Raw genomic sequence first — 116940 nt, 5'->3', positions numbered from 1 at the left:
GGGATGGAAATTGGGACAGGAACAGAGATGAAGATGGGTAGAGTGCCAGATAGGTGGTGACTATCCATCCAGGCTTGGGGCAGGCAGCTAGCAGGAGCTGGAACAGGCAGGCAGACACCCTCAGCCATGGCATGGATGTGGTCACGTCAGCACTTCCCATCCCTGATGCTGGGGGAAGAGCTCATGGTGAGGGAAAGGGTCCGAGGGTCAATGCACGAACAGGGGGATGCAGTGACCCACTCCTCAGAAAGGCTTGGAAGTGTAAAGAGGCTGGGGGCCAATTAACCTCACTGGCTAATTAGGACAGGAAGCCACAGGCTTAAACTGCAGCAGGGGAGAAGGAAGTTACAGGAAGGCTGATTTATAACGATGGGGACTTGGGAGAGTTAATGGCTCAGTTCTGGGTTAATGATACACCGGGAGGTCCAGGACCCTTTCCGTGCCAGTAAGCCAGGGATCTTGGGGATGGGAAAGGATGGTGGGGAATCAGTTGCTCCTTTGCAGGTCTCTGGGACATCCACACCACTTCTGGGGGCCAAGTCCCAGGAAAGTGGCCCGGGGCAGGGCTGGGCACCCCTTCTCCTGCCTGGTGTCCCCACACCACAGCCTGAGGGAGCACCCGCAGCCCCCTCAAGCACCAGGGAGGTAGTGGAGGAGGGAGGCTGAGAGCAGCCTCTGGCTGTGGCTGCCCCAGTTTAATTTGCTGCCAAATGTGTGTCACCACCCCCAGAACTGCAACCAGGAGGCTGCACCAGAGCCCGATGGCCCTGGGGTTGTGGGCGGGTCAGATGACCTGCCACCACCACAGGAACCAGCACAAGGGAGAGGGTGCCTCAAAGCATCACCCAGCTCACCAGCTGCCAGGAGAGAAAGTGAGACTGGAAATTCAGGACAGTCTTTGTGTTCAGACCAGATCACAAGAGACTGGGGCTCTGAGGGGAAAATAAAACCTCTCCTTAGAAATTCTTTTATCCCAGGGAGCTCCCGCGTATCGTGTTTCGGGCCATTTATTTGTGCTGCTGACTGGGGCCATTGCGGCTGCCCTCCCGCACACAGAGTGGCTGGTGGTGAGAATCCGGCGACAAACTCCTCATTTTTCAGAGGAAGACAGAGGAGATGTGTGAGGGTGAAGGACGGCGCCAGATTATTTTGGAGGAGTCAACCCTGGGAAAGGAGGTGGCGGCAGGGTCAGATTGCAGTGGGGAGCAGACACCCTCTCGGCCCCCTCCTCAATCCTCAACAGTGCTTGGGTGACAAGGTGGCCCTGCCTGGCTGGAGATCCTTTCCCCCAGACCGTCCCCTCTTCCTGTGGGGTAAATGGGGGGGATGGAGGGACACCAGGACAGGGTAGGAAGCTGCACTCAGGGGAGGAATTGCTCCAGCATCAATTCCTGCTTCTGGGTGACTTCTGCTCTCCGTCCCCTGGTCCTTGTTCCAGGATGTCCTGGCTCCCCTCTGCCCTGCTCCTATCCAGGGAGCCTGGCTCAGAGGCACATGATGGGTCTAAGATCAGGGCACTTTCCCCTCCAGCACCCCTTTTTGTGCTTTTTCAGCATCCTTAACACCTCATTACCACACCTAGGAGCAGGAGAGCAGAAGGAGAGGCAGCAAACCTGTGCGTGGGACCTCTGAGGCCAAGGGGGAAGGTCCTGCTGGGATGGGGGTATTGGGCCAAGCTTTGTGGTGCTTGCAGGCATTGTGCCGCTGTCTGGGGGAGGCCCCCAGCCTGGCAGAAGCAGAGCAGGGGAACTAAGTCACATGCCTGGCATTTTAGGGGCTCCAAGGTGGCCAGCTCGGGCAGGAAAGAACAGAGCAGAGCTATGGGGCTTAGCTGCACGACATCTGCCAGTTGATGCCTTGGAGGGGAGCATACAGTGGTGTGCAGGGAGAATGGTACTGGGCAGGGATCAGCCAGTGCAGGGGGAGAATGGTCCCATGGAAGAATACCCCAGGGGCCAGCAGATCCTGGAGTAGAGGGATGCCAGGGTACAGCTGGGATCACCCAGGTGCCAGCAGATCCCGAGGTGGTGGGATGCCGGAGGACCAGAGCAGGGAAGGGGTCACCTGCCTGTGACCCAAGGAACCACAGTGGGACGGGTGTCACTGGTGGGGGTACCCGGAGTCGGGGGTAGCAGAACGAGAAAGGTGGGGCCAGGGACGGCGCCCCACTCACAGCCTTTGGAGATACCGCGTGTGAGAGACGGTTTCTCGCCGGAGCTCTCACAAAGCCGCCGACTCGCCGGGGCTCGGCTCCCCGCAGCCCCCCGCCGCCCCGGGCCGCCCCCCGCCGCGGCAGACAAAGGAGGGACGGCACTTATTTATCCGCCTCCTTCCCGGGACCGGCGGGAGGGCGGTGTGCCGAGGAGGCAACAGCGATCCGCCGGCGGGCTGGCACGGCACGGGGGGCACCGCCTGCACCCCGCAACAAAGGGCCGGAGCCAGAGGTGAGAGGCGGGGGCGGCGCCGGGGTTCGAACCTGCGGCCCGGGGCAGGGAGGGGCGTTACTGGAGGGCGTGTCCATGCAAAGGACGCCCCCCGCGGCGCCCCGCAACGGGGCCCAGTGGGGGCCGAGCCCCGCCCGGTGCCCGCCCCGCCCCGCCCGCCGCTCACGGGCCGGGGCCGCGGCGGCAGTCGCGGCCGAGAGATGGCGGGGGGCCGCGGGACCCCGGCGCGGCGCTGAGCCCCGCCGCCCTCCGCACCCCCGCAGCCGCCGCCGGGACCCCCGCGGAGGTAAGAGCCTCGCCGGGCGGCGGGGCGGGTGCCCGGCGCGGGGGGCGCCCCGGGAGAAACTTTCCTCCGCTCGGAACTCGCGCGTGTGTGGGTCGGTCTCTCACCCCACCACCACCACCACCCCACGCCGCAACTTGCCGGTGAAGTGGGCAGGTGGGGCGCGGGCTGGTGCCGGCGGCGTGGTGCTGGGACCCCAGCCCCGCGCTGGCGGCGGCACCGGGTGCTGTGGAGCCCCCGCGCTGCCCGCCTCGCAGAGGGGTAGTGCCGGGGTGGGGGATCCGTGCCGGTACCCCCGCTCCCGGCAGCCGCGGCTGGGCAGCGCGCCCCTGTCCCGCTCGGAGCGGGGGGACTGTCCAAGGGGACGGGGGCTGGCGGGGAGCCCCCGGGGCAGGGGGGCTGCGGCAGGGCTCGGTGGCGAGGGGTGCCCGGGAGGGGGTACCGGGACACACACACCCTCCGGAGAACGCCCGGCATCGCCGAGCAGGCTGCCAGAGCCCGCCGAGGTGGAACGCCGAGCCCCGGCGGGACTCCGCGCCCCGGCGGGCTGGGGGTGCGCGGAGGGCGCCCGGGCGAGGGGCGCAGGGGACAGTCGGCGCTCCCTGGGAACAGGACAGGCCAGTCGTGCCGGAGCGCGAAGTTGTGCAAAGTTATTTCCCCGGTGCGCGGGGCCGCGCTGGACATTTAGCATTATTATACTGTTTTCCGTTGTTTTATTACCTATTTTTCCCCCCTTCCCGCTTGTGGCATCGCGCGCCGCGGCCGGAGGTGGGCCAGGCTCCCCTCCCGCTGCCTATCCTGCCTCTATTGCTTTTCCCTCCCAAAATGTTTCCTGCTCTCTCCCGAGCCCACGGGGACCAGGCGTGCAGGCAGCTCTACCCCTCAGCCCCCCCCGGGCACCCCGAGGGCATTCCCGAGGCATCCCCTCAGCCCTCTTTTGGGGGTTCGATCCCCCAAAGGAGCCCCTATTCCAGCCGAGAAAACCTTTCCCTAATTGCCTGGGCTCGGCGGCGCTGCATTGACCAGCCTGGGGAGGGGGGATAAAGCCGAGAAGGATTTTTATCTTCCTGCGGCGGCACCAGCAATGGCCAAACTTTAATTGCCAAAAAAACCCCTCCAAGCCCAGACAGCCCGGGGGCTGGGGGGCAGGAATGTGGCCGCTCTCCCCTGGAGTTCTCAGTTTCCCCGGAGTGCAGATGACCCTGGAAATGGAGATTTCCTGGCCAAGGTGCACTCCAATGGCCCGTTTCCCTTTTTGCTTCCTTGGAATTTGCCTTTCCCGGCCGGGCCTGGGTGCCCCCCACTCGCCGCCGGCCTTTTCCCCCCTCCTCGCCCTGCGCTTGCTGCGCTCCCCTCCTCTCCCTCTTTTCCTTTGTTTGCCATCTCGCTCCCTGTCTCTGACGCGTACGCCGCTCCATCCAAATGCAATAGTGGGATTTGCCAGAATTATTTCCTAAAGCTGCCGGGGAGAGGGGGGAGGTTTGGATGGAGGGGGGTTATTTAACTGCAACCAACTGGAGTTTTGGCTGGTGGAGGAACTGGGGGTGCAGGCTGTCCCGGCCCGGCGCTGATGGGAAGGGCAGAGCCCGGGAATGGGTGGGAGAAGGGGGAAGGCAGCCTGAAAGGGAATCGAATGCCAGTACAATGGAGCAGAGCTGGGTGTGCTCGGGGGCAGAGGAGCAAATTGAAACATTCACTGACCCCAAAAGCAAGAAGGAGAAAAAAAAATATGAAGCCCCAGGGAGCGGCAGTGCCGCCGTGCTCGGGGTCTTGCCCTGCCGCTGGTGACAGTGCTTCTGCCCTCGTCCCACTCGGGGCTGGCAGCACGGGTGCTGTGCACTCCAGGAGACACCGGCCAGACCACCCGGGTTGGGTGCGGGATTGCCTCTCTTGCACTCCAGCATCCCTCTCCGGGGTGCCCCGGAGGGTTCCCAGCCATCTGCCTGGCTTTGGGTGTGCCTGTCCCGCATGGTGCTGTGCAGTGGCAGATCCCTGGAGGGCATGGCCCTGTGGGAGTGGTGTGGTGGGTACCCCCCCATCGCCACAGCGCAGAGCCCCTTTGGCTGGGCTGGCCGGACATTCCTCGCATGCCCGAGCCCACCCGGTACTGTGGCACAGCACATCCCACCCAAGCGTGCAGCTACCTGGGGACACGGGGGGCTTCCCACCGCGGGCCTCCTCTCAAATCCTGCCCTGGGCATCCTGTGGACCCCCAGGAAGGTACTGCCTCGGGTGAGGGGGCTGGCCCAGGGGATGGTCCCTCCAGGAGGGGCAGGCGGGGGCACTGCGCACCGTGCCGTGCCGGGGTGCATGTGTGGCTTGCTGGAGGCAGCTTGGCGGACTCCACTCAGTGCTGGAGCCCCAGGGAGTCCAGCTGCCTGGCACACAGGCAGGGCTTTTTTTTCCTCTTCTTTTTCTTCCTCTTTTATTTATGAAAAAAAAAAAAATCCCCCTTTTTTTTTTTTTTTTTTTTTTTTTTTGTACGTTCTTGGAATAATGAAGTCCAGATTTCCTTCATGTTGGAAAGATTTGATCCCAGCTCTGCTTGCTGTAGCTTTGCTGGGGGCTGGGAGGAGAGGTGGGGAGGGCTGGGAGTGGGACCCCTCTGGGGAGGGGGATGCTGCAGCCGAGGGGGGGTGTGGGGAGGGATGGAGGGATGCTCCTCACCTGGGCAAGGCTCACTGGCTTGGGTGGAGGAGCGTGCTGCAGCAGTTCTGGCTGCGCTCGCCTCGCCCTGCGTGCTTGGCTGGGCACCCAAGGAGGTGAGGCTGGGCCTCCCCGCTTCCCAATTCCTGTCCCCCCACCCCCCAGCCTGCAGAGTGGAGTTCAGCCCCCCCGGGCTGACTGCCAGCCCTCCCCAGAGGATGCTGCCTGCCAGCAGATGATGGAGAGCGGGATGGGGAGATGTAGGGCTTGTACCCCCCGGGAGATAGTGGGTGCAGTGAACTGACATCCCTCCCCCATGTGCCGTCCTTGGCAGGCTCAGCCCCCCCGGACTCCCCTCGATCTCAGCACCCAGGCGCGTGCCCACCATGCCCGTGGTCGGCGTCCTCCTCTGGGCCACCCTGCTGACTCTGGGCTGGCGGGCTGCCCACCCTAAGGACCACAGCTTGGCCACTCCCAGGGTCCAGCTCTCCTTCAAAGGTAAGAGCCTGGCGGTGGGAGTCGGGGGGTAGGGTGGGACACCAAGATGAAGGAAACCAGGAGCAGTCCAGTGCAGGCTGCTCCTCCTCCTCTCCTCACTCGGGGGGCATCAGCAAGCTGCATCCCCAGAAATCTCCATGGGAATCCATATTCAGGTGTGGCTGAGCTCCCAGTCTGCCCCAGCACACACAGTCTGGGAGGGCTGGTAGCCTGCCTGGTTCCCCCAACATGCTTCCCCTAGTGGGTGGGTAGCTCCCTCCATCTGGCAAAACTGGATGCTGAGGTGCAGGAAGCCCCCCCCTCGGCGGCACCCCGATTCCAGACAGCAGCTTGACGCCGCCCCGACCCCCCCAGCTGGTATTAATGCCTGGGAGCTGGCAGGGAGCCGGGAGAGGCAGGAGGGGAGGGTGCCGGGTGGGGGGAAGGCGCTTAACCCTTTGGTGCCGGGGCTGCTCAGCCCACCCACCAACTCCAGGAGCTGTGGGGGGACCCCTGGGTCAGCTTTGGGGTGCACATTGGTGAAGGGGTTTATCCTGAGCTCCTGCTTTGTGGATGCTGAGTGGGGTGGGCTGGGGCCGATGAGACAAGTCCGAGGGCTGCAAACCTCGAGGAACGGAATGGAAATTGTCCCTGCTGGGGGTTTGTCTGCTTGGATGCGTGTCAGGAGGTGACAGACACGAGGAGTCTCGTGTCTGCCTCCCCTTCGGGTCCTTGGGAGAGCTGGGGCTGTGCTGCTTGTGCTACCTGTGCCCCTGCTGTGCTGTCCCACTGTGCCTTTGCCCTCCAGTCACGAACAGAACCGGCGAGCCCAGGATCTGGTGGCAGAACTGACGATGAGCACAGGGCAGGAGGGGCCGGGGGGCTGGCGGGAAACATGGCAAGGCAGGGCTGGCCGAGGGTGTTACGGGCTGGTCTCGGCAGGAAAAATGGCTGGTATGAAGAGTCTGGGGACAAGTCCAGGCTGGAAAGCAGTGAGCAGTTCCTCCCCAGAGGCAGGCACAGCTTTGCTCTCAGAAAGGTGTTTTCTGAGGATTTTGGGGGCTGCTGGGGCACTTTGGCTGCTGTAGGGATGCCTCCCCACCCTGGCTCAGAGCATCTCTTCCTCACAGCTGTGTTGCGGGGAGGGGAGGCTCCAGTGAAGCCCCAGTTGGACCTGGTGTCCACTGCCACGGTGTGTCCCAGGAGGAAGCTTAATTCCAGATAGACATGGTTAGGCTTCCTATGCTGCGTGTTGGGGGCTGGTTTGGACTTGGTATTTTTTCACCCTGATTGGCTGGAGCAAGGGCCCCTGGCTGCACTCAGGGGACCTGGGAGCATCACCCAAGTGCCTGTGTCGGGTTCTCCACTCCTTCCTGTCTGAGGAGATCTGGCAGAGCTCCCCTTGCCCTTGCTGCCCAGAGAGGGGATTTGCAGTGGGAGAAGGACTGGTTTGCACTGGCACACAGAGAAGTGCCAGTGGCATGCTGGATCCAAGCACATCAGGATTGGGAAGGGGTGCCACTCACCTCTTCCCTGTCTGCATTCTTGCAGTGGTGGTGGCAGCAGAGAATTATCCCGGGGTCTTCCTCAAGGGCCAGCTGGACTCCACACACTGAACTGTCAGTGAGCTGCATCCCAAGTTAATAATCTGTCCACAGCCTCCCCAAAGTCATGGAACCATGAGATGTGGGATGCCAGTGGCACATCCCGGAGGGTCCAGCCCCTCCTCTTGCCTGAGGAGCCAGGGCTGGTACCCACATCCCTGGCCCCAAATCCCCCAGGACAGATGCAAGCAGTGGGGCTGGCTGTGATGGGTCTGGGCTGGAGGACACTGCTGTGATGAGCTGGGCTGGACTTTGCCATCAGGGACATGGCCGTGGTGCCACGGGGAACATGGAGGCCATTGGTGTGGGCACAGCTGGAGGGATGCTGCTGGGTTTGGGGTGCAGGGTCTCCACCACCAACATCCCTCTGGCTAAAGCATCCCTGTGCCAAGGCACTGCACTGTGGGGTCAAGGTGGCCGTAAGCACGGCAGAGTGCTGGGGAAGGGGCCACCATGTCCCCGTGTGTGTCCCCCAGTGCCGTGCCTCAGCAGCCACGCTGCCTGGAGCCCTGCCAGCCCCGGGAGCGTCTCTGGGTTTGTTTGCCTTTGCTTGTTATCGCGCGCCAGAGGTTTGTCGCAGCTCCCCGGGGCCTGCGTCATCCTCCACGGAGCCCCGGCGTCTCTGAGTGTGTTAAAAAAAATACATACATAAAATACCAAAGTGATAGGGAAGGGGTGGGAGCCAAGCTCCTGTGCCCTGATGGGCTAGGCAGGGTCATCCCCCGGTCCTCCCCCCATCCCGTCACCCCCATGGTGTCCTTACGTCTGTCCTCCTCTCAAGGCTTTCCTGTCCATGTGTCGGCAGGAGGAAGGTGACCGGCATGGAAAGAACAGTGCTGGGAGCGGCTCCGGCACAGCTCCCTTTTGCCAACAGCTCTTCCCAGATCCCAGCCCAGTGCTGGCCAGAAATAGGGTGGATATTTTTAATCATCTCCTTGCTAGAAATTCCCCCCCCCATTCCCGTACACATCCTGTGGCCCCCTCTCCTCTGGGCCTTCCTCTGGGCTGGGGGCTCAGGCACCGGAGAGGCTGACCCGTTCCCCAGGAGGATGCAGGAGGTGATGATGATGGTGATTCATCCCTCCATGTCCTGCTCCCTGTCCGGCGTGGGAAAAGCGTGCGGGAAGGAAGGGTGGGCTCTCACCCCGCATCGCTGTGGGAAGCCGTCGAGGTCAGGACTCTCCGTGGGGCTTCAAAACAGGAGCCGCTCCCCGCGGTGAGGGGAACAGCCGTGCTGGCACCTCTCGGAAAATCTGTGGCCCAAGTCCAGCAGGGGCAGCCCTGGCAGGGAGGGGCTGGGTGAGAGGCAGGGCAGTTCCTGCAAGGGGAAAAAATCACTTTAGAAAGAATAAATCAAGCATGGAGTCCCCTCTTGGCTTCACTGCCAGCTACCTGTGTGCCCTCTCTCCTGTCTGCCTCGTGCCTCAGTTTCCCCCCTCACCCTGCTGGCATCTCTGCCGGTGGCCAGGGGATATCAGCATTCTTGATCCAGGCCAGGGGGTGGCAGATGGCTGGAGAGGAGCCCGGACAGGGGACTGTGTCCCTGGGCCGCCCAGGCGCCCTCCTAAGCTGCCGCAGCTGTGGGCACCACTTGGCGACAGCAGGATGGAATAAACATGGGGGGGCACGGGGGTACAGGAAGGGCCAAGGGCTTGGGGACAGCCAGTCCTGGGAACGTGCGGGGCAGTACTGGCACTGTCAGTCCCCACCCTGGCGTGAGTTTGGGGGTGTGCTGGATCCCCACACTGCTCCTCAGACCCCACAAAGGTGAGGGGGATGCCGCAGTCCCTTTTCCCGCGCCCTGGGGGCGGGGACATGGGGCTGAACTCTTTGACCCCTAAGAGGATTTCCTTGGCTGGGACAGTGGGGGGCTGTGGCAGGGCTCCCCCACCCGCTGGGACCGGCTGCTGCTGGGGCTGAGCTCCCTGGCTCCGGCTGCGAAGCTCCATAAGCTCCTTAAACCCTCCTCCCCCCCAAAAAAACCCCGGTGTGATTTCATCCCCCCCAAGCCTGTATCTAATAAGCTAGTTATCCCTCAAATTAACAATGCTGCTTATAGAGCAGCATGGCCCTTCTTGGGGTCCTGGCACGGGTGTTCCCCCTACTCTGGTGCTGCTTGGGCACAGAGCAGAGGGCCTGGAGCAGCAGCGCTTTCCACCCGGCACTGTGCCCTGCCCTCAGGGGCTGCGGAAGGAAATAATGTCCAAAAGTTAAACAAAAAAAAAGCCTAAAAGCTGGCGGGTGGGGACACCTCGGCTCAGCTCTTTGCTTTTGGGGGGATTAAAGTCTTTTTTTCTGAAGCCAAGCTCTTTCCTGAAGGGGTTTTCTTGCTGCTGGAGCATCCCCTGACCCAGCTCCCAACAGGGACTCGGGGTCACCACTGCAGAGTGATGCTCAGTGGGGATGGGGTTCCCCACTGCCAGCGCTGCTCGCTGGGGCACATCCACCCACCAGCGCTTGGGGCAGGCTGGTCGGGGGATGAATCAGCGGTTTCGGCTGAAAAAATCTGGTTTTCCTTTCTTTTTTTTTTTCCGATTTTTTTTTTTTTTTTGGCTTGCACCCAACCGGCCGGGCGGCAATGGCTGCACGGAGCACCCGGCCGGCACCGCTTTCATCCCAAGGGATTTGACCCGGGCGGCCGCAGCACCTGTCCCCTGCCACGAGTGCCGGCATGGGGTGGTGCTCCGGGGGGGCTGGAGATGATCGGGAGTGGAAGGCAGCAAGCGGGAGCCAGAGTCATTTCATCTCCCAAGCCCCTGCAAGGCAGCTTCGGTTTCCTCCCACCTGTGAATCGGTTAAATGGGAAAAGAGCTTGGCTGGGGGCCACGGAAACTCTCTTATTACTTGTAATTAGCTTAATTACATCATAAATAACCCATCAAGGGGTAGCAGAGTGACGCTCAAACAAATAAGCAATTCTGCTTTCATCGGACGACCCACCCAGCTCTTTGATCAGCCCCAATAACAACAAATGCTTTAACTACTACGAGGGGACATGTTCAGCCCCCCACCCCTCTCCTGGCATTGCTCCCTATCCTGCCCCTCTGACTGCATCATCTATTACATCCCAAATTTCAAGTAGGGAAAAAATTAGCAGGGAACATCATCAAAATTTGGGGCATGCTTCTAAATTTGTGGGATAAAACACTGCAGGATGGAGATGGGATTTATCCCTGCTGTGCCAGGCTCCCTTGGGATCAATGCTGGGCTTCTCCATCGGCATTTAGAGTGAATTCATTCTCCCTCATGCAAAGAAAGGGCTCCCAAAAGGCGCTGGCTCCGCCAGCCGCGGGGGGAGAGCAGTTATTGAATATAAACACGCCGTGTAATTTACATGCTAATTATGTTGAATGCGCTACAAGCCCATAATTAGAATCTAATTAGGTGAGAGCGCCTGTAATTGGTTTTGGGGAATGCAGTGATGGTGCACCTGGGGAGGTGCCCTGCTCAGGTCCTAATGGCATTTAACTCTTCATGCTGGTGCCCTTGTGATGTTTGGGGGGGGGGGGTCGAGGGGGGATTTGGAGGGCTAGGGGGGGGTGAGAAGCCCTTGGGGGTGTTTGGTTTATTGGGAACCCCCCAAATCTCCCCTTTGCTTTGGTTCTCCATGCCAATGGGCGATGGGTAGGGACTGCTCACCCCTGCCCGTGGAGGCCAGTGGTGGCAGCCAGCAAGGATGGCAGCATGGGCAGCTGCCAGGGCTGGGAATGCAGCCTGAGTTTGGCACTGCGGGGGGAATTTGGTTTCGCAGATCGTGCAGTGGGGCAATGGTGCCGCGAGCAGAGAAAAGCATTTCCCGTTGTTGCCAGCCCTCGGGCTCCTGGCCGCTGGCATCGCTTGAGGGTGCAGGGTAATTAAATCTCCACGCCCAAGGCCACAGAATGATTCTGGGGGAGGTGAGTCCCGGGGGGCTCCGCGGAATGCTGCGAGGGGACGATCCCCAGGGAGGCCACCCTGGCTGTGATGCCTGAGCGGCTCCTGGCTCCGGTGCTGGGCAATTAAAATGGGATTAGGCTCCCGGCCAGCCGGGGAAGCTCTGCTGGTGCCGGGATTGGCAATGGGGGTGCAGGAGAGTGTATGCTCATTGGGGCGCATCAGCTAATGAGCCGGCTTCTCCAGCCCGGGGGTGCCCCTTCTCCAGCCCCAGGACACCCCGCAGCTGCTGGGGGCAGGTTTGGGAGCACAGTGGCCATAGGGGATTAGGCGGGGAGGGCAGGGGGATGGAGGTTTGGAAGGTCAGAGGTTGGGGCAGGGGCTCGCCCGCCCCTCCATCGCCTTTGGAGAGGGCGTTACGGGGCAGTGGATCTGTCACCACCCTACCTAGGGAGTGCCCCCTCTGATCGCTGGGCCGTGGGGGGCTGAATGGAGCCCCCGGCGGGGGGCCAGGGCCTTTTGTGCTGCTGGCCTTGTCACCTGCCAAGTCCTGGGGACGCCCATCCTAGTGGCTGTCAGATATTTGCAGTTGTCACTGTCATGGGACCCTCTGCCACCAGTGTCCTGGTGCTGCCCAGCTCAGCCCGAGGGTCCCGGCCGGGAGGACGAGGATGGGAGCACGTCCCCTGGGAGGTTGAACATGGCATCCCCAGGCCAGGCAGTGAGGATGGGGGTCTGTCCTGTCATGGGGGCTCCTTCCCAGTTTAACTGCCATTCCTGTCTGCCTGCTCCAGGTGTCTGTCCTGACTGGGATAGCTGGGCATGCAGTTACATCATCGGCAGCTGGGGACGAGCTGTTCTGCTCTGCCTCACCCGCTGCTGGAGCTGCCCTGCCCTTTCCTGGCTCCCAAACTCCAGTCCCCACCAACATCAGTGTCCCACCGGGGGAAGCACCAGCACGCACGCGCACACACACACACACACACACACGCACATTGTGGGGCACACACATGTACACACACAGTGGGGCGGCTGCAGGACATGGGGCAGGCAGGCACCAGACCCAATGTGCCATGGGACAGGCAGGGACACTGTGGGACAAGCAGGGAAGGCTACAGGACAGACCGGGGACACCATGGGTGGCAGGCGAGCCAGCACCCGCCACAGGGAGCATCTGGAGCCCAGATGGGACAGGCAGGAGGAGGAGCATGCCGTGGGTGGCTGAGCAGCTCTCCAGCCCTCCATCCTTGGCACTGTTCCATCCCACCTATGCTGTGGACCCCCCGCCTGCAGCCCAAACTGCCAGCCCCTCCTGATACCCACTGTGCTTGTCCTGTCCATCCAGCCCTGGCAGAAGGGCAGACCCCCAGTCTGGGGGAGGTTGATCTCCTGTCCCATGATGCAGTTTCCTGCAGCCTGTTCCAGCACATTCCCACCCCGTGGTGCCTGGAGTGCATTGGCCTCACCACCACAGCTGAGCGGCACCGAGTGGGCTCCACCATGGGACTGGGGAGCACCACTGCCAGCCGTGGGACAGAGTGGGTGCCCAGGATGAGAAGGGACCCTGGGGACACTGGTGGGATGTTGCCAGTCCTCTGTGTGGCTGGGAGGTCAGGGAGATCTGCAGGCACTTGGCCTCCCACTGGGAATGGCAGCTGGCCACTGGAGCCCTGCCCAGCCCTGCCTGGAAGCCAGCAGGCTCCTTCCTGACTCTGACCTGCAGGACCTTCTCTGTTCCTCCCCAGGAAGGGGGGTCCCCAGGGCTGCTCCCAGCTCCCAGTGCCTGCACAAAGGGACAAACTCCACAGGGATATTCATTGGACCAGTGTACTATGGGAGTGTCATCTGATGGCTGTTGGTGGCATCCAAAGGGGGTTATACCTCCAAAAAGAGTGGCATTTCCAAAGGGGTTGCCTTCAGAGCGAGACGGCAACACAAGGAGGTGGCATCCAATGGCTGTTGGTATAATCTAAAGAGAGTGGCACCTCCAAAGGGGAGCATATGGGTATTATTATGTCCTATGGGGATGGCATCTGATGGCTTGGAGTGGCATCCAGTGGTTGTTGGTGGCATCCAAAGGGATGGCACCTCCAAAGGGAGTGGCATCCAGAGCAGATGTCATCCCATGGAGGTGGCATCTGATATCTGGGTGTAGCATCAAAAGGGGGTGACACCTGCAAGGCGAGTGGCACCTCCAAAAAGTGGCATCAAGGGCAGATAGTGTCCTGTCAGCGTAGTGTGCTCTCTGTCTCACTCGTGTCCTGGTCCCTGCCTCATGGTTCTTGGCACTGGCCCACATCATCTGCAGCACTTCTGCCTTCCATCTGGCTGCCTCACTGCACTTGTGAATATTCATGACCCTCATTATCCTCTTTCACTCCTTGCTCCCACACTCAGGCTAAAAATAACTTTCCAAGGGGGGTGGGGTGTGCAGGGTAGGGGAGAAGCTCATCCCCTCCCCAGGAGCTGGCTTGCTGGGGTCCCAGCTCCCTCATCCTAGGAGCCAGAGGCTTGGCTTAGGCTTGGGGTCACAGGGCAGAAGGATGATGCCAGAGGTTTTAGTCCCTGGGCTGACACGGCAGGGAGCCCCCACCTCTTGCCCCATCTTAATGGTGAACTCCACTCCCTGCTGTGGTGTGCTGGGTCTCCTGAGCCCAGGTCCTGCTGCCCTCTCTCCTGGCCAGTCTTGGTTGTCCCAACTGGCCATGAGCATCTCTGTCATTGTCCCATGTCCTGCACAGAGGTGACAGCATCATGGTGCTCACGGAGGGGAAAGAAGGCACCATGAGACTGGAAGGTGGGCACCATGGCCTGGGAGGTGGGCACTTCTTGTCACAGGACTCAGCCTCCTGCAGCTGGAACCAGGCTTGGACTCAGGGGCAGGGATGGCACTGGGGAAGATGGGAGTCCCTGGGGTGCTGACCCTGAGGTGCTTTCCCCTTCTAGAGCTGAAGGCGACGGGCACAGCGCACTTCTTCAACTTCCTCCTCAACTCCAGCGACTACCGCATCCTGCTGAAGGACGAGGACCACGACCGCATGTACGTGGGCAGCAAGGACTACGTCCTGTCGCTGGACCTGCACGACATCAACCGCGAGCCCCTCATCGTAAGCTGCTGTCGCAGGGCGGGGGGGCAGGTGGAAGAGGGACAACCAGGCATTGAGGGGCATTTTCGATGCCAGGGCAAGAGCTTGATGGGCATGATGGGCTCAACTTGTGCTGATGGGGAAGTGGTGGGTGCTGATGGGGCTGGGTGGGAGCCCTGGTCTCCCCTGAGTTGGTGTCTCTGCAGATCCACTGGCCCGCGTCCCAGCAGAGGATTGAGGAGTGCATCCTGTCAGGCAAAAACAGCAACGTGAGTGGCCACCATGAACCCCCTTCTGTTAGCTGAGGAGGGCTGGTGGAGGGCACTGGAGGGGGATTCATGTCCTTGTGTCCTACCCTGGAAAAGCCATCCCCTGGGTCCCCTGTAGTGTGACAGCATCTGCAGCTGTGCTGGAATGGGTTGGCACTCCAGAGTGTCACAGTGTCCTGCCACCCCCTCTGTCCCAACCATGCAAGTCATGGAGAGCTTCCCTGGAGAGTAGGAAGCTGAGCTCCCTATGCTGCTTCCTCCCTCCAGCTGGGGTTGGGTTCTCTGGTTTGATACCTTGTGGCCCATGCTAACCCTTGATCCATGCTGTCCCATGTCACATGCCATCCAATGACATTCCATCCCGTGGCCCACATCACACCATCACACGCCCACACCAACCATGGCCCCAGCCCAGCCTATGACCCCTTGCTGGGGTTGATACCCTCTACTCTACTTCTCAGGGGGAGTGTGGCAACTTCATCCGCCTGATCCAGCCCTGGAACCGGACACACCTCTACGTGTGTGGCACCGGTGCCTACAACCCCATCTGCGCCTTCGTCAACCGCGGGCGCAAAGCCCAGGTGAGGGGTGGGAGGGATGGGGTGCTGAGCTGGTGCTGGGCAGGGTGGTACTGGCACAGCCACCATGGGCCTGCAGCAGGGTGCATGAGGGCTCAGCTCTGCCGGCTGGTGCTGGGGTGAGGGGGGCAGAGGCTTGGGTGGGCAGTGGCAGACTGGGAGTGACCGTGGCTAACGGTGTTGTGCTGCTGAGTGGGGCCGAGACACCTCTGAAGACCAAGGACTTCTCTTCGCACTGGAACTGTGCCCCCCTGTCTGGAACCTGATGGCAGCTTCCATGTGACATGCCCTCCCACCCTGCTGGCTGAAGCCGCTGCTGAATCTCCACCGGGACGAGGAACATGTCAGCCCACTGTGCCACGCACTGCCAGACTGCTGAGCCCCTCACCGCAGATTCCAAGGATGCCCGACACCATGACACTGGCATTGTACAGGAAGAATCATGGCAGGGGCTGTGCCAGCACATGTGGCCATATCAGAGTTGTCCTTGATGAATATCATCCAGCCCCAAGGACTACAACATGCAGTGAGAGGGTGGCATTGAAGCTGAGTGCCACCAGACCAAATGCACGGCAGACAGAGGAGCACTTTCAGTTCAGCCCCAGGAGGGAGCCGGTCTCTGCAAGTAGCAACACAGGTGTCCCAGGAGTCCCAAGCCCTGTGAGGTATCTGTCACCTCTGTACTGGGGTGGTAGGTCTCAGGCTGTGTCCTTTCCTGTGGTTGGAGAGAGGGCCACTAGCCCAAGCCGAGGGAGGATCACGGCGCTGGATGTGAAGGATGGATATCTGCCTCAGTGCTCCCAAGCCTGGCATGGGCACTGAGAGAGGTGGATGCTGCTCAGGCCACTACAAACTGGTATTGGACTGGGACTAGACTGGGACCAGGCTGGGCAGTGGCAGCATTTGAGGAGGACCAAGGGTACTGGTGTATGTGTCCCTTCAGCAGAGCCAGCGGCAGTGTGGCAGAGACTGGGGATTCCAGTGACCATGTTGTACCAGTACCTTTGGTACTGGGGCATTGCTCCTTGGCACAGGGTGCTGCCAGTTGGGTGGCAGGTGCCATTTTTGCATCCTCAGGTGTGAGCCCAGCCTAGCTGCCTGTGGGCAGTTGCCTCTCCTCTCTCTCCTGCCCCATGCCAGGGCACCCCAGTTCTTCAGGAGAGAGCAGAGGCCACTCCAACCTGAAGCATTCAGGGACCCCCACAAGCATCACCCGGGGGGACTGCAGTGCTGCTGCTCCATGGGTATCCATCACCCCAGCTCTTGGGGTCCCTTGCTCGCCCCTGCCCTGGGGGGTCCTTCCCCCTGCCAGCGCTAACTGTCTGCCCTGCTCCTTTTCCCCAGGGGTTTCCGCCGAGCCAGCCGGGAGGCCGGGAAAGCAGATCCACCGACAGCCCCCTCAGCCCGAGACCAGCACAAAGCAAGGTGGGAACCGGTCTGGGAGCCCGCCGCAGCCGTGCCCACCTGTCCTCAGGGGCACGCCAGAGCCGCGGGCTCCTTCGTCCCACTGGCATGCTTCCAACCCCTGGTCCAGGTACCCTGTGCCATGGGCAGCCCTGCCATCCCCTTCCCTCTCAGCACAGCATCTCCCGGCCACCGGCCTGGCGTCGGCTCTCCTTCTCTCACTAACTCCTTTCTCCCAGTCCATGTAGGATCCCCCCCATGGGGGACACTGTCAGGGATGGTGGCTCTCTGCCCACCGCCAGCTTTGCCCAGCTTCCAGCTTGCTATGTCCCTTAGAAGTGGGACCATGTGTTGGCAGAGCCACTGGGTTCAGTATGATTCAGGGGAGGATGCCAATGTGATGTGGAGAAGGTGTTTGGGTAGGGTCTACAGAAACATCACAACTGCTTTGTCTTGCCCTGTGAGGGACTCGTGTCATCCTCACAGGCAAGTGGGCTCAGGGAGGTGACAGCATCCTGGCTTTTGGGAACACCCCAGCGTCCAGCCCACCCTGACAGTGTCACCCCCAATCCTCTCCCCTCCGGACTAACAAGGGTCAGTGCATGGGCCAGGGAGCACATGGGGCGTGGGCACCCCATGGCAGCCTGGGGCTCCCCTGCCCCTGGGGTGATCAGGGGGGCAGAGGGTGATGTTGGCAGTGAGCATCTGCCTGGCTGTGAACAGCTCCTACTGCCAGCTCAAGGAAACACCGTTGCCATTTCAGCCCCCTCAGGTCCCCACAGTTCCTCCCTCTGTGCTGGGGACAGGGTGTGTGCCCCAGCAGGAGCTCCCTGGGGGCTGCCAGCACCTCCTTCCTGGCAACTCCAGTGCATTTCAAGGCATGTTAAGCCAAACAGCAGTGCTGGCACCATGATGGCTCATGGGTTGCCCAGCTGGGAGGGTGACATGGTGCAGCCATGGCAAGGGCTGCACTGGAGAGAGACAGGTTGTCCCTGTGAGGGGTTTGCCCAGCTCAGGAGCAGGACCAGCACTGGGCAGAGGCGTTTGTGATGGTGACAGTGGCACAGCCTGCACAGTGCAGCGATGGGGATGGCAGAAACATGGCTCTGTCCATCTCCAGGGCTGGGTGTCCCAGGAGGAGGAGCTGGTGTGAGCGCACCCTCCAGTGGGAGATGCTCATGGTGAGATCCTGGCTCCTCACCCACTCCTACCCTTCCCAGAGCTGGGGCTTTGCCAGGGCTCTGCTGGCCTCTCGATGGAGGGCAGCTGTCACTGTGTCCATCACCCCTGCACCAGAGTCAGGGCACAGGGCCAGCAGGCAGCTCTACCAGCCCAATTTGGTTGCTGAAGGTCCCCCCCATGCACAGGCTTCCCATGGATGCTCCTGTGATGCTGCTTCATCTCAGCTTAAGGTGGTCCCTATACCAGGGTGAGGGGTGACCTGGTTGGCCAACCTGGCCCTGCCTGCTCCCAGCTGGCACCGACGGAGGATTCTGTGTGTGTCTCTGGGGACAGCATCGGTTTTGCCCCTGGCTGTGGCTGTGTGATGGTGCCAGGGCTGGCCATGGCAGAGGTGACAGTGGGGAGACATCCCATGGAGCAGACACAGCATCTCACCCTGTGAAGAAAACCGCTGGAAAATGGGTTCTGGCAAGAGGAGCATGGTGGGTCTGGCAGTTGAGCTATGCCACAGGCCAAACCCTGCTTGCTGAAGCTGTTGGAACTGTGTGACCTGGATCTGGCCAAGTAGTGATGTGCAGCACAGCCAGCTGGAGTGAAGAGGCAGCCAAAGGGGAACGTTTTTCCGGATCTGGGGAATGGATGTCCTGTTTCAGCCAGGTGGCTCAGCCAAGTCTCCAAGTGGTGGAGGGCATGGAGAAGCACCCAGCATTGTTGGAAGAGTCACTCATAGGGGCTTCAGCTTCCCAGAAGACCTGCAGACCCCTTCTGTGGTCCATCCACATCCATCCTCACTGCTGGGCACCATCCCAAAGGAGGCTGCCTCTCCTGGTGGGCTTTGGAAGGTGCCACGGGGATGGAGGGGTGAAAGTCTAATCAGCTCCTCTATTTGCTTACCTCTCCAGGATTATATCTTCTACCTGGAGCCAGACAGGCTGGAGTCAGGCAAGGGGAAGTGTTCCTACGACCCCAAAGTAGACACCGTCTCTGCGTTAATAAGTGAGTCCTGTGGCTCCCTGGGGCCAGTGCTGCCAGCGCTGGGCAGAGGGAACATGCAGGCAAGATGGAACAGCTGCTTCCACCATCTTTCTGCATTGTCCAAATATCCTCCAGTAGTCAGATTCCTGCCCCTGCCACCCCTTACTGCCCCAGCAGTGATGGCTGGGCACCCAGGATACCCAGTCCTTGGGCACCTGGCCCAGCAGAGGTGGAATTCCTGGTTACAGGCCAGTACCAATCTCCAGAGCTCTCTGGGATGGCCACAGGCAGTGGCTCTTGGTTGCCCGGTGACTACCAGCTGGGTCTGGGTCTGGATGAAGCCTGGGGCAGTTGGAAAAGGTGGGTGGATGGGAGACTGGGGGGCATTCCTGGCTGATCTCTGCCCTCTGCAGATGAAGAGCTCTATGCTGGTGTGTACATTGACTTCATGGGCACGGACGCAGCCATCTTCCGCACCATGGGCAAGCAGACGGCCATGAGGACAGACCAGTACAATTCCCGCTGGCTCAACGGTGAGTTCAGGTGTCAGCTGACCTTGGTGCCCTGGGGACCCCATGGCTCCAGCCCTAGAGATGACACCTGTCGTGTCATACTGCATCCTTCTGCCAAGACAGAGACAGCAACCAGCATGGGCAGGTGGATGGGTGGGTGGATGGATGGATGGATGGGTGGATGGATGGTTGACAGTTGATGACTGATGGATAGGTGGACGGATGGATGGACAGAAGATGTATGGGTGGATGATGGATGGGTGGATGATGATGGATGGATGATGGATAAACGGATGGTGGATGGATGGATGGATGGATGGATGGATGGATGGATGGATGGATGGATGCAAAAGAGCAGAGGGATAGCTGTGTGGGGCAATGACAGACATGCCTGGAGCTTTGCTGGGTAGCAGCCGGTGGGGCTGGCTCTGCCGGTGTCCATGCAGGGATTTCTGCAGGGCTGAGATGTCAACCATGTCGCCTGCAGTCGGTGACCCCGAACGCTCATCCTGCCCCTCTCGGAGCACCCCTGCCCCCAGGACGGCAGCTGAGTAAACAGAGCAGAGCAGATGGGATGATCCTGCCAGGCCGGGGAGCCGGCGGGGCGGTAACCCGAAGAGGGGGAGCTGTCAGCACAGGCTGGGCACTGGCTGATGGATGGCAGGGAGAAGCTTCCTGAGAAGCTTCCATGCTGTGTGTTTCCTTCTGGGGGGAAGACTGGTTCCCACCACCCTGCTCATAGAGCTGATGGATCTCTTCAACCTGTGTTCCTTGGGAATGCTCCCAGGTCCTCAGGGATGCTCCGAGCCCCTCCTGGTGCACTGATGATCACCAGAGAGACCCAGTTCTTCAGATCCAGCTCTCACTCTGTGACCACAGCAGTGCTTTGCCAGAAGCAGGATGATGCTGGAGAAGAGGAAGGCTCAACATCCTGCCTTGGTATGGTGCAGGAGTGCTGCTGGGTTGATGGTGTGTCGTGCCTTTCCAGACCCAGCCTTCGTTCGTGCCCAGCTCATCCCTGACAGCAGCGAGAGGAACGATGACAAGCTCTACTTCTTCTTCCGAGAGAAGTCAGCCGATGCCCCGCTGAGCCCTGGGGTCTATTCCCGCATCGGGCGCATCTGCCTGGTAGGTGGAGCAAGCAACAGGCAGGCAGGGGAGCAGGCAGGGAAGGGGGAAGGGGAGTGCACAGGGCTGACCGCAGGGGTGTCTCTGTTGCAGAATGACGATGGGGGCCACTGCTGCCTTGTGAACAAGTGGAGCACCTTCCTGAAGGCCCGACTTGTCTGCTCCGTGCCGGGACCCGATGGAATTGAAACGCACTTCGACGAGCTCCGTGAGTGGGCGAGAAGGGATCACTGTGGGGAGGGCTGGGGACACCCTTTCTGCCCTTCACTGTATTTTCCCATGGGTAGCTGCTCTCCCTATGCCCTGGTGCCCCTGCCCACCTTCCCCATGGTGACACCTCCATCTTTCTGTCCCAAGAGGACGTCTTCATCCAGCAGACTCAGGACACCAAGAACCCTGTTATCTACGCCGTGTTCTCTGCTTCGGGGTGAGTGCTGACCCTCCTGGCACATTGCAGCAGAGGAAGGGGTCCCAGCTGGGTTGGCAGGCGTCCCAGCGATGCCGTGCTGGCAGGCAGCACCAAGCCGAAGGGTGGCAGCAGATCCTTCCTCCCAGGTCAGTCTTCAAGGGCTCTGCTGTGTGTGTCTACTCCATGGCCGACATCCGCATGGTCTTCAACGGGCCCTTTGCACACAAGGAGGGACCCAACTACCAGTGGATGCCCTACACAGGCAAAATGCCCTATCCCCGTCCGGGCACTGTAAGTAGTCCCTGGGCACCCATGGGGAGGTGAGCTGGCGCCTGACAGGCAGCTGGAACCCTCAGACCCGCACCTGAATATGGTTGTGCCACAGTGCCCTGGGGGGACCTTCACCCCATCCATGAAGTCAACCAAGGACTACCCTGATGAAGTGATCAACTTCATGCGCTCACACCCGCTGATGTACCACGCCGTGTACCCCACGCACCGCCAGCCGCTGGTGGTCCGCACCAACGTCAACTACCGCTTCACCACCGTGGCCGTGGACCAGGTGGACGCGGCAGACGGGCGCTATGAGGTGCTTTTCCTGGGCACAGGTACCCACGCCGCGCACCGCGGGGAACGCAGCATGCTCCGGCGCGGCCCCGGAGGGCACGGGCACCACCAGGGCTGGCCAGAGCACGGTGCCCTCCACCACGATAGAGTGGGGTGAGGGGCTGAGACCACCCTCCCCCCCGAGATCCCTGCCCCTCCTCAATGCTCCGGCCTGGTCCTTCCCCTGCCCCGGTGCCCATCCTATGGACCGAACCACCCAGTCTGGTCCTTCCTTTAGCCCAGTTCCCATCCTTGAAGTCAATGATCCAGCATGATACCTCCCGTTCTAGGGATCCAGCTTGATCCTCTACCTGCCCTGGTGCCCATCCCAGGGGTCTCATCATCCAGCCTAACCCTATTCCTGATCCCAGCACCTATCCTACATGCTTCCTGTTGCCCATGCTAAGCCCACCATCATCCAGCCTTGTGCCTCCCCTGCCCACTTGCCCATCCTAGAAGCACTGGCATCCAGCCCTGTCCTTCCCAGACCCTAGTGCCCATCCTGGGCACATCATCATCCAGCCCAGTGCTTCCCCCTCTCTTAACACATATCCCAGAGCCCCCATGATCTGTCGTAGTCCTTCCCTGGCTACTGTCCCTATGCTGCCCTGGGTAGTGGCAGTCCCTAGCCACAGGTGGTGACCTGAGCTGGTAACACTGCACCCCAGGCACAGTAACCTGCCACAGCAGGAGAGAGATGGGGATGGGCTTGGGGGATCCTTCCTACCCCCAGTCTCAGCAGGGACCCCCCTCCCAGACAGGGAGGGCACAGGTGCCCAGAGGTGGCACTGAGCCCCTGGGCACCGTGGTGTCTTGCAGATCGGGGCACCGTGCAGAAGGTCATCGTGCTCCCCCGGGATGACATGGAGACAGAGGAGCTAATGCTGGAAGAGATTGAGGTGTTCAAGGTAAGGGCTGACCTGTCCTGCACCCTCTGATGAGTGTTTTTGACCCAGCCAACCAGCCCTTTGGGACACCAGCCAGCCCTCTGGGACATCAGTAAGCCCCATGGGACACCAACCACCCCTTGGCCAACTCTGGAGGGACTCCAAGCATTGACCCTCCTGCCTGCTGCCCCCTCACATCTCCTCCTGCCTACCCCTGCTCCAACTGCCTGTGATGGGTCTGAGTTACCCACCCCAGGGCTGCAGCTTCAGTCCAAGCTGTCACCCCTCCATCTTCTTCACTCCCACCCTGTCCAGGTGCCAGCACCCATCAAGACAATGACCATCTCGTCCAAGAGGGTGAGTCACAGCACATGGCAGGGGGCTGGGTGGGCGGATCCCATCACGGGCCCAGCCACAGCACTGCCCAGCATCACCACTGTGCTGGAGCAGGAGACTCACAGGGGTCCTTGCAGGGTGGGGATGAGGAATCATCTCACCCTGTGCTCTCTGTCCCCAACAGCAACAGCTGTATGTGTCCTCGGCCGTAGGCGTGACCCACCTGGCCCTGCACCGCTGCGACGTGTACGGGGAGGCCTGTGCCGACTGCTGCCTGGCGCGGGACCCCTACTGCGCCTGGGACGGCAGCGCCTGCACCCGCTACTCCGCCTCCTCCAAGAGGTATGGGGGGCCGGGGGACAGCAGCAGGGAGGGACCCCCAGCTGCAGGCTCCCCCTCTCACTTCCTGCCTCCCCACAGGCGGAGCCGGCGGCAGGACGTCAGGCACGGCAACCCCATCCGGCAGTGCCGTGGCTACAACTCCAATGGTGAGGGAGGTGTGGGGCATGGCCCCACAGCATGAGGGGCAGCTGGGAGGGGAGGTTGAGGGCAGAGGACAGGAGGCAGGGGACACAGGGGTGGGTTGATGATTTTGTGGGTGGATATATGGGAAGATACATGGATGGTTGGGTGGGCGGGTGGATGAGTGGATAGATATATTGGGGAGGCAGGCAAACATGGGATACGTTGGGGTGAGGATGAACACAGATGGTGTTGGTGGATGGATGGATGGGACACATTAGGGAGTAGAATGAACATAGATGGATAAATTAATACATTGGGGGTGGAACGTGCATGGATAGATGGATATGTTGGGGAGGAGATTGAACAGATTTGAATGGGTGGATGGATGGATGAATGGATACAGTGGAGAGAAGGATGACTGCAAATGATGGGTGCATAAATGAATGCATGTGTGTATGGATACTTCAGAGGAAGATGAACATGAGGGGGGATGGATGAATGGATGGATGGATGGATGGATGGATGGATGGATGGACACCCAGCAGGTGTGTGGCTGGAGGTGGATGGGAGCTCTCCCTTGGAGGATCAGTGGGCAGGGCAGGAGTGTAGAGTGGTGTGGGTCTGGAGACGCATAACCTGGCTGCCCCCTGCAGCCAACAAGAATGCAGTGGAGGCCGTGCAGTACGGGGTGGAGGGCAGCACTGCCTTCCTGGAGTGCCAGCCCCGCTCGCCCCAGGCCAGCGTCAAGTGGCTGCTGCAGAAGGACAACAGCGACCGGCGGAAAGAGGTAGGGCAGGGCACTGCTCCAGGGGTGCGGGGGGTGCCATGTGCCAGCCAGCTGAGCCGTGCCCCCTGTCCCCCAGCTGCGGGTGGAGGGCCGGGTGCTGCGGACGGAGCAGGGCTTGCTGCTGCGCGCCCTCCAGCTCGGCGACAGCGGCCTCTACTCCTGCACCGCCACCGAGAACAACTTCAAGCACACGGTGACCAAGGTGCAGCTCCGCGTCCTCAGCAGCCGCGCCGTCCACGCCGTGCTGGTCCAGGCGGAGACCCCTCCTGGCCTGCCGGGTGCCCCCACTCCCCGCTACCAGGATCTGCTGCAGCTCCTCACCCAGCCCGAAATGGGACTCCTGGACCAGTACTGCCAGGGCTACTGGCGGCACACGGCTGCCAGCCCCCCGCAGCCGCTGGCTGGCCTCAAAGCCAAGGAGCAGCAGGACCAGAAGAAGCCTCGAAACCGCCGGAATCACCAGCCAGAGGCCTATGGGCATACATGAAACCATCATCAGGGACTTTGCTAGCACAGTGGTCTATTTTTCCCCCCTTTTAATATTAAAAATATCTATAAATAAATAAATATATATATATATATATACACATCCACGCACACACACACGCACAGACACATGCACTCCCCCCTCCCACGGGAGGTGATATTTATTTGTAGGTTGTACATAATCACTGGGGCAATGAGACTCCTGCCTCCTGGCCCCAGGGAGGAGCAGGGACCCCTGAGGTGCCCACAGCCAGCATTGCTGTCTTCCCCCTGCCCAGGACCCCTGTTGTTGTGCAGGGACCACTGGTCACCACAACCACTATCTCCCTGCAGCTGGGGCACAGCACTGTGCTGGGGGATGGAGGTCCAGGTGTGGGAGGGGGAACAAATGCCAGCCAGGGAAGGTGAGGCAGAGGGAGAGGCAGCCCAGACAAGGTCTGCCCAGGCACAACCTGCACATGGCTGTTGTAGCTTTGTGCCTCAGTTTCCTCACGTGATTACTGAGGAACAAGTGCTTTCCACGGGGATGCTGCAGATCACCAGGCAAACTGAGGAGAAGGGGGCTGTGGGACAAGGGTACTAGACCCTGTCCCCTCCCTGGGGGCTTGGCAGGGAGGAGATGGGACCCTCAAGACAAGACTGAGGAGTTCAGGCCATGGTAGGGTCTTGCCAGGGTCATTGGGTAGAGAGAGGAAGAAGAAGGGGGCGTACTGGGGTAAAACCTTGAGTTGCTGGCGCTTGGTGACAGTGGCACCCAGGGGTTTTTGGGGCACCTGCCCCATTAGCCACCCCCTTGGGGCATCCCAGTGGGTGTGGGGAGTTGTAAATAGTTGTACATGGGAAGCACAGGGGCAACCAGGGCTGAGCAAGTGCCCTGTGCTGCAGCTGGGGGCACCCCCAAATAAACAGTGGCTTTGGGACAGACGTGGGTGCCTCCATGTGCTCTGTTGGGGACAGGCTTGGCCCCTGCCACGTAATCCCCTGAGCCCTGCTGGGGTGCAGAGGGCTGGACTGCAGCTCCCTGGGGAAGCACTGGGGCACTGAGTGCACAGGGGTCGCTGAGAGGTGGCAGTACTGGGCGGTACTTCTGAGTGTTGGAGTACACTGGGCTGGGCTGTTGGCTGGTACCAGTACTGGGTCTTGCTGAAGGCACTGGGAGCACTCGGAGTTAGTACTGGGGGCACTGAGGAAAGTACTGGAGGATTTGGTAATGGGAGCTGGTATTTGGTGGTCATGGGGCCATGGGGCAGGATGGAGACTTTGCAGGATTGTGGGGGTGGTAGTTGGTGACACTGGACTGTAGTGGGAGCACTTTGATCAGTATGGACAGGCAATTGGGGTGGTACCGGGCTCCTCTGAGCTGTGCCAGGAACCACTGGGGTCAGTGCTGGAGGGTCCTGGGCTGTACTGGGGATAGTAACGTGGATACTGGAAGTTGATACTGGAAACACTAAGGACACTCAGAGTCAGTAATGGGAGTACCAGAAGAAATACTGGGGCATTAGGATTTGGCACTGGGAGCTGGTGCCTGGTGGTACTGCAAGCACTGTTTGGGCAGTGGTAGTGAGCTGTGGGGGTCACTGAGGGCTGTAGTGGGTGATACTGGGCCATAGTAGGGCACTGTTCAGTACTGGGGCAATGGAGGCAGTGCTGGGCTCCTCTGGGCAGCCTTGGTGTGAGTGCTGGAGTGGGCTGGGGCTCTGCTGAAGGCAGCACTGGGCACAGTGACTGGGTGCAGGGCTGTACCGGGGCACTGGGCTGTACTAGCGGTGGTGCAGGGCTGTACTAGGAGTGGTGCAGGGCCGTACTGGGGGCGTGCGGGGCCGTACTGGGGGCGCTGGGCTGTACCAGGGGCGTGCAGGACCGTACTGGGGGCGCTGGGCTGTACCAGGGGCGTGCAGGGCCGTACTGGGGGCGCTGGGCTGCACTGGGAGCTGCGCTGGGAGCTTCCGCCCTCTGGCAGCCGAGCGCGGCACTGCAGGAACCCCGCGCTTTGGGAACGGGAAAGCGCCGGGAACAGCTTGGGGACACAGTGGCACTGGGCTGTACTGGGGTCACTGGGGGAATCCTGGCAGGACCTGGGGTCACTGGAGGTGAGGGGACACTGGGGAGTTACTGAGGTGTTTCTGGGGACACTCAATATTACTGTGGTGGCCACGATGGCAGTGGGAGGCACTGGGGACACAGGAGGTGGGCACTGGGAAGGGACACTGAAGAGCCTAAGGGCATTGTGGGGTCTCACTGTGGGGTATCATAGGTGTGGCACTGAGGTGCCCGTGGACGTTGGGCAGGGTTCTTTTTTTGGGTGGCCACCACAGAGGGAACTGGAATTGTTTGGGGATACTGGGATTTCTTCTTGGGTTACTGGGACGTGTTACTGGAGAGGGCCTTGGAGACCCTGGGGAGGGTACACGGGCATCCCTGAAGACACTTGTGTAGGTATTGCTGGAGGGCCTGGGGACACTGTGGAGTTGATACTGAGTTGGCCTGGTGGCACTGGGAGTGTGCTGGTGGGTGGCTGGGGACGCTAAGGAGGGCACCTGGTGTCATGGGCACATTGGTGGAGGGTCCTGGAAGGGCCCTGGGGACCCAGGGTGGGGTGACTGGGGCTGCCATTCGATCACTAGGGAGAGTAACCCTGGAGTCACCTGGCACAGAGGACCAGGGACATTGGGATGGCTTGCTGGGGTGGGGCTCTGGGCACTCGTCCAGAGCAGGGGGTATGACCAGGTGAGATGGGGACAAGGGGGACATTTCCACACACTGTGACCAGACCCCAGCAGACACACACTCTCATTCCCCCACTTCCAAACTCCTGGGGTCCACAGCAGAGCTGCAGCTGGGTAGGGGTCCCACATCCCCCAGGGTGGCCAGATCACTGCCCCAGCCCCAGGGCAGGGGCAAAACAGGGGGCTGGTTGGTCTGGACACCCCCCCCCCCCCCCCCGGCAGAAGCGCTGACACCGGGAGCTACAGGATTGCTGAGCTCAGCCTGCTGCAGATTGAAGGGGGTTTATCGGGGGGGCCTGGCTTAAGCCCCGGGTGCTGAGCACAGCCCCCCGCAGGCGGCCCCCCGGACCTTGGCCCCGTCCTTGTCCCACATCGGGTGGGCAGTGGCGGCGGCAGCGGGCACAGGGAGAGAGCGCTGGAGGCGGCGGGGGGCTGGAGCTCGTTGCCCATCCTGGTGCTGACCTCCAAGGAGCGGGTGGTGAGCCGCAGGGCCGCGGGGCTGAGGATGGGCGCCGGGGCCAGTGCCGAGGAGAAGCATTCCCGGGAGCTGGAGAAGAAGCTCAAGGAAGACGCTGAGAAGGATGCCAGGACTGTCAAGCTTCTGCTGCTGGGTAAGGGGGAGATGACACCCTGGGGGACATACCTATCCTTTGTACATCCCACCCTAAGAGCCCATCTGATGTTCCTCTGGCACCTACCAACACCCCTCAACCCAACCAGCACATCCCACAGCCCCCCCAAACCCAATCAGACCACCCAATGTTCTCCTGGCCCCCAGATGGATCCCCTAAAACCAAGCAACCCACCCTCACAGCTCACTTAACATTCCCCTGACTTCCCCAGCACTCCTAAAAACAAACAGCCCACTCCAACAGCACTCCCATTTCCAGGCAGCCCTAAACCCAACCTCCCCATCTCAACAGCCCACCCAATGTTTCTCTGATGCCTCCAGCATCCCTAAACCAGACTAGCACAGCCCAAGAGTGCCCCCAACAACCTCCCACTCCCAGACATACCTAAAACCAACCAACCCCTCCCCTATAACCCAACCAATGTTTCCCTGACTGCCTGCTAAACCCAACCAGTCCAAGAGTCCACACAACAGCCCCTGCTCCTAAGCACCCTAAATCCATCCAGCCCATCCTAACAGTCCCCTGACTTGCTTGGCACCCCTAAAAGCAACCAGCACACCCCAACAGCCTATCTCATGTTTCCCTCACACCCTCAGCACCCCTAGACCCAACCAGCCCTTGCCAACAACCTCCCGTTTTCCTCACCCTCAGCACCCCTAAACACAACCAGCCAACCCCAAAACCCCACACAGTGTTTTCCTCTCCCTGCCAACACCCCTAAACCCAACCAGCTATCCCAACATCCCCCCACTCCCAGGCCCCCCAGCCCCAACCAATCCATCCCAAGAGCCTTCAGCAGAAGCACCTAACAGCACTCCACCCAATCCGCCCCCCCCGTCTTCCTAAAGATCCGCATGCAGCCCCCTTGTACTGCAGATCCTTCCCAGTCCCTCCTGGTGGTGCCTGAGGACTGGGATGCCTTGTATTTGGTGAGGCCATGGCTGCAATCATGGTCTGGCCCAGGACATGTCCCTCTGCCCTGCCAACAGGCTTGGGGCATTGAGTGGTGGGTGGCGGGGTTGCCATGCCACCATTCCCCAACCCCTCCCTTGGGACCCCGAGTGCATTCCCAGCTGAGCTGCTGCAGATCCCATTAGCCACAGCAGCTCAGCCCAGTCTTAATGCCACTGGCACCAGGCTGTAATCCCTCTGCACGCCCTGAGCCATGAACCTGGCACAGCCAACAGGGCCCCGAGCCGTGTCAGACTCCAGGGGTCCCAGTGGGACAGCATGAGGCACAGCTTGGGGCACCCATGGCATGGGCACTGCCATGACCTGTGTTCTGTCCCTTCAGGAGCGGGAGAGTCGGGAAAGAGCACCATTGTCAAGCAAATGAAGTAAGTGCCAAGGAGGGGTCACTCGGTCATGCCCCACAGCGCCATATGCCTGTCCCACAACACAGCCACGGGGTGCCCCTGTCCCACCATGGCTGACTCTGCCCCATGCCATAGCCATGGAGTGTGCCCACCCCTTAGTGTGTGGCTCAGCCCCATTGCACCCAGCTCAGCCCCATGCCTCCCTCTCTGGCCAGGATCATCCACCAGGACGGTTACTCGCTAGAGGAATGCCTGGAGTTCATTGCCATCATCTACAGCAACACACTCCAGTCCATGCTGGCCATCGTGAGGGCCATGACCACCCTCAGCATCCAGTACGGGGACACAGCTCGCCAGGTGAGGAGCATCCCATGCTGGCAGAGGGTCCCTGCAGCCCCTTGGCCCCACTGAACCCCTCTCCCTCGTAGGATGATGCCCGCAAGCTGCTGCACCTCTCAGACACCATCGAGGAGGGCACCATGCCCAAGGAGATGTCGGAAATCATCGGGCGGCTCTGGAAGGACTCGGGCATCCAAGCCTGCTTTGACCGTGCCTCCGAGTACCAGCTCAATGACTCTGCGGGCTAGTATGTGGGGTGGGGGATGTGGGCAGGGGGAGGGGTCAGGCAGGGGGTGCCAACCTGTGTCTCATGCCCACCACATGCCCGGCCAGCTATCTGTCAGACCTGGAGCGCCTGGTGACCCCCGGCTACGTCCCCACAGAGCAGGATGTGCTGCGTTCCCGGGTCAAGACAACCGGCATTATCGAGACCCAGTTCTCCTTCAAAGACCTCAACTTCAGGTGGGGGCCAAGCTTCCAATGAAGGCTGGTGCCAGGGCTGGACAGGGGGATGGGGGACACTGACTCTTCCTTGTCCTGTCCAGGATGTTCGATGTGGGCGGACAGCGCTCAGAGCGGAAGAAGTGGATCCACTGCTTCGAGGGGGTGACCTGCATCATCTTCATCGCGGCCCTCAGCGCCTACGACATGGTCCTGGTGGAGGATGACGAAGTGGTGAGGAAGGCTTACCACATCACACCACCTCTCCTGTGTCCCCATCATGACATGGGGGGTCACCATGTAGCTGTGTCCCTCCACAGAACCGCATGCACGAGAGCCTGCACCTCTTCAACAGCATCTGCAACCACCGCTACTTTGCCACCACCTCCATCGTCCTCTTCCTCAACAAGAAGGATGTCTTCCTGGAGAAGATCAAGAAGGCCCATCTCAGCATCTGCTTCCCCGACTACGACGGTGAGTGTAGCAGCAGCTGGTGGTGGTGTGGTGCTGGTGGAGGGTTGGGTGCCACCACCCCGCCGCAGTCCCCCACCAGGTGTCCTCAGTACCCCACGCAAGTGATGCTGCACGAGCCATGCCCACCCGAGGGAGTGTTGGGTGATGCTGCGCCAGCACCCTTAGGGGGACACCAGCCCAGGAGGGGACCCCACTCACTGCCATGCCTCCAGGTCCCAACACGTACGACGATGCGGGCAACTACATCAAGGTGCAGTTCCTGGAGCTGAACATGCGGCGGGATGTGAAGGAGATCTACTCCCACATGACCTGCGCCACCGATACCGAGAATGTCAAGTTCGTCTTCGACGCTGTCACCGACATCATCATCAAGGAGAACCTCAAGGACTGCGGGCTCTTCTGAGCCCCAGACCAGTGCCCTGTCCCCAGTCCAGTCTCCCCCTCCTCTGAGACCCAGCATTGTTGTCACCCCCACCCCACCTCCACAATCACCTCTATTTGCCTCAGGATGTGACCCCAGAGACACTCTTGGGCTGGGGCCACAAACTCACTCTCCCTTCCCACCAGTCCCCCCATCAGCCAGCACTGTGGGGCACCCAGTGCCACTCGGGGTCCCTGGGTGATCCTGGGTGCTACACGGTGCTGGAGACTCTTGGGTGCTGTGGGTCCCTGGGTTCCCTTTGGAGCTGAGGGGTGCTAGGGGTCTCCAGATGACCCTTGGCACTGGGGAGACTGGGGGACTTTGGGTGCCCCTTGGTGCTGGAAATCCCTGGTACCCCTTTGGAGCTGAGGGGTGCTAGGGGTTCCCTTGAGTGCTGGGGTGTCCTAGATATCCTTTGGAGCTGGGGGGTGCTGGGGGGGTCCCTTGGGTGCTTCTCGGTGTCCATGAGTGCACTGCGGAGCTGGGGGATGCTGGAAGTCTCCAGGAACCCCTTGGTTCTGGGAATCTCTGGTACCCCTTTGGAGCTATGGGGTGCTAGGGGTTCCCTTGAGTGCTGGGTTGTCCTAGATATCCTTTGGAGCTGGGGGGTGCTGGGGGGGTCCCTTGGGTGCTTCTGGGTGCCCATGAGTGCACCACGGAGCTGGGGGATGCTGGAAGTCTCCAGGAACCCCTTGGAGCTGGGAGTCCCTTGGGTGTGGGGTGCCCATGGGTGCTCCCTGGATCTGGGGGTCCTTGCAGGCTGCTGGGTACAAAGGGTGCTACATCTCCCTCTGGGCTACAGGTCACTGGGTTCTCCAGGGCACTGGGCATCCCAAGGACTGTGTGATACCAGGGCCTCCTGGTTGCCACCATCCCCTAGCTGCAGAGCCAGGGGGTGGTCATGTGTCCATCCCCACCCTGCAGCCCCCTCAGGGTGGGGCTCAGCCCCAAAGCAGCATCCCAGCTCCATCCCCGAGGGCCCCACCCCTGCTCCCACCTCCCATATACCCAGGGGCTTCTGCTGATCCTGGTGGGATACCAGCCCACCTCGTGTCCCTCTCCCACCCCAGGGCCCCCCCCACCCCACCCACAGAGATGAAGCCCCCCTGCCCACCCCCGTGTCACAAAGGCAGTTTCAGTACGTCGTCGTCTTTTTTTTTTTTTTTCCTTTCTACATTTTATTATTTCAAACCGTGTGAACAATTCGGAAAAACATCCTGTGGGAAAAGCGAGGCCGCAGGCACCGGCTGAAGGGTCCCCCTTGGGCTGGGGGGACAGCGGGGGCCGCTCTGTACAGCGGGCTCTCCTCGCCCAACGCAACGGCTAGACCTAAAAACTAGGCTTAGAAAGAGGGGGGGGGATAGAGGCAGCGGGCAGCACCCCCTGCCCGCCCTCCTGCCCGGGCTGCCCGTTGGGATGGGGGCAGTGAGGCGGGGTGGGGTGCAGACCCTCCCCCCCAAGGCACACGGTTGGGGGGTGGGCTGGCCACGGAGGACGCCGCCACCACGTAGCACTTGATGCTTTTAAATAGTTTGGTAAAAAGGTTTCTTTAAAAAGCAACCTGGCCCCAACCGGTGTGGTGTGGGTTTTTTTGCATGGTTTTGGGTTTGGGTTGTTTTTTCTTTTCCTTTTTTTTTTTTTTTCTTCTTCTTTCTTTTCTGGTTTACTAAAAGGAATGTCATCGGTCGTGTTTGTGGCCAGGTGGGCATCCCCGAGGGGACCCTGTGCCCCCCATGCCAGCAACACTTGCAATGTAAACAGTGAGAAGAGCACCAGGGCTCGGAGTGAATGAAGTGGGGGCTGGAGCGGTTCAGGGGTTACAAACCAAGATTAAAACCTTGTCTTCCCTGGGAAGGGCGACGTCGGCGAGGAGGAGGAGGAGGACAATGGTGGGGGGCAAGCGCGGGTGGCAGGAGGGACATGAGCCTTGCCACCGTGCTGGCACCCAAAAAGTCTCTTTATGGGGTGGGGACGGAGGGATGAATCCAAAGAGAAGCAGGAGTGGGGGGTGGCGTGGTCCTTCCTTTGGGGGTCCTAGGAGAGAGTAGAGGTGAGCAGGGGAGGGTCTGGGTACGGGGGCAGCCTGCGGGTGGCAGGTAGTGCCCAGCCCATCCCCAGAGGATGCTTCATGACCACCCCATTTTGGGGGGGGGCCACCACTGGGATCATCACCCACCTGGGCAGCGCCACACTCAGAAGAGCCCACAGTCCTTCAGGTTGTTTTTGATGATGACGTCGGTGACGGCGTCAAAGACGAACTGCACGTTCTTGGTGTCGGTGGCGCAGGTGAAGTGGGTGTAGATCTCCTTGGTGTCCTTCCGCTTGTTCAGGTCCTCAAATTTGCTCTGGATGTAGCTGGCTGCCTCATCATACTTGTTGGCCCCTGGGGAGGAGGAGACACTGGGCTGCCCCACAGTCGCCCCCGGCACCCACTGCCACTGGCACCAAAGAGTTTTGGGCCTGCCTTGGCTCCCTGTGCTGCCACAGCCACTGCCCCAATACCAAACTGATGCTCCAAAGGCAGAGTGAGCCTCAGCTAATGCCCTAGGGCTGCTGCCCCTCATGTTGTGTCCTCCCACATCTTCCCCCATCCCCTGGGACACTCCAAACACCACTACACCCCACTTGCTGCCCCAACACACTGCTCCTCAACAGGAGAGCCATCTCCATCCCCAACACCTCCTACTACTTGGCCCAATACCCCTGCGAGGAGAACAGGGGGGTACTGCAGGTCCCAGTGGTACCTGTGTACTCGGGGAAGCAGATGGTGAGGGAGCTGTGCACGATCTTCTCCTCAAAGAGGTCCTTCTTGTTGAGGAAAAGGATGATTGACGTGTCTGTGAACCACTTGTTATTGCAGATGCTGTCAAACAGCTTCATGCTCTCGTGCATCCGGTTCTGGCAGGGGAGATGGCAACGTGAGCTGGACAGGGAACCCCAAGCAGCACCTACCCCACTGCTCCCCACCCTGCCACCTCCCATGTTCCTGCCTGCCCAGGCAGGGGATGCCAATGGGCCTGCAAGGCTTGGACCATACTGGCAGCCCGCAGAGGAGGGGGTGCTCCCCCAGTCCCCCAAGGAGGGAATGGCTCACAGCGCTGATTCCTTCTCTGTGACTCACCATCTCCTCATCTTCAGCCAGGACCAGGTCATAGGCACTCAGGGCCACACAGAAAATGATAGCAGTCACCCCCTCGAAGCAGTGGATCCACTTCTTCCGCTCCGAGCGCTGGCCACCCACGTCAAACATCCTGCAGCAGAGAGGTGATGTGGGGATGGGCAGCAGCTCCTGGCCCCACAGCCCTTGCCCCATGCCCTGACTCAGTGTCCCCAGTTGCCCAGAGCAGGAGCAGCACAGGCATGGGCACAGCACAGTGCCTCTGCCCAAGGGTTTTGTCAGTGCTGAAGATCTGCCCTGGCACCTGCTGCCTATCTCAGGGACAGGGCAGTGTCCAGGCTCTTTTCCCAACTGGAGCGGATTCCTGATGTTAGCCAGGGCAGGATCAGGCCACCTTTCCCAGGAGCTGTCAGTGTGATGCTTCCCAGTGACCTGTTCCAGAGTGGGCACTGCTGGGTTTTGCCAGAGACCTTGGACCAAGGGAAGCCAAGTGGCTGCAGGCTCAGCAGGCCTGCAGGAGCACAAGGGCTCAAGGATGATCCCAGTGCACTGTGTGCCTCTCCTGCCACAGGCAGCAGAGGACGCCCTGCCTCCACAGGGAAAAGCACAGCAGCAGCACCATGGCCAAGTTCACTCGAGTTGGCAGGAAGGCTTTCCCACCAGGACTTGCTCCATCCCGCCCCCCCCAAGACCCCCACCACTGCCACCTCCAAAGCACTGCCCTGGCGATGTGTGACCAAGCATCTCCATACCACCAGGGTGGCACAGGGGTCCCTGAGAGCCTCCTGCATTCAGAGAGGACCCCAGCAGATCCTTCTGACATCAGCTCTGTTGCCATGGGACTAAATCCCCTGGGATGTGCACAGTGCCAGCTTTTTGCCTCAGAAACTGGAGCCCTGACTATTTCCCGTAGGTTTCAGTGGAAAGCAACCGCGGGGTGCCAACAGGCAGCAGTGCCAGTGCCTGACCCCAAAACCCCAGCTCCTCCCCAGTGCCCTTCCCACAACGGAAGCAGCGTCACCGCACCGGGAGGACGGATGCCTTCCCCCTTCCCCTCCGTGCCAGAGCCTGGATCCGCCCCTGGGCTGAGCCCTGCAACGCGTTTTTGAGGCTGTTCCAGCTCTTTCAGCGGTTTCCGCTCTCTCTGAGGCAGCAGTTCCCACCATGAGCAAACCCGGGGCAGGGGAACTCGGTGTATGCAGCATGCAACCAGGATCCATCCCAGCATGGGGAGGAAGGGGTTTTTTTTTGCCATGGGAAAGGCAAAAGGGAAAGGGTCGGACATACTTGAAGTGCAGGTCCTTGAAGGTGAAGTGGGTCTCTACGATGCCAGTGGTCTTCACCCTGGTGCGCAGCACATCCTGCTGGGTGGGGATGTAGTCGGCACGGGCTATTCTCTCCAGGTCATTCAGGTAGCTGGGGAGTAAGAGGAAAGGTGCTGTGGGAGCTGGACCGTGGGGCACAACCCACCAAATCCCACACCGTCCCAGACATCCCCTGGCCATCTCCCAGCGTTGTCCATTCAGGGTGGGCAGTGCCTAGCTGGGCAGCACAGTGGGGGCCCCATCTGCACCCCGGGGTCAGCCCACGTCCCTGCCAGACACAGGCAGGGCAGGACACCAGGGGTGGCACGGGACACACAGGACCGAGGGATTGGAGGGCAGTGTGCTGGTGCTGGGAGCCAGGCAGAGGATGCAGCCAGAGCAGAGGGGCTCACCCTCTTCCCCTGGCCGTTTGCACAGGGGGGAAATGGCAAGGGGAAAATATTCAGCGCTATGGCAACCAGCCGCAGCACCGGCGGAAACAATCGATGGCGCCGTGCCATTTATAGTCAAAAACACAAAGGGACGGCGTCCTGGGAGGAAGCGGGAGGCGGGCGGCCAGAGAGACAGGGAGCAGCACAGCGGGGGACTGTGGCCATCCCCGGCCATCGCCTGCCCTGTTGCCCACACAGGCTCCCAGCAGCGGCAGTGGTCGGGTCCCCAAGGCGCAGCGCCCACCGTGACCGTGACAACCAAGAACTGCTGGGGGGGGGATCAAGGCGGGTTTTGATTTTTCCAGCTCACATTGCTTTAATTGGGTTACTGCAAACGGGCTCCTTTAAGCAAATTAGGCTTGTCTTAATTAAGGTATTTGCAGAGTCATAATCTGGTGAAAGCCAGATTACAGCCCGCAAGGCCATAGGGATCCTTGGCTCTGGCAGCAGCACGGCCGCTCGCCAGCTCCTGGGAAACCCTGCAGCGTGCAGGGGCAAGGCCGGGCTGGAGGTGCACCAGGACCCTGCCGTGCATGTGAGGGCGGGGGGCCAGCACGTCGCGGCTGTGGAGCAGCTCAAAAACAGCCGGAAACACAGACAGCCTCCGGCTGACAAAAAAACAGGAAACACCGCGGCAGGGCCCTGCGCTGCGCCAGCGGCTCTCGGACCTTGCGCCAAGCCCCAGGGTGCTGGTGAGCACCACCCCGGCACCCCAAGCTCCTGGAATCCTAAGGCACTGTGGAGGAGGAGGCTGCAGCTGCTGCAGAGGGCTGGGGCACAGGTGGGCTGCGTGCCAGGCACGGCACGGGGCTCCTTATCGCCGGGCTGCCCTCTGCCAGCAGCACAGTGAGCACAACATCATTCCCATGGGATGGGCAGGGCATCAACCACCACACTAGTATCTCTACAGGGCTGGAAATGGGCTGGAGCAACAGCTTGAGGGCACTCCTAATTAATGGTTGTCCAGCCCCCGCCATGCTCCATAACAGCTCTAACAGCAATACACAGTTCATAGACATTGTGCAAATACAGTTGCTCCAACTCTGTGTGTGAGCTGCCAGGTACCTGCCGGGTGTCCCCTGCCCCCAAACCTGCACTCACTGCTGGGAAAATGCCTCAGTGATGGGGCTGAGCAGACAGGAGCCAGGGAGGGCGGGTGTGTGCCCGTCAGGAGGAAGTGAAACCCATGGGTGTTGGGGGAAAGAGCCGCCAGGAGCTTCTCCAGGGTTGGCACTTGCCAGGAGCTTTCCTGCAACCTCTTCCCCACAACGACCTCAGTACAGAAGGGGGACCCAGCAGTGCCACGCAGTAGGGGACAGCTGGGGGTGGGACAGCCCTGGGCTGGCAGCGAGTCCCAAGTGTGCTGGTGGAGCCAGGTTTGGCAGGGTGTTCCTGGCACACCATGAGCTCCCCTGCCACACTTTACCACGAGGGCACTGTGCAAGCTAAACGCAGATTCATCTGTATTGCCCTCTCCAGCAACGGTACATTAGGCAGATTAACTTATTTATTAATCTCTTCAAGGATAAACCCAACCAGATGCATCAATTTATCTACCTAAACACTGGTTTGCTGGATAATGTGCCAGTTTAAAGCCGAGTCTTTTCATATAAAATGAGATAAAAAGAAAAAGAAAAGCCTCTTAAACCTTCTACTCATCCTCTTCAGACCTAAGTGTCCCCAGTGCTTTCCTTGGGGTTTTTTCTTGCCTTCATGGCCCATGAAGGGCGAGGAGGGTGGGCAGGATCCCAGCTGAGTTCATATGAGGGAGTCACTGAGGAGCATCCCCCAGGGAAGGGCAGTGGGCACCGAGCAGTGGAAGGAGGGAGAAGCCCCAGTGCCCCCCCTCCCAGGGGACACAGCACCCCACTAGAGGAGGAAACAGCTTTCGAAACATCCGCCTTCCCAGTTCTGCACGGCTCAGCCCCAGCATCGCGTGGGAAGTGGCAGCACCAGCCCCAAGCCTGGCAATGGAGAACAGAGGCCCCCAGAGGGATTTTCTGCTGCTCGATAAAAGCGCCGTGGTTCACAGGGCCCAGATCAGCCAAGCTGGGGCAGAGGAGCAGGAGTACTCACTAGGCAGCAGAGTCGTTCAGCTGGTACTCTCGGGAGCGGTTGAAACAGGCCTGGACCCCGTTGTCAGCCCACAGCCTCCGGATGACATTGGCCAGGTCCTCCGGCATGATGCCCTGCTCCTCAGCGGTGCAGGAGAGCGCAAACAGCTGCCGAGCATCATCCTGCAGGGAAAAAACAGAGTTTGAGCACTGGCACCGGCTTAGCAAAGTTCACTCTGCTCCAGAGGACCTGACTGGAGCCCAACAGATCCCACATGGACAGCACAGTGGAAGCTCCAGTGGTGGATGGAGATGAGACCCAAGGGAAGCAGTAGGACTCCCACCCCTGCACCCATCAGGGGCTGTGCCAGTGCAGTCACCCATGGGTTATGCTTTGGGTCCTCCCATCCTCAGTGCCAGAGACAGGAGGAGACAGTCATCCAGGGAACAGCAGGGCTTGGGCAGGGCCACTATTAATCCTGGTCCAGCTTTGGGTACATCTGCTTTAGGCCCCAAGAATCCCCATCCCTGCCAGGTGTGGTGAGAGCAGGAGGGAACCCACCGCTCTGGAGGAGTCTCCAAAGTCAATCTGCAGGTTCCCCATGGCCTTGATGATGGCCATGATGGACTGGATGGTGTTGCTGTAGACCACAGCTTTGTACTGCCGGCACTCCTCCTCTGAGTAGCCGTCCTCGTGGATGATCCTGGGGCAGGGGAGAGACACAGACAAGGTCAGCCCTTTGGGGGGCACCCCAGGGTGCTGCTCCCCACCCATGCTCTGTGGCAACACCGATGGAGAGCCTTCCCCAATCGAGGGGACAGGTATAAGGTCTGAGTGGTGTTGGCCACAGCGACAGTGCAGGAACCACTCACTTCATCTGTTTGACAATGGTGCTCTTCCCAGACTCACCGGCACCTGCGGAGAAATGAGAAGGGAAGATGAGGTCCTGCTCAAAGCCAGGGACCCCCACCCGACTGGGACACCCCTCCAGCCCAGGGAGGGAACACGGCAGGTGCCTCAGCCATCGGAGAAGAGCTCCCAGCATTGGTGAGAGTGGATGTTTGGATGGGCGCCAGGAATATCAGGACCAAGAAAGAGGGAGGAAAAGGGGAGCCTGTGGGGGACCTTGCAATAGTTCCTGAGGGGAGAAATGACACCTGTTCTGGGCCAGGAAAATGGCATCGACACACTAACATTTCCCCATGATCCCAGCACACCATAGCCAACTGGATACCCCAGCTTTGGGGAATGCTCACTGCGTGCCCACAGTTGGAGCTGGCAGAGGCCAGGATGCAGGGATGCTCATGTCACCAGGTACGGGCAGGGAACTCGGGAAGAAGCTGCCACCTCCGCCAGCCAGCTTGAGCGATCCCAGCGGGACCAGTCGCCCCCGGGTTGGTTCTTAAATAGCACACACTTCCCAACCTGCCGGGTCCTGTGTCCCAGCTCACTGCAGAGGCAGCTGCCAGCAGAGAAAGCCGATGGCTTTTGGGGTCATTTTGTTTTTCAGCATCCAAACACAGGGTTCCAGAAGTTCAGAGGGACAGCCAGGGTGCCCAAGTTTCCCCCTCCTCCACCCTGTCCCCCTTAGGGATGTCATCCCTACGCAGGAAACGTGCAGCCTGGCCCAGCCCTCCCTCCCCAGGCTGCAAGCAGGGAAGGAGCAAAGTCACCCTGGCTGCAAGAAAGGGGAAGCTGAAAGGGGAAGCTGAAAGGGGCGGTGCATGTCCCTTGTCCCCACGAGATGGATGAGTGCCTGGCTTGTCTTGCTCCGAGACCCTCACCAGCCTCTTTGGCTGGGGACCAGTGTGGTCCTTGCCTCTGGGTGCAGGTCCCAGGGGATCTCCCCAAGCCAAGTCCATTCCTATGTCCTCTTCCTGTCCATTTTCAGTTCATTCCTGTCTCCCCAACACTGCCCTCGGCCACAGAGCTGCCCTTACGGGGGGCCCCAAGGGCTGCACCAGCACAGCTGCAGAGGGGGCAGAGAGATCACAAGGAGGTTAAAAAAAAATTAGAAAAAAAAAAGGAGATTATGCTAAAATTAACTGGCAATAACAGGGCCCGTCATGCCAGCTGGGACATGGCGCAGGGAGTAAACTCCTTCTGCACATGTCCCCAGTCTGAATGCCACCCATGTGATGGGCATGTGCCCCCAGGGACACCACGGCAGCACTGCTCAGGGTACGGAGCACCCTGATGCTGGGGCCACACTGAGGCTATGCAGATCCTGTATTCATTGCCATGAGCACCCTGCTCCATGGTTCCTGTGCCATATGTGTGGAGGGAGAGGCTCTGCTCAGCTCAGAGGTCACCATTCAGCACTACAGGGGCTCTCCGGCACTGCCGACCGATCCTCCTCTGGCGCCCTCAGGATGCTGACGCGGCACCCAGCACAGTCCAGCCAGCGCTCGTGGTCAGTGCTGGCAACTCCTGCCCGGAGCTGGGAGCAGGGGGGAAGGACTCAGCATATCCCTTCATTTTTTCCATTAAATACCTCTGGTTTCTGACACCACCGTGTACCGCTGGGTCAGGCAGCTAGAGCCAGCTGCACTCACCCTGCCCTTCCCTGACGGGTGCCTGGACAGGGAAACTGAGGCACGTGGCAAGCAAGAACCCTGCTTATCAGCATCCCTGGGGTGAGGTGCCAGACAGCCAGACAGCTGTTTCCCGTTCTCCTGCTCTGCCCTATCCTGACATTTGCTCCCTGCCAGGAGGGAACAATTCCCCTGGGACCTCCTGCCTGCAGGAGGGACAGTCACAGGGTGACCATCACCAAGGCTGACTATTTCCTCACAAACTTCCCCAGCGTCTCCCAGCTTCTCCCCTGCTCCATGAGGAAGGTGGCCATGCTGTTTCCCCCTGTTTCAAGTCAGCACCTCTGCCTGCCACCAGGAGCTCACCTAGCACAAGAGCCTGTGCACTTGCATTGAGCAGGAATTTGGGTCTTAATTAATACCCTCCCTCCCCTGTGGGGAACCCTCCACAGCCCCCCCCCGGTGAGGGCAGCAGAGGGGAAGGGTTTCCAATCCCCGGAAAATCCCAGCTGCCGCCCATTCAGCCCCAAAACAATTCCTGGGCTGGAAGCCAACAGCCGGCTTCCACCCTCAAGCCCAGCCCAGGCAGGACGAGGCACTGTCGAAGGGGCTTTGCCTCCTCCAGACCCCCCAGGCACCATCAGGGAGGACAGAGAGACCCCCCCCTACCACCATGGCCTGACCCCACAGCTATGCTCCCTCCAGCCCTCCTCTCTGCCAGGAGCAGGCAGTTCCCAGGGCAGAGCCTGGCAAAACAGGAGAGCTCTCTCTAGAGCTCATTTCCTCCTTTTTTTGTTAAAAATAATCTTCAAAACTTAAAATAAGCAAGCAGCTGCCCAGCTCCAGAACACCCTGCTGATCAACTGGCAAAAAGTTTATTGAGCCAACATATATATTTTGCAGCCCACGATTTACGACGCTTTCTGGGCAGTAGATATTTAATGCAATATACGCACATAGTTCTGGGCAGCACATATGTAATCCCTATATTTTAGGAGCTGGCCACAGGTTTCAGGATCCACCTCATCCTGCATCACCAAGAGCGGATTTTCCATTTTTCCACACGGCACCATCACGTTCTGTGCCTTCAAATATCCAGGCATGGATGGAAGCGATGCACAGCTGGAAAATTTGCCTTATTACGGGGGAAAAACTGGAATTCAATCCACCAGTGGGTCCGGAGCCATCTCCATCCCCAGCAGCTGAAGCCCCATTCCCAGATGCTGTCCCGGCAAGTTTTCCCAGCCTGGCAAACAGCAGCTATTATTTGAGCATGGATTTACTGATAGGTTTTAGTTCTGGACAAACACACCAATCCCTTTCCCTGCAGGACAGACAGATGGCTGAAGAGAGGGATGGCTGCAGAGCCCACCCCCCTCAGCACCTGTAGGGTCCCCATCATCAGATGGGACTGTCAAAGGGGTGTCTTAAAAGCAGAGTTACCCTAAAGACTCAAAAACTAACAATAAAAAGAGATTCCCCTCAGCATTTTCCTTCCTACCCAAAATAGATGGAAAATTGCTGTAAAAATAATCACATTTTTTTAAAACCCCACGGTGACATAGGGCGTTTTTCCCAAGGGCCGTCCCATTCCAGCACAGGGCTGGCTGCTTCCCAGAAGGAGCCTGTGCATCAACAGCTGGTGGATGCCACGTCCCCAGGCAGGACCTCAAAAAACTGGGGGGCACCAGGGAGGCACAGACCTCCCTGTCCAAGGCAGCTGATGGAGATGCGGAAAAAAAAAAAATAACAAAAATAAATAAAATAGAAATAAACTGGCAGCAGGAAGGATGCTCGGAGCACACAGGGAGGAGGTGGGCTGGCTATGGTTTCCCAGGGGGAGCATGGAAAATGCCAACAAGGCCTGCCGGTGTTCGCAAGCTGGACAAAACTACCCTTGTGCCGGGCTTTTTCCAGGAATCCTGGAACTTTGCTGCTCAGTTTCTGACCCTGCCACAGCCAGAGCGGTCCCTCTCCCCCTCCGCTGAGTGCCCCCAGGCCTGGGTGCCAGCCATGCCATCCCCTCCATGCTGCCCTGACGGGATGGGGGCTCACCCGCTGGCACCCAAATCCCCCCGCCTGAGTTTTCCACCAAGGGGATGGAGGATTACTCAGCTCCCCCCTGCTCCGGTGATTCAACTAGTCTCCAGCCCGGAAACCTGTGCTCCGGGCCTGGAGCAGGAAACCCGGTGGCTGCGGAAAGGCCAGGCCAGCCCTGGCTATAAACAGTGCTTGGGGACACCGTGATCCCAGCACTTACCAACACCCACAGTGGGTGGGCTCAGACCATGGGAGATCTTCTTCCATAAAGCTATATATATATAGGCAAAGCAATATATATATATATACATTTTTTGATATACATAAATCAATGTATATATTGCTCCATACAAAAGAGCAATGTGTGTATACATATATATATATACACAAAATGCAATTTATATATATTTTAAAATAGAAAATATATTTCTAATGAGTATGTGAAAATGTATGTAAAATATATACATATAAGCCTGCTGCTTCCCCTGGGCAAAGCCTAAGTGCTCATCTTGGAGCAGAGGGCAGCTGCCTGCCCCTGGGACTTCACCACTGGGGGCATGAGAGTGACTCATCCCAGGGCTTGGGTGTCAGGGTCCTTCCTCCCATCCCATCCCACCCCAACCCATCCCAAGTCCATACACCAGTTCCAGGGGGTTGGATGTGGGGTCCCCTCTGGATCTAACAGCACTGAGTTTTTCCCTGTTCACCATGACACCTCATGGTCCGTGGTCACAAACACCACTGGGGCTCCCAGTGTTCCCAGTGAAGGCAACACAGCCCATCACCCAGGGCTGGGGCAGGAGGAAGGACAGAAACAACTCCCCAAGACAGGATGAAGCACAACAAACCAGGCGGCTCGTACGGAACTCAGGGCAGTGCCGGGGCCACACAGCCTCTGAAAGTCACAGCTGGTCCCTCCCTTCCTCTATTTTTATGCAAGCCTAAAAAAAAAAAACCCAACAAAGTGGCTTCCGAGCCCTGCCCTGGCCGCCCTTGCCCTGGCCACGGCTGGAACAGGCAGCTCCTGCGTGACGTCCTCCGGTGCCACTGCGCCAGGGGGGTGCGAGGGCAGCGTCCTCGTCCTGGGGTCTGCACCTGCAGCACTGCAAACCTCTGGGGATCGACATGACCAACCCACCAGCGCCTTCCCCGTCTCTAGTGCAGCTGAGAAATCCTTTTGCTTTCCTAAAGCTCCGAAGATAAGGGATAAGAGAGTTTGAACACGGTGATCGCTTGCCTGCTGCCAATCCTGCATCCCGCCCAGAGCATCCCAGCTCCCAGAGGCAGGGAGGTGGGATGGTCAGAACACAACCTCCAGAAGGAGGTTGTGGCTTCAGGGGTTTGAGTCCTGGTGATGCCCAGAAGCCAACAGTGGCACCAGGAGGTGCTAGAAATGCTGCTGCACGAGGCAGATGCTCCAGGTGCTTTCAGTTGTTGGTGGCAGCTCCTGGCCTTTCCCAGCACCAAAACCTTGGGAGACTGCAGGTTTCCAGTGGCAGGGAGGGGGACATTGCTTTGTTTGTGGGGAATTGCTTCGTCTGGGGAGGATCACTTTGTCTGGGTCTTCCTGTCAGACACTGGAGCTTCAAACTTTCCAGCACACAATGTGTTTGCCAGCAGAGGAAAACCTGCAGACATCGAGAGGTGCCACGGCAGGAATGGTGCTGCGTCCATGCCTGCAGAGTCGCACTCCATTGCGAGGGGTCCTGCACCAACAGTGTGTCCATCCCTCTCCAGCTCACTGCCACAGCACAGGAAAGGCAGAAGCAGGCTCACCACACACAGGGCACGGCACAGAGCCAAGGCAGCTGCACCAGTCAGCCCCAAGCCCTCCATGGTCCTACAGTCACGATGCCACTGCCGCACACCGAGATCGTCACCCTCTGCTCACACCACGTCCTGCCGGCAGCGGTGTCCCAGCTCCAAGCCTTGGCTGCAGGACAGCACAGGTTGCCAGCAAAAAACATGCCACACTTGGAAGAGGCATCTCCTTCTCATGCCGCAGGTTGATGCAGCACAAAGGGTAAAGCTGTTTTTCTCCTTAGCTTTTGCCCCTCCCTTTTCCTGAAGGAGGCAGGAGGGCTGCAGCCCCCAGGGAGGACTATGGAGCTCTGCCTTGCTGAATGCAACCAGGAGCTGTGGGGTTGACCAAAAAGCGCCCACCTGGCCTCATGTGAGGCCTTGGGTCTCCTCAAAGCTTCCCCTGACCATAGGGGAAAAAAATAAGCCATAGGAAGGGTGAGCAGTAGGGTAGTGGGAGCACCCCCTGGCACTGTGGTCCCACCGAAGGGGTTCTTGCAGAGCTGGGGGATGTTACAAGCAGCAGCCTCCTGGGTGGAAGGGCAGTGCTGGCCACACCTCCCCAGCCACTCCCTGACCAGCTTGGAAGGATTTCCAGCCATGGCTGGGCTCAGAAATGGGCACTGATGACCCAAGGCTCTGATGCTATTGACACCTCAACAGCTTCAAGGGGAAGGGAAAAAAACCTTAGAAAATGTACAGAAAGAGCCACTGAGCTCTATTTTTGGCTTTAGAAACCAGCTGAGTTCAGAAATGCTGCTCACAAATGCAGGCCCCAGCAGAAGGGAGTGTGGATATCCTCCTCCTCCTCCTGCCTCCCCTTCGGGACAGACCCAGGAAAGGACGTCAGCGAGTCAGCCCAGACCATGATCCCTGCTCTCTGGCAAGCCCCTAACCACCCCTTGGTGATGCTCAGTGCCACTAGAGTGATGCTTCCCACCTCAGACAGTCCCAGGAGCCTCCCATAGGAGGTTCCAAATCCCCTGGCCAACTACAATCCCCATTACTTCCCAGTAAGAGGAGAGGAGAGGAGCCAAGCCAGCAGCAAGGCCAGCACGGGAGCAGCTCACGGCAAAGGGGGACCATGTGTTTCCCCACCATTCCGCAAACCCCACGGGGGGTTTCACTTCCCTCACTCTTTCCCCCCCCCCCAAAAAGAAGTGGGGCAGAGAGTGTGCCTAACCAGTGAGCCCCCCAACAGCACAGACCCCCACCAAAAACCCCCACGACAGGTCCTGCTACCAGCACAGCTCACGCCAAGGCAAAAACAAAATCAGAATTAAACAAAACAAAAACACGCGAGGCGTTCTGATAAAGGAGCGTTTCGAGGTGTTAATTACGTATTTCTCAAGGCAGGCAGGGGCTGAGCAAATAAAGGGCTGCCGGATTTCGGCGTGACTTCCTGCTGCCGGCAGCTTCCTCTGCCGACGGCGATGAACCCAAAAGACGTTTTCTGCCAGGGATCCCTCTGCCCATCCCACAGCCCCACGGTGCCGTGGGAGCCCCGCGCGCTCCCACCTCACACCTGGAGCGGGGCTCTCCCTGGGAATTTTGTAAAGGGAATAAACAGCTCAACTGGGAGTCATTAGAAGAAATAATAAATTAAAATAACGAAGTGGCTGCCTTGCCCGCAGGCTCAGGGCAGGGCTGTGAACGCCCACGGGAGCATCGCTGGGCTGCTTTGAAGAACGCAAGCGGCCCGTTATCAGCACCAAAATCGAGTGTCCGTGGGGCACAGAGCCCCTGGGCTGTGGGGGTCCTGCCCACCATGGGCAGTGGCTTGAGCCTCCCGCTACCCACAGAAAGGGGAGGTGATGGAGGGGCTCAGGCCTTTCCCAGTGCCCCAGAGGGGGGAGGTACAGGGCAGCGGGTGCCTGTCAACCCCATTACCTCCACCACAGCTAACCTGAGGCCAGGGTGAGAGGAGCCCACAGAGGAACTCCCCAGCACAGCCGGGCAGCTGGGGGTCCTGGGCAGGCAGGACAGGGTGCCTGGGCTTGCAGGGCCTTTGCTGGGGAAGGTCCATCCAACAGGAGGGTGGGGATGCCCCTGCCTGTGTCCCGAAAGTTTGTGCCCAGGCTGGACTGGGCTGGGGGAACAGTACAGTAGTGGGGAGGCAGCCACTTCTGGGGGGAAATCCCCAGCCCAGGGTGGGGTGGCACCCACTCCCAAGGGACATCCAAGGCTTGCTGTGTGGCAAGCACTCCACTCCCAGGGAGATCCCCAAAGTCTGAAGTGGGGCTGGCATCTTGTTTGCAGAGGGGTGGGGAAGGCATCCCACCGCAGAGGGGATCCCCAGGGTCTGCTGGGGGGGCAGCACCGCACTCCTGGGGGGGATCCCCAAGGCCTGCTGCGAGGCCAGCACCCCACTGGGGGGGGGGGTGTGACCCGGAAGCCTGGGGCGGGGCAGGCCCCCCGCTCCCTGGGGGATCCCCGGGGCCCGAGAGGAAGCCGACAGCCCACTGAGGGGGGACCCCGCAGCCTGGGCTGGGGCCAGCATCCCACTCATGGGGGATCCCCGGGGCGGGGCGGGGCGGGCGCCCCCGGCGCTGGTACCCAGGGACGCTCCGGGGCAACGCGGGGCGGAGGCGGCGGATCCGCTCGGTTCCGGCAGGACCGGGCCGGGCCAGGCCGGGCGGGGAAGCCAAGTGGGGAGGTGGGGGGTTTCGGGGGGGGCGGGCCCCGGGGTGGGGGGGGAGGTCTCACCGAGCAGCAGCAGCTTCACCTCCCGCGCCGCCTTCTCGCCGTCCTCCCGCAGGTTCTTGTCGATCATGCGGGAGCGCTCGGCGGCCGCCTTGTCCTCGGCGCTCACGGTGCAGCCCATGGCGGCGGCGGCGGCGGCTGCTGCGCGCGCCCGCGGCTCTGCCGGCCCGGCCCGCCCCGACAGGCCCCGCCCCTGCGCGCGCCCTCGGGGGCGGGGCACGGGGCGGGGCCAGAAGGGCGGGGCGCTGGTGGGGCGGGCCCGAGGGGGCGGGGCCTCGCGCCCGCCGGAGCGCGGGCCCCCGCGTGGCAATGGCGGGAAACGGCGCGGCGGGGACATGGGGACGGGAATTGAGGAGGGACACGGTGTGTGAAGGGACAGGAGTGGGGCAGGACACGGTGTGTGAAGGGACAGACGTGGCGGGGGTGATGGAGTCTGGGTGCTGCATTTTGGGGCTGGGGCCCTTTGGATGCAGAGCAATAGGTGCAGCCTTAGGGGTGCAGCGGTGTGGGTGATGCTGTGTCTCAGGGCCACCTTCTGCGGGGACACGGTGTCATAGGGTGGTGGCTCAGACCGTGGGGATCCCCTTATTCTATCATTGCCCCTGGGGCTCAGTCCCACACACGTGGGACCCACGTGCCACACTGACAGAGGAGGAAGCTCCTTGGTGGGTACCAGGGCTGGGGGTGCCTGTGACAAAGGATGGGGCAGGATGGGACTGGCCTGGATGGGGCATCTGCAGCTCTCTGCCAGAACAGGGGGCACCCCAGGTGCTTGCCCCATCCCCTGGCTCCCACGGCTGCTCTCTTGAGAACTAGACCCCCCCATGCCACCTGAGGAGGTGGGTAGGCTGTGCAAGTTGCCCCACAGGGCTGGCCCGTGCCCAGGCAGCCGCCCTTACTATGTGCCAGCCCTACAGCAGCACCTTATGCCTGCCCGGACCCCCCAGCCCCTCCCCACCCCATCCACTGGCACCCACCAAGCAGGGTGGGGGCAGCAAAGGATGCTCTAACTCAGAAGGGCAATGCCAGGGGAACGGGGGCAGCATGCTCCGTGGGGTCTGCACCCGTGGGCTTGGCGTGGCAGGAGCAGGACTGTTCCCGTGGGAGCGGGCTGCCGTGCTAATAAGGCTTCACTAACGAGCTGGCGCTGAGCCCGGGCCTGGGGCCGGCAGAGAGGAGCGAGGGGCCAGGGCTGGGGGAGCCGGGGGGCTCACCCCCACGCCACACTGTGCCATGGGCGAGGGCTGGGGGGCTTTGGGCTGGCCCGGAGGGCACTTGGGGCACCCCCTGCCCTGGCACTGGGCACAAGATGCCCCAGCCCCACTTCTACTGCAGCCCTGCTTCCACAGGAGCCCCACTCCCCAGGGATACTAATGCCACGGCAGTCCCGCTTCCCAGGGTTCCTACTCCCACATGAGTCCTGCTCCCTGGGGGTCCTGCTCCCAAACTTGTCCCACTCGCCAGAGTCTTGCTCCCCCCACACATGCCCCACTGTCCTGGGGGTCCTGCTCTCACAGGTGTCCTGCTCCCCTGGGGTTTTGCTCCCCAGGAGTTCTGTTTCCCCAGGGTCCAACACCCACGAGGGTCCTGTTCCCACAGGGGTCCCTGCGCATCTGTGTCCGTGTGTCTGTGCTGTCCTGCTGTACATCCATGCTCTCTGTCCTGCCGAGCATGCACATGCACTAACCCTGCACATCCATGTCCGCATGTCCCTGCTGTCCTCACACACGTCCGTGCATGCATGTCCGTCTGTCCGTGCCACCTCAGGACGCCGTGTGCCGGGTGCCAGCCTGCGTGCCAGCTCCTCCTCTGCCCCAGTGACGCCCGAGACCTGGGCACATTCACATCTTTATTCTCACCGCCGGCCTCCCGCCGCCACCGGCACCACCTCCCCCAATAATTTACACGTGTCAGCGATGGTCACAGGGCAGCTGGGCTGGGGACAGGGACACCGGGGCCACACTGCAGCCGGCAGTTCCCGGGCAGATGGCGAGGGTCCACGACGGTGTCCCCCCTCCCCTCCGCATGTGATATGTACATTATACAGAGCTACCCAGAGCAACACAACACGTTAAAAAAGATCTACTCTTATGTACAGTATTTATAAAAAGCATCCCAGCCTCCACCACCCAATAAAAAAATACATCTCTTATGTACTTTGCTGCAGGACAGACCCCCCCCCCCCCGACCCGTGCTGCCCACCCTGCCAGACTGCCCTCCATGCTGGGAAGGGAGGCCAAGGGTGGGAGAGCCACTGTCCAGCTTTTGGCATGGTTTGGGGTGTCCCAGCAGCATGGATGGATGGATGGATGGATCGGTGAGGGATGTGGGGGCCTGGGTGCTGGCCCAGGGTGCAAGGCGAGCAGGGACAGCTTGGTTTGCTGGGGTGCCCATCACTCTGGCGTCTGGGCACGCAGACGGGGTGCCTCCACAGCCCTGAGCTGGCCCCCCCGTGAGCACTGTCCCCAGACCACCCCACACCCTCCTGTGCCCCTCGGGTGGGCCAGGTCCCTGGCAGCCGAGCTGCAGCACGGGCAGGATGCCAGTGGGCACCAAGCCCCTGGCGTGCGTGTCACCTCCCCAGAGCAATGCAGCCAGTCCCCAAACATGGCCTAGGGGTCAGCAGGGTCCCATCCGCAGGCACCAGCAGCCCAGCAGGCTCAAGAGCAGCGGGCTGGGTACCACCCGCCACAGCAGCAGGACCACCCTTGCCCACGGGGACTGGGGTACACCCATGATGCCAGGGCAGTGGGGTGGCATCTTTCTGGGGACTGTGGGACAGCAGAGGGAGAGGGTGGGCGGCTTGGGCACAGGTGCTGTCACAGATCTGACTGCCCTGATAGATTCCAACCACCAGGGACGCTGTTCATCAGGGCTCTTGATGCTGTCGTGGGGGGGGCACCAGGAAAGTGTCCCCAGTCCTCGGTCCCCGTGGTGGACAGTCCCCCACGCCCCTGGCAGTGCCTGCTGCTGGTGGCTCTGGGGGTGCAGAGACAAGCCCCACCTGACAGCCAGCTCCGGGTGAGGTAGGGCAGTATTATTGTCCCCATTTTACGGATGGGGAAACTGAGGCGCGGAGCAGGGAGAGTACCCGCTGGAGTGGCTGGGGGGCACAGGACCTGCCCCGGGCTCACTGCCCCATCTCAGGCACAGGTCAAGGAGTCCCCATGCCTGCCATGGCTCATGCCCCCTCACCGCCACCAGAGGTGATGGGCAGAATTCCCCAGGGAATACCAGTGGGGCTGCAGCATGGGGGCTGAGCCCGGGGCTGGCTCTCCCTGGGGCACCAGTGGGGGGGGTTGGCATGGGCACCCGGTGCTGGCTAGTGGTTGCCTCCGCTCTTGCCCCCACCCGTGGCCCAGTCGATGATGATGAAGCTCAAGCTCATGATCATGAAGACCACCCCAAGGAGGGCAAAGCAGGCAGCCTGTGGGGACAAGGAAGGGGCTCAGGGACAGCCAGGGTGATGGGGTTCCCAGCCAGCCTCAGAAGCCCCGTCCCCATCCCCATCCTTGTACTCCCTGCCCACACTTACCAATATTTTGGGGGTGGAGCGCAGCGGCTCCTTGTCCTTGGGCATGATGCGGATGTAGAAGATGGCGGGGAAGATGAAGATGAGGCAGGGAGCAGAGGTGGCACCTGGAGCAGACAGGGACAGAGTGGGCAGGGGCCTCCCACGCCGTGGCTCAGCCTTGCCAGCCCCCCTGCCAGGCCAGGTCTTGTTTCCCCCGTTCCACCCCCTCACCCCCCTCCCAGGCCTGGCAAAGCCTTCCAGGAACCCAGGGACTCGGTGTGCTGGCACTGTCCCCACCCCCCTCCTGCAGCCAGGGCCTTGGCACGGAGCTGAGCGCCGAGAGGGGGGAGCCAGGCTGGGGGGATCAAGAGAAACACGCAGGGGAAGAGAAAGTGCTGCCACTGTACTGCAGGAACCAGCCTTCCAGGATGAGGATGGGATGGGGGATGCCCCATACGCCAGCTTGTCCTGGCATGATGGGAAGGGGAAAGTGAGGCACGGGGGGGTCAGTCAAAGCCAAGTGCCAGCCAGGACAGCGGCTGGTGTGCTGCTGCAGTACCCCCTGCCCAAGGGGGGACAGGAGTAGGGCACTGCCACCTACCAATCAAGCCGAAGATGCCAAGAATGGAGGGGGCAAAGATGACCAGGAGGTTGATGAAGGTCAGCAGGACCACTGCAATGATGATGTGGCGGATCCAGCTGAAGTCTTTCCCTTGGAACAGCATCTGCTGGATAGCCCGGCGTACCTGGGGACAGGGACAGGGTGTCACACTCCATCCTTGGAGCCAAGATCCATCCCATCCCCTGTCATTGCAATCCTGCTGGTCACCATCACCCCTTCCCCTGCCCAAGCCCTGACCCTGATGCCCCAGTGGTCCCCATCACCCCTCTCTCTGCCCCAGCCCTGTTCCTGGCACCCAGCACGTCCTGTTCCCCAATTCCTGTCCTCTTTGCTGCCTCAGTTTCCCCTCTCAAAGCCTGTTGCTGAAGCCACCTGGCATTCCTGCAGGGCCACTCACCGGGAAGAGGACGATGGGGACAGTGAGGGTGACAGCAGTCAGCACAGCCACCCGCACACACAGGATGAGCACGTCAAAGGGGTCCACTTTGTTGTACGTGTGCAGCAGCTCTGACTCCACACGGCCTGCAGACACCAGTGGGGAGCTGCTGGGTGAGACCCAGCATCACCACCCCCCTGGCACCATGTGCCAGCAGGGCACCCAGCCCCCTCCCTGAGGGCTCACCGTAAAACGTGAGGTAGCCAAAGAGGGCAGCCAAGAAGTACATGAGGTACATGACCGTGATGGAGATGTTGGAGATGCACTGCATCTTCTTCTTGGAGGGGCTGTGGGAGACGGCGGGCTCAGCCCCAAGTGCCCTCCGGGCCAGCCCCGTGAGAGCTGTGCGGAGAAGGTCTGCACCCCCCTTCCTGGGCTGTGTGGTGTGTTGGATCACCCACCACCAGTCAACCACCCACCCACCCATCTCGGGTCACAACACCCACCTCAAAGGGGTCATACCACCCCCCACCCATTCCATGTCGCATCACCCCCCTCCTAGGGGTGATACCACTCACCACCACCCACTCACCCTGGGCCATACCACCTACCTCCCAAGGGTCCTACCACCCAACCTGGGGCATGGCACCCACTTCCTAGGGGCCATATCACCCACCAGCCATCCTGACCCACATCACCCACCTCCCAGGGGTGATATCACCTAAGCCGGGTGATATCATCAATCTCCTGGGTGTGATATCACCCACCACCCACCTGCTCACCCATCCCAGGTCCTGTCACCCACCACCCCCGCCCACCCACCCAGGGTCATATCACCCACCTCCCCACGCTGCCCCGGCGCAGGTCCCACACACGGACGGCACTGCCTTTGGGTGGGCACCGGACGAAGCCCACCCCTCCCCGTGGGTGCCCCCACCCAGGACTCACTCCTTCAGCTCGGTGTAGATGGGCAGGACCTCGGGGTGGCAGACGAAGGCGAAGGCCATGATGGGGATGGTGTACGCTGTCTGTGCAAGAGGAAGGCGACTGACTGCTGGGTGCCAAGTGCCAGCACCAGGACCACCTGTCTTCATGGAGTGTACAGGGAGGGGGCTCACCCAGAGCCTCAGGGGACCTTACCTGGGAGTTCAGGGTGAAGAAGCTGGGGCTGCAGGTGTCCTGCTCAGAGGCCTGGAGGACAGTGTAGCCATTCTGGTAGTCACTAGTGCTGACAGAGGTGACGTTGAGGATGTCTGTAAGGTTCCCCTCCTGCTCAGGGAGTGGGCAGGGGATCTGGAACTTCTTGTAGATGACCTGGGGTAGAGGGCACATGGGAACGGTCAGCTCTTGATGCCACCAACTCCCAGTATCCAATACCCAAGCCAGCACAATGCCCAGCAGGAGGGTTCCAGTGCCCCTGCTGGGACCCCTCTATGGGGCATCCTTTGCTGGCGCTGCCCCATGGCAATGCTGGTTCCCCCCTGCTTGCCCCTGTGAGGGTGGGCAGCGGGGCAGAGCAGGGCAGTGGCACGTGGAGGGGCCACATGTGTGATTTTCCCCCCCGGCACCCTCTCCCTCTCCCTTTCCATGACACTCAGTTCCTTCAGCCGAAAATAACCCAGCAGCTTGACAGCACCGCCACAGCGTCTCCGCAGCCCCGAGCGGCCGCTGTCCCTGCTGTCTCCACTGTCCCCACAGCAACCAGCCTGGCCGCACCTCCCTGCAGGAGGGATGCTTGGCACCCCAAGGCGCTGGCACGTGCCAGCGGGTGCTTACCGAGATGAGGAAGAAGACCATACAGCTGAGGGAGAAGCCACTGGCGTAGCCAAGGTAACCTAAGGAGAGAGGAGAGTGGTCGGTGGGTGCAGGCAGGACCCTCACACTGCCTAGGTGCCCCCTCCATGCCCAGCACCTCCAGGCTGGCACTGCAACTCAGCAGAGAACCCTGGGTGCCAGACCATGGGGTGGCATCCCTCTGACTTACCCAGCTGCTTCATGAGGGCCAGGGGCAGGATAACGGTGACAGAAACCAGGATCACCAGGTAGTTCCCATTCATGTACCAGTCCCTGTAAGTAGAGGGCCTGCTCACCATCCCACTCTGCTGGGGCAAGGGAGGCAGAGGCAGCCACTGCAGGAGTTGTCTGCCATTTGTAGGGTCCCTGAAGCTGGCAAACCCCAGGGGTACTGGTGTCCCCTGAGGCTGATATCCCTGCTGTGCTAACATCCCTGGGGACCCCTGAGATGGCATCCTTAAGGACCCCTGAGGGCAGCATGCCTGAGGGCCCTTCAGCTGGGTCCTGGCTACCCCCACAGTGTACACCCCTAAGGACTAGAACTGCTGGTGTGGATGTGGGCATGGGGTAGGGGGACCTATTCCTAACCAGAGCTCCCGTCCCCCACCCCACAGCCCCAGGTTCTGCTCAAGGAGGAAAGCCTGATCCCAAGGGGATGTGAGGAGCGGGGATTGGAAGTTCAGCTCAGTTTAATCTCACCCAGGGGCTTATTCAGCACTGACAGTTATCAAAAATAGTAGTGGCTTAATGATAGTAAATCCCTGCCATGGGCTGCACAGCTGGAGCCGGAGCACCGGCGCCTGTCCGGGGAAGGCACGCAGGCAGCGTGGGCAGGAGGCACTCACGTGGTCTTCTCCTCCAGGTTGAGGAAGGTCTGGATGACCAGAGGCACTTCAGATTTGACAATGTACAGGTAGCTGGACATGGCTGCAGGGCAGAGCAAGGTCGTACTGTTCTGATGTGCTCTGGTCCCATCCATCCCTCATTCCCAGCCTCAACAGGTCTCCCCAGCCCCATCCTCACCTCCAATGTTCTGCAGCGTGATGGCAATGGCTGCTGCCAGCTTCCCTGGCGTGCCAAAGGCTCGGTAGCCCAGCTGCTCATAGGCACGGATGCCTGTGGGATGGGGAGCAGTGGTGGGGTGAGGGTCAGGATGGGATGCTCTGGCACAGCCCTGCCAAGGACCTGGCACTCACCTACAATGCCCGAGGACTTGAGCAGCAGATGGATGGAGTAGCTGGAGAGCAGGGCCACTGCTGTCAGGAGGAAGCTGCAGGAGGACAGCACAGTCACCAGTGGGTCACAGCACAGGGCTCAGACACAGCTGTGGAGCAAACCCTGCACAGACAGGTTCTGCCTGTGGGCAGCTGTCCTGGCAGGACACCAGCCCCTCACCGGCTGGGTGCTCACAGGGCAGACAGGCTGTAGGGTGCAGGGACCCTGTGACCCACATCTCCATGCCCAATGGAGCTGGCACTCACATCCTTTGGGTCACCTGTGGAAATCTGAACTTGTAGTAAGAAGGCAAACCTTCACCCTTCTCCTCCACTTCCCCAGTGGGTCACAGCACCCAACAGGGTAGGCAGGCTCATGCCAGCAATGGGCATTGCTCAGCCAGCAGGACACTGGCCCCTGCATGACCTCAAGTCAGAGACTTCTTTCTTTCCTGCACCCACAGACCCCCCCAGAGCCCCATGGCACTCACAGGAAGAGGATGATGCCGGTGTTGGCCATGGCATAGGCCAGCCCCAGGATGCCACTGCCCATGATGGCATTGCTCAGGTTGAAGACAGACATCCCGAAAGACGTCTTCCCTTCGAACTGTTCACAGGACACAACAAGGAGGGGATGCACCAGTTCACTGGGAACTAGCCCCATCCCATGCCCACCACCGTGCCCGTGCCAATACTCACGTCAGTGAAGTGCGTTTGCTTCTTCTCGGCGCCATGGGGCAGGAACTCCTCCATCTCTGCCACACCAGTCTGGTTCTCCTCAAATCTGGCCATGGAGGAAGGGGGTGAAGCCAAAGCAGAGCCAGGGGCCATCAGCACTGGCTGGTACTGCAAGGGCAGGGAGCAGCTAGGAGGACCTCCCCAAGTTCCTGGCACTCCTGCTTGCCCTGGGGTCCCTACCTGTCACCCGCCAGCGAGGGGAGAGCGGAGGCAGTGAGCGTGGCCGCGTGCTTCCCATTGGGCACCAGCTCCACCATCTCGGCCTGGAGGGGCACGTCCGTGGTATCCATGGCTGGGAGACAGCTGGGCTCGCTGTGGGCTCTCCTTGGGCTCTGCAAGAGGGGGACAACAGAGGTCCAGCTTCGGGCAGGAGCACCAGAGGGGCTGGCCTAAAGTCTCACAAGCCCTGCATCCACCAATGACACTGGAGCTGGGCTCAGCACCAGCGCTGGTGGCATTACAGGGACAGGTGCATGGGGATGAGAGGGTCACCCAGCCAGGCATCACCATGTCTGGGCTTCTCCCTTCTGCCCACTCAGCACACAATGCCCCGTGGAGTTCTGCCCCAGTTCCAACAGCTACACTGGTGTCCCAAGGGGGGACAGTCCCCTTGCCTGGCCAGCCATCCCACAGCCCACCCCACCTCCTTGCCCGCACCACGGTGCTGCCCAGCCCCAGAGCCCCCATCCCTGCCGCCTGCCCACCTCTGCTGCCCTGCCCGCAGCTCCCGGCTCCGTGCCTCAGTTTCCCCTCCTGAAGACGGGCGCCGACAGGCGAGCAGGGCTGTTTGAGGGAGTGGCTGAGGACAGGGTGGGGAGCTCGGGGACCCCCCAACCACCACCGTTATGTGAAGCCCGTGGTGCTGCCCGGCGCGAAGGGCTCACCCGCGTCCCGCCGCTGCCGGGGTGCCAAGGCGGGGGGCTCGAGGGCACGTCAGGGCTGGACAAACGGAGCAGGAAAGAGCGCGGGGCCGGGAGACAGCTCCTTGGCAGGGGAAAGCGGCCGGGCTGCCGAGCGCGGGACGCCTTGGCACGCCGCACAAAGCCGCCTCTGTGCAAGCCCCGGCCCTCCCCGCCCCGCTGGGAAACGGCACAGGGTGGCTTTCTGGGGCAGGCTGGCAGCCGGGGCAGGGTCCCGCCACCCCCCGCCGCCCCGGGGGGCTGGGGTCCTGTCCGGCTGACCAGGGGGCTCCTTGCTGGGGCTACATCCGGCCAAAAGACGATGCCACCCACCTGGAAGTGAGGGCTGGCCGGGATGCAGTCTGGTCCCCAACCCCGGGAGGATGCTGCTGCCCCGTCCCCTCGGTGCCTGGGGTCCCCATGGGGTGAGCAGGGGACATGCTCATCTTTATGTTTGCAGGGGATTGGTATCCCTAGAGACCAGGGGAGCCTTCCCACAGCACAGTCAGGTACAGCCATCCTCCTGGCACGCAAGCAAAGGATGACATGGCAGGGTGTGGGTGCCAGTACCTCCGGTCTCCTGAGCTGCTGCCCTGTCTGTCCCTGCCCATCTAGGCCACAAAGGCGACCTGGCAGGGTCATCCCAGGCCACACAACAGCTCCTGGCACTGTCAGGTGGGCTGAGCCCATAAGGTTGGCCTAAGATGGGGGGCACATGTCTGGGCCACCCTGCCTACAGCACTGAGCCAGGTGGGGAAACTGAGGCAGAACACAGGCCAGCAGGGATCAGAATGGGAAGGCTCAGACATGCGGGGGATAGAGGGAAGCGCAGGGCGGGCTCTGGGTGATGATTTATCCCCTCCACTAGGCCTCCGCTTGGGATGGATCCAGGCACAAACAAGGCTGCCAGCACGTCCAAACGCCACCGTTAACTCTGCGCCTTCCCACTGCCATGGGCAGGCAACACCAAACCCATCACTCCTGGTATGGGATCAAGGGAGACCACCAGATCCCTGATGCTCCAGCAGGTCCCTAAGCCCCCCAGTGCCACCGTGCTGCCTGCGGTCAGGGCTCACCACATCCCACCAGTGGCAGGCAGGACCTGCCGGCTCCCCTGCCCGCTCCCCCGCGGGCGCCAGGAAGGCTGGGCACTCTCCTCTGCAGACCCTTTCTTCTCCCAGGTTATAATTACACCTCTCTGGGCAGCTCAGGAAATACCAGCTTCTTCCCCCAAGCGTCTCTCGGAATAGCAAGCGGCAGGGCCGGGCTCATTCAGCATGCACCAGGCTTCGTGCTGCCACCCAGACGCTTCCTCCCGCCAGGCAGCCCTGGCACAGCCCTGGCACAGCCACGGCACCACTTGCTACCACCTCCCCAGCTGGCCCTGGCCTTTGCCCCTCAGCCAGGGTCTCCTGGTGGCAGTGGCCAGGGCAGGGGGGGAGATGAAAGGAGAGGGAGCGGAAGACGCTTCGATCGGGCAGCGCATGCCCTGCCTGCCGCTGTTTGCCTTGTGATAAGGCTGGGCAGAACAACAAATACAGAGTGGCGGGTGGCCCTGAGGGAGTGGCATGGGTCCCCCTGGGCTGAGGTTGGTGTTTTCAGCTTTCTCACTGTGTGCCCACCTCAGCTGGGGACCCTCTGCTCCAGACAAAGAGCATCTCCCCAGGGATCAGTTCCCTCAGGGTGCCACCACACAGATGAGGTGCTGCCGTCTTCTCTGCCACATTGGGCAGCCCATGTGCTGCCTGGCGTCATCCCCCTCCTGACCAGCGGCCCCAGCACCCGCTCGCCCAGCCTGATGGTGTGGGCCTGGCCACGTGGACAGGTACAGAACCGCCCCCCCGCTGCAGCACCCAGGACCGTGTTCCTGGGGGTGCTGAGCAAGCTGCATCGATTTCCCGGCATGCACCTCCCCACTGGCTGCCGGTTCTGGGTGACAACGACAGGCACAGCCCCACTGCAGACAGACCTCCCACCTCTCACAGGCTGCTCCTGCTGTCCCACTGTCGTGGCCAGGCAGCCCAAGCCAGGCCCTGGTGCCGTCCCGCAGCCCCCGCAGACGGAACACGGAGCTGGATGCATGTGGCAGCACGTACCCTCCCGCTGGCCACGTCTGCACACCAGGGGAGGCTACGTTTGGTCTTGCACGCTGCATCCCAGCCAGCACAGACGCCTGCCCTCCCTCGCTGGGATAGGGACATGTTTAGGGCGGCAGGGTTCCCAGATCCCTGCCCTACCTTGGCAGGAGGGCAGTCCTAGACTCACCCCAGCCCCCTGCCAGCCTTCCTCGGGGACCAGGGCACCGTGGTGGGGTTCTGGTCCTGGAAGGGGCTGCATCCCTCTGCCACAAAGACTTTATTTAAAAGGTGGAAAATCCTATCTGGGAGCAAGGCACAGGCAGGAGCAGGGGGCTGGGGCTGGGGAGCTCTGCCAGCAATGCCAGCAGACAATGTCAGACGGCAGTCCATTGAATCTGGCAATGCGTCCAGGAGGACACATCCTGGAAAAGTCTGGCTCTTGCACTGTGCTGGTTACCCTGGTCAAGCCTCGGCATGGCACAGTCCCTACCAGCACATGCTGTGCCAGTGGGAGTATGGCACGCATAGAGAAAGGCAGCCAGTGCCTGCCAGCCTGCACCAGGCAGCACCAGCCTGGGGGGCCACCACTCACTGCATCCCCCCAGCCCACGTCACCCACCTGGGAACACCCACTTGCTCCCAAGCATGGGGAATGAAGGTTTCTTTGGCAGCAGGTGAGCTCTGCCCCAGGCCAGGGACCCCACAGGGCAGAGACCCCCTCCCCATCTTCTCTCCCTCTGCAGATGAATCCTCACTAATCCGGCCCATCTGGGGCCGTGGGACTATTCCGGGTGGTAATCCGGCTTTAGCGCCAAGCCTGCCGCAGCTGCCGGCCTGCGTGATGGCAGCCAGGTATCCCGCTGACTCCGGTGTGTGCCAGGGGCACAGCAGCCCCCCCGCCCATGCCCGCCTGCCCAGGTGGCCGTTCGAGTTTCAGCGGAGCTGGACACACAGGTTTCATGTTGCCTGGGGCTGTGCTGGTGACAGAACGTGCCCAGAGAGACGGGCAGCGTGGGCAACTGGGCAGGGATGCCACTTGCGTCCCCCCACTGCCATCAGCCCCGGGCCCAGGGTTACCCCCAGCACCACCACGGGGTATGGGGTGACCCTCAGCCTGGGGTCCCTGGTCAGCCTCCAGCACTGCTGTGGGCATGGGGATGTGTGGGCACAGGGGCAGATTTGGGGCAACAGTGCAAACCTCAGGGGTCCCTGGGCAACACCTCCTCAGGGAAGTTGACCCCAGCAGGGCACACAGCCGAGAACCCCCTATCCCCTTGCCCCTTCACAGACAACATTCTGGGCCAGCCTTGCCAGCAAGGTCTGCTCTTCCCCTGAAGCACACACAGCTGTGGCTTTCCCCACAACCTGCCTTCCTAAAATTAGCACCCCAAACCTGGTTTTAACCTATGGCATTCCCCTCCTCCATCTCCCAGCCAAGAATAGGCAGCCTCATGGTCCCATGTCTCCCAGGGGAAGCAGCCACCCGAAGGGGCAAATCCAGCTGTTCAGGGGATGGTCAGGCACCTCACCTTTGGGGCAAGGGCTCTGGGGGTAACCCCCATGGGCATGGGGACCCCAGCAGCTGTAGGGAGGGACAATTGGATACAACCTGCCCAGTGCGTGGCTGGAGAGCCCCTCTGGGTTGCTCTGCTGTAGTCCCTCCCTAAAGAGATCTTGTGGAGACCCTCCTGAGATAGCCCCACCAGAGCTCCTCAGGAGATGACAGCCCCACCAGCCAGCCATGCCAGCCTACCCCACTCATGCTCCCAGCACAGTCTGGGCAAAATGGACGCTGCTCCTGGGCTCCCCTCACCCCAGGGCTACCTGGGCTTTCAACCCCAAATACCACACCATGGCTCAGGCAATGCCCCCCGTGCTGCAGCCAGGGCAGAATTGGTAGTAACAAGAAGGATCAAGTGGCTCTGGAAGCTGTTGTCCTGGCTAACAGGGCCCTGACAGCACCAACACCTGCACGGGCAGTTCTGGGCCATCTCTGCCCCATCATGCCGGCAGCAGTGCCCATCCAGGGTCTTCCCTCAAAGAGCACAAGTGGCACCCATGTCCTGGGGGACAGCTCTGCCTGAGCCTGGGAATGTGCCTGCAGACAGAACGTGCCGACAGCTGAGCTGGCCCGTGGCCACTGTCCCAAAGCAACAGACGTGCTGGGGTCTGAGACACATCAGGGAGGGGAAGGGCAGTGCAGGGAAGGGGATGGTAGAGCCGAACATCGTGGTGGGGCCGCGGGGTGCATTTTCCAGCACCAGAGCCATGGTGTGGCTCAGCCACGGCATCTCCTGCCAGGCGCACACCCCAAGATGGGGCCATGGTGCAGGTATCGGCCACCACGTCCTCCCACATCCAAGCACCAGTACCGAGGCAACCTGGGAAGAGCAGTGGGGAAGCTGAGGCCAGGCAAGGGTTGCAGTGTCCAGCACTGGGACAGCCCAGGCTGTTGCTGACACAGGCCGGCTTGAGTCTGTGTGGTACAAGGTCAGGCAGCAGAGGTGGCTGGCAGCGTGGGCACAGGGAGAGGGTGGGCACAGCACAAAGCTGGTGGCACCCAGTGTGGCTCTATGGAAGGCTGGGTGAAACACCAGCTTGAGCCCAAAACATACTACCAATTCTGCTATATGACGGGTTTTGCTTTAAACTTAAAACACTGCCCATCGGGAGCACACAGTCATCCAGGGAGGATGGTGGCACATGTGATGGCACTGCAGGGACTGATGGGCAGGTAACGCCTGTAAAAGAATATGTCAGGTTTTCTATCGCACCTCTGGAGATGCATTTTACCTTGAAAGCGAGGTGCTTTCCAGGAGTTCCCACTCCCCAAAACACACCTGTCCCTGGCAGGATGACACCAAGTTGTCAATGGCAAAATATCCAAGCTGCCATTTGCTGCAGGCAACACTGGGGTCACAGGAGAGACTGGTCTCAGCCACAGCCCCATGTGCCCCCAGCACCCCCAGCACATCCCCCTGTCCTAACCAGGGGCCATGATGTGCCTAAGCCCCATGGTACCACCTCTGCCCCTGCTGTGCCACTCTCGCCACTGGAACACCCTGCCAGCCTGGTATCTGCTTCATGGGGACACCAGGACTGGGCTGGCTGTGCCCTGCTGGCATGGGGGACCCATCCAGCCCCAGACCTGCGTCAGCAGCTGGGGAGGCACGGGGCGGCTGAGACCCACGCAGTGAGGAGAGCTGGGGACATGGGGGGCCCATCCTGTCCCCGACCCGCCTCTGTTTTCTCAAGACCTGCACTTCCAAAGGAGCCCGTGGGATCCCGCTCCTTCCCCCCGTCCCCGTGTGCCAAGGAAAATAGGCTCTGCCGATGCCTGTTTGTTTGCCGTGGCTGCAGCCCCGGCGTGTGATTACAGCTGCAGCACGGCCGGGTGCTGCGGGGCCCTTTGCACCTCAGCCAGGGTCCCCCGCAGTGCCGGCACCCCCCATGCCACCCACGGGTGGGCTGGGGTGTCCCACTGCCCCCCAGCACCCCTGGCCACCGGCGCCAGGCCACACCAGTGCTTGGTTCTGGGAGACGGGTCAGTGTCACAGGGCACAGAGGGCTTTCTCTGGGGTACCCCCACAAAGCCACAGGGAGGCCAGCAGCAGGAACCAGGCAGGTCTAACAGCTCACCTTGGGCCTGATCCAAACACCAGTGGAAAATTCCCCATCTCCTCCATGGCAGCTCAGCACAGTCATGCCCTCCGTAGCCAGCCGGGGCTCTGCTTCCCCTCCACCCCACCTGTTGGGGACTTGCCCCTGTCTCACCTGTGACACCACAGAGCTAGCCCAGCTCGGGGACCCCAAGTCCAGCAGCCACCTGCTGTGCCTCAGTTTCCCTTGGGGAACACTTCTCTCCAGTGGGACCTTCAAAGCTGCCCTGGCAGAGTGGGCCACCACACCGGCTGGCATTGGACACGCGTGGTCAGCAGGAACGCAATGTGCTGCCTGGCTTTCCACGCCGCTGTCCCGGGCAGCCAGGCTCTATAAATACCACAGCCTGTGGGATCTCCGCACGCAGGGCCCGGCCAGCCCCAGCAGTGCCCGTGACGGCCGGCATCACTCTCCCTGCCCGTGCCCCCCGCTCCGGCACCCCAGCACCCTGACACCCGATCCCGGTGGCAGCCGATTCCAGCCTTCAGAAACATATGTCATTCCCACGGGCGATTAAAAATTAAAGCAGAACAAAAGGAAAGTAAAGGGAGTTTGGGGCTGGTGTCACTATGAGTATCAGCAGAGCAAGCGGCCACGCCGAAGCCCCCCGCACCACGACCCGGGCAGGGGCTGTGCCAGAGCGCTGGGGTACCCGGGTGGAACGGCAGAGCTCTGCCTCCCCCTGCTCTCGCGGTATATGTCACCCATCCGTGGGAAGGTGCCAGGCGCTAAGGAGGGAAGTGGCAGGAGGACAGAAAAGCAAACAGCCCCGGGGCGCTGCCACCTGCCAGGACTGCCGAGCCCCGGAGTCTTCCCCTTGCTACTCGGCGCCGGGAGGAGGAGGAGGAAGAGGAGAGACAGCCGGGCTGCGGGAGGGAAGCCGGGCCGGCGAAGCACGATAGGTCAGGGAGGGCTCGATGGCGTGCGGAGGAGAAAACGAGGAGGTGAGGGGTCCGAGCGCCCGGCAGCCTCCAGACACGGAGCTTCTCGGAGGACAAGGCAGCGAGCGCAGGGGTGCGAGCACCGGGGGAGACCGGAGGGACCTACCTGCCCCCTCTCCGCGGTGTCTTTGCTGCGGGCTGGGGCGAGCAGCCCCCGGTGGCCGGTGTCGCGGATTAGAGACTATCCTACGACCGTAATCCCGGCGGAGCCGGAGATTAAACCGGAGCCGGACCCGCCCCCAGCGCGGGGCTTCCAATCTCCGCTCCACCGGGACAGCGTCGGGGGCAGTGCCGGGGAGGGACCGGCCGCGGGGAGAGAGACCGCCCCGCGCCGACCGGCCCCTGCCCCGCCCCGCCCCGGAGGGACCATCGCCCCTCGGGCATCGCCGCCCACCGGGCATTGCTGCCCCACCGCGCATCAGTGTCTCACGAGACGTGGCTGACCGCCGGGCATCACCCCCTCACCGGGCGTCACTGTCCTGCAGGGCATCACCCCCTCACCGGGCATCACCCCCTCACCGGGCATCACCCCCTCACTGGGCATCACTGTCCTGCCAGGCATCATTCCCTCACCGGGCATCAATGTCCCACTAGGCATCACCCCCTGCACCGGGCATACCCCCCCCGCCACGCATCGTCCCTCACCGAGCATCAGTGTCCCACCAGGCAGTGCTGCCCCACCTGGAATCGGTACCTCACCAAGCATCCCCACTCCACTGCACATGGCCACCCCACTTGGTATTGGTGCCCCTCCAGCCATCATCACTCCGTCGGACATCCCTCCCCAGAGCAGACAGGGCTGATGCCAGAGGCCAGTGGCTGCTCTCCAAGCTACAGGGCAGGGGCAGTTGCTCTAATCTAACCTGAAAGGGTAGTTCCAGCATGTGCCGAGTGCTGGCACTGGGTTTTCTCCCATCTTAGGCAGAGGCGGGGTCACCCAGCAGGGGCAAGGTCACCCAGCAGCAACCTCCCCCAACCAGATTCTCCCCCTGGCTTGAGAAGCTCAAGCTGCTCCCACGTTAAACCAGCCCAGCTGGCTGCCCTGCTCAGGGTGCCGGCCCCAGCACCTCAGAACACTGGGAGCAAACAATCCATGTGGGATCATCCCAACATGACCCAGAATGGGTGAGACAGTCTGATCCCCTCCTCCAATCTCCATCAAACTTCCCCACTTGAGCTGAAACACCTCTTTTTTCATGGAGACACAATGTTGGGGTCTATCCCCATGAAAGTACCATAAAGCGGAAATTTCTTCTCCCAAGTGCATCCTGTACACTTCAGCGAGAGCCAGGAGCTCGTGGTCAGTCAGTCAGTCACCCCAAAGATTCCTTGCCCCTTTCCAAGGGCTGTCACCCCTAAACTACCTCCTGCTCGTCTGCCATGCCTGGCTTTTACTTCAGAGGAAAATCTTGGAGGTTCATGCTTGGGGGTCCGCCCATTTCCTATGCTGAGCCATGAGCCCTGCTCAGCTCATTGGCAGGAGGGCTCTGCTCAGTGCTGGAAGGTTTTATTTGTGTTATGCATATCTTTCATAAATCCTTGCGAAGCCTTGGGCAGCCTGGGACAGAAATGGCTTTGCCAGGCAGCAGCGAGCATCGCCATCGGGATGAGAGGCGGAAAACGTCCCCTCGCAGCAGCAGCACTCTCTCACCTGGACATTGAGGGATGTTAAATATTCAGTGGCAGCTGTGCCCTCACGCTCCCGGCAATCCCGCGGCTCCTGTTACTGCCGCTCTCCCTTGGCTGGATACATACATCCATTAACTAATTTCTAATAACAGCAGCATGCGTAAGTGCTGAACCAGCGCTGGCTGGCACGCCGGGGGAGTGGAGACAGCCAGATTTGGCAGTGTGACGGGGAGCCGGAGGCACCCAGAGGATGGGCACGGTTGGCCTCAAGCCACCAGCTTAACCCTTCCCCTGCCCTGGCAAAGGCAGGAGCAGCCACGTGGCACCGGTTCAGAAACATCGCGGGATGGGCAGCAACACACCTTGCCGAGGTTGTAAAGTGAGACCAAGAGCTTCCACCCTGTAAGCAAACACAGCACAGGTGCTGGGGACGGGGACAGTATGGTCCCATGGCACGGGGTGCAGTGCCTGCCATGGGGTGGGCATGCTGGAGGACCAGGGTGTGGGCAGTGACTTGGAGGCTGTCTGCTCCTTCCCAGCCTCCACATGCCCTTCCCTTCTCCTGTTGGCACAAATGCAGCCATATGTCCTTTTTATCATCCCCTCTCTTGTCCAGCATGTGACACCACTCTCCAGTGTTTCCGCTCTCCAGGTGGGTGGGGGAGATGGGCTCCTCTGTGCCCAGATGAAGCTTTGCAGAAAATCAAAGCAGTGAGAAGGAGAGGAGGAAAAGGGAGTGAAGATGTCCCCAAGCCTCCCAGAGCCTGTCCCAGTATCCCTACAGCTGGCACACAGCAGCTCCAGCCTCATGCCAGGCTGGCCATGCAGAGGGGAGCCGTGCAAGGGGAAGGGCTAAGACCCTTCTCTTGAACCCTTGAACTGACTGCCAGTTCTTCCCAGGCCATTTCACTGATGGCTCTGGTGGTGTCAGGGCTGTGCCTGGGCTCCAGTGGATTGCAAAACCATGCGGTTTTCTCCAGCTGTCTGGAAAGTTTGACGCGGGATTCCCGGATGTGAGGAGCCTTCAAGGGGAGCCCGGCACAGCACGGCTCATCTCACCAGCAGCATCCTGCCTCACCGATGGCAGGGAGCTGAGCACTGTGCCAGAGCCGTCTCCCACAGCCCACCTCTGTGGGGTTTCCTTTCTCACCATTTCCCCCAGCCAAAAGCTGCCCTATTTTTCATCCTTCAGCCACGCTCAGAGATTGAACAGATTAAAGTGAGCCCATAAAACCCCTCAGCCTCAACAACATCCCAGCATGGACAAGGCCAGCTGGGATCCAGGCACAAAGCGGTGGGTGCCATGCGTGGCCAGGGCGTGCTCTCCTTGTCATGCCCGGCTTCCTCACCTGGCACCTGCACCTGCTGCCTGCTGCTGCCTGCTGCTGCCCGCTGTTCCCAGGACCCAGATGGCAGGAAGATATGGCAGAGATAATAGTTAGATTTGCAGCCCAAGCAGTGTTCCCACCACCACTACTGTGACCTGTCGAAACAGTAAGTTTCCCGGAACTTGACCTTGCTGGGAACACACGAGCGGGTGCCTCTCGTTCCCAGCACTGGCCATCCCGCAGACACAGTGCCAGCACCCACCAGGGGCTCTGAGACTCCTCTGCCACCCCAACCCCATAACCATGAAGCAACCAAGGCACAAAAGGGACTGGGAATGCTGGTGATAAGAGGAGAGGGATGTCTGCGGCCCAAAGCACGGGCTGGGTGAGCTCCAAGTGCAACCTGTCTGAGGCCATGCCCAAGGCTGGACCCTTCCTACCCCCAGCCCACCCTCCACAGGAACCCCCCAGTGCTGGCAGAAGGGTACCTGGACCTAGAGGTGGCAGGGAGCAGCTGGTGGCCCCCTCCCTCGCCCTTGACCGCCGCCTCCCTCGCGGCACATGCTGTCATGTGGCAGGGCACAACAACAACACGGGCTAATTGGTTAATGTGATTTCAAAACATGATTTGCAATTATAACTCACCAGAGAGCATTCAATGATCCCGCACATTGGAGAGTGGGTTTTTCTCCTTCGTTTGTTCCTGGAACCTCGAAACCAATTAACTTTACAGAAGCCAGAAGCAAAGCACTGCTCAGCAGACCTGAAGGGTGGGTTATCTCTGTGCTCAATCGCCTCCCTGCCAAGCGACAAACTGGGAAGCAAGGGCCCTAGGATGAGCCCCGGGGTAACCCTGATGCTTCTCCCTACACCATTGTGAGGTTGGGGATGGGTACTAGATCCCTCAGCTCCTGTAGTCCCCTCTGGGATGGTGGTCACACACAGGCTCCCCCAGCTCCCAGCCATCAAGCACACTGCTGCTTGGAAGCACTTGAGGGCAGGACGATGCCCTGAGGCCCAAGTGGTGGGGATAAACTGTTCCTATTGGCATAGGGAGACTGTCCCTTCAGTCCCCACGGGAGGGGGTGGCAGCAGCTTACTCAGCTCTGCCACCCAGGCAGGGCAGCCATGTCCCTGCTGTCCCCAGTGGCAGCACCCACAGCCCCACCAGGGTCAGAGGCTTTGATTCCATGGGCTAACCGTCCTGCAGCAAAGGCTTAAATGCCTTTAAGGTAATTAAGCAAGGACTTAGCAAGGACTTTAATGCCTTTAAATGCAACTCAAATTCCTTTCAAGTAAAACAAACCCAAGTAGCAATGATGCTCCTGAAACATCAGGCCCCCAGTGCCCAGCTCCCCTGAGTATTGGACCATGCACACAGTGTCCCCAGCTGCTGGGCCCTGTTGCTTCCCCCATCCCACTGGAAAGTCAGGCATGGGACCGGCAGTGTCTTCCCTTGGGTGGGCAAAGAGGTGTTGACTACCACCAGCTGCTGGAGGGATGCTCTGGCAGCTATCCCTCAGGATGGTGATGTGGCCCTACTCTGCATGGGAAACACTCCCATGTGTACAGGGCCTGAGTCTCTCTGGGCTGGGAGCTGCCTTTCATCAGCTCCCCAAGGCTCAGGCTCCTCCATACCACAGGGAGCTCAGCATCCCACATTGCAACCACCCAGGCTTCCTGAGGATGGAGAGGGAGCCCAGGCAGCTGCCAAAGCCTATGAGGAGGCACAGGCTATGCCAGCAGCACGGAACAGCAGTGCTGGGCTGCCCTACACCCCAAATCCCCTGTGACACCAGGTCCACAGACAAGTCACAGCCAAGATGGGTGCTAAGCATTTAGCAGAGCAGTAGCAGGACTCCAGCATGGGCCAGCAGAAGGAAATGTGGGGCAGCGCTGAGGGGGCTCCAGTCCCTGGGAAGGGGGCTCTCTTGTTCAGCTCCAAGCTTCCAGCTGTCAGGAGCACAGAGCAGGCTGGGAGTCCCCCCAGGGATGCTGGGCTTGCTGCCCAGGGCCTGGGCAGGAAAGTGGCAGATGGCTGGGGAACTGGGGACAAGGGAGCAGAGGAGGACCAGGAACACCTTTCAGCCTGGACAACTGTAGCATCCTTGTTTAGAGATGTAAATAACTGGGCCAAAAATGGAGATGTGGCCACAGCCATGTCCCATTTCTCCCTGAGGGCCCGTGGTTGATCCAGAGCCAACCAAGGAGCAGATATGGTTCCTGCAGTCCCAGTGAAAGGCAGTCTGCTCCCACTCCCCACACAGGCACCAGCAGGGCCATTCTGGGCCCCCACCCTTGCTGGGGTGACTGTCAGACCCAGGGCCAGACATTCCAGCACAGGCTCCTGTTGGGTGTGATCCAGCCACGAGAAGGAGAGGGGATAAAGGCCCTTTCATGGCCCATCAGGGGAAAGACTCAGCAGGAGAAGCACAAAAGGATGTGCTGGTGTTCAGGACTGAGGCTGCCGTGTCCCCCAACACCAGGGCTCCTGAGCTCCCACAGGGGTGGGATGTGGGGGTGCCCGCCCCAACCAGGGGGTGGCTGGGGAGTGTCGAGTGGCATCACCCAGCCTTGTGTTTGGGTGGACTGAGCCTGGCACTGTTTCAGGCTGGTCAGTGCTGGCATGGTGGCTCTCTCCAGGGTTGGGAAAACCCCGGGGCAGCTGCCCCTCTCCCTCCCCTCCAAGCTAGCTGACAATTGGCTGCCCAAAGGACGCCGGCCTTGATCCGCATCGCTGGCCATCCCCAGGGCCGAGCAAACAGAGAGGAAAACAGCCCCAGCCGGCTCCTACCACTGCCAGCGTGCAGCCAGCTCCGACACTCCCAGTGCTCCTGTCCCTGGGACCCCCGTCACATGGCAGAGGTGGCAGCACCACCCTGCCCAGTGCTGCCAGGGGGCTGATGGTACCGACCTACCTGCCCTGCAGCCAGGAGAGAGCCCAGGGACTGCAGGGGCTGAGCTGGGAGGAGGAAACATGAACTAGGATAAACCCCACTGTGCTGGCGAAGGGATTGCCCGCACTGGGAAAAGTGAGGTCCAGCCAGGGCAGCCCTGAGACCACTGGCCCTGAGACCACTGGCCCTGAGTGTGTGGCCATCTCTCCTTGCCCAATCGAAGAGTTGGCTTGCCCAGTTCAGGGCTGTTTGCCATGGGGCTGGGCCAGTCCGTGGGGCTGCGGGCCGGCCATGGCCAGTCCTTTGGCAGCAGGGGCCAGCATGCGTCAGGGGCATGCATGTGTCAGCTCTACCCAGCCACCTCACATGCTTCCCCTACAGCCCAATTCACTGAAACCCCTTCCCACCAGTAGAGCACGGTGCTTCATGGAAATCCCCCCACATCCTTCCCAGATCTCCCCTGTCAGAGAGGCACCCCCGTTCCACCAGATGCCAGGGAAATGCCAGAGGCCAGCTCCAGTCTCAGTCCTCCTCAACACATCCCACGCCACCCGAAGTCCCTATAGCCTGCTCCATGACACTCGCAGGAGTCCCACCCTGCCTGTGACCAGCAGGGCCCCCCTGCCACCAGCACTGGGTTCGGCGGGCTGAAGAAAGCACAGACGGGGGCAGTGATGGGTATGGGGTCACCGGTGGCCATGGTGGCACAATGCAGGCACCATGGCCAGGGTGGGCTCCCAGCTGCCCTCCCGGCACTGCTGCAGTCCCTCGGGAGGTCAGGCCATGGGTGCCAGGGCACGGGCAGCACCTCCAGCTCCGCCGGTTCTGCCCAGAGCGCTGCCCGCTCCCGCTCTGCCGCCGGCAAGGTCGGCGCGGTGCCATGGCAGCGCCAGCCCCGCCATCCCTCCGCCGGCCGCTCCCAGTTCCCGCCGGCTGCAGGGACGGGGACGGCGCTGGTGACCCCACACCACCCACGCGGGACATCGCCGTACCGTGACTGTGTGGGCAGGGGCACGGCCGTGGCTGGTGATGCCCCTGCCCGGCACCGCGGCCACGGCCGGGGGAGCACCGGAGAGCCCACGGGGGTACCGTGGGAGAGCGCGGCCAGAGCTGAGCGGCACGGCCCGGACCGGAGCCCGACCGCCCTCTGGCGCCAGCCGGTGGCACTGCCGCCCCCTGCCCGGACCCTGCCTGCCCGCTGACCGCACCCCCTGCCCGCCCCCTGCCTGCCCACCACCCCCTGCCCATACTCTGCCCAACCACTGCCCGCGCCCTGCCTGCACCCTGCTCGCACTCTGCACCCTGTCGACTCACTGCCCACACCCTGCCCGCACCTTGTCTGCACCCTGCCCAGCCACTGCCTGCACCCTGCCTGCACCCAGCCTGGCCCCACTAGAGCTCCCTTAGCACCCACCACCATGTCACATCCATATGACCCCAGGCCTGTGTCCCCCCAAGCCCTCTCCCTTCACTTGCATCCCAGCACTCTGCCTGCCCCTTCATGGGACAGCCCCAGTCCCTCTCGGTCTGTCCAGTGGGAAGTGGTGGCTGTGCTGCCTGGCACCTCTCCCATGGGGGTCACCTGCACCCCGAGGCCTCCGGCCACCCCAGTGCTTCCCATGGAGCTCAGCACTCTGAGGTGCCCTGTGGCTTCACGTGGCACTACATGGCACAGCACAGCAATCCCCACAGCATCAGCTCTGGGACATCATGGCAAGAGCCCGGCTCTGTGGTGGCACTGGTATCCCGGAATCATGTGTTCCATCCCCTCTCCTCCTGCATGGGCACAGCTGCCAGGAGGGAGGCTGGGGCCTGGCACAGTGCTGGCAGAGTCCCCAACTGCCCCAAGACCACCCCACAGCAGGAGTGGCTCAGCTGGTGCCAGCTGCTCAGGCATGGATCCTCATGGCTGGATGCTCTGTGGCCTCTGGCACAGCCATGTCAGCACCTGGCCACTGCCACAGCAGAAAAAAGCATTCCCTTGCCTTCAGATGGAATTTCCTGTTTGTTTTTTTTTTTTATTAAAATGGTGCCCATTGCCTCCCATGCTGGCAGACACCGCTGAGCAGAGCCTGGTTCCCTTGGCTCCCTCACCTCATGCCGTCTTAGAGGGAAGATGGGCTGAGATCAGCCTCCCCCTCCAGCAATGGGCTTGTGCACATCCCAGCTCAGTGCACTGCCCACTCCATTCCTCCCAGCCAGCACTGGACACCCCAGCATGCCCGGCTACAAGACAGACCTTCCTTCTCCCTCCTGCTCCAGCTGCATGGCTCCTACCGGGATAGAGCCACTGAATCTCCAGCTCCCGGCATGCCGGGAAGGCAAGAAGAGCCGTGCTGCTCGAACTGCCCCGGCCCAGCTGAGAGCTTGTTACACATTTACCCTGCATTAATGAGGCGGCACGGGCTGCTCGGCCTTCGGACCACAGGGATGCTTCGCAGGCAGCCAGCCGGCCCCAGGGCAGCTATGGGGGTACCACGAGGTGAGTTCCCCTAGAACGGGCAGTGTGGCAGCAGCCACATCCGCTCCCTCCTCCTCCAGCCCTGCTGGGCTGGGTTTTGTTAGGAGCAGGTGAGACAAAGGGACAGATGAGGCACTCAAATGTGCACCTTTGCCCTGGCACTCCTCCTGGCAGGAACAGGACCAAGCAGGCAGGGAAGCGTCCTTGGGGACAGTGGAATGTTTTGCAAATGTGATCGGGGATCCAGGGCTTGCTCGCACCTCTCCTGCCCTCCCAGTGCAGGCGGAGGAGGGGGCGGCACCCCAGGGAGCCCCGGGGTCCCGAGGGGCTGTCCCCGAGCAGCCAGCCAGGTCGCTGGGTGCACAGAGAGGACACGCAGCACAGTTGTCTTTTGTTGGTGCCGGCCCCGGGAGCTGGGACCGGGGCTTTGCGTCCCCTCCCTCCACCCCCGCCGCTGGCGGGACTGGCGCCCAGCACCGGGGATTTGGGGTTTAAAGAGCAGGCGGCTGTCACAGCCCCAGCTTACCCACCGGGCAAGGAGGCAGGCGAGCTCCGGCAGAGCCCACACACCATAGCAGGTGAGATTGCGGATTTGGGGTACCAGGCTGAGCCACCGAGAGGGGCCATGGGGTTGGGGGACTGAGGCCAAATAGCTCCCTGGGGAGTGGTGAGGTCCCTGCCTCCTCTCAGTGTGTGCTGCATGCCAGTGGGTTTGAACACGGTTCCCAGAAGGAAGTGGAGGCATCGCTGGGCACGTGACACCTCCTTATCTCTGTCACTCCACAGATGAGTAGGGACTCTTAAGCCCTGTCCCATCTGGGGTGGCTGGGATGAGCACCGCCATGCTGGGAGGTTTCCCAAGCAATGCCTCTTGGTTTGTAGGAAAAGGGGTTTCACCCAGTGCATTTCCACCTGTGGCTCTTTCACTGTGCTCACTGGCTCAGTCACAGGCAGAGCTTGCTTGCCCTGGCTGGCACCTGGGTGAGGTCTCTGGCGATCGGGAAAGAGGGGATCCTGAAGCTGGGCATGGGGCAGGGCAGGAACGGGAGCCGGGCCAGCAGACAAGGCCCTATTGTGCCGTGCTGGGGCCGCTGGCTCACCCGTCAATAGCCCCATTATGCTCGGCGGCGGCCCCCGCAGCCTTCCCAGCCGGCACAGCCCCGCAGGAGCGCTGTGGGAGGTGATCTGAAGTGGCTGTTGTGTTGGGGGGCCAGGGTGAGAGGAGAAGGGTGAGAGGAGAGGGCACAGTGCCAGGACTCCTCTGCCACTGCCTGGCTGGGTGCTGATGGGTGCCATGAGATGCTGTGCTCCCCAGTGCCACAGGCTTTGGGGGCAAGAAGCCCAGGATGGGGAGCAGGCAGGCTTGAGGGGTAGATGGACATAACCTATCCTCACTTCCCTACCCTCACCATCCCACCAGACAATGCCTGTGCCCAAGGTGGCCATGGCTGTACTGCATTGCCCCAGGGCAGGGATGAGCAAGTGGGCATCAAGGGGCTGACATCAGCCCCGGGTGTGGATGCAGCTGGGCCAGCAGGAGCAGATGAATGGTCCTGCATGCTTCCCAGTGGGACACGCCCTGGCTAAAATTACTTGTGCCGTGGCAGGGACACTAGCCTATTTTTAAAGCTGAAGGAGCTGGATGCCACTGGTCGGTGTGGCGCAGGGCAGGACAGAAGTGGCATGGGCAGGGCAGCAGTCAAGGGGGATCAGCCACCTCTCCCCCGCCCTCCCACTGGGATAGGGAGAGGGCAGGGTTGGTGGCAGAAACCCTCCATGTCCTGCTCCTGCCTCACTGGTGTGATTTTGAGGAACTTCAGGCTCAGTGGTTTTCAGTGCATGAGACATGGCCCCTCTGCCTGCCCCAGAGCCTGGCTGCCAGCAGACACGAAGCCAAAGGGCAGATGGTCACCCTGGGTCAGTAGGATAGGATCCTGTAACACCAGGATCCCTCTCTTTCCCTAAAAGCCATTGTGCTGCACCAGGAGGATGGATGCCTCCTTCTTCATCACCACCCCAAAGGTTCACATGTACCCCACAGCTCGATCTAACAGCAGGGACGTGTGATGACAGCACCCCGGATGTACTCAAGCACTGGGGTGCATTCAACACCCCACATCCCCTGGGGAGCCCAGATCAGCCCAGCACGGGGTTGGGACAATTAAAAAGGGATTATCTGGGCTACACCAGCATGGCACTGCCGGGAGCCGGTACCTAATCCCAGCAGGAATGCACTGGGGTCACAAGGGTCTCTGCTGCTGGGGTCTCACACCAACATGTTATGAGGGGGGGTGGACATAGGGTCAGGGTGTGTATATCCACAGACAGGGTGTGAGCCTAGAGCTGGTGCTCCCCTGGGACACTGCCACCATTCTGTGCTATGAGGATGCAACTGGCTTGGGCACATTTCTCACTCCCAGCCAAGCCCTAGCACTGACACACTTGGGGCACTGCAGGCTCTGTCCCCTGCCTGGCACATCCTCCCCCTACACCAGTGATGTGGTGGCCACCTGAAGCCCGTGCCATCCCACAGCCCAACACCATGCCACAGGTGGACTCCCAAAGGAGCCACCACATCTTCAGTGCCGTCACGCTTTTTGGGGTGGTCAAGCCCAGGGGGTACCAGCTTAGGTATGACCTGTGCCCAGGTCATGGGTGCAGGCTTGGGTGAGGATGCCCTTCCATCCTCTTCTCTCTCCTCTCCCACTGACAAGTTGACATTGTCACTGGGAGTGTTGGCAAAGGCTACCCCACTGTGCAAGCCCATCTCTTGGCTGGGGAATGGTGCTATGCCAGGCCCAGGTGGCACAGGGATGCCTATGGCACCAGTTGGCATGACCCAGCTCACCTTGACCCTTGGGATTTGCCTGTCCCCAGACACAATGGCTCCACCAGGGCAGAGGGATGCTCCCTAGCCACCAAGGAGATGGGGTCCACCCTGTAGCACTCCTGGGGAGTCACCCCGCAGGTCCCCACAACATCGCCAGAGCTCTCCTGGTGCGGTACCATTCCTCTTTGAGGTACAGGATTTGTCCCCATGCTGGGGGCTAGTGGATGTCCATCCCTCCGTGTGGGCGCTCCAGCAGTCCCTGGTCCTGGTCACCCATTCGATGGCACGGATAATTCCCATGCCCTGCTGGCTCACGCACTGGCACAGGAAACGCAGGAGCGTTGGCCGTTGCCTGCTGCCGTGCTGCCCTCGGGAGCCCTGCGGAGGTGGAGAGGAGCAGCTTCCTACCGCAAACACCGCCGGGGGCTGGGGCGGCTGCCGGCGGAGCTACCGATGCTCGCTGGAGCCGGAACCGCCGGGGGAGATTTGGCCGAGGCAGCGATCCCTGGGTGCGGATCTGCCAGCGGCAGGGACGGGATCAAAGAGCGAAGGCGCCAGCACCTGCTTGTGCCGTTGGCGGTGACACCCCCGCGCTGGCAGGGGGCCAGGCCACCGACACCTGGCCGGGACGCCTTTGGCGGGCTGGCAGAGAGTGCAGGGATGAGGGCGGGATGCTGGTGGTGCTACCCCTTCCAGCTGGGGACCGTCACCATGCCAGCGCCCAGTGGCTCTGGCGCTTGCCAGGAACACCCGGTGGGGCGGGAAGGGGTGGCCAGTGGCCGACGTGGCGCGTCCCTCCCGCGCCGTTTTTTCCGGGATGGAAGCCCGGCCCTTCTGACGCCTGATGGTTTCTCCAGGCGGAGCCACTGCCAGCAAGGTCCCCGCAGGGCTCCAGGGCTGGGGTGGTGATGACGTCACCTGGCCACCTCACCACGCGTGCCGGGAGTGGCGGTGGTTGGAAAAGTCCCAGCTGGGTGAAGGGACACTGAGGCACAGTGCTGGCACAGCACAGCAATGTGCCCACTGTGCAGGGCTGGGCACGATGTCCCTATCCCCACCATCTCAGCCTGCCATCCTGGGACACTAGGCAGAGGGATGCCGTGCCCAACTGTGTGGGGGCCACTCAGCCCAAAGTCCTGCTGTGGCATCTGGGCAAAGTCTTATGGCAGAGTAACGCCTGCCATACTGGTGCCAGTGCTCCCCTGCCATCTGACCCCATCCCCCTCGCTGTCCCTGACCCCTTGCAGCCCACAAAGCAGAGATGGCACTCGGCACCGCGGCACAGCCAGGACAACAAGTGGCAGTGCTGAGGCAGAGCCTGCCAACATGCACTGGGCCTGGCAGCAGAAGGGTTACTGGCAGTGGGACAGAAGGGCATTGCCCAGGCACCCTGCCTGGCACAGCTCCTCCTGCCTGCGGCTGGTCTGCAGCTGGCCTGCCTGTGCCTGCCTGCATGGCTCCTGCTGCCTACTGAACCCACTGCCTGCTTGTGCCAGATGTCTGCCAGCACCTGCACCTGACCTGCCTACACTGACTGCCAGCCCACCTGCACTTGCTGCCTGCTGGCACTCACTGCCTGCACCTGCCTACACCCGCTTCTGCCTGCATGCCTGCCTCCCCACTCACCCTGCACTGCTTGCACCCGCTGCTGCCTGCACCCCTGCCTGCGCCTCTGCCTCCCCTGTCATGCTGGACCTGCCTTCCTGGACTCCCACACCCGCGGGTAGGGACAGTCAGGGGCACGGTGAGGACAGGGCAGGTGTGGCCCCCAGGGCAGCCCGTGTTCCCCCCGCGCCGAGCCCTGCCCGCCGAGGCACGCGTGGCCCCGCTGCCGGCACCACTCGGCACTTGCTATTCTTGGCAGCGGTGGCTGGAAAATGGGAGGCAGCGCAGGAATTTTGTTTGCTCCGTGCTGGGCCCGGGCCAGACATCTGGGCTGCAGCTGAATGGGGCGCGGGACTGGCCCCCCACACTCCCAGTATGGCCCCGGCGCCCCCCGGCACGGCCCCCACACCCCACTCCCGAGCAGGCAGCTGCCCCATGGAGGAGGTAGCCCCACCACTCGTGTGCTGAGCCACGCGTGTGCTGAGCGTGGCATCCTCAGCTCTGCCCTGGCGACAGCGGGTGCCACCGGGGGTGTCCCTGGCGGTTCCATCCCGGGCCGCGTGAGGTGGCAGCACAGCTGTGTGAGTGTGTGAGTGACGGTCAGTGTTCGCACACGGGCGTGTTTGTGCATGTGTTTGTGCGTGTGTGAGGGTGTCCGCGCGTTTGCCCGTGTGTGGATGTTCTCACACGCGTGTGCGTGTCCCTGTGCGCGCCCCCAGCCCCGCCTCGCCCCGCCCCGCGGGGCCGCCCCGCTCCCTCCCGGCGGAGGCGGCGGGCGGGGCCGCGCCGGGCCGAGCCGAGCCGGGACACAGGTGGGTTTCGGGGGCTGGGGAGCGGGCAGGGCACGGGGGTGGCTGGGGGTTGTCCCGGGCCGGGGTCTCTGCGCTGCCGTCGGGGGGGCTGCCCGGGCTCGTACCAGGGTGCTGGCGGCGGGATTCGTGTTCCTGCTGGCACCGGAGGACCGGCGGCAGGGCTGGCACGAAGGGTCTCGGGGGCTGGATCTGCAAGGGTTGGCACCGGGCGTCTGTGGTGCTGCCGCTGCTGCCCGCTCCTCTACCCTGCCCTCTGTGACAGCCGGGTCAGTGCCCCGACGGTCCGTGCCCGGGGGTCCCCGCCCGGAGGTTCGCACCCGGGGGTCTGCCCGGGCCGCTTGGCAGGTCTAGGCAGGCGAGAGGCCCCCGGTACCCCGGCATGGCCCTGGCTGGCGGCAGTCGTCGGGGCTGGCAGAGCCCGGCGGGTCCCGCGGCTCGTCCCGGCGCCTCTGTAAATGCCATTAGCGCCGGCCGCCTTCGCTCCGGGACACCGGGCAGCCAGAGCCGGCACTGCGCCCGGCCGGGCCCTGCTCGCTGCCTGCTGCCCACTACCTGCTGCCCGCTGCCTGCCCCGGGCTCACCCCCACCTGCCAGCCCAGACAGGACTGCCCCCGCCTGCAGGAACTGTGCAGGCAGCAGCAGATGTGCCCGACCCGTGCTGGGCACTGCTCTGCATGTGTGACCCTCCAGGCTGGCACCCACCGGTGCCCAGGTCAGGCCGTGCCTGAGCAGGGTGGCAGAGCCTGGAGTGATTGCGCTGCGTCCCGGTGCTGCAGTGAGGCCTTGGTTGTCATCCGGTGTCCTAGTGAGGCCCCAGTGATGTACCATGAGTGAAATCCACAGGGACTGATGATCAGCATAGCCCAGCTTGTGCCTCTCATACAGCACAGGGAAGTGCTGCAGCATGGCCAGGGGGCAAGGTGGGATCCGTGTTTTTTTGGCACAGTTCGTGCTCTGATAACCATCACCGCCCACTCCCCAGGGGAGAGCATGCTACTGCTGGAGCCAGAGAAGCACTTCCCTACCCTGTGGTGGGCACCCATCAGGGTGGTGGGCACACCAGCATGGGCCCCTCTGGGAATTGTGGACACCCACTTAGCCAGAGCCCCCCAAACCCTGCTCCAACTCACAGAGTGGTACAAGGAGGGACAGGGACCAATGGTGGGGGCTGTAGCAGTGGGGAAAACTGAGGCATGGGACCCCATGATTCCCATGATGGACAGCTTGTCCAGTGCTTAGGAGCCCACTGACCACCCAGGTTGCCCTGTCTGGTTGTCACCACTTCGGTGCATGCTCTGTCCTTGTCCCCATTCCTATAGGACAGCTCTGTGCTTGCCGGCAGGAATGGGCAGAGCCCAGCAGCCTCCTGCCGACAGGCTCAGGCAGGCATGGGGAGGGCTGGATGCTACTCAGCTGGGCTGCCTCAGTTTCCTAAGGGGCAGGAGCAGGAGAACTGTTCCCAGAGCCTATTAGTTTTGGGGTTGGATTAATAAGGGCTTAAAGACACGAAGGGATGTGGCTGGCTCGTGTGCCCTCCAATCACTAGGTCAAGCCCAGTGGGGCTCCCCTCGTGCCATGCCTGGGGTTGCCCTGTGCTGATGCTCGGGACTCTCCAGATACCATCAGCAGCATCGGAGAGGGATCATGGTCTGGGGACAGCGGGGAGGGGGCTGTAATCCGAGCTGAGGTCTTGCTTCTCTGCCCCAGCCGCAGCGCCACCATCCAGACCCCGGCCATGAGCCGCACAATGATCCTGCTTCTGCTCCTGCTGCATGGCCTCGCCGCCGGCCACCCCCCGCCCGCTGCCACCCCCCGCCTCAAGCTGACCTTTCCCGGTGAGCGTGGGACACGGGCAGGGTGGGGGGACGTGGGATCAGACGCAGGGGCACCGGTTCCATGTCAGCAGCACCCAGCATCATCCCGAGGGATGGGAGCATCTGGGGGAGCAGCGTGGTGGGAGGGCTGTGAAACACCAGCACGGATGCCTTCCCAGTACTGCTGCCGCTCTCCCCACGGGCTACCATGTGTTGGTATTGGCTGCCACATTCCTTGCCTGATGCCAGCTCCTCCAGGGCCACCTGCATGCCCTTGGGGCCATGCCTGCACTTGGGACCTCGCTCCCGGCCCCCCCAGCACGTGGCAGCTCAGGTACCCCTACCCCTACATGTACCGTGGTGGCACTCCCTAGCCACAGCTGTGCCATGCCTGGTGAGAACACCACGCTGGCAGTAGAGCTGGTGCCGTGTCCTGACTGGCCACTCCTTGGGCTCCAGCACGGCACAGGGGGCTTTGTCCAGCGGCGGGTCCCAGCAAGAGCTCTCCTCCCAGCCTGACAAAGGGCTTTTTGTTCCCGCCGTGGTGGGATTAGCTCTGCAGGGCAGGGAACAGCCCCTTCTCCCCCACCGTCTGCCCCCAGGTGGGCGGTGCAGGGATGGGTACTGGGAGCATGGGGATGGGTGTCAGGGGACACAGGGATGGGTGTTGGACTGGCGTGGGGATGGGTGCTGGACCAGCTCAGACTTGGTGAAGCTGGTCAAGCCAGTGGGACAGGTTTGGGGGAGGGGATGGCCGTGGCCTGACCCAGGTCACCCTGGAGCGTGTATCCAGGGCAGGGGAAGGGGTCGGGCAGTGGCGGGGCTGGGCTGATCAGTGCCAGTGGGTCCCGGCAGAACTGCGGGCTCGCCATGGGCTGCGCCTCTTCTCGCTTGAGCGCTCGTGCTGCTATGAGGCCCTGCTGCTGGACGAGGAGCGTGGCCGCCTCTTCGCCGGCGCCCAGAACCACCTCCTCTCCCTGGCTCTGGATGACATCAACCAGCGGAATAGGAAGGTAACAGTGGGGGAGATGCTGGCGGGACAGCCTAGGGGATACTGGGGGCTGTGAGCATCCCCTTTTCCACCTGCAGATCTACTGGCCGGCTCCAGTGGAGTGGAGGGAAGAATGCAACTGGGCTGGCAAGGACATCACCGTGAGTGCCGGGAGGTGTTATGGGGTGCCAGGGGCCTGCCTCAGCACCACCTCACCCCCTGTGCCCTCCATCCCCAGACTGAGTGCATGAACTTTGTGAAGATCCTGCATCCCTACAACCGGACCCACCTGTACGCCTGCGGCACCGGTGCCTTCCACCCCGTCTGTGCCTTTGTGGAGGCTGGCCAGCATGCAGAAGTGAGCCCCCCCCAGCACTGCCATGGGCCCTGGCTGCTGCCACCTGCCCACCTCCCATCCTTACCCCTCTCCAGGAGCCCATCTTCAAGTTAGACCCACGCCACACTGAGGATGGCAAGGGGAAGAGCCCGTACGACCCCCGGCACACAGCCGCCTCCGTCCTCGTGGGTAAGGGAGAGCCGAGCCCAGTGTTGGGTGCAGCGCGGCAGGGGGGTGCCGGGGTTCCCCTGTAACGCTTCCCTCGGTGCCTGCCAGGCGAGGAGCTCTACTCTGGGGTGGCCACCGATCTGATGGGCCGTGACTTTACCATCTTCCGCAGCCTGGGCCGGCGTCCCTCCATCCGCACAGAGCAGCATGACTCCCGCTGGCTCAACGGTCAGTGCTGGGGAGTGGGAGGGTGGCAGGGGGTCCACCGACACCCCAGCACGGTGTTGCTGCTCCCTGGAGGCATCAGGGCAATGGCTTCTCCAGGCTCGGCTGTACCCTGTCCTCCCATGCCTCCAGAGGGTGATTTCAGGAGTCTCTGTGTCCCTTGCAGACCCCTGATATCTGGTGGGGTCCCATCCTCACTCTGCTTCTGCCCAGCAGCTGGGCAGGGTTGGTTCTGCAGCCTCATGGGACCCCAACAGGTGTCCCAGGGTCCCTGGGGAGCAGAGATAGTGAAGGCATTGGAGGTATCACCCCTCTGTCCCCAGAGCCCAAGTTCGTGGCCGTTTTTTGGGTGCCAGAGAGTGAAGACCCCGACGATGACAAGATCTACTTCTTCTTCCGTGAGACAGCGGTTGAGCGGCAGCAGGGGCTGGGCAAGACTAGCTTCGCCCGCATCGGCCAGATCTGCCGGGTGAGGGCATCTGTGGGCGGGTGGGCTGGGGGCCGAGGAGCCCGGGGGTGCCACCTGCTGCTGCTGACACTGGTGCCCTCCTTTCCCTGGCAGAATGACATGGGTGGGCAGCGCAGCTTGGTGAACAAGTGGACGACCTTTCTGAAGGCTCGGCTTGTCTGTGCTGTGCCAGGACCTGATGGGGCAGACACCCACTTCAATGAGCTCCGTGAGTGCAGAGGGATGCGGCCCTTCAGGGTAGCTGTGGGCATTGCTGGTATATTGGGGCAGCACTGATGCCTTCCCTGCTTGCAGGGGACGTTTTCCTGCTGCAGACAAGGGACAAGCGGAACCCGCTTGTCTACGCCATCTTCTCCACATCCAGGTCAAGCCCCCTCCCCACCACTCTGCTCATACCCAGTGGTGCCCCCCTTGCCCCCTCACATCATCCCCTCTCTCTCCCACCAGCTCTGTTTTCCAGGGCTCGGCCGTCTGTGTCTACACCATGGCCGACATCCGCCGGGCTTTCCTGGGCCCCTTTGCGCACAAGGAAGGTCCCAACTACCAGTGGGTGTCGTACCAGGGGCGTGTGCCATACCCCCGCCCGGGCATGGTATGTGGTGTGGGGTTGTCCTGGCTGGTGCCAGTAGTGGGATGCCACTAGCCGGGGTGGGGTCAGTGGGGTGCGAGACCCTGCTTAGCCATTGCTGTCTCCCCGCAGTGCCCCAGCAAAACCTTCGGCACCTTCGGCTCCACCAAAGACTTCCCAGATGAGGTGATCCAGTTTGCTCGGCATCACCCACTGATGTACAACCCTGTGTTGCCCCACGGCCAGCGCCCTCTCTTCCTGCAAGCTGCAGTGCCCTACACCTTCACCCGCATCGCCGTGGACCGTGTCACCGCTGCTGATGGCCACTACGATGTCCTCTTCATTGGCACAGGTATGTGGTGACCCCAGAGCTGAGGCAGTGAGGGAGAGCAGGGGGATGCTGCTGCCAGGACCCTGGGTTCACCCCTCCCTGCCCACAGATGTGGGCACGGTGCTGAAGGTGGTCTCAGTGCCCAAGGAGAGCTGGCACCACATGGAGCCACTGCTGCTGGAGGAGCTGCAGATCTTCCAGGTGAGAGGCAGGCTCTGCATCCCCCCAGTCAGACCTCCCCCCAGCACTCCCTTGTGCTGCCCATGCTCTGGGTTGTGCCAGGGCACTCCAGCTGCGGGGACATGGGAGCCAGGAGCCGGCAGCCCAAGTCTCCCACACACACCCTTAACTCCTGCCCATGCTCTGCCCTCAGGATGCCTCCCCCATCACCAGCCTGCAGCTCTCCTCCAAGCGGGTAAGGGGGGACCCCAGAGTGTCCCCATGTCCCTCTATGGCTCTGCCTAGCCCCGTGCTGTGGCATGGGGGTGCTCAGCTCTGCTCTCCCCCCAGCATCAGCTCTATGCTGGCTCCACCACAGCACTGGCCCAGCTGCCCTTGCACCGCTGCAGCGCCTATGGCAAAGCCTGTGCCGAGTGCTGCCTGGCCCGGGACCCATATTGCGCCTGGGATGGCACCACCTGCACCCGCTATGTGCCCAATACGAAGAGGTAGGTGACATGCCAGTGTGTTGTGCTAGGGCAGCCAGTCTGCCCTGAGGCCAGAGTGAGGGGCACAGGTCACGCTGCTGCAGCCCCTGCTCCTGCACCACCTTCCCACAGGCGTTTCCGCCGACAGGACGTCCGCAACGGTGACCCCAACGTGCTCTGCTCGGAAGGTGAGCTGGGACCCAGACAGAGGTTGGGATCAACCCTGCTGTGGTGGGGGATTGACATCCAGGCCATGTCCCCCCAGACCCCCGGCGGGGCAGCGTGCCCCAGAAGCAGCTCTACGGGGTGGAGGGCAGCACCGCTTTCCTGGAGTGCGTCCCCAAATCCCTGCAAGCCCGCGTCCTCTGGACATACCAGCGCACCCTGGATGACCCCCAGCGAGAGGTAGGCTCTCCCTGGCCAGGTTCTACCGGCAGGGCTGTGCCATGCTCTGCCACGCTGAGCTGACTGCCCATCCCCATGGGTGCTGCAGGTGCAGATGGACGAGCGGGTGGTGCGGACGGAGCGGGGTGTCCTGCTGCGCAGCGTGCAGCGCGCCGACGCCGGCCTCTACCTCTGCCACGCCACCGAGCACGGCTTCACACAGCCCCTGCTGCGGCTCTCGCTGGAGGTGATCAGTGCCTGGCAGGCTGCGGGCATGGCACCTGCTGGAGACCCCCAGCTCACCGCCGGGGCTCCCGGCCGCAAGGTCTGGTACCAGGACTTCCTCCAGCTGGTGGAGCGCCCACCACTGGGAGCCACAGACAAGGTCTGCCAGAGGCTCCGGAGCCGGGGAAGACCCCCACCGCCGCCCCGCACCCACGCCGGACCCCCTGGCCGTGGGCAGGGTGAGGAGCCACGCAAAGCCCGCCGCCGGCGCACCCATGAGGGGCCGCGGGCTGAGCGGGGCCCCCGCAGCGCATCCCCCTGGTGACCCGGGGGTCGGCCCCGGGCGCCAGGCTCTGCCTAAGAGCAGGGCCACGGGTGGGGCACAGCCTCGACTGCCCTACCAGCAGCACTGCCTGGGCAGTGGCGGGGGGTTGAAGCTCCGGGGCCACAGGAGGGCAGCCGAGATGAGCAGCTCCCTGAGGGGCTGCCGATTGCCCTTGCCACCGGCTCCAGCACCGGTGGGGACCCATCTGGCTGCCGGCATCGCAGAGTCACCAAAATATTTATTAACGACTGTTACGATGAATGTAAACCTGCAGGGCCAGACAGTGCCCCCCCAGCATCACACTGCAGGGGGACAGCACAGCAGGTTCACCCTTGGGTCCCAAGGGGGCTGCATGCGGGAGTGGGACCATGGAGGGGCAGGACAGGCACTGGTGGGACACAGGGGCCCAGCAGGAGGAGGGGGGTGTAAAGGAGAGATGTGGAGGTGCATAAAGGTGGCATCCACTGCCCTGGGTGCAGAGTAGTGGCACAGGGGACCTTGTACTAATTGAGCACAATAAAGCAGAGATTCAGCCCAGGGTCTCGCATCTGCCCCAGAGCCCCAGGAAGTACTTGGTGGGGCAGTCTGGTGCCCCACAGTGGGGACCCCCAGCACTGAGCCAAGAGGCGAGGTATTCAGCAGCTCCTGGAGGGCTGGGGTAGCCAAGACTTGCAGGAACATTGTCAAGTTTGATGGGGTCCTCACAGGCTTCCAGGTCCTCACGCTTTCAGTTCCACTTTCATTTCTGGGAAATGAAAACCGAAGCCCCGCCAGTGCCAACAGGCAGCAATTAAGGTAGTGACCAAAGGTGACTTCAGTCTGGTGTCTGCGGTGGTATCAGGACCCCTGCTGGCACTGGCCACATCCCATTGCCTCTGGTGACACCATGCCACCAGCATGAGCCATGTCCCAGCACAGGCTGCACCTCAGCCCAGACACTTGAGCCCCCTGCATGGGCACAGGCAGGCACTGGTGCAGGCAGGAGCAGACAGAGAGGAGGCAGAGGATAGCGCTAATTTTTTCTCCTGTGGTCCAGCTAACAGCAGGCTGGTACCCCGACCCCACCAGGCACCCTGGATTTGGGCAGCACTGCTGCTCTGCACCCGTGTGTCCCTGTGCCATCCGAGCAGCTGGTGGCATTGAAGTCCCACCTCATCCCAATGGGGATGGGTGACCCCAACCCCTTGACCACCCCATGTGACACTTGGCACTGTCCCCAACCAAGCAAGCAGCTACCAAGGATCCACCAAAGCATTTATTTCTAGTGTGACAGGGTACACAGAGGCATGGGCTGGTGCTGAGGGCAATGCTCAGAAGGGCGAGCAGGCAGGGAACTGGGGATGCTGGGGGCCTGCACCCCCCCGGAGCCGCAGGGACAGGTGGATGGTGGTCTTGGGCTGAACATTGTAATGTGCCAGCGTGTGCCGGTCCTCCATCTCCCTGCTGTTATAGATGAGGTACTGCTGGTCAGCAGAAGGCCCCTGCTGGCTCTGGATCTGCTCCTTCAGCTTCCGGACAGTGTCGGTGGGCAGCACTGTGTAGGTAGTGCTGCGGTTCTTATCACCCTGCACGAAGACCTCCATCTCCTCGGGCTCGGTCTGCAGCAGCACCAGCATGGTGCTGTAGAAGATGCCATATTCAGCCAGGGTCTTGCTACCCTGTAGGTTGATGTTGCTCCTACCTGGCTCCTGCTGTGCCAAGTTCTGCCTGTAAAAGGGGATGCCCCACTTCTGCTGGATCTCCTCCTTCACCTTCCCAATGGTGTCATAGGGGCTGATGGTCAAGCTCAGTTTGGTGCCCGACAACTGCCTCACATCAATGTTCACGCGCCGGGCCGGCTGCAGGGACAGGAGAGTGGGTTGGCAAAGCCAGCAGAGGCAGGGATGGGGAACCATGATGCCCACAGGCTCAGGCAGCCTTACCTGCACCTCCCAGGGCTGGATATCTGCAAGGCAGGGCAGGGAGCTGCAGCTGCTGGCAGCTGCCCGCGCCATCAAGCCCCAGTTCTTGCCTTGGCCCAGGATCCCTGTGGGGTCAGCAGGGTCCAGAATGACAGGGCTGCAAACACAAAGAGTGGGCACTGCTGTCAGCCCTGGGCAGTACCATGGGGCCAGTGGCACAGGTGCCATAAGACACAGTCCTCACCGGTCACTGCTCAGCAGCCCCTTGACATGGTCACCAATCTTGCTGTCCCGGAGCGAGTAGTACTTCTCCCAGTAGATGCAGATGTCCTGGTACCGGCACAGCAGCTTCAGCACTGTAAGGAAGCCTTGAGCCATGACAAAGGAGTCGCAGGAGCCTGTGCCCTCCTCCCAAGCATAGATGGTCAGCAGCTCCAGGGCATACTTGGGGGGCAGGTCCGCTTTAGGGTTCTTTAGCTTCAGCTGGGGAGAAGACAGGGATGGGTGAGAGCTGGCTGGGGTGGGTGCCTAATGGGAGCTGGAAAAGCTGGGCAGCCTCTCACCTCCTTGTACCAGTACTTGACCAGTCGCAGGAGGTTCTTCGGCTTGGCAGGGAGACGCTTCACAAACTTCTTCTGCAGCTCAGTGAAGCAGGGGGAAAACTCCCCAGGTTGGCTGCAGGCATTCAGGAGCTCCACGTACACATCTGCCTTTGGCGGGGCGTCCTTCATTACCTGCCCTGTGGGGCAAGAAGGAGAGTGAGAGCCATCCCATCACTGACACCACTGCCTGGCCCCATGCCAGCCTACAGCACTTACCCAAGGCATCATAGGCAGGCAGAATGTCCACATCAATGGACTCTCCGTTCTCCTTGGAGGAGAGAGTGAGGCTGAGGGAGCGTGGTGCATTGTCAGGACCCTTGTAACGGGGTTCACTGATGCACACAGTGAACTGCAAGTTCTTCCTGCAAAATAAGGCAATCAGCCTTATTTTGATCAAATCCAGCATCTCCTTTCTATTCTCCTTCTGCTTTTGGTAGCTGGATAAGCAGCTGAGGAAGAGCACCACATCAGCATCAGAGTTGTTCTTCAGGGCTGTGCCCTTGCCCGCTGAGCCACCCTGCAGAGAGATACCCTGCCTGCTCAGCACTGCTGCCCCTCGGCACTGGGATCGCCTGCCACCATTCCTGGAACTACCAAGGGAAACTGAGGCAGGGCAGGAGCTGGAGCAGCAAGTCAGAGGGAAGGGCAACAGCAGAGGTGCCAGCTAGCCCCTGAGCAGGGCAGCACTCACCTTGACTGTCTTGTTGACGTGGATTTTGGTCCCAAAGCAGTCCTCCTTCAAGAAGTCACAGATCCGCCTCACTGTCTGCTTCACCTGCATGGAGAAAGCTGGGCTGGGCTCCAGGTTCTGCATGATCCAGCCATCCAGGTTTCTGGCAGACACCGTTCTCAGATCGTTCATGAATGACACCTGGCCCATATTCATGTTGCCAGGTGTGCTCACTCCTGTTGCTCTCTACTGACTTGCTACCTCCTATGCCCACTCCTGTCTTCACCTATCTGCCTCCCACAGCCTGCTCTTATCTGCAGCAGCTTTTAAAGCTCCCCAGGCCACCGCCCCTATGCCGTCACCACTGGGAACTTAAGGTGGTCCCGGGTCCCGCCGACGCTGTCCCCCGGGTGTCCGAGTTGCCACCACCGCGGGGGCTCGGAGGGGGCAGGAGGGGCTGCGCATCACCCTGACAGAGGTGGTGGTGGCAGTGCAGGTGGCTGCCTGAGGCTGGCTCTGGAACCCTGTAGGACCTCACAGCCCGGGTGCCTGCGGTGGCACAGGGTCTCCCCTGGGTGCCCAGATGGACAGAAGTCCCACCATTGGGACCCGGTGCCAGTCCGTGCCGGCCTGCACCCCTGCCAGGGGCTCAGGTGTCCGGACTGGGGCGCAGCCAGTGCCGGGACATGGCTCGTGCTGGCGGCACAGTGTCACCAGGAGTAATGGGACTTGGCCAGTGCCACCAGGGGCCCTGATGTCACCACAGGCAATGGAATGTGTCTGTCAGCAGTGTCAGCAGATGCCCTGGCATCATTGTAGGCAATGAGATGCAGACAGTGCCAGTGCCACCGGGGGTCCTGGAGTCACCCCAAGTAATGGGACATGGCCAATGCCGGCACCACTGGGGGCCCTGGTGTCACTTCTGACAATGAGACACTGTCCAGGGACAGTGACGCCGAGGATCCTGGTGTCAACACCGACAGTGGCGCATGGCTGGTGCCAGCATCACCAGGGGTTCTGGTGCCCTCCCTTGCAGTGGGATGCAGCCGGTGCCGGCATCATCGGAGCTCCCAGTGACCCTCGAGCCCGGCAGAGGGAGGCGCAGGCTGGATGTTGCTGCCCGTGCTGCCTTAAACGCCGGAGCCGGGGAATCGGGAGTTTCGATTTCTGTTCCCTCCGCGGCTGCGGTTTCGGTTTCTGGCTTTGCCTAGCTGGAAACGAAAGTGGAAAGGGCTCCGCGAGTGCCCTCTTGGCCCAAACAAAGTAGGAATAGTCAAAACACTCAAACTCATACCTGGAAACTCGGGGCGGGGTCAGGCGGGGCCAGGAGGACGGGCGGGGGCTGCAGGTAAGGGGACAGTGGGCTTCCGGGAGCTGCGGCTGGCAGAAAGTGGGGAAAAGGGGGAGAGGGAACAGGGGCAGGAGCACGAAGGGGCAAGGGATCAGGACATTGGCAGAAGACAGGCAGGGGCTAGGGAGAGGAGGCAGTAAGGGACAGGGATAGGGACAAGGATGAGGCAGGGAAGCATCAGCAGCAGGGGCAGGGATATGTGTAAGATGGAGATGGGGTCCAATCAGGGTCAGGGACAGCACAGGGTACGGACTGGACCAAGCAGAGATAGGCAGGGACGGGAATACAGACAGGGGCAGGGAGAAGAACAGAAGTAGAGACACTGATGGCAGAAGCAGCATGGCCAGGACAGGGATATGAGCAGGAGCAGGGACAGGTGTCCCCTTAGTGATGGGTGACAACAGGGCAGGAATATAGGCAGAGAAAGGGATATCAGGAGGGATATAGGCAGGGAGAGGACCGGCAGTGGGGACAGGGGTACAGGCAGGGGCAGGGCTGTGAGCAGGGACAGGTGTCAGGAGCCTTTCACACCTGGTCCACGAGGCCCAAGCACCAAGACCAAGACACCAAGGTGATCATGACAAGAGTCATTCTTTATTCATACCCAAAATGTGTCCCAGCCAAATTGGGGCACCCCAAACGTGGTTCACACATGGCTCTCGCACCCTTTGAGTGCTGAGGCACAGCAGGGTTTCACCAGTCCCTACTCTCCCCATGGCTTTGCAAAGCCAGTACAATCCTATGATTTTGGCATCAATTCTTCCTTGTTTTGGAGTCAGTCTCACTATCTTAAGGGGTGAGGCCAGATAACGGGAGGGGCCAGGGTGCTGGTCTTATCTGAGGAGTCCAGGAGTACCCTTTATCTTTTGTGGTGGGGCTGTCCTCCTCCTCCAGAGCTGGGGCCCTGCTGCCATTCCTACCCAACCATAGCTATGCAGTGAACAAGGGAACTGTTGGTGTATAGATCTTAACAAAGGTCATAACACTTCATACGAGAAAGACTAAGCGGCAGGGCAGGGATATGGGCAGGGATATGGGCAGGAGCAGGGACAGGTGTCCCTTTAATTGTGGGTGACAACGGGGCAAGAATACAGGCAGGGAAAGGGATATCAGGAGGGATGTAGGCAGGGAGAGGACCAGTAGTGGGGAGGGGGGTACAGGCAGGGGCAGGGCTGTGGGCAGGGACAGGTGTCAGGAGCATTTCACACCCAGCCCAAGGGATATAGGCAGGGATAATGAGGAGCCAGGGGTGAAGACAGAGAAAAGCAGAGCCAGGGACAGGGATACAGGCAGGGCAGGGATACGGGCAGGGCCAGCGACACAAGCACGGACAGGGATTCCAGCAGTGCGGGCAGGGAAGGAGTCCGGGCAGGGACAGGACAGGGATACGGGCAGGTCCCAGGGCGCATGCGCAGACGGTGGCGGGCGCTCCCAGGGGGCCGCGCGGGGGGCGGGGCCGCGCGGGGGGCGGGACCAGGGGCGGGGCCTCCTGTCGGGGGAGGGGCGTGGGGTCCGCGCGCGCCGGCCATGCCGCGGTCCCGCCGCGCTGCGCGCCGTGAGTGGGGGGAGCCGGGAGGGGGGGCCGGGGACACGTGTGACAGGTGTGACATTTGTGACACGGGTGACGCGGCCGGTCTGACTCGTGTCTGTCCCGCACCCCCGCAGGCGGCCCCGGCAGCGCCCGGGCGGGCTCGCCCGGCAGCGAGGAGGAGGCCGGCAGCGAGGTGCTGAGCCACTGCAGCAGCGCCAGCGAGGGCGCCAGCCCAGCCGAGGAGGGACCAGGTGAGCCCCTCGGACCCCCCTGGTGTCCCCACGTGGGTGGCGGTGTCCCCCACCCGCGGGCTCCCCGCCTTCACGTGGTGCCGCCCGGGCAGGGAGCGAGGCGGCGAGTGAGCAAGGCCAGGAGGAGGAGGCAGAGGACCGGCTGAAGGAGCACATGGACAACCTCCTGGACAAGAGGTGAGGAGCGGCTGCCACCCGCCCGTGGGCGCTCCTGGCGCGCTGCCCGTCCCTACCAGCGCTGCCAGCCGGGGGCAGGGACGTGCCATGTCCCGGGACACCCCGGACTGTGACGTCCCGCGATCTCTCGCAGCGCCAAGACGCGACAGGCGGCACTGCAGAGCCTGCGCCTGGCCTTGTCCTCCAAAACCCTGTCCGAGTTCCTGCTGGAGCGCCGCCTCACGCTCACCGACTCGTTGGAGAAGTGTCTCAAGAAAGGTCAGGGTGCGGGCGGGCTGTGGGCGGCAGGGCTGGTGACCCGGGTCTGAGGGAGGTCTCTCCTGCTGCCCACAGGTAAAGGGGACGAACAGGCGCTGGCGGGCACCGTCCTCACCCTCCTCTGCCTCCAGATGGGCTCTGGCCCGGAGGGAGAAGAGGTGTTCCGCAGCCTGAAGCCCCTGCTCGTCAGCGTCCTGACAGACAGCACGGCCAGCCCCAGCGCCCGGCAGAGCGTAAGGCCCGGCCCCTTTCCTCCTGGGGACACCTCGGTGCTGGGGAGAGCCTTTGGGGCCCCTGCAGTCCGGAGGGTGATGGGATTGGGTGCTGTACAGAGCAGGGGGGCAAAGCAGAGGCACCCCTGCCTGGCTTCTCTTTGGTTGGGTGCTGGATCTGTCCTGGCACTGCCTTCTCTGACTGCCCTTTCCTCACTCCTCTCACCAGTGTGCCATGGCCCTGGGCATGTGCTGCTACATTGCTGCTGCTGACCTCGAGGTAACTGCGCCTGAGTGTCGCCCGTACCCCTGCAGGAGGGCACCCGGGGCTGCCGTGCCACCTGCCCTCAGCCCACGGTGCCAGGGCAGCCTGGAGCTGAGCTGGGGTAGGGGTACAAGGACATCAGTGACAGCCCAGGCCCCTTCCCTGGGTAGTGTGGAGCTGAGCTGGGGGGAGGCCTTCCTTGCAGAGATGGGGTATTCTGGGTGGAGGAGTCTCTCCTGCCTCAGGGAGCTCCTGGCGCCCCTGGGCATGGTGGGTCCCCTTCAGTCCCCAGTGGACAGCTCACTATGGCATCTTCATGTCAGCTGTGGTCTGACTGGTGAGTTTCTCCCCTCCAGGACCTGGTTTCATGCCTGTCCTGCTTGGAGGGCGTCTTCAGCCTCCCCAGCACAGGTGAGGCAGGCTCAGCACCTGCCCAGCACGGGCCTCTGCACTGCAGCGCGCTCCAGTCATGGTCCCTGCTCCTGACCATCTGCCCCCCCTCCCACCTCAGGAGCATTTTGGACAAGTGAGTGGGGTGTGGGGTGAGTCGAGGCTGGTGTGGGGTAGCCAGCTGTGGAGTAGAGAGTCCCTGACTGTCCTCCTGCCTCTCTGTCCCAGTCGCTGGCTGCAGCTGCCCCCACTGCTGTCCAGCAGCAGCGTCGCCCTGCGCATCCTGGCCGGGGAAACCATCGCACTGGTGTTTGAGCTGGCCCAGGACCTGGAGGTACAACAGTGGGTGGGCAGTAGCCAGGTGGGAGGGAGCTGCAGGCAGCAGCACCCTGCCCGTGCCCTGGCTGAGCTGGCACTGACTGGAGTCACCAGCAGGTGTCCAGACAGAGGGTCTGGCCTGGGTGATCCCCCTGCCCTGTCATGGCCATGGTGACAGTGCCTGGAGCCACATCCCTCCAAATCCCCTGCTTTTTGGCAGGAGGACTTGTGTCACCAAGATACAGAGTTCTTGTGTGCCCAGCTCAAGGTCCTGGCTACTGAGAGCAACAAGTACCGAGCCAAGACGGACCGACGGAAGCAGCGATCCATATTCCGGGACATCCTGCGTTTCATTGAGGTGCTGGAGCCTGGTGGTGCCCTTCCCTGCCGAGCCCCTCACTGTATGGCTGCTGCCCAGCTGCCTGGTGATTCCCCTCCATGGAGAGCCAGGGACATGTAGGGCTGGTGCCTGGGTTATTGCTGATGCCCCTCTCTCTGTTCAGAGTGGGGAGTACCAGGAGGAGACCATCCGATTTGGCCTGGAGTGCATGTACCTGGACAGCTGGGCACGCCAGCGGACCTACCAAGCCTTTAAAGAGGTGCTGGGCTCTGGCATCCGCCACCACCTCCAGGTAGGGGCTGGGCAGACGCACCAGGGAGTGCCAGGCTGGTGCTGGCGGGTGCTGACATGCCCCTACTTCTGTAGAACAACGAGCTGCTACGGGAGATCTTCGGCCTCGGGCCCCCCTTGGTGCTGGACGCGGCTGCTCTGAAAGCCAGCAAGGTCTCCCGCTTTGAGAAGGTGTGTTCCACCTCCCAGATTTATGCCCACAGTCCCCTCCCGTGCCGCTGATTGAATCTAGTGGGCACTGATGGAGCATCCCTAACCCATCTCTTCTTCCCTCTCCTTCCAGCACCTCTACAACTCGGCCGCCTTCAAAGCCCGCACGAAAGCCCGGAGCCGTGTGCGGGACAAGCGGGCGGATGTGCTGTGATGGGCAGAGGGGGGCAAAGCCCCCAGCCCACCTGGACTGCAGACCCAGCACTGTGAGGGGCAGGTGCCCCTGGCCTTTGGGCTTTTATTCATGTACAGCAGAGTATTTAATGCCTGGAGCTGCCCCACCGGGGGCTGCCCCCTCTTTTATTTTTTTAACCAAAGAAAGGAAGGATAAAAGAAGAGCAGGGGGAGGTGGTGGCGTGTCTGCTGTGTGCCTGCTCTGCGGCTGAGGCTCTGTGTGGCACAGTGGGAAGGGCTTTCACCAGAGCTCCTGCAGCCCCTTTTAGAGGCAAGGCTCATGTCCCCCCCTCCCCAGTCCTGTGGGGACACCAGGGTGGCCTGGCACAGCCTGAGGGGTGATTGAGAGAGCAGAGCTGTGCGAGACTGTGGGGCAGCTGGCCTGGTGTCTGTGCCTGTGGCAGGAGCACTCGCTTTCACTTGCCACGCTGGGCACAGCCCCTGCCTCCACAGCCAGCCTGGCACCAGGGGTGGTGGCAGAGCAGTGTAGGGTGGCAGGCTTTGCCCAGCCCAGCCAACTGCTCACTCTTAGCCCTTTTTTCAGCCAAATGCTTTATATGAAATAGTAATCTTGGGGGAAATTAATTACGGGGGGGCAACTGCCCAGGCAGGCATGGGGCTGTGCCAGCTGGCAGTGCCTGCCACTCCGGGAATGTATCTATCATGATGATTTTCTAAGACTTTGATTGTAAGAGGTAATTAAAAGGCTAATTGGAGGGTGCCTTCTGCCTTGTTAAGAGGAAGGGCTGTCACAGAGGCGGGTGCCGGTCCTTACAGCCCTGTCCCTTTCTCTCGCAGCCTGGGGCAGGGGCCGGGATTGCCCCTGTGCCCCAAGAGGCAATGCTGCCAGGTGTGAGCGGGTAAGGCTGCCCGTTGCCCCCTCCTGCCCTTCGCTGCCCCTTCCCGTGGTGGCCTGGAGCCTGTGGTGGGGCTGGGAGCAGCTCAGCGGTGCCCGCCGGGCTGGGTGCTGGCGTTGAGGCGAGCCCAGAGCTGCCTGCTGGCTACCCGCAGCTGGTGCACGGCGTCCTCCTGGCTCTCCAGCCACTGGGCCAGCGCCCGCACGGACTGGCTCTGCAGGACTGGGGGGAGAGGATGGGGACATGTTGGGGGCAGGTTCCCCTGTAGCATCCCAGCCCCCCGCCCTGCCCCCTGTCACATACCACTCAGGTAGATGGCCAGCGTGGCCAGGACCAGGCTCGCAAGTGCCAGGAGCACCAGCAGAGCCAGCAGCAGGGGGTGGCCAGGGCCGAGGCAGGGGCAGGGGCTGGCAGGGGGCACGGGGCGCAGGGTAGGCAGTAGCACTGGGGGCACAGGGGACACGGGCCGAGGTGGAGGCCGGCGCAGGCTGCTGGAGGGAGCTGGGCCGTTGCCTGCACGCAGGGGAGAGAAGAGGTCAGAATCCAGTCACAAGCACAGCCAGAACTGGCACGACCACCCCCCAGCGTTCTCACCCTCTGTGCCCTTCTGCCCGCCCAAGGCCAAGTGCAGGTCGCTGATGGACTCCACGGGGCACAGGCTGATGGCTCCAGGCTCACTGCTGTCAGGGTCCCCGGGCTCTGCTGGCGCAGCACCCTCAGCCCTTCCCATGCTGTCTGTTGGAGCAGAGGCAAAGGGTCAGCGTGTGCCCTGCCCACAGCCCCTGCCTGCCCCAGGCACCCCTGTGGGACCAGACCCCTCGGGGTGGGGGATCCCAACCTTGGCAGCCCAGTGCTGTGCTGGGATAGGCAGCTAAGGTCGGTGTTCCCTTGGCACAGCCCTGCAGGCGTGGCAGGCAAGTGCTGGCTGTGCCCCCCGGCCCTGACGCTGTCATCGGAGCACTTAGCAGGCAGGCACCTGGTGGCCACGATTCCAGAGCCTCCCGGAGCCTCGTTAGTGGGACTGGAATCTGGCCCTGGCTTGGGGGCAGGAATGTGCCACCCCCTGGCCCTGAGAGCCCGAGCACTTTGGGGCTGGCTGGGGCTCCCAGGGCCAGCTGGGAGGCAGTGGGCAGGGCCAGGGCAATGCCAGCCTGTGGTGTGGCTCGGCTTGCCCTGCAGGCACCGTACTCAGGCATTGCTTGGGGATGCACAGATGGAGATGTGGGATGTGTGCTGTGCCAGGGGGACCTGGTGCCCACTGCCCAAGTGGGCACATCCCTCATGGGAGTGAGGGAGCTCTTTGGAAGTAGGCATGGCTCCAGCACCATTTCAGGAAGCAAGCATGGGGTTGAGGGAAAGGGTTCTTTTCTAGGTGTTTGCGCATTTTTGAGCAGTGGGCAGGGCCCACGTGCTGTGCCCGTGGCGGAGCAGGGCAGGCTGGCACTGTGCCCATTCCCAATCCCTCCCGGGGTCAGTGGCGTGTCGCAGGGCAGCGTGGCGCCATGCTGCTGCTGTCCAGACTGTGAGTCACCCTGCAGGTTGGTGGGCATCAGGGCTGGGGAGCCTCAGCTGGTACCCAGGTCCCCTCAGACCCTCCCCAGGGCCCTGCCTTTGGCCGAGGGCTGGCCCGTGGGTATCCCCATCATCCCTGCATCTGCTTCCCCCCAGCTGGCGGACGGAGCTGGTTGCATAGGTTTGGTGCAGGGGGCTGTGCCAGCCAGCTGCCTGCTCCCTCCCCAAACCCTGCTGCTCTGCACCTGCAGCCCTCCAGGACCCCCTTCTTCCCTGGGCAGGCATCTCTGCCCACAGTCCCCGTGGCAGAGGGCACCATCTGGCCACTGCTTCTATCCCAACCCCACAGTCCCGTGCCACCCAGTCCCCCCTGGGGTGCCAGGGTCCCCACCAGCCCCCAGCCCATTCCCAGTGTACCTTCTGCAGCCTCCCTGGGCATGGCTCCCTCTGCCCTGTGCCCGGGCAGTGTGAGTGGGCACTGAGGTGGTGCGGGGCCCCTGGGAGCTGGGCACTGGTTTGCCAGTGCGCCAACTGCGCTGCTTAAAATAGGACAGTGAGAAACACAGTTGGGGGGGGATAAAAATAGCTATGGGGAGGGGGGCCCGGTGGCGTGGACAAGGCTGCCAGCAGCACAGTGCCAGTGTGGCAAAGGGACAGCAGGTTGTGGCAGTGCCCCATACCCCCTTTCCCAGGGTAAAGGGGCTGCCAGCTCACCAGGGGATCAGGGCAGAGTCCATGCAGGGAAACTGAGGCCCCACTGGACCCATCCAGAGCCAAACTGGGGTCTGTGCCATCTCTCAGTAGCAATGGCAATTGTGCCCAGCCTGGGGGCACCACAAAGCCCCCCCCCCCCCTCCAGCTTTGCCCACAAGGACCATGCCAGCTCTGCCAGGAGGATTTATTTAAGTTAATGAGACCGTTAAGAACTGCCAGCAGCAGTGCTGCCAGGGTAGGGGACCGTGGCGGTCCCCAGCCCAGGTCACCAGCCCCACGTGCCCTGTGGTGGGCAGGTATCGGAGGGCAGGAGGTCCTTATGCCCATAAAGGCTGTGAGTGTGGGTGGGCACCAGGCAGGAGGCAGCAGGGCCAGGCCGGACCCGCTGTGCACAGCCCTCGCCTGCCCAGCCACGGTAGCAGTGGCAGCGGAAGGCAGCCGGCGGGCTGGCACCGGGTCCGAGGTGCAGGAGGCTGCCCAGGTCATGGGGCTGCCAGCGCACGCAGCGCCCGTGTCCATGGCACTTCCTGTAGCTGCACTCTCGGGCCGCCGCCGTCACATTGGCCACGTAGGGGCCAAGGGTGGACACGAGGTAGTGGCGCAGGCTGGCACAGCTCTCCTGGGGAGGAAGCACCAGTGAGAACCCACTCCAGAACCGGAGACCCTCTGGTCACCCCTCCCCAGCAGGCATCAGGGACGTGGCCATCCTGTATGTCCCATGCCACCTCCTGCTGCCCACCATGTGCCGGCTCCAGTGCAGCGCGGGGCCGTACTCACAGCTGAGCGGGAATAGGACATGTCTCCCCAGAGCACGAGTCCAGCTGCTCCTAGCGCTGCACTCTCCCCAATGGTGTGCACCAGGTCAGCCTGCCAGGAACAGAGACATGACCGGGCTGGGGAGGCACAGGCTGTGTCCCTGTGCCACGCAGAACCCGCTGGCACACACACTACCAACTCTGGCCCCACAGTGCTTACCAGCTCCAGGAACTGGGGTGAGCGGCGGAAGGAGAGGCGGGAATAGGCGATCACGGGCAGGAGGCCACGGGCCCCGAAGGCGGCCACGCGCAGGGCCTCACGCAGCCGGTGGTGGACGTAGCGGTGGCGCAGGGCAGGTGGCAGCACCGGCGGCAGGTAGATGCTGGGGTAGAGGGCCGAAGAGGCGGCCCAGAGCCAGCCCAGCCGGTTGTTGCGCTGCACCTCTGCCGGCTGGCACTGCCCGGTGTAGTTGGCCTCCTTGGCCCAGTTTCCATTGAGGCAGTCAGGGAAGCGGTAGAAACCCCAAAGCCCTCTTGGGCGCAGGGTCTGGCCCAGTAGAAGCGTCTCTTCCATCAGAGCCTGTGCCGCCTGCTCAAACTCCTGCTGGGCCAGCCGGAGCAGCCGCCGTGCCGGCAGGGTGCCATGCCGGTCCCGCACCCACTGCTTCGAGGCTGCCCGGTATATCTTTTTGGTCCCCCAGTTTTGGGCCCAGAGGGGCCTCCACTCCTCCCAGTCCACCACGGCCAAGCCATGGAAAGCAGGGCGCAGGAGGAGGTGGATGTCCTCAGCCACCCTGGCAAGGTGGGAGCCAAGGGGGACGCGCTGGGGGATGCCCCCATTGCGGGGGACACCCTGCTGTGACAGGTAGGGGTACAGCCCAAACTTGTTCTTGTAGAAGATGGTGATGTTCTGGCCCATGAAGCAGCCGTCCTGGTTCTCCACGATGCCATAGTCACTGAGAGGCAGCGCCACACCGAAGCGGCACTGGCAGCGCCCAGTGGGGACGTTCCACACCACGGCAAAGGGCTGGCCGCCTGACAGGGGCTCAGGTGCTGGGCTCTCCCCGCTGGTGGTGCCCAGTGCCAGGCACACCCACAGCACCAGCACCAGCACCATCCCACCTCACTGGCTGCCTGCAGGGCCAGCACCCTGCAGGGAAAAGAAAGCAGTGGGGGTGAGGCTGCGGGGCACAGCAGGCACCCCAGCCGTGCTGGCACTACCACCCTGGCATGTGGCGGGCTAGGATCAGCCACAGGTGCCCGCAGGCACACGCTGCCCACCCAAAAACCCCACAGGACTTGGTAAACTTGAGGGTTTCAGACCCCTCCTGCACAGCACTGGCAGTGGGCACCTCTGCCTGCTGCACGCTGGGGTCAAGCCCCTGGCTGCCACCAGCACAGCCATGACACAGCTCTGGAGTGGCACTGCAAGCCACAGACCCCAGTGCTTCCATTTTCCTGCTGGCTCCCAATCCTGCCTGTAGTGGGGGCACCATGACCCCCTCCTCCCCGTTTCACCACAGCACCTTGCCCAGCTGGGTGCCCTACTGAAGGACCAAGCCCCACAAGAGGCGTGGTGGAGCCAAAGGCGCAGCCGGGTCCCTCATAGGCCAGGCAGAACCAGAGGGGGCTGGTGCCCCTGCCCAGTGCTGGCCAGCTGCCCAGGACAAGGGGATTAGACAGCGGACGGGCCCCGGGGCCGCGTGATGCAGCAAGGGCAGCGCTAATCCCCCGGCGCGAGGCCGGACACTCTCCCTGACCTTCCCACTGCCATGCCTCTAGCTCTCACTGACAACGGCTGCCTCGGGGTGGGGGGGCTTGGCCACCTGCCCCCCTCGCCATGCAGCTCAGGGACCTGACTCTGCAGCCCCACTGCCATGCCATACTCCCCCTGGTGCCCCTCCAGCCAGCGTGTGCCTTGGTTTACTCATGGCTGCTCAGTGGCAAGAGCAGTGGCCGTGCTGGAGACCACCACACACCATCAGCCCCAGCTGCCCTTCAGTGAATCCCCTGAGTGGAGGAGACACTGCTGGGAGTGGGTGGCGCTCCCGGGATCAGTCCCAGCCCCACAGCCTAGACTGGACCTGTCTCCCTGCCACACTGGTGGTCCCAGAGCCATGGCCAGGCGAGCCGGGAGCCAGGTGGGAGTGGAGTCAGTGTGCCCAGGCAGGGCAGGGTGTGAGGACCCACCCAGCAATGGGGCCAGGGTGAACCAGGGAGGCTGGGGGAGCTGGTGTCAGCCCTGAAGAATGGCAGGCAGTCAGGCAGCGCCACAGCAGGCAGCTCCTGCCTGCACTGCTTTTAATCACCGTCTTGGGGCCCCAGCCCCTCAGATGTCCTTCTTCATCCAGAAGATGGGGAGCCCTTTGGCGTCGCGGTGGGGGGTTTTCAGGAGGCTCTGCTTGCTGTTCTCAGCCAGGACACCCCTCGCCCAGATCACAGTCGGTGGAGGGGGGGGTGGTGGGACAGTGAGGGGTGGGAGGGGAGGCGGGGGGGCAGAGGGTACCCTTGGCCTGATGGTGATGGCAGCACCAGGAGGGGCGGAGAAGAGCCGCAGCACCTCAGAGGATATGGCAGGGCTGAGAAAGGCCACGCTCTGCACCGGCTCACCCAGGACGTAGCCCAGGTGGGCATAGAAATGCTGCTTGTCGTGGGTGGTGAGGTGCAGGCAGCCAAACCCCTGGGCCTGGGCCCACCGCTCAGTGGCCTCCATCAGCCGCCGCCCGTAGCCCTGGCCCCGCAGCGCCCGGGCCACCACCACGCTCTCCACGTAGAGGTCACGGGGACGGCCGACCACGCGGGAGAGTCGGACATGGCCCACCAGCTGGCAGGGACCCTCCCGGGGGCCAGGGATCTCGGTGGGGCCCCGGCTCTGCAGCAGCAGCAGGCAGATGGGAAAGGCGTCCGAGGAGCGCTGGAGCATGTGGAGCCTCGACGCCCGGCTCTTCCCCCACTCCTCGCGCAGCAGCTCGGCACAGGCTTCCAGCAGCTCCGGCCTCTGGTGCAGGGGGACCAAGCTGAGCTCCTCTGACACCGAGCCCATTCTTCTCACTGACAGGAAACCAAGCAGGCCACAGTTTAGTGGGGGACAGATCGTGTGTGTCCCCCCCAGCCCAGCACTGGCCCCAGTGTGGGCACAGTTCCCCAGCAGCGCAGACAGATGAGTTCATAGGGATTAGCCATAGGGATTAGCGGCAGGTCCAAGGTCAAACAACAGTGGCAGGTAAGTGGCACATGGTGCCAGCTCCAGGAATCTTTGCCTTGAGACTTGCAGGCAGGTCTGGCACTGCCAAACCAGCAGAGGGGCAGGAGGCACAGTGCTGGCTTTGCCCCCTCCCCAGCTCTGCCACTAGCTCCTGCCACCTGGGCACCTGTCAGACCAGCCAGCTCATTACATGTGTCCCCAGCATGGGGGTTCCAGGGGGCCCTGACAGCCTCTGAGGGGTCACAATCACCATGTGGTGGGGATCCCTCTCCCAGCCTGGTGGCTGTTCCCATTGCGAAGGAGAAGCCACAGGCAGAAGGCAGGAGGAACCGCCACACCCGTTTATAGAATGGGGTTGAGCAAACTGCTCCACTTCCCCTCTGGGGGGGTGGGGAGAGCTTGGGCTCGCCCTCCTACACCCTCAGGGTGCCCCCCAGTAGCCCCCCTAGCTCCAAGATCCCTGATTCCCAGTTCAGCCTGCAATGACCCCTTCAGAGGCCAGACAGCACCCCAAGACCCCATTGGCACCCTGAGTGGGTGATGGTTTTCTTCTATCCATCCAGCAAACCCACACCAGGACCCCAACAGCACCTGCCTGCCACTCACTCTGCCTGCACCCACGTTCCCTGTGCTTACCCTACTCGCTCTCCCCCTGCTCACTCTCCCCCTGTTCACTCTCCCCCTGCTCACACTTATCCTGTCCACACTTAACCTGCCCACACTCACCCTGCTCACACTCACCCTGCCTGCTCTGCCGGCTCCTGCGCCCTCAGTGCCTGCGCAGCAGCGCGGCAGGAAGCAGCCCAGGCTCATGACCAACCACAGAGCCTGGTTCTGCTTCCCTGGTGTGAATGACACGTCTGTCCAGGGCCCCGCGGCAACCCCACTTCCCCACCCTGGACCCTGACACAGGACACCCATCCTGCCTGCACCCCCCCATCGCTCCAAACCACTCGGCACCCACACATGGTGCACAAATAGAAACGGCTTCACCCAGCTGATCGCTGCCCCCACCTCATGGCTGCACCTCCTGAACACACGGTACCCACCCCACCACTGACCACCATCGCTGACCATCACTGACCCACCACTGATCCATCGCTGACCCCAGCACTGACCCCATCTCTGACCCATCACTGACCCCATCATCCAGCACTGACCATCACTGACACATTATTGACCCCATTATTGTCCCACCACTGGCCCATCATTGATCCCACTACTGACCCACACCACTGCCCCATCACTGGTCTCATCACAGACCCCAGCACTGACCCACCACAAGCCCACCACTGCCCCGTCACTGCCCCGCCCCCGGGCCCCTGCCCCGTCCCGTTCCCCCTCCCGCCGTGCCCCAGTCCCGCCCGTACCGCTCTCCGGCCCCGCAGCCGCCGTCACTTCCCGCGCCCCGCCCGCCCCGCGCGCCCCCGGGCGGCCGGAGGACGCACCGCCCGTGCCCCGATCCCGAATTCCCCGCAGCCGCTCACCCAGCCTTGGCCGTGGCAGGACGGCGGCACACCCTACCCTTAGCCACCCGGCCCTCCGCAGGGCCTTCCTCTCCAGCCCCCAGCCCCAAGGACCCCATGGCAGACCTGCAGTGCCGCAGCTTCGCTTCCTTCTGGAGCAGAGCTGCCTGAGGTCCTCCTTCCCTCCTCCCCAAGGAGTCGGACGCCGTGGGGGAGCTCTCCATCCGTCTCTTCCGAGTGGTGATGGGCTTCATGGCTGAGATGAAGCTGATGAAAAAGGAGGTGCGGGACGGCCCTGCACTGCTGCTGCCTCTGCTCCTTCACCTGCACGACCAGGACAAGAGCGTGGCCAAGGTGGGATTCCCCACCTGGCCGGGCCTTTGGGTAGTGCAGTGCTGGCACTGGACCCTTCAGATGTGTCCCCCTGAGGTCCAGCTTGCTGAGTCCCCAGGCAGAGCCCCCCTCCCTGCTCACTGCTGCCTTTCTGCTCCTGCTGCCTGGATGGATGGGGTGGTGAGTCCTTGCCCATCTATCTGCCTCCAGACTGCCCCTGGCATGGATTCCTGCAGCCTCAGCCTGGACAACAGCTCTGCAGCAGCCTGGGGCCACCAAGGCCAAAACTCTGTAGCCCCAACAGGCTTCCAGCCAGAGAGATTGGCTCCCCTTGTATGTCCTGGGGTGCTGAGCCTGGGAATAGCATCACTCCCCAGCTGGTGCATCTATCTGCACGGGCTGGGACAGGCTCTGAGCACTGCCACTGTGTCCTTGATGGTGGTGGTTGTGGCATCTCTGCTGCTCAGCAAGCTTCTCCAGCGAGGACTCTGCTGGGGTACAAGAAAGCAGCAGTCTGAGCCCTAGGATTATCTGCAGGTTGGGGTATCTGCTCTTCCCGAAATCTGACGGGAGAGAAGAGACCTCAGCCAGAATCCTCCAGAGAGCAGCCGGACAGCTGCTCCCTCCCTAAGCCTGTCGCCTTACAGAGACCAGTGCAGGACATTCCCGCTGTCCTTCCCTGCCTCCACTAGTGCCAAGGAGAAAAGAAGTTGATTGTGCAAAATAAAGTTTATGCCCAAAACCAGATTTTAGCTCTTTAGAGCATCATCTGTCCCAGACAGAGAGGCACTACCCCGGCACAGCCAAGGACGGATCCCTGAGACCCCCAGAAGAACATGGGACGGGACCAGAGGCCGTGCCCCCCTGGCTGAGGGTCTCTGAGAGGCAGAAGGTGACCATGATTTGGGAAGCAGCTCCCGTTCCCTGTCACCGCCATCGCGACTCTAGGTCTGGGGGCCACCAGCTGCGACGAGGGCTGCGGGGCAGGGCCCTCCGAGCCATGGGGGAGCAGACGAGGGAGGGCTGGGGGTGTGACAACCGGGCTCGGGGTGCGGGTCCCCGACACGCGCGGCGGGGCTTATCTCGGCATGGGCGGGGCTAAGAGCTGAGAGGCGTGGCCTATCTCGGAGGGGGCGGGGCGTCACCCCTGAGTGACAGAGCCGCCTCCGCCCGGGCCGGGGGGCGGGGCGGGAAGGTGATTCCGAGACAAGGAGGGCCAATGGGGGGCGGGGCCCGGCCGCCTGCAGCCAATGGACGCTGCCGGGGGCGGGGCCCGGTGCCGGCGGGCGGCAGGCGGCCCCACGTGTCCCGGCAGCATGGCGGCGGCGGCGGCGGCGAGCGGCAGGAGGGCCAAGGCCCCGCGCGGGGCCGCGGGACGGCGGCGGCCGCGCCCGGCGGTGAGGGCCGGCACGGGGAAGGAGGGAGGGAGGGAGGGGGGCGAGGAGGGGCTGTCCCGGCGGGGTGACCGCCGTCGCGCGTTTCGCCGCGCCTTTTCCCGTGTTGATCCGCCCCGTCCCGCAGGTCCCGAACGCCCAGGGGAGACCGCGGGCGGTGGCCGGCCGGCCCGCCGACGAGGAGGTGTCCAGCGACTCCGAGACGGAGAGGTAAGGGTTGCGCCAGGGAGGTGCCGGTACTGGAGTGGGTGCCCGTACCGGGAGGGTGTCGGTGCCGGGGGGGTGCTCACGCACACGTGTCCCCGCAGCCTGTCGTTGGGGCGGCGGCGGCGAGAGGCGGCGGCGGCGGAGGAGGAGGTGGAGGAGACGCCGCAGGAGAAGAAGCTGCGCCTGGCCAAGCAGTACCTGGAGGAGCTCCGCCAGCTCGGTGAGTCCCGCCCGGCCCCGGTGCCCCGGCGGGGCGGCCCGGGCGCTGGGCCCGGCTCTCACGCACTGTCCCGCCGCAGAGGAGGAGCGGGCGGAGGAGGAGGAGGAGGAAACTCAGCCGGCGGATCTCATCGGCGACCGACTGAAGGAGGACGTGGTGAGCGGGGGGGGCGGGCGCGGCCCCGCGGTCCCGGTGGTGGGCTCTGTGCCCCTCCCGCGGGACCGGGGCTGGGGCCGCCTCCGCTGAGCCTCCCACTTCTCCCCCAGCTCGAACAGAAGGGCCGGCTGCAGCGCCTGGTCGCCAAAGATGTAAGTGCCCGGTGGCACACCATAAGTGCCAGCTTTGGGGGACACTCGGGCATGGCCAGCACCCCACGGCCCTTCTGCTGCCCACGGTACCCTGCTGGGGTACTCCCAAGCCTGGGGAAGGGGCTGGGGCAGCCCAGCTCACATCCCACTCTCCCTACAGGTGCAGCCTCCGGATCCAGCCAGCATCCGTGTGCTGCGGGGACACCAGCTGCCTGTCACCTGCCTGGTCATCTCTCCCGATGACAGGTTCATCTTTTCTGCGTCCAAGGACGGCTCCCTCATCAAATGCAAGTGTTCACCTGGGGCTGCAACTGGCTGTTCTGCAGGGGATCCTGCAGCATCAGGGCTGTGGGTGCCTGTGGCAGTGACTTAGCCCTTGGCTGCTCCAGGAATGTGCATTGTTTTGGAATCTGTGGGAGGCTCGTTGGCACTTTTGGGAGTGGTTTTGTGCTTTGTGGGAGGCTCATTAGCACTTTTGGGAGTGGTGGGAGGCTCCCAGAGGGTGATGGTGGCCGTACCTTTCCCACAGGGGAGGTGGACAGTGGGAAGAGGCTGTGTGTGGTGCCCGGGGGGAAGAAGGGCACGGAGGAGCGGCACATGGGACACGCATCCCAGATCCTCTGCATGGCCATCTCATCGGATGGCAAGTACCTGGTACGGGAACAGGGGACAGAGAAGTGGCCATGGGGACTGCATCTCCTCCCAGGGTCCTGGGGGTTGTGTCTCATGGCCAGATGTGCCTTGCCCGGTTAAAGCAGCCTCTGTCCTCTACAGATTTAAGGATGGGTCCCTGGGATCACCCGAAAGCATATGGGGTGGGAATGGAGGCTGGCATGGGAGTGGAGGCTGGGGTGGGCTGTGGGTCTCTTGAGAGGCAGGTCTTGGGCATCCCCTGCTGTCTGCCAGGCCACAGGAGACAGGAACAAGTTGATCATGATCTGGGACACAGCCACCTGCAAGCGCCTGCACATCTTCACAGGGCACCGTGACGCTGTCTCGGTGAGTCAGGGGCATCAGGCGTGGTGCCTGTGGGGCTGGGCAGCCCCATCCTCCCTGGTGCCCCTCCCTCACTGTTGTGCCCTGTCCATCCATCTGTCTGCAGGGCCTGTCCTTCCGCAAGGGGACACACCAGCTGTACAGTGCTTCCCATGACCGCTGTGTCAAAGTCTGGAACGTGGCAGAGAACGCCTATGTGGAGACCCTGTAAGGCCGGGGGGGATCCCACTGACCCTGCCAAAGGGTGCACCAGCATCCCTGGGGGAGGCAAGGTGAGGGGGCATAAGGCCATGCTTGCCACATCTCTTTGCCATCTCCTCCTCCAGATTCGGGCACCAGGATGTCATCACGGGGCTGGACAGCCTGAGCCGGGAGTGCTGTGTGACGGCGGGGGGACGGGATGGCACCGTGCGGCTCTGGAAGATCCCTGAGGAGACACAGCTCGTGTTTTCTGGGCACCAGTAGGTCTGGGGTGGGAGAGGAGGCTGTGGGCAGGCATGCCCAGCTGGGGCAGTGGTGTGTGGCTGCCAAGCATCTCGGGGAGCACCCTGGGGATGCTGATACCCTGGTGAGCCCACATCTCCTGAGCAGGATCCCAAAGCACACTTGTAACTGCTGACAGTTGCCCCTTCTCTTCACAGGGGCTCCATTGACTGTATTCAGCTCATCAATGAGGAGCACATGGTGTCCGGCGCCGATGACGGGTGAGCACGGGGCTGGGGCAGTGCTGGGGGGGGGGGGCAGGGTGCCCCCTCAGCCCCCTCACCCCTCACGTCCCCGTCAGGTCTTTAGCCCTCTGGGGGCTGACGAAGAAGAAGCCTCTGGCGCTGGCTCGGCAGGCACACGGCATGCAGGATTCCCAGGGCCTGGAGCAGCCCTACTGGATCTCAGCGGTGGCCGCCCTGCGCAACAGTGACCTCCTGGCTACAGGTGTGTGGCAGCCACTTTTAGGGTGTGGGGGAGGTCCTCCTCCCATCCCTGGGTTGGGGTGCATGACAGTCTCCTTCCTCTGCCCCAGGATCCCACAGCGCCAGCGTGAAGCTCTGGAAGTGTGGTGAGGGATTTCGGAAGCTGGAGCACCTCTGGGACATCCCCTTGGTATGGATTGATGGGCAGGTTGGGAATGCTGGAGCTGGGCTGGAGGGTCTCACTGCAGGGGCTCCCCTCCCTGGACAGCAGGAGGAGGCTATGGGATCCCCTTAACCTGCCCTGTCCCTTCACCCTGCCCTTTCCCCTCCAGGTGGGCTTTGTCAACAGCCTCAAGTTCTCATCATCTGGTGACTTCCTGGTGGCTGGCATCGGGCAGGAGCACCGGTACTGACCCTCCTCCCTGGCGCTGCCTGGGGGTGCAGCCCCCTTTCCTCTGGTGCTTGCTGGAGTGTGACCCTCGTCTCTCTCATCCACAGGCTTGGACGGTGGTGGAGAATCAAAGAAGCCAAAAACAGCATCTGCATCATCCCCCTTAAACAGAGAGCCACGACCTCTGGCCCTGAATCTCCTGGCAGCTCCTAGCCCCCCGGTCGTGAAGCAGGTCATTCTGTCCCTGGACCTGCAACTTGATGCATCCTTGGTGCAGCCACCCCACTGGGGCTGGCAGGATGTGAGTAGGGGGTGTCACACAGCCTTGCTGACCCCCCTGTTGTGATGTGGCTCTGCCCTCTGCGAGGGTCTGTCCCCTTCCCTCAGGTTCGGCCGGACCTGAGCTCTGGAACAGTCCATTTTGTAAAAAAAAACAAACCACCAAAACGACTTTATTTACATAAATTACAAAAAAAAAAAAAAAATCACACTCTTGCTCACAGAAAAATATCTACTCTTAAAAACGTGGTTGGGCTCAAATACCTGGATCCCGTTACTCGCCCTGAGCCTCCAACGGCCCCACGGGATCTGCCGGGGCTGGGGGCCAGCGGGAATTCATCCGCCCCTGCTCCTGCCCCGTCTCCCGTAAAGGGGTGAGAAGCGCCACGCACAGCGAGGGGAGCGATGGGGGGCTTGGGCCCAGCCTGGCCACGCTCGGCAGCTCTGCCGGGGCCAAACCAGGAGGAAAAGTGAAACTGCGAAGCGCCAGGAAAAGTGTGACGTGGAGCACGGCTTGGCACAGGGTGGCAGGGAAAGCGTGGTGGGCAGTGTGTGCCAGCATGGAGCTCGGTTGTGGAGGGAGCAGGAGGTGCGGCGTGGATTGGCACAAGAAAAGCGGGAGTTGGAATGTGGCTTTGCGAGAGGGAGTCACGTTGTGCACCAGGGCTCAGTGCAAGGGACAGGAAGGGGGTATTTGTGCCACAGGCGGTGTAAGGAATGGGGGTCACACACCACAGCTCGGTGCAAGGTCCGTGCAATGTGCACTACGGCTCAGTGCAAGGGACAGAGGGACATTCACCATGGCTCAGTGCAGGGGGGTGGGGGTGCACAATGGCTCTGTGCAGGTGACGCAGAGGGACATGCGCCGTGGCTCAGTGCAGGGGTTGGGGATGTTCACCACGGCTCAGTGCAGGGGTTGGGGATGTTCACCATGGCTCAGTGCAGGGTGCAGAGGACATGTAACGTGGCTCGGTGCAAGGGAAGGGTGACACGTATCATGACCCGACACGTGGGATGTGTAGCTCATGCTGGGGCAGGGGCTGAGCCTCCCGGCTGCATTTGGCACCCGGTCAGGCCATGCTGTGGGCACTGCTCTCCCTGGGGAGGTGCCCTGTGGCAGCACCACAGCCTGGCCCCCCCATCCTTCACAAGGACGACGTCGTGGAGTCCACCACCTCGCGACCATTGCACACTGTGGGCACGTACTGCGAGGCTGAGCCTGGCCAGGAAGGCAGCAGTCAGGGGTGGGTTGGGGTCTGGCAGCAGCACCTCACAGCACCCCACTGCAGTGGGCTATGGATACCCAATGTGACCATTTCACCCCCTGACTGATGAAAGGTGCCCAGGGGTGGCCATAGCCCCTGGGGGTGGAGTAGAGGGTTCCTGGGATGGTGACAGGCACTTGGGGGCAGCCGAATCCCCTGGGTTGGGGTGGAGGGTGCCTGGAGTGGCTATGTCCCCCTGGGGCTGAGGCGGAGAGTGCTGGGGGATGGCCATGTTCCCTCAGAGCAATGACATGCCCCCAGGAGCAGTACCCCTCTGGCAGCTGTGCTGTCCTGGGAGATGAGGCACTGGGACAAGGGACAGGGAAGAGCTGCTGGGGACACAGCATCCTTCATCCTCCCCACTTCCCATCAGGCCCTACCCCACCCCACACTTTCCTTCAGGAGCCCATGCTGAGGTACTCCCACACACCTCCCCCCCAGGAAGGGGATGCTGCCCCCCCAGCCCTTCCCCAGCCCCACTGTGCTCACCTTGGGACTGGCTGGAGCTGGCAGCTGCCACGCTGAACCGAGCGGTGCCCACACGGTGACTGGCCACATTCTTCTGTGGCTGGAAGAGTATGATGTGGAGCTTGGGGGTGAAGAGGCAGCCGAGGACCACGGTGCCGCTGAGGCTCACCGAGATGCACATGGTGGTGGTCTGGACCTGGAGACAGAGTGGGGGGCATCAGGTGCTCCACCCACGAGCCGTCTGCCCCAAGGAGGGCAGGATGAAGCCCCAGTGGCACTGGCCAGCCCCACTGGGCACGGACTCCACACTGCAGGGACATCCCACCCCATACCACACCACATCCCTCTGTCAGACCCATGAGCAGAAGATGGGGAATGCCCTTATGGGATCATGTCACCCCTGCAAAGCAGATACACCCTGACCAGCATCCCTGCCCTGCCAACATGCCGCTTTGGTACAGTGCCTGGAGGCAGAGCCCAGAACCCCCCACCCCAGTGCCCACTCCCTCTGGAGGATGCAGATCCCTTCTGGAAGCCCATGAATGTAGCTGCCCCCACCGAGTCCTCAAGGCCTGTCAGAAACATGTTTGGTTGCCCTGCCAGGGAGCCTGAGGTGCTGCAGGGTGCATCCTATGCTCTCTAGTCCCTGGCATTGTCCAGCTCCCCAGGGACCATACTGGCCCTGGGGTTGGCCTTCATGCCCTGGGGTGAGATATCTGGATGGGCCAGTGACTCATGCTTTCATGTCACAAGGCTGAAGGATGACACATCACTCCTCCATGATCAGGCTGAGGGGCTCTCTGGAGGTCTCAGGGCCATTTCCCATCCTCATCCTAGCAAGGCAGAAGAGTCTTTCCTCCAGGACTCATTACCCCCTCAGCCACAGCCATTCAGGATCTTTCACCTGGTCCCGAATGCCCCAGAGCAGAGGTGACCATCAGTGCAGAGGTGTATGGATGAAGACCCTTCCCCAGGCCCGCAAATCTCCAAATCACAAACCCCACGGGGCCCAAATCTCCAGGACCACTTAGATCAAGCTCTATTAGAGCCCCCCAAAGCTCAGGCTCTTACACGGTAGTCGCTGGAGGTCACGTAGAAGATGGGCAGGAATGCCAGCCAGATGATGCAGGTCGTGTACATGGTGAACCCAATGAACTTGGCCTCGTTGAAGTTTTCAGGGCATTTCCGTGTCTTGAAGGCATAGACCGTGCAGAGGACAATCAAGAGGACATTGTAGGTGAGCGAAATGAGCATGTTGGAGTCGCGGTTGTTGCACTTGAGGGTGACGATGTACCTCTTGTCAGGCTCAGTCTCCTTGCCTGTGCCGGGGGTCTCCACCAGCAGCCAGATGATGACGATGATGAGCTGGCAAGAGATGAGGGCCATGCAGATGACCACCTGCGACGTGGGGCTTATGAACCGGGGGCGCTGGACCCCCTCCTTCACCCCGCTGAAGATCCTGGCGATGCGGTTGGTTTTGGTCAGGAGGGCCGAGTAGCAGACGGCGAAGGACGTGCCCAGCCCCAGGCGCCGGAGCGTGCACACCTCGGTGGAGGGCTTCGCGATGAAGATGAAGGTCATGCTGTAGCACATGAGGACCCCGGTCAGGAGGATGTAACACAGCTCCCGGCCGGAGGCTTTCACAATGGGGGTGTCGTTATTCTTCACGAAGACTCCAATAACAAAGAGCGTAGAGATAAAGCCCAGACAAGAGATAGTGACGGGACCAATGGCCCAGACATCTTTCCAGCGGATGTACTCTTGGGGCAGCTCGTAGCAGCCATTCAGGGTCTCGTTGGGCCAGTAACCAAGACCACAGTCCATGCAGGTGAACTCATCCAGCAAGTACTCGTAGGGCTGGCAGGGGATGCAGATCCAGCAGCAAATATCTCCGGGCTGCATGCTCTTGATCTCATTCTTTTTGCAGGGGTCACTGCACTGGGACACAGGGATGGAGGCCTCAGCCCATGGGATTAGGCTGGTGTCGAGGATGAGCCCCTCTGCCCAGTAGCCCACTTTCTGGTACCGATACCGCCCGTCCACGTGGTGATAGTTGAAGATGTTGTAACGCCCGATCCCATCACCATAGCGGTCAAATCGAACAACACTCTCTGTGTCTGCTGGCCTGAACGGAGCTGGAGGGAGGACAAGGGGAGATTGTCACTGCCATGAGGCAGGAGAACACTTGCTCCCAGCCTGGAGGCAGGGCTCCTTCAAAGGGTTACATCCCACCATGGACACAGTTTAATGTCCAATCTGTTTCTTGCCTTCAGTCCCATCCTTGCTGCCTGTGTACACATTAGAAGCAGGAAAGCAAAGGTGGAGAACTACCTCCCCACCTGCCTGAGAGCCCGTCAGCCCCAGCCAGCTCTGCAAGGGCAAGGAGGGGAATTGTGCACCCTGCATGGCGCTCAGTGACACCTGAATAGCCAGGCTCAGCCTAAGTCAGAGAGGACATGTTTCTAATTCACCCCAAACTATGTGAGTCCCTGATCAAGGGTATCCCTTCATTTTAATCCCTGAAAGGTGAATAAATCACAACACTTGCAAGCAAACGCTCCATGGAAGGGTTCCTTGTGGAGCAGGTCCCATCCAGCTGTAGCAGGATGGAATTGTTCACCAGCTTCTCCACATATGTCTCCACTGGGGACACAAGGCCCAAGGATGATGGTGGGCTGTTGGCAGCCTGGGACAACCACAGCCCATGGCACACAGGTCCCTGGGTATGGGCAGGCTGGAGGAATTGAAGGGTCTTGGGTCAAATTTGGGTCTCCATCTTTCCTGTCCCACCACCCATCTCTTTCCACTTTGGCAGCCAAACCCCATCTCCACCTTGGACTCACCGTCAAAATTAACATTGAGAATAAAGTCCTTGTAGAACCTCTTGCCATTGACGGGCTTCATGGCATCACAGAGCTTGGTGTCATTGGGGCACAGTGCTCGGTGCATGTTGTGGAGAGAGTGAGCCATGGCATAGACAGCATTGATCACAAATGTGATCTTGGACTCCGGCTCAAACTTGCCTGCCTTGAGGGAATACCGGCTACAGTCCTGCGTGTGGAAGCTGCACTTAAACCTCTGTTCCCAAAATTCCCGAAACCAGGGATTTCGGCTGTTATTGTAGGGATGGAGGTTAAGGAAATAGGCAGCAAACTCCTTAATGGGGTAGGCTGCTAACTCGATGGTGATGGCTCCCTCTGCCACCGCTTCGCTCCCGGCCACTACGCTCTCCAGGGCTCCCCACCCATCACTGGCCACCCACATGAAGGACACATTGGCTCTCTGGGCAGCCGCCAGCAGCTCCCGGGCGTCTTCACTGCGAGTGAAGAGCACGACCACTCTGGCATTGGGCTTCTGCAGCAGAGCCCGGACCACCCCGTCGTAGGTCTTCTTGTTCATGGAGCGCCCCACCTTCTCCGAGGTAGCGATGCAGATGTTTCGCATGCGGGCTTCTTGCTCAAAGGCCTCGATCCCCGTCTCCCCATAGTCACCCTCCGAGGCCACGGTGGAGACGTAGGTCCAGTTGAAGAAGCGGAGGATCTCTGCCATGGCTTTGGCTTGGTAGAAGTCTGGCGGGACGGTGCGGGCAAAGTAGTCGTAGCGGGACTTGTCACTGAGCTTGGCGCTGGTGGAGGCATAGCTGATCTGTGGGATCTGGAAGAGCCTCAGCAGGTTGGCCACCTGAGTGGAGGAGGAGAGGTGAGTGCCTGAAGATGTGGTCCAGTAAGGGACATTCCCACTGGAGGACCCCTGCCCAACATCCAGTGTTGCACAGTGCTCCCAAGCACTACCATGGAGCTGATGAGCAACCCACCCTGACCCGGAGCATCCTGGTCTGTGGAGGGACCAGAGAAGAAGAGTGGATGGTACATTCACGGAGTGCCTGAGCCCTCAGACATGCTCATTTCTCTTTTTTTCTTTTTTTTTCTAGTATTTCAAAACTCTCCTCTGAAATTTGGGTCTGTGGATGGGACAAATAGACTAGTGGCAAAAGCAGAAACTCTGCTGTGGGTGACCTGTGGGATATGCTTGTAGGCAAGGAGAAAGCCAGGATGCCTGGTAGCCCCACAGCACAGGGTGGGAATGGTTCTGAGGGCTGGAGGCCAGGACAGAGCCCCCCACCCAGTCTGGGCGATGCTGCAGAGCTGGGTAAGGGGACTGGCGCCTGTGCATTGCATATTGGGAGCCCCAGCAGGACTGGCACCTTCCAGCCCTTGGCAGAAGCCCTTGTTAGCTTCAAAGGGGAAAAAAAGCCTGCTAATGAGGCTGTTAAAACCCAGGCTCTGGGAGCAGCAAGGGGGGCTCGGGTGTGCTGGCTGGGCTGCGGAGCCTGCCCACATCTCACTGCTCCCCAGGCAAGAGACACAGCTTAATTAACGTGGACAAATGATCTCCACAACAAAGTCCCCTAACGGCAATAAGGTCCCTGAGCACAGCAATGCTGCTGCCAGTCCTCACCACACATGAGAGCTGCCAGCCCGCCATACCCCCCCCCCCGTGACCCCCATGCTCCCCAGCCAGCCCACACTCTACCCCTGCTTCTACCTGCCTGTCCAGGGTCTGGAGAGTGCCCCTTGTTGTGGGGACATACCAGGTTCCCAGCAAGGGAAGGGACATACGGCCAGGTGGACTGGACCAAGATGCTGCCTCCATCATCCAGCCCCAGCTTCCTCCGCCCTGTGGCTGTGGGATGCAGGGCCCCCAAGGACTGGGGGACATGGTCTGACATGCTGGGGACTCATTAGGTCTCAGAGGGCACATGGCTCAGTGGTCACCCCCAGGACTCAGCCGGGCCTGCTGGCTGCTGCATCCTCAAGGGATGCTCTTCTCTCTGCCGAAGCCGGCCCCTGGGTCAACAGAGCTGTGTTTTTGGGGACTGAGCATCCCATCCAGGGTGACAGCCAGCTCCAAGGCTTGAGGTGCCTGTTCCCATGGGATCACGGGGGATGTGGGGGCAGTGGTCTCCTGTGCCCACCCTGCCCTGGCCAAGCAGCCCTATGGCTGAGCCCCTCAGATGTGCAGCCAGCTGCACCTCTCAGGCTGGATTTTGGGGTGGCAGAGGGTACAGTGCTGCTCTGCCTGCCACAGCATAGACATGAGTATCAAGATCATCCTGGGCTGAGGAGCTGAGCCATGTGCCATGCACCACCCCCATGTGGGACAGGCTTGGCTCCCATGGCTTATGGCATGTTGGAGGTTTCCCGCAGCTGGGTTTCCTGGGCAGTACCTGAATGGAAACGTCACTGTAGGAGCCCCCGATGACGCCTGTGATGGCAGTGGGCACGTCATCGTGGACAGCGTAGGAGCCGTCAGGGCAGATGTGCTCAGAGCCGTCCACCCTAGTGAGGGAAGCACGGACAAAGTCCAGGGACTGCTCCAGGGCATAGGTATCCTTAGAGCAGGTGTCGAGGATGTGGGCGCCCAGCTTCACCCCTGGCAGGATGCTCCTGTCCTTGTTGATCTCGTCCAGGGCGAAGAGCATGGCCTCCAGGCGCTGGATGCCCCGGTGTTCATTGATCTTGCCGCAGTCCTCGCTCCCCACTCCTTTCTCGTGGACAGGGAAGAGGCCCCCAATCACCAGGTCCCCATCCATGCTGATCTCCTTCTTGCCAGCCATGCCGTGCCCTGCAGCCAGGCAGGTGGCCAGGTGCATCAGCCACAGCCAGGCGGCCAAGGGGACCGCCATGGGGTGTGCTGGCACCAGCTGGGGGACCCGCGCCACCCCGTGTCACCTGCTGCCACCCTTCAAGGCAAGGGAAGGCAGTCCCCAGGCATTGGGTGGCAGGGGGTGGCACGGCGTGGTGTCGCTGAGAGAGGGGTCGTACCACCCCAGCAGAGCCCTCAGCACCTGGAAAAGCAAAAGAAAAGCTACTAGGTCTGTGGGCTGCAAGACAAGACAGGGACTGTCCCCAGGGGCAGTGTCAGTGCTGCAAGGGCAGAAGGGTGAGGTGAACAGGTACAATAGTTCCCACAGTGACATGGGACCCCCAGTACATACACAAGTGACAGAGATCCCAGGGGACAAGGAGGGGCGTAGGCACCAGTCTCCCCACAGCACTCCCAGGGATGAACTGGCACGGGGGTGGGCACAGAGCTAGCCCCTCTGACAGCACCGGGCAGAGCAGCCTGCCAGGGGGCAGCTTGCCAGCCCTAAAATACCAAAGAGGGGGAAAGAGCCAGGGATATCACCTGGCACAGGGAGCCCAGGCTGGGCGGGTAGAACCAAAGCCAGCTCCAAGCTGAGCCCCCAACCCACGCAGCAGCATCAGGGGTGCCGACAGCTCCCAACCTCCAGCCAAGAGCGCTGCCAAAAGCAACCGGCCAGGAGCTCACCATGCCTGCAGCACCCAGCACCCACACTATTTTAATCCCCTTCCCATAACCATGGAGCCCACCCACCCTGCTGCTGCCCCCAGGGCTGTCCGTGGCACCAGGGCCAGAGCAGGGACTTGTCACTGGCTTCATCCTCCCGCAGCAACATGCGGGGCTCTGGCAGTCGCGGTGCTTCAGAGTCTGTTCTTTCACCACCGCCCCTTCCTTCCCTGTATACTAAATTCAGAGATTTCAGTAAAAGTAAGAGCCAGGTTTGCTGACTCCCTCTGCAGAAAGCATGGAGGCACCGGGGAATCAAAGGCTTTTGCAGCAGACAGGCCTTGTTTTGGCAGGAGGTGCAGTCCCCTCAGAGATCCGTTGTCTTTTCCCAAATCACAGGAGAGATTTGTTTCCCATTTGAAGCTGACTGCTGAAATCCCAAAGAGCTGGTGTTTCAGGGGCCATGGGAGAAGGAAACCCCTTGGCAGCCCAGAAGCCTCAGGCTGTTCTGGCACGGGAAGCTGCCGGTGCCGCGGTGGGACTCAGGGCTCGTCCGCAGCTCAGCAGAGCTCACGGGGGCACACAGGGTGGGAGGGTGATGCTGGAGAGTGCTGGCCCCCCCTGCAGCTCCCCACAGCCAGTACTGAGGCCTCTCTCCCCGAGCAGGAGCAGAGCACCCCTCGATGCCCCCATGCTGCTCCTGGACAGGCAATGACTGTGCTGGAGGAGCCCTCTGGCAAGCAGCCGGAGCTGGTGGTGATGCCCAGGGGGATGTGGGCAGCACTGTGCCACAGGATGTAACAGGGTGGGGTGACGAGACACACACAGACCTCCTCCTCCACACACCAAAGTGCCTGTCCCTGGGTACTGCCTGCTGGTGACAAGCCTCCAGCTGACTCAGGACATCTATTACCTGACCCATCAATTTGAAGGACTTTGAGGAACAGACAAAGAAGAGTCCCTGCCTTATTTCAGGCAGCGGATGCTTTTAAGGGACCTAGGGTTTCCTAAAGCAGGAAAGAGGGTACAGGCACATGGATAACTGATGGAGCCCATCACTGCCAGGTTGAGCCTGACACAGGGGTCTGGTGGTGCCAGATCAGGTCCTTGTGGTCCAGCTCTTCTGGGGCAGCTGGCAGGACCTACCACATGAAAGGCACCTTCAGGCCAAGCTCCTCTGAAGGGCAAACCATCACCTAGCCCGATGGACGCGTGAGCAAGGCTGCCACCATTCCCGCAGCTGCTCAGCTGGGCTGGCATAGTGCCGGGGGGACAGCCCGCGGGAACCTCTGCGGAACATCTGGGGAGGTGAAGCACCAGGCAGGGCAGAGCCAAGTCCATCTCGACTGCCACAGTACGGCGGGAAGCTCCTGCCTGCTGCGGGCAGCCTTGCCTCTCAAACGCATCACGAGTGGGGTGGGTGAGAAGGGGTCGTGACTCCTCTGTGCCCTGAGAGCTTCCCACCCTCCGCCAGGTGCCCTGACTCCCCCGACACCAGCGCCCCTGGGGGTGGGTGAGAACTGGGACGTGTGCGAGAGCGGCAGCGCTGCGGGAGCGCCGGGAGAATGTCACCTCCCACGGGGGTCCCAGAGGTCCCACTATCGCTGAGCTCTACCAGGAGCCCCCATCTCCCCCTTGCCCCACGGGCTGCCAGCGGGACCGAGGCGCCTTCCCGGGGCACTCCCCCGGCGCCCCCCGCCACAGCGGCCGCCCCACATCCCGTCCCAAACGCGCCCTGAGGTCCGGCTGCCCCGGCACAAACACAGCCCCCCGCAACGCCACTGCTGTCCCCCGCACGGACACCATGAGGGGAGACCCGAGGGAAGAGCAGGGGTAGAGGGGTCCGTCCCCGCTTCCCTGCCCCGGTGCCGGCGGGCGGCCCCGGCCGGGGGCTGCGGCGGCGGGTCCCGCTGGGTTCCTACTGCGGTCTCGGCGCTGCCGGGGCACGGCGGGGAACGGCGACCCCCCAAGACCTTCTGCCAGAGCCTCGCGTCTTGTGCCGGGCAGCGGGAAGCGGCGGGAGCGGCCCCGGTGCCACCCGGACCGCCCGCACGCCCGACCCTCCGGTGCCGGTGCCGGTGCCCGGGCTCCGCTCCCCTCCCGCGGCTCCGGGAGCCCCGGCACCGGGCACTGTTCGCCGAGCCCCGCCGTGCCGCGGCCCCGACGGCTGCGGGGGATCGCCGGTCGCGGTGCCGCTCCGCCGCGGGCACTGGGGCTCAGGAGGCGGCGGAGCGCCGCCGGGGAACGGCGGGGCCCGAGGCCACGAGGACAGGAGCGCCGGGGTGGGACCGCATCCCTTACCTGGGGGATGTGCCAGGAGCCGGTGCCGGTGCCGCGGCTGCCTCGGAGCTGCGGCTGCCGCCGCCTCCCGCCGCCGTCTCTGACACTCCGCCAGCCCCAGCCGAGCAGAGCCGCTCCGCCCCCCGCCCGGCCCGGCCCCGGCCCCCGCCCCGGCCCGGCCCCGGTCCGGCCCGGCGGGCAGCGGCACCCCTGGGGCCGCCTCGCTTGTCCTCCGCTCGCTCCGGCACCGGCGGGGCCAGGCAGGGCACCGGTGGGGCTGGGGCAAAGCCGGGGGCAGATGGTCGGGTCCGAGCAGGGCAGAGGCTGGACACGGGCAGGGAAGGCAGGGAACAGGCAGGACATGGCCAGAGAAGGCAGAACACAGCCAAGACACAGCCAGATCCAGGCAAGGGATGGCCACACTGAGCCAGAGCACAGGCAGGACACAAGCAGGATAAGGCCAGAGAAGATCCAGGCAAGACACAGGCAAGGTATGGGTAGATGCAGGCAAGGGATGGTCAGATCCAGGCTGGGCAGAGGCAGGACACGGCCAGAGCAGGCAGGACCTGCTCTGCACCCTGGCAGACCTGGCAGGGCACACTTCAGCACCTGCTCCCCTGGCCTCAGACCCCCCAGCTCACCGCCAGCCCAGTAAGAGGGGTTCCAGCCCCAGCTCAAGCTCTACAGCCACAAGCTGGTGCCTCAGGCGCTGTTCCTCCCTTGCCTGGCCTGCCCCTGCTCCTCAAGCCCTTGGGAGGAACCCAGGGCCCAAGCATCATCCTCCTGCCCCCCTGCACTCCACACAGTCCCCAGCACTCACTGTCAGTCCAAGTACCCAGCTGGGGAAGGATTTGGACCATCCAGAGACAAAGGCACTGGCAAGGTTTAGCTTTCCAGGTCTCCACCACTTACCCAAACTCCTTCTAGAGCCATTCAGCTGCCCAGGACCCTGCCTGTCCCTATGCTGGTAGCTCAACTGTCTTGGAGAGCTCTGTGACTTAGGGACAAGAATGGGACAGGGGATAACACAGGGGACAGGAGTGTTTCTGGGACATCTCATCAAAATATCCACCTCACTGCTCCTGCCTAAGTTGCCCCCCTGCCAGCTCCTGCACTTGCTGGCTGTGGGTCAGGGCACTTCAGTGAGTCAGACCCGCTCTGCCGGACTCCCTCCCCACAGCAATCCTGGTTTGGGGGAGAGGACTCAGACCTTCCATGGCAAGGTCCCCCCAGGAGTCCCCTGGCAGCAGGACCCCAGACCCCACCAGCCTGTCTCCTTTCAAGACTGTTAGCACCGATGGAGCAGGACACTGGGGACAGGAGGATGCCTGGGCTGGGTGACCTTGTCACTGCGAGGCAGGGGGGACAGAGAGCTGGGGAGGACTGGGGATGTGCTGTGCCAAGGGATGCTGGCCCTGCCATGGTCCCACCTCTCCCCCAGCAGATGGGACC

At 61.9% G+C, this 116940-nt stretch overlaps 12 protein-coding genes across 19 annotated transcripts; 5 read left to right on the top strand and 7 right to left on the bottom strand.

Annotated features, from left to right (window-relative positions):
* Window positions 1–2689: 2689 nt before the first annotated feature.
* Window positions 2690–24510, top strand: SEMA3F (semaphorin 3F). Of its 2 annotated transcripts, XM_032698734.1 has the most exons (19): window positions 2690–2730; window positions 5708–5871; window positions 14274–14434; window positions 14620–14682; window positions 15144–15263; window positions 16605–16685; window positions 18749–18842; window positions 19235–19354; window positions 20322–20461; window positions 20555–20669; window positions 20819–20888; window positions 21017–21161; window positions 21256–21478; window positions 22296–22384; window positions 22679–22720; window positions 22884–23041; window positions 23120–23187; window positions 23818–23951; window positions 24028–24510. In XM_032698734.1, the coding sequence occupies exons 2-19, from the start codon at window positions 5760–5762 to the stop codon at window positions 24436–24438; spliced, it is 2346 nt and encodes a 781-aa protein (XP_032554625.1). In that variant the 5' UTR covers window positions 2690–2730; window positions 5708–5759; the 3' UTR covers window positions 24439–24510. The 2 variants fall into 2 exon arrangements, with proteins under 2 accessions (XP_032554625.1, XP_032554626.1); XM_032698735.1 differs by lacking the exon at window positions 16605–16685.
* Window positions 24511–27557: 3047 nt separating this feature from the next.
* GNAT1 (G protein subunit alpha transducin 1) lies at window positions 27558–30778 on the top strand. Its single transcript, XM_032698744.1, has 8 exons — window positions 27558–27777; window positions 29093–29135; window positions 29330–29471; window positions 29543–29700; window positions 29787–29915; window positions 29999–30128; window positions 30215–30368; window positions 30581–30778. Exons 1-8 carry the CDS (start codon window positions 27672–27674, stop codon window positions 30769–30771), a joined length of 1053 nt encoding a protein of 350 aa, XP_032554635.1. The 5' UTR covers window positions 27558–27671; the 3' UTR covers window positions 30772–30778.
* Window positions 30779–31965: 1187 nt separating this feature from the next.
* Window positions 31966–46976, bottom strand: GNAI2 (G protein subunit alpha i2). Its single transcript, XM_032698743.1, has 9 exons — window positions 46799–46976; window positions 38591–38633; window positions 38280–38421; window positions 37740–37900; window positions 35195–35323; window positions 33911–34040; window positions 33534–33687; window positions 32966–33172; window positions 31966–32823 (listed from the first exon to the last, which is right to left on the bottom strand). The coding sequence occupies exons 1-8, from the start codon at window positions 46914–46916 to the stop codon at window positions 32982–32984; spliced, it is 1068 nt and encodes a 355-aa protein (XP_032554634.1). The 5' UTR covers window positions 46917–46976; the 3' UTR covers window positions 31966–32823; window positions 32966–32981.
* A 1008-nt stretch (window positions 46977–47984) lies between these two features.
* SLC38A3 (solute carrier family 38 member 3) lies at window positions 47985–63457 on the bottom strand. Of its 6 annotated transcripts, none has more exons than XM_032698739.1 (16): window positions 57029–57202; window positions 55234–55385; window positions 55015–55099; window positions 54807–54922; window positions 54298–54371; window positions 54125–54217; window positions 53947–54028; window positions 53292–53374; window positions 53084–53142; window positions 52448–52621; window positions 52256–52335; window positions 51554–51654; window positions 51329–51453; window positions 50911–51055; window positions 50331–50434; window positions 47985–48626 (listed from the first exon to the last, which is right to left on the bottom strand). In XM_032698739.1, the coding sequence occupies exons 2-16, from the start codon at window positions 55341–55343 to the stop codon at window positions 48006–48008; spliced, it is 2052 nt and encodes a 683-aa protein (XP_032554630.1). In that variant the 5' UTR covers window positions 55344–55385; window positions 57029–57202; the 3' UTR covers window positions 47985–48005. The 6 variants fall into 6 exon arrangements, with proteins under 6 accessions (XP_032554630.1, XP_032554627.1, XP_032554629.1 ...); XM_032698736.1 differs by lacking the exon at window positions 57029–57202 and adding an exon at window positions 63326–63457 and having other exon boundaries at window positions 47988–48626; XM_032698738.1 differs by lacking the exon at window positions 57029–57202 and adding an exon at window positions 55938–55993 and having other exon boundaries at window positions 47990–48626.
* Window positions 63458–70886: 7429 nt separating this feature from the next.
* Window positions 70887–83239, top strand: SEMA3B (semaphorin 3B). Of its 2 annotated transcripts, none has more exons than XM_032699015.1 (18): window positions 70887–70967; window positions 77901–78028; window positions 78863–79020; window positions 79097–79159; window positions 79237–79356; window positions 79431–79524; window positions 79612–79731; window positions 80052–80197; window positions 80291–80405; window positions 80492–80561; window positions 80645–80789; window positions 80898–81117; window positions 81206–81297; window positions 81470–81511; window positions 81607–81764; window positions 81876–81931; window positions 82009–82148; window positions 82237–83239. In XM_032699015.1, exons 2-18 carry the CDS (start codon window positions 77929–77931, stop codon window positions 82675–82677), a joined length of 2280 nt encoding a protein of 759 aa, XP_032554906.1. In that variant the 5' UTR covers window positions 70887–70967; window positions 77901–77928; the 3' UTR covers window positions 82678–83239. The 2 variants fall into 2 exon arrangements, with proteins under 2 accessions (XP_032554906.1, XP_032554907.1); XM_032699016.1 differs by lacking the exon at window positions 70887–70967 and adding an exon at window positions 71247–71524 and having other exon boundaries at window positions 82237–83236.
* A 678-nt stretch (window positions 83240–83917) lies between these two features.
* LOC116792226 (2'-5'-oligoadenylate synthase 1-like) lies at window positions 83918–86225 on the bottom strand. The gene is made up of 6 exons (XM_032699017.1): window positions 85872–86225; window positions 85397–85697; window positions 85142–85317; window positions 84823–85061; window positions 84600–84735; window positions 83918–84515 (listed from the first exon to the last, which is right to left on the bottom strand). Exons 1-6 carry the CDS (start codon window positions 86064–86066, stop codon window positions 83988–83990), a joined length of 1575 nt encoding a protein of 524 aa, XP_032554908.1. The 5' UTR covers window positions 86067–86225; the 3' UTR covers window positions 83918–83987.
* A 2503-nt stretch (window positions 86226–88728) lies between these two features.
* On the top strand, window positions 88729–92339 carry IFRD2 (interferon related developmental regulator 2). The gene is made up of 12 exons (XM_032699019.1): window positions 88729–88756; window positions 88867–88983; window positions 89076–89160; window positions 89294–89418; window positions 89494–89651; window positions 89860–89910; window positions 90252–90421; window positions 90514–90619; window positions 90824–90961; window positions 91107–91235; window positions 91310–91405; window positions 91518–92339. Exons 1-12 carry the CDS (start codon window positions 88729–88731, stop codon window positions 91596–91598), a joined length of 1284 nt encoding a protein of 427 aa, XP_032554910.1. The 3' UTR covers window positions 91599–92339.
* Window positions 92323–94537, bottom strand: LSMEM2 (leucine rich single-pass membrane protein 2). The gene is made up of 4 exons (XM_032699021.1): window positions 94405–94537; window positions 93070–93210; window positions 92779–92988; window positions 92323–92697 (listed from the first exon to the last, which is right to left on the bottom strand). The coding sequence occupies exons 1-4, from the start codon at window positions 94424–94426 to the stop codon at window positions 92561–92563; spliced, it is 510 nt and encodes a 169-aa protein (XP_032554912.1). The 5' UTR covers window positions 94427–94537; the 3' UTR covers window positions 92323–92560.
* Window positions 94538–94871: 334 nt separating this feature from the next.
* On the bottom strand, window positions 94872–100084 carry HYAL3 (hyaluronidase 3). Its single transcript, XM_032699018.1, has 4 exons — window positions 100032–100084; window positions 95677–98507; window positions 95479–95568; window positions 94872–95320 (listed from the first exon to the last, which is right to left on the bottom strand). The coding sequence occupies exons 2-4, from the start codon at window positions 96571–96573 to the stop codon at window positions 94967–94969; spliced, it is 1341 nt and encodes a 446-aa protein (XP_032554909.1). The 5' UTR covers window positions 96574–98507; window positions 100032–100084; the 3' UTR covers window positions 94872–94966.
* Window positions 97720–99988, bottom strand: NAA80 (N-alpha-acetyltransferase 80, NatH catalytic subunit). Its single transcript, XM_032699020.1, has one exon. It carries the CDS (start codon window positions 98497–98499, stop codon window positions 97786–97788), a length of 714 nt encoding a protein of 237 aa, XP_032554911.1. The 5' UTR covers window positions 98500–99988; the 3' UTR covers window positions 97720–97785.
* Window positions 99679–105379, top strand: RRP9 (ribosomal RNA processing 9, U3 small nucleolar RNA binding protein). The gene is made up of 17 exons (XM_032699302.1): window positions 99679–99702; window positions 100323–100481; window positions 101708–101857; window positions 101982–102064; window positions 102163–102281; window positions 102361–102437; window positions 102548–102589; window positions 102750–102876; window positions 103119–103243; window positions 103496–103588; window positions 103692–103792; window positions 103912–104046; window positions 104227–104289; window positions 104370–104515; window positions 104604–104683; window positions 104826–104899; window positions 104992–105379. The coding sequence occupies exons 1-17, from the start codon at window positions 99679–99681 to the stop codon at window positions 105095–105097; spliced, it is 1704 nt and encodes a 567-aa protein (XP_032555193.1). The 3' UTR covers window positions 105098–105379.
* On the bottom strand, window positions 105316–115637 carry GRM2 (glutamate metabotropic receptor 2). Its single transcript, XM_032699461.1, has 6 exons — window positions 115510–115637; window positions 112124–112744; window positions 109740–110577; window positions 107968–109031; window positions 106918–107092; window positions 105316–106382 (listed from the first exon to the last, which is right to left on the bottom strand). The coding sequence occupies exons 2-6, from the start codon at window positions 112580–112582 to the stop codon at window positions 106309–106311; spliced, it is 2610 nt and encodes an 869-aa protein (XP_032555352.1). The 5' UTR covers window positions 112583–112744; window positions 115510–115637; the 3' UTR covers window positions 105316–106308.
* Window positions 115638–116940: the final 1303 nt, after the last annotated feature.

This window comes from Chiroxiphia lanceolata, chromosome 11, assembly GCF_009829145.1.
Source record: "Chiroxiphia lanceolata isolate bChiLan1 chromosome 11, bChiLan1.pri, whole genome shotgun sequence".
NCBI classification, from domain to species: domain Eukaryota; kingdom Metazoa; phylum Chordata; class Aves; order Passeriformes; family Pipridae; genus Chiroxiphia; species Chiroxiphia lanceolata.
Note: the sequence above shows the minus strand (reverse complement) of the source record. Positions and strands in the feature narration are given on the sequence as shown.

What these genes read in the sequence shown, in the direction of transcription:
- GNAI2 (XM_032698743.1), bottom strand. Translation starts at nt 46,916, where the DNA reads ATGGGCTGCACCGTGAGCGCCGAGGACAAGGCGGCCGCCGAGCGCTCC. An exon ending in TTGGAGACTCCTCCAGAGCG is followed by an intron (nt 37,901 to 38,279) that starts GTGGGTTCCCTC and finishes TTTTCCCTGCAG; the next exon opens with GATGATGCTCGGCAGCTGTT. An exon ending in TTCAAGGACCTGCACTTCAA is followed by an intron (nt 34,041 to 35,194) that starts GTATGTCCGACC and finishes TCTCTGCTGCAG; the next exon opens with GATGTTTGACGTGGGTGGCC.
- RRP9 (XM_032699302.1), top strand. Translation starts at nt 99,679, where the DNA reads ATGGCTGCACCTCCTGAACACACG. An exon ending in AGCGCCTGGTCGCCAAAGAT is followed by an intron (nt 102,590 to 102,749) that starts GTAAGTGCCCGG and finishes CTCTCCCTACAG; the next exon opens with GTGCAGCCTCCGGATCCAGC. An exon ending in AACGCCTATGTGGAGACCCT is followed by an intron (nt 103,793 to 103,911) that starts GTAAGGCCGGGG and finishes CTCCTCCTCCAG; the next exon opens with ATTCGGGCACCAGGATGTCA.
- LOC116792226 (XM_032699017.1), bottom strand. Translation starts at nt 86,066, where the DNA reads ATGAATATGGGCCAGGTGTCATTCATGAACGATCTGAGAACGGTGTCT. An exon ending in TCAAGTACTGGTACAAGGAG is followed by an intron (nt 85,062 to 85,141) that starts GTGAGAGGCTGC and finishes TCTTCTCCCCAG; the next exon opens with CTGAAGCTAAAGAACCCTAA. An exon ending in TCCAGCCCTGGGAGGTGCAG is followed by an intron (nt 84,516 to 84,599) that starts GTAAGGCTGCCT and finishes CTGTCCCTGCAG; the next exon opens with CCGGCCCGGCGCGTGAACAT.
- SEMA3B (XM_032699015.1), top strand. Translation starts at nt 77,929, where the DNA reads ATGAGCCGCACAATGATCCTGCTTCTGCTCCTGCTGCATGGCCTCGCC. An exon ending in GCATCGGCCAGATCTGCCGG is followed by an intron (nt 80,198 to 80,290) that starts GTGAGGGCATCT and finishes TTTCCCTGGCAG; the next exon opens with AATGACATGGGTGGGCAGCG. An exon ending in TGGATGACCCCCAGCGAGAG is followed by an intron (nt 82,149 to 82,236) that starts GTAGGCTCTCCC and finishes TGGGTGCTGCAG; the next exon opens with GTGCAGATGGACGAGCGGGT.
- GNAT1 (XM_032698744.1), top strand. Translation starts at nt 27,672, where the DNA reads ATGGGCGCCGGGGCCAGTGCCGAGGAGAAGCATTCCCGGGAGCTGGAG. An exon ending in ACGGGGACACAGCTCGCCAG is followed by an intron (nt 29,472 to 29,542) that starts GTGAGGAGCATC and finishes TCTCCCTCGTAG; the next exon opens with GATGATGCCCGCAAGCTGCT. An exon ending in TGGTGGAGGATGACGAAGTG is followed by an intron (nt 30,129 to 30,214) that starts GTGAGGAAGGCT and finishes GTCCCTCCACAG; the next exon opens with AACCGCATGCACGAGAGCCT.
- NAA80 (XM_032699020.1), bottom strand. Translation starts at nt 98,499, where the DNA reads ATGGGCTCGGTGTCAGAGGAGCTCAGCTTGGTCCCCCTGCACCAGAGG.
- GRM2 (XM_032699461.1), bottom strand. Translation starts at nt 112,582, where the DNA reads ATGGCGGTCCCCTTGGCCGCCTGGCTGTGGCTGATGCACCTGGCCACC. An exon ending in TCTCAATGTTAATTTTGACG is followed by an intron (nt 109,032 to 109,739) that starts GTGAGTCCAAGG and finishes TCCTCCCTCCAG; the next exon opens with CTCCGTTCAGGCCAGCAGAC. An exon ending in TGACCTCCAGCGACTACCGT is followed by an intron (nt 107,093 to 107,967) that starts GTAAGAGCCTGA and finishes CTCTGTCTCCAG; the next exon opens with GTCCAGACCACCACCATGTG.
- SEMA3F (XM_032698734.1), top strand. Translation starts at nt 5,760, where the DNA reads ATGCCCGTGGTCGGCGTCCTCCTCTGGGCCACCCTGCTGACTCTGGGC. An exon ending in GGTCCAGCTCTCCTTCAAAG is followed by an intron (nt 5,872 to 14,273) that starts GTAAGAGCCTGG and finishes TTCCCCTTCTAG; the next exon opens with AGCTGAAGGCGACGGGCACA. An exon ending in CAATTCCCGCTGGCTCAACG is followed by an intron (nt 19,355 to 20,321) that starts GTGAGTTCAGGT and finishes GTGCCTTTCCAG; the next exon opens with ACCCAGCCTTCGTTCGTGCC.
- LSMEM2 (XM_032699021.1), bottom strand. Translation starts at nt 94,426, where the DNA reads ATGCCCAGGGAGGCTGCAGAAG. An exon ending in GCCCAGGGAGGCTGCAGAAG is followed by an intron (nt 93,211 to 94,404) that starts GTACACTGGGAA and finishes CTGCTCCAACAG; the next exon opens with ACAGCATGGGAAGGGCTGAG. An exon ending in CGGGCAGAAGGGCACAGAGG is followed by an intron (nt 92,989 to 93,069) that starts GTGAGAACGCTG and finishes CCCTGCGTGCAG; the next exon opens with GCAACGGCCCAGCTCCCTCC.
- HYAL3 (XM_032699018.1), bottom strand. Translation starts at nt 96,573, where the DNA reads ATGGTGCTGGTGCTGGTGCTGTGGGTGTGCCTGGCACTGGGCACCACC. An exon ending in CACCCCAGTTCCTGGAGCTG is followed by an intron (nt 95,569 to 95,676) that starts GTAAGCACTGTG and finishes TGTTCCTGGCAG; the next exon opens with GCTGACCTGGTGCACACCAT. An exon ending in TGTCCTATTCCCGCTCAGCT is followed by an intron (nt 95,321 to 95,478) that starts GTGAGTACGGCC and finishes CTTCCTCCCCAG; the next exon opens with GAGAGCTGTGCCAGCCTGCG.
- SLC38A3 (XM_032698736.1), bottom strand. Translation starts at nt 63,409, where the DNA reads ATGTCCGACGGAGTGATGATGGCTGGAGGGGCACCAATACCAAGTGGG. An exon ending in GAGTGGGGATGCTTGGTGAG is followed by an intron (nt 55,386 to 63,325) that starts GTACCGATTCCA and finishes CCCCTCTTGCAG; the next exon opens with AGCCCAAGGAGAGCCCACAG. An exon ending in TGGCATCTTCGGCTTGATTG is followed by an intron (nt 50,435 to 50,910) that starts GTAGGTGGCAGT and finishes TGTCTGCTCCAG; the next exon opens with GTGCCACCTCTGCTCCCTGC.
- IFRD2 (XM_032699019.1), top strand. Translation starts at nt 88,729, where the DNA reads ATGCCGCGGTCCCGCCGCGCTGCGCGCC. An exon ending in TTGCTGCTGCTGACCTCGAG is followed by an intron (nt 89,911 to 90,251) that starts GTAACTGCGCCT and finishes TCTCCCCTCCAG; the next exon opens with GACCTGGTTTCATGCCTGTC. An exon ending in ACATCCTGCGTTTCATTGAG is followed by an intron (nt 90,962 to 91,106) that starts GTGCTGGAGCCT and finishes CTCTCTGTTCAG; the next exon opens with AGTGGGGAGTACCAGGAGGA.